Source organism: Leiobunum rupestre, chromosome 7 (assembly GCF_980474605.1).
Source record: "Leiobunum rupestre chromosome 7, qqLeiRupe1.1.hap1, whole genome shotgun sequence".
Taxonomy (NCBI): domain Eukaryota; kingdom Metazoa; phylum Arthropoda; class Arachnida; order Opiliones; family Sclerosomatidae; genus Leiobunum; species Leiobunum rupestre.
Window position 1 is genome coordinate 12,013,811 of NC_143390.1, and position 102,801 is coordinate 12,116,611.

The 102,801-nt window shown below is 36.7% G+C and overlaps 1 protein-coding gene across 1 annotated transcript; it reads left to right on the forward strand.

The window, feature by feature from the left end:
• The first annotated feature begins 1,813 nt into the window (after positions 1-1,813).
• On the forward strand, positions 1,814-102,027 carry LOC149934458 (uncharacterized). The gene is made up of 4 exons (XM_090181213.1): positions 1,814-2,213; positions 15,379-15,911; positions 98,963-99,705; positions 99,779-102,027. The coding sequence occupies exons 2-4, from the start codon at positions 15,801-15,803 to the stop codon at positions 101,190-101,192; spliced, it is 2,268 nt and encodes a 755-aa protein (XP_090037339.1). The 5' UTR covers positions 1,814-2,213; positions 15,379-15,800; the 3' UTR covers positions 101,193-102,027.
• The last annotated feature ends 774 nt before the right edge of the window (positions 102,028-102,801 follow it).

Genomic DNA, 102,801 nt, shown 5'->3' on the forward strand with positions numbered 1-102,801 from the left:
TCTATACTTACCCTGCTCCTGATTAGGGGGTTCAAGGGGTAACGCAGCACCCTGTGTATATCTTAATTGGGGAAGGGAAATCGCAGTCTCTGAAAGAGAGGTGAGGTGTACCTCCCAGTACTTCTAATGACTTTGAGATTCCTATTTTGAAAGAAATCTAGGAGACTGACGGCCTACTGTAGCTGCTTTGCCGGGGGTCTAAAATTACGTCTACGGCTAGGCTAGTCGGCGATTTATTAGGCGCCTCCATGTTCTGCTCGACTCGATCTCTAGCGTAGGCTTAATCTCTTGAACAATTTGAACATCGTGAAACAGGGCCCTCTTTTCATATGGCCCGGTCATTACAATTAAATTATAGAAAAAATATTAAGGACCAGTCGGTGCCCTACCGGAGCTCGACGCCCTAGGGCTTAGCCCTACCTAGCCCAATGGTAGAGATGGGCCTGTCTGGAAATAAATTAAAAAAAAACTTGAGATCTTGAAATGAGGTTGGAAATTTTAAAAATAACCTTGAGCTTGGAAAATACTTGAAATAAACTTGTAAACTTTAAAAATAACCTTGAGCTTGGAAAATACGTGAAATAAACTTGTAACTTTAAAAATAACCTTGAGCTTGGAAAATACTTGAAATGAACTTGTAAATCTTAAATAACTTGAATGTCTTGAAATAAACTTGAATGTCTTGAAAGGAACTTTTAAATCTTGAAATGAACTTGAATGTCTTGAAAGGAACTTTTAAATCTTGAAATGAACTTTTGAATCTTGAAATGAACTTTTAAATATTGAAATGACCTTTTAAATCTTGAAATGAACTTTTAAATCTTGAAATGAACTTTTGAATCTTGAAATGAGCTTTTGAATCTTGGATGGAACTTTTAAATCTTGAAATGAGCTTTTAAATCTTGAAATGAACTTTTAAATCTTGAAATGAACTTTTAAATCTTGAAATGAGCTTTTGAATCTTGAAATGAACTTTTAAAGCTTGAAATGAACTTTTAAATCTTGAAATGAGCTTTTGAATCTTGAATGGAACTTTTAAATCTTGAAATGAACTTTTAAATCTTGAAATGAGCTTTTGAAACTTGAAATGAACTTTTAAATCTTGAAATGAGCTTTTGAATCTTGAAATGAACTTTTAAATCTTGAAATGTTGAACTTTAAAATATTGAAATGAACTTTTAAATCTTGAAATGAACTTTTAAATCTTGAAATGAACTTTTAAATATTGAAATGTCGAACTTTAAAATATTGAAATGAACTTTTAAATCTTGAAATGAACTTTTAATTATTTAAATAAACTTAAAAACTTTGAAAAACAACACGAAAATCTTGAAATAAACTATCAGCCGCTGCTGAAAAAAACCGGTTAAAATTAAAAATTATCCTTTAAAATCTCAAATTCCACTCCAAGTTTTTGAAAATAGTCTCAAATGTATTTATAACTCTTTAGTCACTACACTAATAATTGAATTAGCATTATTTCGTTACCAAACTATTCATCAAGTTGAAATAAATGACTAACCTACAAAAATAAAACAGCTGGATGAACCGTCAAAATATTCGCGTTGATAAACGGGGATATTTTCTTCAACAACCCAGATTTGGAATTACATTATGTATAGGAGAGAGGAGAAGTGGGGGTAGTTAAGCAGTTTCTCCAGACTAAATATAGGTGGCGCTATCGATCGATCGGGATAACCGTCGCTACGAGAGAGAGAGAGAGAGAGACAGAGAGAGAGAGAGAGAGAAAGAGAGAGAGTTGAGGGGAATATATTTTCCAGCCAGAGAGAGAGAATTAGATGAAATAGAGAATTGGTCGGGCAATCTGTCGGTGGCGAGCGTCTTGGCAGGGACTGCTCCCACGTCAAAGCAACGGCGCTATTTTCCCATATGAGCTTAGAAAGAGATAATTGGGATCAACCAGAGAGGATAATATCAAAGGTCTCCGAATGTGTCGGCTCGAAAGATCACTAGTTCGAGCAGAAGGAATGTAGAGAGCGCGAATGCCAGCCAACGTCGTAGCGTGGCCGCGCTGGCCAGCGTCAGCGGCCGGGTCTCCTTCCGCGGCTCAGACAGCCCTTCGACGGAAAAGGCTCACCAGATCTCGACACGGAGATAGCCACCGACAACGACCGTGCGCCCAAACTACGTTACGTTACCTTCCCTTTTACGTATAAAGATTGGATAATTTATTGTTCCATCGTTTAAAAAAGGTACGTATTTATTTTTACATCGTTTGGTTTGTTGTTCCGAAATTAAGCCATTCTATTAAAACCTCATTTACGGATATTATTTGCTCCTGATGGGTTTTAATCAAATGAAAAGTTGGGAATTAATTTATTGGTTTTAGTAAAACGGTCGATTATTGTACAAGTAACGATTGATAAGTAAAATCTGAAGTTTTGAATATTTCTTAAGAGAAGTAAGCCTCTATGCCATAAAATTGTAACACGTATCTTCGTAAGCTCCGTTTAAAAAAGGTATTTTTGAAATGTTATTTGGATGATTGTAGCGAGATTACGTTTAGGGATAACTCATACACACGAACGAATTTTCAACTACTTTATTTTGAAAGTTAATAATATAATCCTTACGAGAGAAAAGCATCTACGCTATTATAATGTATTCCATGCATCTTCGTAGGCTCAAGGCGGTTTCCTATGGGTGCAAATTACACACCACATCATTGGTCAAATTGAATTACCGCGTTCACTGCAAAAAAAAAATTACCAAAGGGATATTAACTTTTTTATAAATCATACTTTCCCGATCCAATAATCAATTTTTCTTCTGAAACCTATTTCTATAAACGTCAGTGGGAGCCTTCAAAGGGTTATGTTTCATTAATAGTAAGTGGGTACTATCTTTGAGGTGCATTATATACTTTTCTTTAAAAATAAAAGTGACCTTTAAAACCAAGAAGCTCCGAAGAGTTAATCTTTGAAGTTCACGACGATTAAGAAATTTTATATTTATGATTATTATTCATATTGAATTTGAAACAATTATTAATCTACGTTTAATTTAATTTAATTTAATTTCGAAAATATTTCGCTTATCTCGTTGACCGATATATTTAATTTTATTCGCGTTTTAAAATAAAATGAACCTTTTGAATTTACAGCAAATATTACCGAATTAAGTCTATTTTTTACCTACTAGCGCCTGTAGAAGTATTCTAGTAGCAATACATCACTGTTCCGGGACAAGCCAACATTTAGCGGCAAGCTCAAACATTTAACGCGAAATTTGTATTTGGCGGAAATAGGATATTCCAAGACTTTCCGTACAGAGAGAAAGAGTAGCCACGGACGTTTTACTGAAAATTAAATTATATCAGAAGTATATAAAATTCGTTAAATTATAGTGATTCTCGAAAACTATGTAATCGTAAAAACTATTTTTAAATAATAAATATCTAAATGAAGTGCAACTTTTACACGGTCAGACGTTACATTTTGAATCAATTTGTGAGAAAATTCGATCCTCCGAAGGTACATGTTTCAATTTTAACTCGTAGACGGATACTTATTTCGTAAGAGTCATTCTATATACTTCTGACTATTGTATAAATAGTCTATACTTTTCGGTATGTCGAAGTACACGATTTCCAAAGGCGACTTTCGAAAATTCCAACTTCCCTTCTCTAGCACTTAATTCAATTACATTTACATTACGCGGCATGCTTTCCCGTTTACGCGGGGCAAAAAAAAGGGGGAAGGAAGGTCCGGAGCGCGTGACAACGGCTCGTATAATCGGACGACAATGTTATTGCTCGATTTTGATAACTTGTTGAGAGTCGCTTTTAGGAAAGGTTGCCATTAGTTCATTCTTCGGTTTCCAGCGCCACCCTTCCACCCGACAGCGCGCCACACACCCGAGAAAGGGGGTAAATTCGGCGTAATCTTAGACCTCCAACGAATGTCAGCTGAACGCGGGATCTAGCTGACAAATAATTAGTTTCGTGGACGCGGTGGATCTCGCGGATTCAAAATCGGTGGGGGTGATGGGATGTCGGGGGGTGGCAAAGATTGAAGGAGCGGAGGGACCCCCGGGGTCGGGCATTGTGTTCGTCAAGTGCGGGGGTTCGCGGAAACCCCCTCTCGGCCGCTCGCTTTGCTTATATAAGTCACAGACTGGAATGCTAAGAGCTCACCGTTACTCGAACGAAATTCCAATCGATTTCTTTCTATACGCGAGACGAGCGAACCTTCTCCGAGCGGGAATAATGAAGTTTCGGCCATTCTTTCGGACGTATCCGACGCTTCTTTTGTTTTCATTCGCTAGAATCGCGGAGCAGCCCTCCAGCTCCAAAGAGCTCCACCTTCCACGGATTCCATTCGCGATCGTATATATTTTATATCATATAGTGCTTAAAACCAATTCACTGGCTTTATCTGAATCTAGGAAATAATTACCATAACTCAGATATCAGATTATCCGCTTTTACGCTCAGATATTATCAGATCAATTGATACGGGTCGAAATGTAAAACGGAAACTGAATTCATTGAAATCCAACTGATATAAGGAGAGCACATTTCAAATGCCTAACATATCGATTTTATAAATTCCCCATTTAAATTCTTTTCGAAACTTTAGTTACTGTTTATTTTAATTGGCTTTCCTCGTGATTAGAGGTCGGCGGAACAAATAAATTAACCGCAAAAATTTCAATTAATCATTTAAATTAGTATTATTTGTTTTGTACGAATAAACAACGATTTAACATGCAAAATTAATCATTTTTTTGAATATTTCTGAATAATTCTAGGTTATGGATAAATATAAACAATCGTATAATTTCTTATTCAAACGCTGACCTCTACTCCTGATTATTTATTTAAATACTACACGTATAAGCTAGATAATTGTTCTTGCGGGGATAACTATACCAGATCACTTCAAATAGGTTACTTGGGATAACTAATCATAAACAATTTGAAGTCAGATTTCTGAGTGGGTATAGTCAGGAATCCATACCTCTACTTGGAATGCTTAACGTGGCGGATTTTCGTCTCAATGTGGCTGACGTGTTTTATGACGTGTTAAATTGTTCACGAGATATAACATAAATAACGTCACTTCCGTTGTTATCAACTGCATAGATGGGAAACGGAAGTGAAATGCATTTTGAAAACGTCCAGAATTTCTAGTGCGTTTCTGGTTTAGACACGTATAAAATCTTCTAGCAATTTTCTAGTAATATTTCAACCAAAAGACCTTAGTATTCATAAGGTAACCTAACCTTAACCTTAATTTGACCTAAACCCTACGTAATCTAACCTAAGCCATAATTTGACCTAATCCTTACGTAACCTAACCTAAACTCAATTTTTCCAATTTCCATATATCTCGTGTAATGAAATATTATACAAAGGCATACTTGAGATATTATGTTTTATATGAAGTAACAAATTCCACGTCGAATTTGGAATAAAGGAGCTCTACCACTACACGAAACGCTACTATAGATAACTAATATCAGAGTTGTATTATATTGAAAGCGTATTTAGGTTCCTGAGAACGTACGAGTCAACTTGCTTAGAGTAACGAAATGTACTACTTTGGCCAAACTGAAAATCGCTATTAATATAATAATTTTTGGCATGATAATTGAGTCTACCAACTATTTTGTAGTTTTTGATTAATTAAATTAATTAAATCTCCGAAAATAAGTTTCATTTAAAGTTGCACTAATTTAATAGTTAAATTAATCATGGTCATATTTTTTAAATATATTAGAAATCTTTCTTACAATCGATACTAGATGGCGCGGCACAATTGGGAAAATGGATGGTTTACGTTTTAAGGATAAATTTAGGTCGACTTCTAAGTTCTCAATAACCTAAATACATTCTCGATAAAGTACCCATAGGGTCTTCATGTTTAAATTTTTCATCAACAGTTAGGCCTACGTCGATAAAATATTATTTGTCAGCTATTGACTTTAAACTCGGAACAACTCCTACGTTGAGTTTGCAAGTTCTTTCCCCACTGGTTTAAGTGCTTTTCCCCGGAGCTCTTCGGTTTCCCTTTCCATAAAAACTTGTTGAGATTAACGGTAATAGTAAGTGTAGGGAGCTGTTGCCTCTCGTGGCATGAAGGGCTTGCCACCGCCATCCTACTCATTGTAACCCGGCCACCTGAATTAAAGGCATTAAAAGTCGCTCTCTGACTTAAGCCTTAGGTGGTTATTATTAACATAACTTGATAACTTAGGCCCAAGGTGATGTCTTGGGTATTAGCCTAGCTGATTATTATTAAAATAACTAATAAAACTATTAAAAAAATTATTGTATTTTAAAATGCCATTAATTCGGGTGGCCAGGTTACAATGCGTAGGAAGGTGGTAGCAACCCTACATGCCACGCGAGCCAACAACTCCCTACATTCACTATTACCGTTAGCCTCTACAAATTGTTTTGGGGGGGAAACCGAAGAATTCGGGGAAACTCGTTTATCCAATTGGCGAGATAATTTGTAAACTCAACACAGAAACAGTTGTTCCGAGTTTTCACCCAGTGCCACGAGCTGGGATCGAATCCGGCTCCTTTTGCTGCGAGGCGAAAGTGCTAACCACTCTGCCACCCCACCTTTTATAGAGGTTAATACGTTTATTTCGATTGTGACTATTTTCAAGGCATACACTACAGCAGTCAAGGCTTAAAATTTGTTGACTCTACGTTTAATACGTCTTTCGACAGTTTAATTTAGCTCGTTTTAAACATATTTTCACAGTTTTATTGTTCTATTGTTTCCCCCAATGCTTTAGTTTTCAAATTGGTGTTTATTTCGAGTAAATATTGAGCGAACCCCGTTTATATTTAAAATGCCCAATTTGTATCGAATAACGTAGGAGGATAACCTTTCGAATCCTTCCAATTTAAGGCCCAAACAAACCTTGTTGACACCTAAAAAAAAATATCGATCTGATTACGAGGTAGCGATGACTAGAAATCTCCTTCGCTGGATAGTTTTCGATTGAGACCAAGGCCTATTGCAGGGCCCCCACTGGTATCTTCAAATTTTTTATAGGAAAAATAGGATTATATTTCTAAAAATATAGGACTTTATAATACTATTTTTTCCAATTATAGGATTTTATAGGACTAAATATGCTATTTCATTTACTAACTTTATACATTTAAAAACAAAATCTATATTTAGTGAAATAAATCTTTGATTTTCACTTGAAAAATAGAAACTATTTAACCATTTTATCACAAAAATATACTAGTAGCTAACCGTGTTAACTATGACAAAAGTAGAGACTAGAGTGACTTTGTATAGGAATTTGTCCTATAGCAAAATCTAGCAATTTAACAGAGGCGGGATTTCAAATGGGCGAAATATCAAAATTATAGGATTTTATAGGACTTTTGGGGGATTTTGCTAAAAATATAAGATGTTATAGGACATTTTTGAAAATATAGGATTTTATAGGAATTATAGGACCTCTGGGGGCCCGGCTATTGAAAATTAACGCTTTTATCACGAAAACCGGGATTTATTTCGGCAAAATAATAACAAATTTTTCAATCGGAACATAAAGTTTACTATTATAAAGACCGAATTAAGGTAGTTAATTTGAAATTTTAGAAAAAAATACTTGTTTTGACGAATATTACTAAATTAAAAAAGCCAAGTTAAAAAATTCTCTAAGTTATATGAAATCCATGAGAAAAAAATCCAAAAAAACAATTTCGTTTATTTAGAAATAAATATCGTTTTATTTTACAAATTGCAGTTTGTCTATTTAAATGTAATCGTGTAGCTAATTGCTTTAAAAAAAATTCTATATCACGGGTACCATTATTATATTCTTCACATATTGATCAAAGTTTTGTTGTAGGTTTGCATAGATTTTCCTTTTAATTATCAGCTGCAACATCTAGGCACTGAACTGCTTTTATTTCGGCTAAATCGGCTGGGTAATTATGAGTTATTTCTAATATTGGCTCTGTTTTGGTTAAAGTTGCAATTTAACGAACTCGCTTTCGAACAACGCCATCGAATTTTAAGCTTACCGCGACTGTGTATTACATACAAGTGTCCTTGATAGCATAGCTTCTCGTTTCCATTATTCGACTTTCTAATGTCCATTTCTAAATATTGTAGGAAATTAGGGAACCTATTCATTTAATAAATTTTACGCTTTTTTAGACTAAATGTTTTTTCTCTTTTATTAATTTTACGCTTTTTTAGACTAAATGTTTTTTCTCTTTTATTAATTTTACGCTTTTTTAGACTAAATGTTTTTTCTCTTTTATTAATTTTACGCTTTTTTAGACTAAATGTTTTTTCTCTTTTATTAATTTTACGCTTTTTTAGACTAAATGTTTTTTCTCTTTTATTAATTTTACGCTTTTTTAGACTAAATGTTTTTTCTCTTTTATTAATTTAACGCTTTTTTAGACTAAATGTTTTTTCTCTTTTATTAATGTTACGCTTTTTTAGACTAAATGTGTTTTCTCTTTTATTAATGTTACGCTTTTTTAGACTAAATGTGTTTTCTCTTTTATTAATTTTACGCTTTTTTAGACTAAATGTGTTTTCTCTTTTATTAATTTTACGCTTTTTTAGACTAAATGTGTTTTCTCTTTTATTAATTTTACGCTTTTTTAGACTAAATGTGTTTTCTCTTTTATTAATGTTACGCTTTTTTAGACTAAATGTGTTTTCTCTTTTATTAATTTTACGCTTTTTTAGACTAAATGTTTTTTCTCTTTTATTAATTTTACGCTTTTTTAGACTAAATGTGTTTTCTCTTTTATTAATTTTACGCTTTTTTAGATTTTTACACTGGATTTGTTTTCTCTGCTTTTATTACAAAATGGATTTTTCTTTTTGTGTTTTTTTAATTTAATTTTTTTCTTTGAATTTTTAGTGCGTACTACCGTTTTGACTGGTATTTATCCGTCATCAATGTAACTTGTTAATCATTCCGCCAGACGTTTTCCTGATATATTTACTAATTCTTAAATTTCCCTGAATTTTACCTGTCATTTTCTAACTAGTTTTGAAAATTCCCTGACTTTTCCGTAAATTCTATACTCATTTTAAAATTCCCAGACTTTTCTAGGCCCTCCAGGCAACCCTGCGGGAATAAACCCCCTGCTCTCTCTTGTTTGACATTTGAGACCCAATTAAGTATTATAGGAAATATAAAACGCTTTGAAAATGAAGACGAACTTTGGCAAAATAATGACGAATTGTTGAATCGTAATATAAAATGGATTATTGGAAATACTAGCTATATTCGTAATATTTTGTCGAATTTGAGATCTAAACGTTTTTTAGATCTTTTCCGAGTATTATGGGATAGGAAGAATTTTAATATGTATAATAAAATAAAACCTTCAATAAGTATTATATATATACATTTGCAAAATTTTTCAACTAATTATTTATTGGCGAAGAAAGGTTGCAGGCGGGAAATGTATGAACAAGTATCTTTATTGCTAATTATTTTACTTATGGTTTTATTGAATATAAAGTATGTAATAATTCTGTTAGGTAAATCAATATTTTCTTTTATAAGCACTTAACTACATACTGTCATAAGTAAATAATATTTTTACATAAGTGTGACACTTCCTATTCTTCAGAGCTATTCACAAGACAGACGGCATTACGGGCTTCGTCGCCGTTTTGCATCCGCTCGCTAACGCGTCACACGTAGCCTTTGACAGCGCCTCGCTAGGGGGAGATTTTCTTCTCGTGATGACGTCACTCCGTTACTAGCTTTCAGAAAAATATTCCCCAAAGTGACTAACTTATGGAACAATATTATAGACTTATGATACTGTATATCTCTTACTCGCGGCGGTCATTCACAAACGTGGCGCCATCTCTATTTTAATTCATGAACTTTTAAAAAGCATAACTTTCGGGACTCTTAAGGCGGATGCACACATAGCCTTCGCGCGCGAAATTTCGCTGGCAAATCGCGTCGCGTGACTTAAATAGAATGGAAGTCATGGCGCATGGGCGCGTGTGCGAAAATTCGCAGGCAAAATCGCTTGCGAACCGTATGTGTGTTTGGGCCTTAAATCAATGCCGTCTGACTAATTTTGGCTTCGAAACGAATCTAGAAGGTGGATCCTTTTCATTGTTGTGGAACAAAAGGTTTACGCTAAACTAAACCATTCGCTTGCCCTGGTGGAGAGAATGACTCTACCCGTGAACCATCCGTCAAGATCAGAGTACTCTCCGTACTCCTTAAAATCGTCTGCTTATCCAGAATTTTGGAAAAAAGATTTTACCATGACTCAAACTTTTCGCCACCACTGACGGTTAGTCTTCTTACAGCGAATATGATTCACCTATTGCTGCCGTCAGAGTGATCTTACCATACCAAAAATAAATAGACATAAACAGAAAGTATCGCATTGGAGGCAAAGTTCGCGCCATGTAATCTGAGAAACTACTTTAACCCCTTTCGGCGATGCCGACCCCCTTCGCGGACCGTTACAAATTTAGGGCATTGCACGAGGTACATGCGAAAACTGGTTTTAAAAACGTCGCTCTCCGCGAAATAGCTAGCAGCTAAGTTCGTAGTCTCCGCGCGCACGTTTGTACCAAAATCAAAACTTAATGTTTTAGTTTTGTGTTATAATGATGGAAATTCTCGGAGAGTTATGGATGTTATTATTAAGAATTATGCTGAAGACGTAAACGTATTTATTTCATCCCATTTACTTAAAGGAATTATAAATCCGAATATTTCAGTGTTCGTTTCTTTCTCTTCCACAGATTTTGGATATTCAGTTACTAAGCCTAGGTCTACCTTATCTACGTCTTCTAACGCTTTGCTTTTTTTTTAAATATCTTCATTGTTTTCAATTTCAACGAGTTCAGTTTGAACTAAAGTCGTACGCAACTCTTTTATGTATAAATTACATTGACTTGCCTGGTTTTTAGAATTTTCTGGCATTAATGCTGGGGTTTTTTTCCGAGCCATTTAGAACTGAAAATTAAGCGGACGATCGAAAGAGCTTATAGGAAATCCCGCCAGGGTGTTTAGCATCGCGAAACACTACTTTTACAAATTTCCGACCAAAATTTTCCAATGCTTTACAGGCGATCTGATTGGGTGGCACTCAAAGGGTGGGAAGCATTGGGGGTTTGCCCTTTAGATTTCAAGGACACCAAAGGGAAAGGTACAGAATACCGCAAATGCGAGACTTTCTGTTTATGTCTATTTATTTTTGACCATACGCGATACGCCAGGATAAGCATTCCAAGTAGAGGTATGGATTCCTGGTACCATAGATATATGAAATAGCATAGACACATTACGCTGCACACGGGCCCGTGGGAAAAACACGGAAGAAACAGCTAGCAGAAGACCCATATTTTCAGGAAGCGCTACGTAATAGTGCCATCTATCGGTGACCAAAATTAGTATTTGGAAAATATTATGGGTATTTCAAAATTTTGGAGTGTTAAATAAAGAACTATAAATCTGCTTTAAGCAATATGTAGAAACATCTTTATTGAGCAATGCTAATTTAAAAAATCACTTCTATCGCTTCAATGAGGCCGATTTGGGCTGCCCTCCATGTTATCTTCGCTAATACAGTTCCCCTATAGACCCAAACCGAACAAGCCTACTGAGAGAGACTGTTCATATTTCTTTTTGCTAACTGCTAAATTCGCTTATTCTATACTGTGTGTAGACAGACTCACGACACCCAGTCACCCACCCATACACACGATAGACACAAGGCCAAGCACACAGCATAGAAGCAAAGACCAAACAATTTTAGTGATTAATATAGAATTTTTTAAGTGAACTAAAATCTTGAAGGGAAAAACTTTGAATTAATTAAGTGTTCATCAGGGCCAGTAACACCCCAAGCATTCAATTTTTAAACTGGCTCAGCTAATTTTTAAACTGGTGATTCGCCTGTGATAGTGCCTTATTTCTCGCACTGCAAGGGAACTAGTGAGAAGATATTACGTCATTTCCGGTGAGAAGGATCGTCAAAATTTTGAGAAGTGAGAATTCTGAATATCAAGGGAAGAATTCTTAAAAATTTGACGCAGTTCGGGCTGATTTGTTTGTTTAGGGGAAGGTGCAACGCTCAAAAATGGCCTCATCGAAGTCCTGCTCCCTAAATATAAATAAATACATTCTTTCGAAGGGTAAAAGCATCGAAAATATAAAATCTACTCTAGTTTTGGATAGGTTTTAAAGTGTATCTCGAGGCTTTAAAGCTAGAGATTTGCGCGGTACTTTATATTTCAATAGACGAGCCTTAAGTCATAGCTTTACCGGAAGTCAAAAGGCCTAAAGTACCTCGAGATGGTAAATCGACCAAGTTTCTATTCCTCTTCTATATTTTCTATGGTAAAAGGTTTCTAAAGTTATAAGGTTCTTGGAAAAGTAGGAGCCAACTTTTTTTCAAAACATGGTTGGCCAACACGAGCACGGCTAACTTTGATCACACGCTGTTCGCGCTACAGCGGCCAACCCAAGCACCTAATTTTCATTAACAAGGATTTTCCCGCTAGGGGAATTTTGGCGCTCCAACCTCACAGATTTCTTATACGGGTTTCAACGCAAAACGGGTGTTATTAACGCGTCTTATACGCTTAATTTAAAATATCACATTTATATCGGCAACTTTTGATACTTGTTACTTTATTAATATTTACAAGTTGTGTCCAAAGTAATTACGTAAAAATGACAATTTTAATATGAATAAGTTTGAATTCCCCGCCTTTGGTCTGTATAAAATAAACTATTCTAAACAAAATATTCCGCTAGGGGCGCTCAACTCATACTGATATCTCTGGCTCGTAGGTTAACATTGAAACTTCCACGAATGGGTTGGCCGCTATAGCGCGAACAGCACGTGATCAAAGTTGGCCGTGACAGGAGTCGCAAACCAAGCTGCTCTTTTCGTTGAAGTTTCTATGTTAACCTACGAAGCAAAATATCTCTCGGCTCTGAGCGCGCCTAGCGGAAAATTATTTTTAGAATAGTTTTTGCAGACAATAGCTGAAAACTATTCGTGAGTTCTAAACCGTTAAGAGAACGGCCTAGGACTGAGCTGTAACGTCACGCAAAAGTTCTGGATAGTTCAGAACTTTTGTACGAATAGTTGTGGTTCGTACGATTTGACGTACGCAGCCCGATGTGCAGACGAATTTTAGAGATTTCAACCTTGAGTTCCGACCAGTACTTGCTCTTGAGCAGGTACCATTTAGAACGGTTCCGAACGGTTCAACAAGAGGTTCTTGTCTGCGAATAGTTTGCATTTGGGTAGTTCTAGAATTTTTTTTTGCCGAATAGTGCGCATGGGGACTGGTTGAACGGTTCAGAACTCACGAATAGTTTTCAGCTATTATAAAAACGAGTGTGGCGCTGAACGCCGATAGTTTATGGCATGGTTTATAGTGGGGAAATCCTTGTTCATGGAATTTCGGCGAATGGGTTGGCCGCTATTGCGTTTGTGTCAAAGTTGGCCGTGCTCCGTGTGAATGAAGAAAACATTTCCACATGACCGAGGCTTAGCTTCAAATGATTAAATCAAATACTTTTCGCACACATCCTTTTTATTTAAAATAAATGATAATATTAAAATGAAATACGTTTATTATGATAAGTTGATATATTTTGTAGTAGAATAAGTATTTTTTTAAGAACTACGAGTAATTTTGCCGGTTATCGCGCACGAAATCTTGACAACGTTTGGTTGAGCCATAAGTCTATAATATTGTTCCAATAATTGTAACAATATTATATAGACTTGTTAATTTTCCGGAAAAATGAAATGCGGAAAATTTTCCGCAAATCGGAAAAATAAAAAAATGAAACAAAAATTACTTTTTAAGGGTTTTTAATGTTTTTAACTTTTTCGATATAAAATGTCTAATATCAGTAAACATACTATAGAACATTAATTAACATTGTCAATCAGTTTAAACTAGTCTAGAGGTTTAGTTTTACTTTTAGATTAAAAAATTAGGCGAAAGTGCCGCTTTATTTAAATTTGCAAACAATACTAGACTAATCATGGAATGAAAACTGTTTTTATTTTTTTCGGAAAGATACGGAAAATATTCCGGAAAAAAGGCCTCGGTCATTTTCCGGAAATTTTTCCGACTTACAACACTATAATATTATACACTTATAGTTGAGCGTATGAAGGAAAACTTCCGGGTTTTGCGGACAAAAGTCCAAAAATATGTTCACCCACTTCACCAACAAAGTTGGGCAAAATTGTTGTGGTGCAAGCACAGCTCGGGGTAGCACGTGCAATAAGCAGGCATTAGCTGTCTCGTGCTGCGTGCAAACTCCCCCTAGTATCACGTAGTGCCCCCTTTTAACTAAAAAAACAAACATTCCAAGAACCTCATTCAGTAGATTTTCTCGACACGTGTTAAGCACGATAATAAGGTTTGTTACTAAAATACAATTTTAGCTAATGGTTGAAACACACGCCATTGTTTTAGGACGAAAGTAGCACGTACTACGCGGAATTATTATGAAACAAGCGCAAACATTTTTTAGCAATCTCGAAAAATTTCAAAACTCTTGAATTCTACTATTTTTTCTTGAGGTTACGAATAAAAGTTAACCATTCAATTGATTGTTAATTTGGTTATGAAATTATTTGTGGTCGTACATTGAAAACCGCTCTTTCCAACGAACCCAAAACTTATATTGCTTTAAAATTTCTCGCAACCAACTTTTAAGTGTCTATAATATTGTTCCATAAGTTTGTCACTTTGAGGAATATTTGACTGAGAGCTAGAAACGGAGTGACGTCATCACAAGAAGAAAATCTCCCCCTAGCGAGGCGCTGTCAAAGGCTACGTGTGACGCGTTGACGAGCGGACGTGAAAAGGCGATGAAGCCCGTAATGCAGTCTGTCTTGTGAATAGTTCTCAGTGAGAATTCGAAGTGTCACACTTATGTAACAATATTATATACTTATGGTGTTGGAAAGAACGAAATATTTAGTCATCTTGAAAATATAAACAAACTCTTTTATTCCCGTCAAAATATAACAGCCAATGCATAGAGTGCCGTTCGTAAATGATGGTTTAGTAGTTAACCTTGTCTAAGAGAGAAATTCCCATAAAGGCTAACGTGATTAAGATAAATTTTAAATCGAGCGCGGCGACAAATTTAAATAGCAAATTTATTTAATTAGGAAAGAGAATCCTGCTTGAAGCGTCTATAAAACGCAAACGATGTGGGCGAAAAGGCAAACTTTACTAAATACACCTTTCCCGCTTAATCAAGGAACGCGCTGGCATGTCTTAATTAAAATAAGTGGGGGGGGGGGAGATAAACCTTAATTTCCTCCCCAAACCTTTTCTTTAATTCCTTCTTTTTATTTTCTATTTTTTCTTCAAGTCTCTTTGTTTCCGACGGAAAGAAAGGTTTCGAGAAAGAAAGTGCGATTTAGAATCGAAAAAGGAAGATTATTTTTTCCGAAATCGTCGCTGCGGAGACAACTGCGAAGACATTACACGCTTCTCGGAACCAGGCGGCCAACTCGAGGGTGACGGCGAAGCGAGTGTCTGAGGCGCCTCGTGTCGGTGCCGCGGTGGCGTCCAGTTGTCCGACAAAGTGGCCGCTCGGTCGGCGAAAGACGCGCCGATGGAACCTAGCTCGACTAGCGTAATTGGCGAGTTCCTCGTCAGGGTTCCGAGTTTGCATTTCCGGCAGCTGATTCGCGGCGGGCCGTTCGAGCCTCAACCGGGAGAGGACGACGACGACGAGGAGGACCATCGACGGACGCGGGCCGAGGTTCCGAGGGCCATCGGGCCCGATAAATGATCTTCATGAAGAACTGGAGAGGGAGAAGGCGCCGGGCCAGCAGGGACGAAGCCTCCGATGGCGGCCCCACCAACATGAGCCTGACCGTCGACGCTGACGTCGAAGAGGTACGTTCAACATCCATTCTCTTCATTTACACCGTTGTAGATGGATTAATAAAACTCTTTAAAGGCTGATTTTCACTAGGATAGTAATGCGGAAACGTTGACGACCAAACTTTTATTGTGGCTCGTTTTCACTAGGACCAAAAATGTCGCGAAGATGATCGAGCGTCGATATTAGGGAAAAAATGTTAGGACAGTTAGCATCGACCGAGGGACAGATCACTTGGTTACAGCTAGGAGCAACCAACACAGCACCCCACACAAAGAGAACGCAACCCGTCAAAAGTCGTGCATTTTCTTGCGTACAGTTTTCATTCGTTAGACCACAAGTGTATAATATTGTAACATAAGTGTGACACTTCCTATTCTTCACATGCAAAAGTTTTAATGAGAGCTATTCACAAGACAAACTGCATTACGGGCTTCGTCGCCGTTTTGCGTCTGCTTGCTCCAGCGTCACACGTAGCCTTTGACAGCACCTCGCTAGGGGGAGATTTTCTTCTCGTGATGACGTCACTCAGTAACTAGCTCTCAGTAAAATATTCCCTAAAGTGACAAACTTATAGAATGATATTATATACATATGGTTAGACGCATTATCACCTACTGCCGTCGGTAGGGGAAAATTCGGAAATTGTCTTCCCCCTTTCCGTAAAACGTTTAGCGTATAGGTTCGTCCAATGAAATTTGTACACAACACTGCGTTAGCGTGTTTAAAAGCTAGCTGCGTTCTCCTTGTGTTTGTTGCTCCTAGGTTACAGGGTGTCCTAATAATCATGATTAAAAATTTAATCATGATTTAATCTTTGTACAGCCAAAGCTACAGATTTAATTTTAATCTAATCTAATCATGATTTAATCATACGATGGTGTCCTAATAATCATTGGACTCCCTCGTATCTAATGCTTGGTTTCCACTAGCGCGTCATAATGCATTTTTCTTTACGCGCACTAACGGAAACCAAGCTTAATACAATTATTTTTTCGTCGACGCTCATTGTCGTAGTTTTTGCACTCGTAAAGAAAAATGCATTATGGCGAGTGCTAATGGAAACTAAGATTTTGGCCTTAAGCTTTGTTTCCACACATCATAATGCGCGCGTAAAAACTGTGAGTGTACAGCTGCTACGATCGCTAGTCGAAAACAAGCAATTAGGCAACGCGAAAAAATATAGGCCTAACGGGAATGTTTTACTTACTATTGAAAATAAGCCTTGAGTAAAAAGTTTCAAACTTTTGCGTCGACACCAAATCTCCGTTAGGCCTAAATCTTGATTTCCATGCACAAGCACGGGTAATAATGTATGTTTATTTACGGACGTAAAAACGTTCGAAGATGCCGAGGTTGAGTTATGCTTGAAGGATGATTTTCACTATGGCAAAAACCCTACTACGACTTGTCTAATCAAAACTATTTTACTAGGCCTAACGGGTGTTTTGTTTTTTGCGTCGACATAATGAAACAATGGCCCAAAGTTGTGCCGAAACTAGTCGGTCTAATAAACCGTTTACTTACGCAATATTATCGTGTTTTACTTATATTGTATTTTTAATTTAACAGTCAAACAAATAATTTAAATTGTTTTTGCCCGAGTGAAAACGAGCCTTTATGCAATATTTTTGCGTCAATGGTAAAAACCAGCCTTTAGGCCTAACCAAGATTTTTGACAACGACACTCATCGTCGCGGAGTTATCTTCCTTAAAAGTAATATAATATGCAAAGTGTTCCTTAACAATTTTAAGAATTACCTTTGCAACGAACCACCTAAAATGTGATCTAAGCATGTTTCTAATTTCATTTGATGGACGATACTCTTACATCGATTGTGAAACCAGTTTAAAGTTTGAGCAATTATAGCATGGAAAGCAATTTTCTTTTACGGTCGTGATTTCGTCATATTTTTATTCGGTTGTGAAACTAGCCTTGGGGCGAGCGCTAACTTTTTAAATCTCCGTTGACCAATACAATTTGTTTTGGCGTCGACGCAATTTTGGCCTGCCGAAAAACAACCTATTTGGAAAGTTGTAAGTTATCGTCGTGGAATTTTGCCCGGTTGAAACCCATACTTTAAGGAAAGTCAAAGTGCCTTGACTGCTAACGTTAACTCAAAAAAAGTTATGCCTTAAAAGGAGTACTAGGCTTCATATTTAATGAGAATAATTATAATAATAATCGGCTAGGCTAATACCTTAAACCATTTATTCAGGTGGCCGATTTATACTGCGCGCACTACGCGTAGGAGGGTAGTGGTAAGTCTTTCATGCCCTACATTCACAAGGAGACGACCCGAGGTGATAATCACCGATTTTGTTCAAAGTCGGGTATAAGGTACATCTCCATGTAACTTGAAAAACCTGCGAGGGAAAAGTTGCGACAGGCTTTCGTTTTGCCATGGCAACCGAAAACGTTTTTGACAACATGATTTGGATTTTTTTCCATTGAAAATAACATGGGAATCTGAAGGATTTTAAGGGTCCCAACTTCATCAACTTTTTATGGGGGAAAACACCTTTAACCAGTGGTAGATCACCTTTGTTAACCTTTCAACCACTAGGTTTATAAAACTTAATATCATAAGTGTATAATATTATTACATAAGTGTGACACTTCCTATTCTTCACATGGAAATGTTTTACTGAGAGCTATTCACGAGACAAACTGCATTACGGGCTTCGTCGCCGTTCTGCGCCTCGCTAGGGGGAGATGCTCTTCTTGTGATGACGTCACACCGTTAATAACTCTCAGTAAAATATTCCCCAAAGTGAAAAACTTATAGAATAATATTTTAGACTTATGGTAATACTTGGAGGAACTGCCGCTAGTGTGAAAATACATTGTTGCGAGTGGTAGTGGAAACCAAACTTAAGGACAGCTTTTCACTAGGGCAAAAAAGCCAAGACCCAATAAAATACCGTTAGAACTAATGATTGGTTTCCACAATGCGCGACATAATACATTTTACTTTACGCGCGTCAAAAGTTTGAACGCCCTAAAATTGGTCGATCTTAAAATTTATTTTGCGCGTGAAAATACACCGCCATCAAAAGCAGGTAAATATGCCTGCTATACCGCACAATGTAAAGGTACTGTCACGTGCAAAAAAATAATTTTGAAATCGATCAACTGACAAGCAGACGACCCGAGGTGTTACACACCGATTTTGTTAAAACTCGGGGGATTGGTAGACCTTCATGTAACTTGAAAAATCCTAAAGGGATTTTATTCAATGGGCAACGGTTGCCATGGCAACGAAAAATGTTTTTGACAACATAAAATGGAAATTTTGCCATTGAAAATAACATGGGATTTTGACCGATTCCGAGGGTACCTCCTGTGAAAAAATTTTAAAAATTGAAAAAAATTGAAAATACCAAAATTATAAAAAATTTATAAAAATTGACGAAAAAAATCAAAATTGATCACATTTTGATTAATTTGAACCAACTGGGTGAAAATGAACCGATATGGCTAAAATTTTAAAAATGTGAGAATAAAATAGAAAAAAATACAAACATTGACAAAAATATTTCAAAATTGTTTGAAATAATTTTTTTCAAAATTGAAAAAAAAAATATATATAAAATTAAAAAAATATTGATCAAAAACAGTAGTTTCGATCAGAAATCATGGGAATTGACGGAAATTTATAAGTTGTGTAAAATTTGATTAATGTATAGTTAAATAGCGATTTTTTGAAAAACAAAGTATTTATTTTGGTCAATTTGATCAAACTTGACCAAAATGGAAAAAAATAGATCTAAATTATCCCAATTTTAAAGTTTTGTAAAAATTATATAAAAATAAACTAAATTCTACTAACTATCTCAAAATTGTTTTAAATTTTTTTTTTCAAAATTTAAAAATGTTAATAACACTAAATTTTTTTATCAAAATCAATAGTTTCGATCCAAAGCGATCAAAATTGATAGGAATTGATGGAAATTTATTTATATAGATAAATTTCTTTTTTAAATTATTTTCCAAAACTATTAATATAATCTATAATTTAAATTATTTCCTATTCACTCTCCAAATCAGCCGTCATTGTCTTACAGACCCCTAAAACCGGTTTTAGGGGGAAACATTTTAACGGCGGAGCTCAAGTCCTGTACGAAAATGGCGGCGCCTAAATAATTTTAACTGTTTCCTTTTAATTAATTAAGGCCGAATACATAAATTTTCGGTTTACTCTGTCTTTCACTGGAAGTAGACTGACTGCATGGCACACGTGTATTGCAGTGAGCCTATTTCCAGTGAAAGACAGAGTAAACCGAAGATTTATGTAGTCGGCCTTTAATGAAAATATTTACTTTCGTTAAATTATTTATTAATTAAAATTAAATTAAATTTATTAATAATATAAATTAATTTTAATTTAATTTAATTTAATTAATAATTATATTTTATTATAAATTTTAATATTTTTTTACTAATAATTTTAATTTATTTAAAATAGATTACTATTTTAGTAATAATTTTAATTTATTTAAAATAGATGACTATTTTAGTAATAATTTTAATTTTAATTTATTTAAAATAGATTACTATTTTACTAATAATTTTAATTTATTTAAAATAGATTACTATTTTACTAATAATTTTAATTTTAATTTATTTAAAATAGATTACTATTTAACTAATAATTTTAATTTTAATTTATTTAAAATAGATTACTATTTTACTAATAATTTTAATTTTAATTTAATTTATATTATTTTCCATAATTTAAAATCAGTTTATCATAAATTTTAAAAATTAAGAATTGTTTTAAGTGAAATAAATTATTATACTATGTAATTATTACACTAAAATTATTATACTACCTAATTTATTTAATATTATAATAATAATAATAATTTACTAATTATTAGATTAAAAAGATGTAAATAGAAATTACAAAGAAATTTCTACCAAAAACAAAATTAAATATTTTTAGTATTATCTATAGTTTTATTTTATTTTACGTGTTTCTACTACTTCTGTTAAATATTAAATCATACCAACTAGTTCTTCCTCTAGAAATGTGTATTCCATTAAAATGTTACACAGGTTCTTGAATAACTCCTTCGCAAAAAGTTTTTCACAATCATTAAAAGTTGAACTTAACCGGAATAATGGAATTTCTAATTCCACAAATTGCTTTAAACATTGCACAACATTTAACAGATTAATATCCATCGTGGACTACTGGTAGCCAAGATTTTAGCATACGCGCCATTTTTCCTGCAGTTTTTTAGGTATTATCGTATACATGAAGAAACCAATATTAACGGTAAAATTTACTAACTGAACAAAATTAATTTCGCTATAGTTAACATTTATTTTAAAAACCAAACATTATTATATCTTATGTTTAAAAAAATACTGTTTCGTTAAATAAATAAATATAAATAATTTTTAATGAATTTCATTTATTTTTTTATTTATTATTTAAGTAAATAATAGTTTTGAACTTTTAGAACCAAGACAAATACGGATATAGATTGGAAATTAATGCGGTTTTTGATCGAAACTACTGATTTTTTTAAATTTGTAATACTTTTTTTTACAAAATTTGAATATTTTGCTAATTTTGATCTATTATTTTACAAATTTGGAAAATAATAAAAAAGGCAATTTATCAATATAAATAAATTTCCATCATTCCAACTATTGATTTTGATAATTTTTTTAGTATTATTAACAATTTTCAAATTAAAAAAAAATATTTCAAAGAGTTTTGAGATAGTTGGTCGAATTTAGTTTATTTTTATATAATTTTTACAAAACTTTAAAATTGGGCTAATTTAGATCTATTATTTTCCAATTTTGGTCAAGTTTGATCAATTTGACCAAAATAAATACTTTGTTTTTCAAAAAATCTCAATTTATCTATACATTAATCAAATTTTACACAACTTATAAATTTCCGTCAATTCCTATGATTTTTGATCAAAACTACTGGTTTTGATCAATATTTTTTTAATTTTATATATATTTTTTTTTTTCAATTTTGAAAAAAATTATTTCAAACAATTTTGAAATATTTTTGTCAATGTTTGTATTTTTTTCTATTTTATTCTCACATTTTTAAAATTTTAGCCATATCGGTTCATTTTCACCCAGTTGGTTCAAATTAATCAAAATGTGATCAATTTTGATTTTTTTCGTCAATTTTTATAAATTTTTTATAATTTTGGTATTTTCAATTTTTTTCAATTTTGAAATTTTTTTGTCAATGTTTGTATTTTTTTTTAATTTTTTTCTCACATTTTTAAAAATTGGCCATATCGGTTCATTTTCACCCATTTGGTTCAAATTGACAAAATGTGATCAATTTTGATTTTTTTCGTCAATTTTTTATAATTTTGGTATTTTAAATTTTTTTCAATTTTTAAATTTTTTTCACAGGAGGGACCCTTGGAATCGGTCAAAATCCCATGTTATTTCCAATGGCAAAATTTCCATTTTATGTTGTCAAAAACATTTTTCGTTACCATGGCAAAACTGTTGCCCATTGAATAAATTTCCTTTAGCATTTTTCAAGTTACATGAAGGTCTACCAATCCCCCGAGTTTTAACAAAATCGGTGTGTAACACCTCGGGTCGTCTCCTTGTGAATTACCCGCACTAGTGGAAACCAAGGCTTACCGTCGTGGCTTTTTCACCATGGTGAAAATGTGCCTTTACTCATTTCATACGTGCCTTTTAACGATATCTAAGCTTCTCCCTGGACATCGGTGTGTTACGGCTGGAACACTTCTACAGGGGTTGATAGTCCAAAAATAGACATTTTTTTGCTTCGGTTATTAGTATTTTGTTCAAATTCTAGTAAATAGGCCTAAAAACTGCTCTAAATTTTGCACCCTTAATTAACAGCATCATAAAATAACAAAACAATGTAAAATTACATAAAAAGGCAAACAAAAAGGACTTTTTATAACTTCAGATAATAATAATAAGCTTGGGCCTAAGTCATCATGCCACGCTGCGAGGCGAAAGTGCTAACCACTCCGCCACCCCACATTCATAATGTTGAGCCCAAAAATCTCTTCAATCTCAACCTTAAATTCCACTGATAAATAACGTCGGCTAATACGCTACCTCTCAATGTATCCTCCCACTGCTCAAAGAGGGCGCAGCGAGAATAAAGAAATGAAGAAAACGCCGGAAGTGAGGCAGCGGAGAGGGGGGGGGGGGGAAATGATGTTGTTAAATTTTCTTGTTCAGACGGTAGTGACGGGTGGAGCGAAATTTAAGCGCCACATAAAGCGATGACGGAGACAGGAAAGCGATTATGGCGCGCTCATAAATTATGGTCTGGGAGTAAATCGCCGTACGAACTTTTGCCGCATCGAACTGAGATTTTCGCGTCAAATTTAGGGTATAAGCTCCTTCATCGGTGTATTATACGTTTAGGATTTTCTACGATTGAACAATGTTTCAAGTACGTCGAAGAAAAATCGATTCGATGGGCATTAAAGTTTTGAGCTTTTTCGGAATGTAATCAACGGAGCTATAGTTGATTTATACTTTTCGATTGCTCAGGTAGGTAAAATCCAAAATGACCAAAAAAAGGATCCATCAAAAATCGAGCGAGATCAGTGGCGTAGCCAGAAATTCGAAGTATGTGAATGTTAAGAGGGGTCGAGAAGGGGTGGAAATTTAGTATACGCCACTGGGACAGATCACTTTTAGCGTTTTCCATTTGACTGCTCTCGAACACTCTAGATCGCTCTGATCAACATTTTATATTCCATTAGCGTGCTCGGATCTGCTCCGATCAAGTTTCGCGTGTTCCTTTTAGATTTTTTGGCAAAATGGCAGACCAAGACGCGAAAATTCAAATTACAAGCAGACGAAAAACAACAAAGCGTGGGAATATGTTCATGGAATGTTCCATTTGCGGTTTTACTCTAGTCGATTGCGGCGAGATCTATGACGTCAGAGACAGATTCAGAGCGAATATTGAGCAATCAAATGGAAAACGCTATTTGTTACATGATGTCCTAATAATCATGATCAAAAATTTCATCATGATTTAATCATTTTTAATCTTTGTACAGGCAAAGCTACAGATTTAATTTTAATCTAATCTAAATATATTATGATTTAATCATATGAGGGTGTATATAGTAATCATTGCAGTGAGCTGTCCCTCGTCAAAAATGTGCAGAAGAGGCTGCTAACGAAATCTCAAACTATCGATAGTATTGGTCGATTACAAAATCGTAGCGGTCTGTAATGGCGACGTAAGTGAGTTTAATGAAATGCTTCGACATACGGTCGATGGTGCCAAATTAAGTCTTGGGCCTCAAAAATTAACAGGTATATTACGACCGCTTAGGAATTTAGTTTATGATTTGACTCAAATACCGGATATAGCGTAACATACTGCCACTACTTAAAATTGAATTTATACAATCGATAGTTTGATATTTCGATAGAAGCCCCTTTTCCACACGCGCATTGCCATTTTTGACGGATCGATAATTTTTTGTCATTTTTTTATTTTTACGGAATAGCCTTCCTGGAACAAAGGCTGTACACCTTTTAAACTATATTAAAATATTCACTTGTTCCGTTGGAGGTTAAATATTAGTCAAGGTCAAAGTATTGGAGCTACACTTTTTACTCCTCTTCAACAGCGGAAGTAAAGATAACTAATAAAATCGTCCACTTATCCAGAATTTAAAAATGGCCACAGGCAGCCATTTTCCGAATTATTTTTACGCTGACTCGAACTATTCTCCACCACAGAATCGGAGTAAAATGACGTCATAAGGTTACTCTTCTTATCGTACTCCAAAATCGAAGAACAGGCGAAAAGTATCCCCTCAGACTGAGTGAGTTTGATGAGAGCCAATTAGGGACCCAATTTCACCGTTTTAACCCAAAATGAAGCGTCATTAGCACCATATGTGACCAAAAGTGGATCCACTTTTGATGTAACATAATAGCTGAAAACTATTCGTGAGTTCTGAACCGTTCAACCAGTCCGCATGCGCACTATTCGGCAAAAAAATTCTAGAACTACCCAAATGCAAACTATTCGCAGACAAGAACCTCTTGTTGAACCGTTCGGAACCGTTCTAAATGGTACCTGCTCAAGAGCAAGTACTGGCCGGAACTCACGGTTGAAATCTCTAAAATTCGTCTGCACATCGGGCAGCGTACGTCAAATCGTACGAATCACAACTATTCGTACAAAAGTTCTGAACTATCCAGAACTTTTGCGTGACGTTACAGCTCAGTCCTAGGCCGTTCTCTTAACGGTTCAGAACTCACGAATAGTTTTCAGCAAATGAGTTTCTTTAATGAAACCTTGTTCACCGGATATGACGTAAATTACGTCACCTCCAACTTCGAGTCGAAAAACGGGTCATCAATTTTATAGATGGGGAATTGAAGTTAGTGAAACGGATTTTAAAAACTCGCAGAATTCCTGGTGTGTTTCTCATATTACCAATCTATTGTGCCTCGATATCACGAGACTTTGTTTCCATGGTAACCCTTTCAATAGCGCCAAGAATATAAGAATATTTATTTTACAGTCCACTAATTATATGTTCCGTGTGAAACAAGGTATCATTGATTTGGTTTTATGAAAAAGTGATTGGATGCTACATTGAGTTGGGAATAAATAGAGGTACAAATAAATCTGGCTAGCGCGGGACCAATTTCGTTCAATATGGAGACTTTTTAAACTATAGCGTTCAACCGTGGCGGCATCTGTCTCTAGTGGTGGCAACTATATTGCAATTGAATTTTTGCGCGAATCATATAACTTTACAAAATATAGATGGCGCTACCGCCCAATTATAAAGATGAATATCGTACAGTCTTCTCAGAACAGGTCCCGCGTAACCATGGCAACCGAAATGGTAATTGTAATTCTAGCAGTATTATTCCCAATTCAATGGGATGTTATTATAGCAATGATAAAAAGCCCTTAGCATTGCAGTTCATGTACCCTGCTGTGTTCTGTAGTAAGAAATATTCTACAAAATTACATTTTAGTATTTTTTGGTACAGCAGGGTACGCGACTATGAAATAGTAAATATGGACTACAGAAATATTATAGTTGAGAATTAATAGGTCGAAAGTCAGTGGGTGGAAAACTCACATCCCCTACGACAGAACAGACGACAGAACAGACGACATTATGACGTAGGGGAAGTTAATTAATTTCCACCCACTGAATTTAGTTTAGTCTATCAGCATAAACTAAAACCGAAATAAATTTCAATAGACCATTTTTAACGCAGTTTTCGAATCGTTTCAGCCACTCGTGTAATCCCAGTTTGGGCCATTTGTTCAATATTTCACCGCCGCGTGTCTCCACTAGGGTGGTTCTTATTTTCTTAACGGTTGCAGTCTTACCCTCAAAATTTGTTCCAATGTAAGAAAAAATAATTCATAAGAAATTTGGGATAAATTGAGTAACATTTAGAGGTAGCTCAATAACATTGAAAATTCCCTATATATTTTATCCATATTTTTCGAGTTACGGATTATGGTTACTCTAGATCTAAAAATCAACCACTCTGTGTTGATTAATATGCCTACAGATAAATAATTTATCTGGTTTCCAACTGCCTAACTTTCTATTATCGAAAGTGGCAAGTGATTACCATACGTAAACAAAGCAGTTTGGAAATTCCCTTTATTTTAAAAATTTCTCGAGTTAGTTACGGGCTATGGCTACTTTATCTAAAACTGAAATATTTCAAGTAGTGTAATATATAACCAATTTATCTGGTTTCAAACTACTTTGTTTAGGCGTGGCTATGGATCCCATAGACTTGCCATTTTCAGTAATAGTACACGAAGTAGTTGGAATCCAGATAATCTAACGACATATTCAACAACAGAGTGGTTAATTTTGAGATAGAATAACCAACTCGTAAATATTTCCGGAAAATGACCGAGGCCTTTTTTCCGGAATATTTTCCGTAATTTTCCGAAAAAATAATTAAAAAAGTTTTAATTCCATGACTAGTCTAGTATATTGTTTGCAAATTGAAATAAAGCGCCATTTTCGCCTCATTTTTTCGAATCTAAAAGTAAAACTAAACCTCTAGACTAGTTTAAACTGATTAACAATGTAACATTATTATGTTTTGTAGTATATTTACTGATATTAGACATTTTATATCGATTAAAAGTTAAAAACATTAAAATCCCTTAAAAAGTAATTTATGTTTCAATTTTTTATTTTTCCGATTTGCGGAAAATTTTCCGCATTTTATTTTTCCGGAAATTTAACAACACTAGTTTCTAATGGTAAGATATAGAGGATTTTCAAGCTCATTGAGCTACCTCTAAAGTTTGTTCAATTTACCCCAAATTTCTTAAGAATGATCTTAAGAAATAAACGAAATAACTATCGGTTAGAAATCCAAACAACGCACGACGCATAGGAAAGATTACCGCTCGGGGACCAATATTTTGAACCATTTTGGAAACTATTTCCTGCAAATTGATAGTAAATCGTTAGGATATATTTCTTTAAATAATGTAATTTTAATTACGGCATCTGGATATTAACGGGTTTCCGAGTAATTACATCAAAGGTAGTAAAGAAACCGAATTGTTATAAGACACCGCTAATGGACAATTACCATTCCCGCATCTCAACGTTCTCTTCGGCGAGGCCAAGCGATATAGCATCGAGTAACGGCGAAAAAAATGTTACGAAATAAACGGAGCTCTTTAGCGTACAGCGTGAGTAAAAATATAATGCGAGGAAATTAGTGGCGACGTCTAACGGCAGAACCCGGAATTAGCGGAAGTGGCGGAGAGAAAGGCCCGTTAATATAATTACCGCGTATTCCGATAGAAGGATTCTTTACAGGCCCGAACAACTAGAGAAATGGAAGTCGGACGTGGTATGCGCAACAAGGCGCCACAGCCACAATATCGTCCGGCGCCATCTACATACCTTTAAACCGAACATACGGTCAGAAGAGCGCGGTAATAATAGTTTTTTAATTAACTTAATATTAATTAAATTAAATTATTTAATTAATAATTTCATTTAATCAATTTAATATAATTTCATTAATTTAATATTTATATAAATTTACATAATCAATGTAATATTAATTTATTAATTTTAATACTACTTTATTACTAAATTTTAATACTACTTTATTACTAAATTTTATTACTACTTTATTACTTAATTTTAATACTACTTTATTACTTAATTTTAATTCTACTTTATTACTTAATTTTAATACTACTTTATTACTTAATTTTAATACTACTTTATTACTTAATTTTAATACTACTTTATTACTTAATTTTAATACTACTTTATTACTTAATTTTAATACTACTTAATTACTAGTTTACTTATTAATCTTAATATTAATGAATTCCTTAATTTAAATACTACTTTATTACTTAATTTTAATACTACTTAATTACTAGTTTACTTATTAATCTTAATATTAATGAATTCCCTAATTTAAATACTTAAGTATTCCTTAATTTTAATATTAATGTATTCCTTAATTTTAATATTAATGCATTCCTTAAAATTAGTAATAAAAACGTGGCTAATGCTACAGGTTTAAACGTTTTTATTACTAATTTTATCAATTTAGCCATAGTTAATAATTTTAACGTTTTCGATAATATATTAGTTAATTTTTATATTAATTTCCTTTTTAAATTAGGCTTTTAAGTTTAACATCCAGCGCCACTAGATAGAGGGCTTCGTATTCCTAGAACAGTCATCGACGAAGCGAAAAGCCTTCTATATCTTGGGAGATATCCAAGTCGCCAAGAGCAATGGCATACGTCAAAACGAAATTTAAGAAATTCGTCTCTTTATCGAAGTATAAATTTGGCGCCATGAATAATGGCGCCGGACTGAAAAAAAAAAGGAACATAAGAATCGTTTGAGAGTCGAAACTTGTTAAGTTTCTTTTTTGTTGGTCGTGTAAGGCTCGCAACACGGCGGTTGTTACTCGCGTGTCAAGCCGTTCTTGGGCTATTCTTTATAGGGTCAATAACGGTATTTAACTGGTCGTTTCGGCCGACGTGATCCGCCTCACTGACCAGATTCCAGCGTTCATTCTCCCTACCAAACCCTTCTGCTACAAACAGATTGAAAATAAACGGGGGAAAAAGTGGCTGAAGCTTAAAATATACGCGACCAATCGAATTAACTCTTTATCGACAAATTAAAATTAAATGTACAGTCCTGATCAAAAGTTTCTGGCCGTTTTTGTTTGGCAGTCAATTTGTTTCTATTTTAGGTAGAGAGCCGAGTGAGGGCTTCACGGAAAGAATACCCTCACGAAAATATTATGCCGGTTACGATAATGCGCTACCACTAGTAGGGCACAAATAGTAAAACCCCTCCGAAATGGCGCGACGAAAAAATTAGTATAATTTGTCGTGTTTACGCTTGTTCGACGCGTTATCCTATTTAAAAACCAAATCTGGGTTCACTTTTCTAATCGGAATTGTGGTTGAAAAGTTATTGAAGAAATAGTGACGACGTAAAACACGAAAATTACCCCTAATTTGGTTTTCAAGTGAAACAAAAGCAAACGTGAAAGTAGTAATATTTGAAATAATATCGCGCGAGACCATTTATTTAATAAATTATAATTATAAATTTTAATAAATGGTCTCGCGCGATATTATTTCAAATATTACTACTTTCACGTTTGCTTTTGTTTCACTTGAAAATCAAATTAGGGTGAATTTTCGTGTTTTACGTCGTCACTATTTCTCCAATAACTTTTCAACCACAATTCCGATTAGAAAAGTGAACCCAGATTTGGTTTTTAAATAGGATAACGCGTCGAACGAGCGTCAACACGACAAATTATACTAATTTTTTCGTGACGCCATTTCGGAGGGGTTTTACTATTTGTGCCCTACTAGTGGTAGCGCATTATCGTAACCGGCATAATATTTTCGTGAGGGTATTCTTTCCGTGAAGCCCTCACTCGGCTCTCTACCTAAAATAGAAACAAATTGACTGCCAAACAAAAACGGCCAGAAACTTTTGATCAGGACTGTACCATAGTAGTTCTTTATATAAAGTAACGTGGCCTTCTTGTTTAAATGTTGCTCTTACGTCACAGTCTCTTACTTTTACAAGTCTACGAGCACGCGCTACAGTCGCGAGAAATATAGCTTTTTCTAGCGCGCGTGCAAATCGCTCGTGCGAAGAATATACTAATAAAGCCGGGTCTTGTGACGTAAGAGCAACATTTTAACAGGTTGGGCAAGACCACTTTTTATTTTATAAAATCAACTATTGCTATTATTAGACATGATAATAATAATCAGCTAGGCTAATACCCAAGGCACAACCCTAGGCCCAAGTTATCTAGCGACTTATAAAGCCTTTTAATAGGTGGCCGGGTTACAATGCGTAGGAGGGTGGGGGCAAGCCCTTCATGCCACACGAGTAAACAGCTTCCTACGCTAACTATTACCGTTAACCTCGAGGTATTTATCCCCGAATTTTTTCAAACTTGGGAGTTAAGTAGACCTTCATGTACCTTGAAAGCTCCTGGAGGGTAAAATTTAAATGGACATTCGTTTTGCCATGACAATCAAAAATATTTTTCACAACTCAAATTTAAACGCTACTCCCTAAAATGCATGCCATTTTCAAAAAAATTAAAATTAAAAATTTTGGCAAAACAAATGGGTAAAATCGATAAAATTGGGTAATTGATTTTACCCATTTTTATCGATTTTGGCAAAGGGGGGCCCCTTACCAATCCGTTCCTCCCACAAGCTGGGATCGAACTATCCTCCATAATTAGAAACAACTACATTCATGATTTATTTTAGTTCGATGCGATTGTTTTAAATTGTTGATTATTTAAAGAGCTTAAGGACCACGCGTTTGAACACGAACGCGTAAAAGATAAATATAACTTATTTATAAATATTTTCCCAATTTTTAATCGAATAAACTCTAATGTATCACTAGTATAAAACTAGTTTTAATTCGTTGAATTTTCAAATTAAGGATGTGGCACTGGGTCGAAACTCGTAACAACTTCTTCAGCTTTGAGTTTGTAAGTTATCCCCCAGCTGCATATGTTAGAGGAGTTTTCTCCCGAGCTCTTCGGTATGACCTTTCCTTATAACTTTGATGAGGTTAAGGGTAATTCATGACCGAAACGAGTATAGATGGCGTAACGGTGCTAGCTTCTACGAGGTTACGCCTAAGATCTAGCGTCTGCTACAGACAAATTAAAAAGTCATAAGAACGTTTTTTTCTTAAATAATAAAATATAAGCAAACGATGCAAAAATTATATTAAAATACAAGTATTATTATTTATAAAGTCAAATTTACGAATAACGATGAGGAAAAACTAATAGAATCTGCTTTAGCCACTACCTATCTAGGTTTGAACTTGGATTAAGAATTTGCTAATTGCTTCATAAATCACTGGTTGTGGTTCCTTGGGTATTAGCTTAGCTGATTATTATTAAGACTGTAATATAACATTGTGCTCGAATTTGTAACACGGCTCAAAATAACTGCGTTTATAAATTCGCCTAAAATTTAAAAAAAATAACTTTTTTATAAATAATATTTTATCAATATTACCAGGAAACGATATAGGTATACACTTGGAATGTCTAAGGAAGATTTTTAAGACCGTGATGAAGCTCGTAGAAACGGGCGTGTCTTAAAGCGGGAAAACTCACGGGAAAAACTCTCGCGCCTCGCTACCCTCATTCGACGAAAACTCGTCATTAAGCCTAGTCATGGTTATTATATTATTAGCTTACCTGATTTTCTCTTTTATAACCATACAAATACCTGAAATTAGGTATCACTACACTTCTTTCGCGAAGAACATTAAAATTACTTCAAAATATTAAGTACGATAACAAATTGAGGTTTTTAAATCCATTGTTTTATAAGCCTATTTTGCGCGGGAAGATCGCCTATTTGTTACCATGACGACGCGTTCTTTTCGCGTCAAACCTACAGCCAATGAATTAGAAATGTCGTGTTACGTCTTCCACTTGACGTATAGTTAAGCCCCGCCTTTTTCTCGACGAGCTTTCGTATCACCGTCCAAATGGAACCTTAGGCATTCCAAGTGTATACCTCTATAGTTTCCTGATATTACTGTTTTAGAAACTAGCTATATGGTGTATTTCCTCTCGCACTATTTATCTTCCCAAACTTCTTTTGAACAAACAATGCTTCATCTTTTGACGTAATTAGATGATCAAGTTAAATTGACCCAGTATTTTAAAAACACATTTTAATTAATTATTTTTAGTAAAACGTTTAAATTAAGTATTTCAGTACTATTTTATTAGTTAGTTCATTGTTAATTGAAGATAGACAGTGCGCGCTCGAGTCGATAAAGATTTTGAAATTTGAAGTCCGCGTGCGAAATGGACGTGACCTGCAATAAAGTACTAAAAAGCTTAAGTTCGTGACGCAGAGAAAAACATTTTATAATTTAAATTTTTTATTGTTTTACTTCATGGAAGGATTTAATATAAATAGACCACCATTAAAATTAAATTCGGCCAATTTATTAAATGAAAGTTGAACGACATGAATTCTGCCCATTTTTCGAGTTTTTGTGCGATGGCCACTATTTAAATATCGAAATATAACAGTAAGTGTATTTTTATTAATAAGAATTGTAATTGTACTAATTTGTATATCGCATCTGCATGAAGCAAAGAGTATAAAAACTACGTAACCTAGAGATATAATGACGGTCGAAAGCAGTAAAGGAAGTTGTAGCAACCGGGGGGGGGGGGGGGGGAGGCACTCAGTGAATTTGCACTTCAAATTTCGGTACCGCAGCGCCACTACGGCAGTTTTTAGTACAATAAATAATAAAACCGGAGAAAAATGGCAGTTACGGTGTTGCGGAGGTGCTAAATTTGGAATTTTGGATATTTAATAGTCTAATATCTGTCAATTCAAAAAAGTGACAGTAATTGGTTACTGTTTCGTGATTTTTTTAGTTAGAATTTGTATATTCGTTGTTTCGGTGTTTATTTTCAAAAAGTGAAGAATAAGGCGTTTGTTCTCTAACGTTGCCAAGTCCTAAAGGTAACCAATTCCTTAAGGAATTTTCAAGAATGTTGAACTAAATCAAAATGATTGCCACTTAAAACTGCCGTAGTGGCGCTGCGGTACCGAAATTTGAAGTGCAAATTCACTGAGTGACTTCCCCCCCGGTTGCTACAACTTCCTTTACTGCTTTCGACCGTCATTATATCTCTAGGTTACGTAGTTTTTATACTCTTTGCATGAAGAGCATTCGATTTCGAAGCCATAGACAACAATATTAAAATTCATCTTGTAACCAACGTAATAACCTTCGTCTTCGTTAGTTGGAATACTAATAATTTCCTTACAAATATGTACCAAATTTCCCAACGACAGACCTTTGAACGTTTGTATTGAAGGTAACTTTTAAGTGGACACAATTTTGGTTCAGACAGTCGGCGCTGTCGAAATACTTTAAGAATTGCTTTTGGGTCCAACACTGAATCGACGATTGCAAATATTCCGGTAATAATCTTTTAATAAAATATCTTAGTCTCGTTTTCTTGGTCCTTTTTTTTCCATTTCTTTTCGAATTGTATTTCGGCTTTCGCAGAATTTAAGTCTGGAAATAGACTTGCTCCACGAAATAATCGTCACTACTAGTTTCATTGTCCAAAGCAAAATTAAAATTCTGGGAAGAAACGTGAAGTACTTCCATATCAAATATGAACTAAAATATCAGAATTAAAAGTTCATCAAATTAGTCCTTTGCGGTGATTCCTTTTACAATCACCTTCGGTATCGAATGAAATTACAATTTTCACTCTCCCTTTCTAATTGAACTACTCGAACAATTTTTAACAAGGCCGTTAACCATTTTTAACGTGAAACTAAATTCTTAATCATTTGAAAATAATAAAAATCCGCAAACAGACGATTGAAACTGTTAACCCTCGCGTGTTACTAAGAAATCTACACCAGCAAAATGGCGACTTTGTACGGTTCATTCTTGCTCAAATTACATATTTATTCTTGGTGCATATAGCTATACTTGGAACTGCGTCATTGATAACGTAGGGATACAAACTATGTATCAAGAATACACTACTTTTAACTAGCTGCCTTGAGCATCGCGACGGATATAAACACTGTTTTGTCTATCCATTTACAGAAGATCAAATTGCTTTCCATCGTACATTACAATTTGCCATTTGGTGACAAAAAATCACCCAGTCAGTGATACTTTATCCCTAAATTGCTTTCCACCTTTTTAAGGGACTGTCTAAACCGTAATTTTTGACACCACTAGATGGCGCTTCAATTTTTCTAAATCAAAAATGTGAGCAAACGACGCGTGGAATATCTGTATTTCGCGTGAAAAGATATCATTTGTCGTCATAATAGTCAGTGTCGGTGGCCTAAGGGGGGGGGGAGAAGCTGCGGACCGTAATGCAAACCCCGTCGCAGGCAGGGTCATTAGTATTCCGTATGTGGCGACTCGTAGCGGCGAGGGTCGAAAATGCGGGACCTCGAGTTGGCGTTGATAGCAGCGTTCAGAAAGAGGTTAGGAACGAGAACGGCTAGCCGATGTGGCACTACTGGAGTTTTATTACCATAAGCAAAAGTAGCATAAGACCCAAAAGTGTGTCAGAACGGTATAGTAGTTAATGAGAGTTTGTTGCAAAGTAAAAAAGGGAAACGTCATCAAAATCGAGGTACTCCAGCGCCACCGAGTGAGGTGTTTTAGAACGTATGTCTACGGGCGAGTAAATCGAAGAGAGAAAATTGCGCCAGACTAAAAACTAAATATAACATTGCTAGTACTATTCCAACTAGTAGGTTATGTAGTCTATAGTGCGACTAGGTCTCACTAGAAATTTTAATAGGCGCGAAGGTACAGCTGACACATTTTTGGATCTTATGCTACTTTTGCCATAAGTGTATAATCCGAGCCAGGGTTGGACATAAGGCACCAATCACGGCGTTTAACTACTAAAATAAATGCTCTAACTACTAAAATTAATCGAAATCTGGGCCTCAATAGTCAATTTGACTAGTGAAAAATTTACCTAAATTTAGCTAAATATTCATAAATAATGTCGAATATGGCGTATCATAAATTCATCATTCATCAATCCCATTTTATTTAAAAAAATTGTGATCGGCCAAAGTCATGTAACTTGAGTGATAATAAAGTCATATTTTAATTCTGACTTGTAAAAGCAAAATGTTGGCTGTCTTTCTGGTTTTTATAGCCCCATTTTTACCCCCCTAGTCAGTGACTACTAAAATAAGTTTAGATAGGGCTAACTAGTCAGGCTGACTACTAAAAAAATATCCTTATGTCCAGCCCTGATCAGAGCCGTTTTATCCAATGGGCACAATGGGCATTGTGCCCATTGCTTACGGTGGTTTGAAGGGCCCTACCGAGGGGCTAACCACTCTCAGAAAGTCTGTACACTGGATTACCCTTAGATTAGCACTGCCAAAGGCAGAGACTTCAAAGATTACGTGTAGTCCCTTTTGTACCGATTACGCGGAGTGATCAGCCCCTCGGGCCCTACGAAAGTTTATGAGTATGAAAAAATTTAATCAAATAAATTTCTTCTTAAAAATAAGGCTTAGTGCCCCAATGCCGCATTTACCGAAAGTGGGGGCCCTAGGAACTAAGTTGGTGGGGGCCTATGTAAGGAAAACATAAAACCGCAAAGCTCGCGTGTCCCGAAGCTGAGCTGATGTCACGAGAATAAAGTTTTTGTTTTTCTCTTAAGCCGAATCAGCAAAAATCCATTGATTTCATCAGTGAATTACATTTTTACTGCAAACCCAGTTAAACAGTAAAGGTCCACTGATTTTTCAGTACACAATTTTTTTTGGTCGTTGGTGGGGCCCCATAGGCCTGTGCCTAGTAGGCCTAGTCCTTAATTCGGCACTGTCGTGCCCAGAGCTTACAAAGGTCTTAATTCGGCACTGTCGTGCCCAGAGCTTACAAAGGTCTTAATTCGGCACTGTCGTGCCCAGAGCTTACAAAGGTCTTAATTCGGCACTGTCGTGCCCAGAGCTTACAAAGGTCTTAATTCGGCACTGTCGTGCCCAGAGCTTACAAAGGTCTTAATTCGGCACTGTCGTGCCCAGAGCTTACAAAGGTCTTAATTCGGCACTGTCGTGCCCAGAGCTTACAAAGGTCTTAAAACGGCACTGTGTGTAATATATCTTGTAAACATGAGAAGTAACAAACTTTAACACGATACATTTTTCAATGACGCAGCGGAAGAATACAACGCTTCACGGCTCAAAATTTACCGTGCATTACTCCGCCTGACGATGTAAAATATCAAAATTAGTAGCGATATTTATTTATAATCCATATTGTTCGAATATGAAATAGTTTTCGAAAGCCAGAATATATGCAGGTGGGGTAAAACGTATCAACGCAGAGTGTAAAGGCTGCTTTTCTCTAAGGAAAAAACGACGCAAAAAAAAATTGTTAGGCCTAACGAAGCTTTTTTACGTCGAAGCTCGCTGTTGTGGCCAATGAGTCAATACAGGAATCCATACCTCTACTTGGAATGCAGATTTTCGTCTCGTTGTGGCTGACGTTTTTTTTGACGTCACTATGTTAACTTAACAAACAACTACGTGATAGGGGATTTTTTCTCTCGTAGGCGTGGCCAAAGCCGTCAGAGTGATCCTACCATACGCGATACGGCATGATAAGCATTCCAAGCAGATGCAATGGATTCCCGGTTGGGACTATAGTACTTTAAAATTGGTATTTGATGGTTGGGGGCCCTTTCTTGAATTAAAGATGATATATTTATATACTAAACGTATAACTTAATCTGGTCAGAAGAATTATAACAGATCAGTGCAAATCGGTTATTTAGATAATGAATCAGATACAATTTATGCTCAGATTGCTTTATGTGGGAATATTAATGATAAAGATGATCTGACTAGCTGACCTCAATAACCTGAACAGTCAGTGCCGTATTAACCAATGGCAGAGCCCCAGGCCCGATAAAAGAGGGGGGAAGCCGGTACAAATTACCGGGACCCGTGCAGCCTAGGGGCCCGGGTTTGAACAAACTAAGTATATTTATATTTGAAAACGTATAGCGGTCTCCAGTAGTCAATTCTCTCTTCGGGCCCGAAATTTATTTTTACCGGGCCCGGGCCCGCTCTTGTCACCCTGCAGGGCCCCTAGGCTTCGTGGTTTTTTCGGTACCTCAACCCCCTCCTTCTTGCGATGCATTCAGCCCAGTCAGCCTTATGGATAATGAGGCACTGTGGCCAGTTGACCGTCGAAATGGATACTTTTGCTAAGAGATATCGTGTACTTCTGTCATTACGAAGTTCCCGTTTAAAAGGCGTTACTTAACCTCCCTCGTGACAGCTAAAAGGAGAAAGCGACGGGGGGGGGGGGGGGGTTATAGGAGAGGAATAATAATTTAAAAATCGCGCTCGCTTTCAGCCCGGCAACGCGAGAAGCATAAATTAATGGTAAAAACGTCTCTCATCTGGCTCTCTAACAAGTTTTGTCGCGCTGCGAACGGCGTTCGTGTCAGGCGGAAAATGTCGTCCGAGTTAAAAAGGCATTAAGGCCCTTATTACCCTAAAACTGGCCTTTCGTAGAAACGGATTTCTGTTGGCGTCTTGAAATGAGTTTTAGCGCCTTATTACGAAGGGAAAAAATATTAGTGGGGAAATTTGGAAAAACTAAAATCAGATTTAAAAGGGGAAAATTTTGTAATACGCCCAGAATTTCTACTAAACATTTAAGCTCTTTTTTCAAATAAACAGTTTATTTTGAAGTTTCTGGTAATTTAAAAGAAAATTGGGCTGGTTTTTTCCTGGAAAAGGGATAATGGGAATTCGAGAATTTAACGAATAGCGTGTACATTTTTATATATATCATAAATTGAGGAGTAAAAATAACGGAACGTTTGCTCGTTAGAAATTTTGTTTGAAGCGTAAGATATCTTTCTCGTAATATCAAAATGTAAAGAAACATTTCTATAAACTTAATTAAAGCTCAATTTTCAACAGATGTCGCTAGCGTTGAAATCGCAACAAGATGCGTAAGCTACTCTCGCGTTGATTGGCTCGTTTTTAAATTTGACAATAACTTCAATTATAGTAATTTTTAAAAATATATTTTACTTGGGATATGTACTTACTAATAATTGTAAGTAGAGTATAAGTTGTCTAATTATAATAATTATTATTGGTTCTCTGACGACGTTATTGTTTCGCTAATTTAAGGTTCCTGTGCCATTAATAGATGGCCCCACGCCCTCCAGTAAAATCGTTTTTTCAAAGAATCGGAGAGATTCATGGCCATTTCTAATAACAATGGCCGATTTTTTCATAAGGTAACCAATGAGTTACCTCAAATTCTGGACACAGGTACCGGAAATTACTACAGTAGGCAAAGCGATTCTGAAAATTTTCGGCTGTTAACAATACAATTCTATCACTATTTCAAGATATATAAGGTTGTACCTTTTTAACCGCCAATCAAAAGCTTGACAAATGTGTACCTCACTAATAGGCTCCGCCTATCGCCGTGGGAGAGATAACCTAGAGTATTTCGGTTGAATATCCATTATTCTAGCAATAAAATAAATATATTTAACACCATTTTTTCTAGATTTTATAAATTCACAATGTTTTATCAATGAAGGTTAGTTTTCACATGGAGAGTTAGTGTTGCGCAAATTCGCACTGTCTATCGACGTGAAAAGTTGGGTTAGGCGTAACTACGATCTAACAAAGGAGTTCGAAGGTTGACACTAGTTATCGGGATGTTTTTTCCTAAAGAAAACCAACCCTGAATATAAACATTCATCTTTTAATTTTCGAAATAACTATAAAACGATCCAAAAATTGTTTGGTAAAAATATACTAGAGAATCAAGCTGCTATACATTTCTTATGGAGCTGACGAAATTTCGTAATGACGCTATCGCCATCTTGGCTGAACCATGGACCAAAACCATTTGGCCATTTCACGCTAGTCGTCGTGACAGAGTGGGACATGAGCGTAAATAACGGGCCCCCCAAAACAGTGGCGCCGATCCTATGGGGGCGGCGGGGCTGAAGCCCCCATTGGTAAAACCGCCGATGTTAAAGGTCATTTACTTTTAAGCATCCGTAGCAAGAAAGTGTTGCCAGCAGCCTCATTCCAAGTTTATTAGTGAGCTTCGGCCCCCATTGGGAAAAAAAGGGATCGGCGCCAATGCCCCAAAATATTCCTCTAAGAAATGGTCCTCATGGTAAAAGGGGCCCCCAAAACGAATTTCACGGGCGGGCCCAAGAGACCTTAGTTACGCCCGAGGGGCTAACCACTCTTAGAAAATCTGTACACCGGATTACGCTTAGATTAGCACTGCCAAAGGCAGGGACTTCAAAGATTACGCGTAGTCCCATTAGTACAGTCAAAGGTACGGCTCTGTACACCGATTACGCGGAGTGATCAGCCCCTCGGTTACGCCACTGGAGGGAGATCGGGTTATTGTTGGGTAACTGTAAAATATAGCTGATGAAACTCTACGAATAGCTTAGGGAAATGTTATTATTGTTAATTTGTTAACCACTAAAATCTCTTGCGAATGTGCGATACATATTTGGCAAAATAAGACTATAAAATGATGTAACGCGACACATCCCGGTTCAGTCTTGACAATGGCACTAACAATGCTGAAACTATTATATAAATACTTTAATTATGTAATAAAAAGTATTTTTAAACTTACGCAATAATTCGTGTTTTTATTTAGTAATTTTATAATCTGATAGCGGAATGATAGAACAATTTTAAACTGTTTTAAATATTATAAATATACTATTTTTATAAATATGATATGTTTTGTAATGTTAATTTACAGCATTACACTTTATTAATATTATTTTGTTTTGAATTTTATATATAATGTAATTTTAATCATAAATAATTAACAGTATTAAAAGTACTCATTTTAGATTAAATGTTACCGTATTTTTTAAATGTATATTTAGTAAAATTAGGGAAATTACCAAGCTAGAAAATTCGAACATCAAATCTGTTAAGTTAGTAAAATTAGCAAGCTCGGAAATTATTAATATAAAAACTATAAAATTAGTCAAATTAGCAAAATAAAAAACGGGGAAATTAGTAAAATTAAAAAATTAAAAATTTATAAAATTAGAGAACTGGAAAATTTGTAAAGTTATCGGAATCGAATAATTCTGAAATTACCAGACTCAAATCATTCTGAAATTAAAAGACGGTAAACTTTCAAAAATTAACTGACTCGAAATGTTAGTTAGAAATTGGAGAAATGTTGGTATTTGTGAAAGTTGGTCGGCATCTGAGAGTCTTGCCAAATTAATATAAAATTTGTAGAACTACATAAATATGTAAGTCGATTCCAAGTTCTTCCTTACGTAAATTGGTCCTTGGAAAAAAATACTCTACAAGACTTAAAAAAAGAAATAAAATTTCGTAATTAGAAGTCCTCGAGCCGTTGGCCAACCCAAAACAAAATAGCAATGAGAGCAATGGTTTGTACAAAATGGTGTCGCGAAAAGAAGTCTATACTTTTTCGTTTTTATGGATCGAAAGATCGATAATGTCTACCGAGAGATTTCTGAAAAATCTCGCGAAAGAGGTAAAATTAAAAAGTTGGCGACGAGTAGAGTTAACGACCAGACCTCGTTTCGCCGTCGCCCACAAATAAAATAGAGACATTAATTAAGATAGATTAAATCCGAGACGAAATACGAGATAACGCCTTTAAAAAAGGCTTCGCCGCTTAACTTGAAAAGAGAATCTTTTAATAAAGAGACCTCTCACCGAAATGATGACGAAATAAAGTTCATTATTTTGTAAAAGTATACCATTCCGCGAATTCAAAATAAAACGTTTAAAAGAATCTTACGTCTCCGGCACAGGTGGTTGCGTTGTAGTTGGATCAAGTCCGTAATTCACTGGAACGTTTCTTTGTATTGCAAATTATCAGACTAGAAAATTAGTAAAATTAATAAGCCCGGAAATTTGAAAAATTAGTAAGTAAGCCCGTAATATTAGCAAGCTCGGAAATTTGTAAATTTATCGAACTCGCAAATTTGTGAAGTTAGAAAGGTTGGAAATTAGTAAAATTAAAAAACTTGAGAATTTGTGAAATTAAAAGTCTCAAAGATTATGAAAATTAGTTAACTCGGAAATTTGTAAGGTTAGCAAGCTCAAAGATTAGTAAAATTAAAAAACTTGAGAATTTGTGAAATTAAAAGTCTCAAAGATTATGAAAATTAGTTAACTCGGAAATTTGTAAGGTTAGCAAGCTCAAAGATTAGTAAAATTTAAAAACTTGAGAATTTGTGAAATTAAAAGTCTCGAAGATTAGTAAAATTTAAAAACTTGAGAATTTGCTATAAGTCTCGATGATTAGGAAAATTAGTAAACTCGAGAATTTGTGAAACTAAAAATCTCGAAGATTACGTAAATTAGTAAACTCGGAAATTTGTGAAACTAAAAATCTCAAAGATTACTAAAATTAGTAAACTCGTAAATTTGTAAAACTACAAATCTCGAAGATTTGAGAAATTAAGTCTCAAAGATTACTAAAATTAGTAAGTTCGGAAATTTGTAAAATTAAAAGTCTCAAAAATTAGTAAAATTAATTAGCTCAAAAGTTCTCAGATAAAAAACTTTTGAATATTATCAGACTCGAAACATTCTCAAAAAAATTTAAAATGATAAACGACTAAACGTAACAACGTTTCTAATTTAATTGGTTACATATGATGTCATCGGGTTGCGATTGGTTGAAAAAATTGCATCGCGTCGTGAGAAATATTTTGGACCAATGGATTTTGAGAACCGTTGCTACGTTTAGTCACACGTTAAAATTTAAGAAACCGGAATTTTAAAAAATTATTAGACTCAAAACTTTCCAATATGAGCAGACTCGAAAATCTGATTAAAGCAAGTGCAGCTCTGGTGTATACCTTAATGCTCATTTTCAGCCGCTCCTCCAGCCTGCCTAGTGCATTAGTTCCGATTGCTTGACACTTTCAAAGCTTACGAACGGAGGCTCAATAACTGACGTTCATTCGCAACGGAGCTCGCTTTTGAAGTACTAGTCTCTAGAATTTAACACGTTCACGGTCTTATGACTGAGTTTTAGCGTCTAAGTTAAATCGTAAATTATAAGTAACATATTATTCTATTAAACCAAAATAGTTAAAATAGATTATGTTTATCAACAGAGATTGTAGTAGATCAAGTATTTTTTAAACTATTACGAGTACATTTCTTTGACGGTTAAACTGAGAAGTCGTAGGAACTTCTCAGTTTTGTGGTAAAATTAAAACATTTCGAGCTGCAGCTACGATAGGGGGCGATATTGTACGCGGTCTTTTTGGTGTAATTCTAAAAAGCATCCCAGGGATTCAAATCGCTTTTCTAATGATGGATGGTACCATAGACAAAACACCAGAGCGTTAGTGGAAATTATAATTGAAACTAAAGACAAATTTTGCGTACGAGATTTTGAATCTCAAAGTAATTTTAGAAATCAGAAACTGATTTTGAGATTTCAGAGTGTGATTTTCGCGTTGATTTCTGGTTTTATAGACTGGTTTCCAGATTTTCGAACTGATTTAAAGATGTCTAAAATCATTTTTTCTCTAGAGTGAACGGTATTTTTACGGTTGTTCAGCCCCTCGGCTAAGCAGCACCCTGTGTTTATCAGAAGCATTACAGCTTTTTATTAGTTTTATTTGGCTCGTTTTGAAAAGGGCCAGTGCGGAAAAATGTTTCGAAAGTTTCGCGGACGCAGAAAGAAGAATAATGAGTGGGAATTAAGAGTGTGGGGCACACGCGTTTCCTGTCCTTTAATTAGGCACGTCCTCCGCGTGGTCCCGGGCCATCGAAGCCCTCCTTTTTCTGTAATTGATAAACCCAGAGAAGCGGATCCCTGCCCTAATTAGGTGCTTTGGGCCCCTTCAAAGCCTTTCTCGCCTCCTCGAATTAATAGTGTTTTGGTTGAGGGATTGCTTCGAATGGCCTGCTTTTTTAAACAATCCTAGAAATTCACCTGGGTTCACCTTCAATAGTATCATAGCCTTATCAAGTACGAATTTAGGTTACTAAACTTCGGTACGTATTAACCAGTTTCCGAAAGAAAAATTAACTATCTAGGTCTGGATTCTCGGGGATTCATTTCAAATGATTTTACTAGACCTAATAATTGAAAGTCTACCAATTATTTTGTTATTTATAATTACTTAAATCATACGTAACATAATTATTCATAAAGTTTAAGCGAATAAGAACCAACTATGGACTGTAATGCAAAAACTGCTAAAACACGTGAAAAGGTAGATAAGTCGATAATTAAAATGGGCAAAAAAAAGCTAAGCCCAAAACTTTTAAGTAATTACAAAACTTAGGAATTACTCGTACCAATAGGTCTTCAAGAATAAAATAAAAGTCATAAGTATGATATTAAGGTATTTTCTTTAAGGAAATCTTGTACGTGGGATATGTCTTAAATTACGTCACTTCCAACTACCTGACGAAAAACGCGTCATCAACTTATATAGAAGGGAAACGGAAGTTAGTGAACACACGCGCCGAATTCCTCGAGCTTTTCTGGTAACCTTTTTTATAGAACAAATAATATAAAAATTTCCGTTTCATGGTATATTTTGTGTTAAACAAGGTCTGATTGAATTTTATCGAAATGTTATACATAGTTTACATCTCTACGTCATCAATGACGCAGTTTCAAGTATACACTCTTTGATATCCTTATTTGTGAGAGCCAGCGCTGTTAGACGTACCATAATTATGGTACAAATCAATAATTTTAGGTAGAAATTTGGGTTGTACCATAAATTTAGCTATGTACCATATCGTACGCTTATTTACAATAATTTTGATAGACTGTACTATAATTTCAATATTTTTTTTATATAGTATCATATTCTCAAAAAATTTCGATTTCAATAACAAAATCATTGCACGCTTTTACTTTCTGGTGTTCTGAACACCGTGTTCAGCCCCGCTTTCTCGTAACGGCTGCGGTAGCACTGCGCCAGGCAGGTTTGCAACTTAGTCCTCTCTTGAATCTCTCTTTCAACCTACGGCAGTCTCAGACTTGGTCGTAGAATAAAACATTGATCTGGCAGCCAGCACAGAGGAGCGCTAGTTCAAGCCAATTATATGAACCTTGTATTCAAGCTTCCGTAGTTTCGCGTGGTCTGTCACTGTTGCCGGCAGTTATTTATAAAAGTTATTTACTATGGTCGAATGACAGGTCAAGTATTTCAAGAACATGTAAATCTTTGAGGAAAATACTTAAAACGACTACAGCATTACTTTTAGATTTGAAATTCCCGCCAAACTAGCTAAAAACGTCATAAATAGGAGGTGCAATAATTTTGCGAAGAATTCAATAATTTTTTATAGTCGATACCATAATTTCCGTTTTAAAATCTGAGAGCGCTGGTCAGGGGCGTAGGAACCGGGAGGGGCAGGGGGGGCAATGCCCCTCCCTAGAATTTTGCTGGGAGGGGCAACTAATGTTATTGCCCCCTCCAACCTTTGGTCAGTTGAGATCTTCAAAAGACTCAAATTATCATTTTAAAAGCATATACAATTTATAGAACCTCAACTGTGTTTAAATTTCAGTCTTTTCCCGCCAATTTACATAGTAGTAACAAGTACACATGCATTCGGAGAAGCTACACTCCATTAAAAATTAAAAACCATTCTCCAGACCCCTTTTCGTTTATCTTTGCCCCCTCCAACTTCTAGAACGTTCCTACGCCCCTGGCGCTGGTGAGAGCAGCCATTTTATTACAGGTCTGATTTCAAATAGTGCATGCAAGGCGGTCAAGTGCACGCGACGTCTCGAGCTGATGAGCCCGTACTAATTTAAATTAGGCCCGTAATGAAATGGCCGACCATAGACATAATAAAGAAATAGACCCAAGATTCTACGGGGGTTAAATACGGGAGCGATAACGAGCAGACAACCGGTATTTGTTCCGTATTCCTGTGGTACCACGTTTAAGCGACGCCTGTCGATTAGGCGAGAAAATACAAAATCATCACGTGACACGTCACACATGTTCGTGTTTGTAATCTTTTAGGTACTCTGACGTGATTCGCGAATATTTTGGCTGTGAGAATTTAAAATAAGGTAAATTTTTATTATAATTTTTAAATAAGTCAATTAATTCTTTCAAAACCCAAATAAAAAGCAGCAGATGATCTTATAATTAAAAACAAAAAATTCTATTTGCGAAATGATATTTTGTCAAAGGCTTAAGTAACTATCCGGTTTGTTGTGGAACTTGTGGTTATGGCTTGTTATGGGAATATTCTGAGATTCTAAATTGTAAACAAAAGTAAATGGAATTTCGATGAAAAGGATGATTCTACTAAAGGTATGTAGCTATTGTCCTTGAAAAAAAATTAGCTTTGACAATTTAAGTCTGATGGCTTGACCCTTCATTTCTAGATTTTTGTCCTTCGCTAATTTGTGGAGTCTGAGCTTGCAATATAAATTAATAATTTTCTGAATGATGATGTTCGATTCCAACTTCAGGATCAAACATGTTCGTGGTGATCTGGTAAGATGTCCATGCCAACAATATTTTGTAATACAGCAAGTTCTAGTTCTTAGACTACATTTCTTTTATAGAGAGAGGAATATCTCTTCATAACAACTAAACAAAATTGGCTAAAAACCAAGGAGATCTTACTCAAATTATAATAACATAATTAAACATTGGTCAAAATTTAAAGGTGAGAAGTTAGCATCACCGGTTTTTTCTATTTCACTTTCAACTGGATGTAATTTCATTAAATTAAATAAAAAAATTATTTTGACTATTTTTACTTGTTTTAATTCTATGGAAACCAAACCAGAGTTGGAATGGATTTTGGTGTGACCCACCTTTTGCCATTTACAATTTGTATATCCTGTTCTAAAAAGTTATCATTACAAATTAAATCATGATTTGAATGTGTCGCGATTTACAGCAATTGTCCATTGAGAAAGTATTGTAGGTTTAGATAAGGGAAACCTTTAGTTCTAAAAAGATTTTTAAATAAGAATGAATATTCATTGAAATAATATGATAGTTTATTCCAACTTATAAAGCGCCACTAAACTTAAGTGGCGCTTTGGACTAGGCGCCCACTGGCTCTCTGTTTCGTATCCGTCGACTATCATCCGTCCTGCCTTCCACAAGGAATTGTCTCCGTTACGAAGCAAAGGCTTGTGGAAGCCATGACAGAGACGTTACGAGGAGTAGTGAAGCTTGACCTAGGCCATGTAGTACCTAACGCTTAGGAATATTTATCCGGTTTAAAATCAGACGCAAAAACTTTAGGGGTGAATTTGATAAACGGGTAGTACTTTTATGTTAGCTAACATGTTTCATAATTCGTTTTGATGATTTTTTTTATTAAAAAGTTATAGAAAAAGTGTTTTCTACTAAAAATCTTGTTTTTATTTGGTAAAAAAAGGTTAATTTTAGTGTTTTTACGCATTGCAATAACAAGTAAAACAATACCGGAAAAGGTTTCATTCCATAAATAGGATTAAATTATCATATTATTACGATGAATATTCATTCTTATTTAAAATCTTTTTATAACGAAACCTACAATACTTTCTCAATGGACAATTGCTGTAAATCGCGACACATTCAAATCATGATTTAATTTGTAATGATCACTTTTTAGAACGGGATATACAAATTGTAAATGGCAAAAGGTGGGTCACACCAAAAGCCATTCCAACTCTGGTTTGGTTTCCATAGAATTAAAACAAGTAACAAAAGTCAAAATAATTTTTTTATTTAATTTAATGAAATTACATCCAGTTGAAAGTGAAATAGAAAAAACCGGTGATGCTAACTTCTCACCTTTAAATTTTGACCAATGTTTAATTATGTTATTATAATTTGAGTAAGATCTCCTTGGTTTTTAGCCAATTTTGTTTAGTTGTTATGAAGAGATATTCCTCTCTCTATAAAAGAAATGTAGTCTAAGAACTAGAACTTGCTGTATTACGAAATATTGTTGGCATGGACATCTTACCAGATCACCATGAACATGTTTGATCCTGAAGTTGGAATCGAACATCATCATTAAGAAAGTTATTAATTTATATTGCAAGCTCAAGACTCCACAAATTAGAGAAGGACAAAAATCTAGAAATGAAGGGTCAAGCCATCAGACTTAAATTGTCAAAGCTAATTTTATTTCAAGGACAATAGCTATATACCTTTAGTAGAATCATTCTTAATCCAAGGTAGAATCATCCTTTTCATCAAAATTCCATTTACTTTTGTTTACAATTTAGAATCTCAGAATATTCCCATATAGTCAGGTAGCAGCTGTTAAGTACTTTGGAAATTTTGCCAAGTACGATTTTTCAAATGAAATAGTCTAAACACATGTTAAACTAAATATTTGGCCTTGTCTTAAAAAATTCTTTGGCCTCTTTCAATTAGTTTTAATCATTTAAAATATCGCAAATATTTCGAAATTTGTTGCCGAGTTTCGGTGTTACTTAGAGCCCGTAGCCTAATATTTAATAAGTTTTATCGAAATCGCTAAGACGCACTGTACGTCCGCAACATTGTTTTAGATTATTATAAAACTGATATGATTTAAATATTATTAATTATTAAAATATCAAACACAAATGTGAACATTGAAATAATTAAGATATTTATTTTTTACAATATTTCGCTTTTAATGTTTAACCGACTAAGTTTACATAGTATCATCTGTCGACATTTCAATGTCTCTTTTGTTTTGACAATTATCCCTACAACTACATAGGTCAGTGCATTCAAGATTGTTTTTGCAACACCCACACGATCGGTTTTTACATCCCTTTGTGCAATTACATTTTCGAAGCTCTAAAAGAGCTTCTGGTGCGGGAGGCAGGTTGCATTGTTTTGGCCTATACACATGTTCCAAATACTCCCATCCAAAGTCAGTTGCGAGTGGTAATCCCGGCAATGGTTCTTTGGATTTCTTTAAAACCAAAGTGTGAAAATGGGCGCGATTTGTGTGGGGAATTAATGTGGCTGTTGTCGGCGGAAGTTGCCTACCTTCCTTTCCTAACTTCGCAAACATTTCCCAACGAAGATGTCTCAACGACCCTGCACATTTTTCATCACGATTCTTATAAAGTAAACAAACGTATTTTTCCATTTTGCAATGAATGTCCTCTGGAACAGGCCCGGTATTATTTCCAAGGAGAGAAAAGGCATTCAAAATGTCTTGGTCACTGGCAAGAAAAGCTTGAAAGTTTGATTTTAGACCTTTAGTCACGAAACATCCAGTGCTGTCGCATCCTTTAAAGACGTACCAGCCAATTAACGCCTTCGATCGATTCGGACCTAGCCGAAAATAAATATCCTTTATATTTATTTTATCTTTATTTCTTATCATAGTTGTATTATAGGGTAATTGTTCATAAAAGCCCGTTAATAAGACGAGCACATCTGTGTCCAAAGAACATACGTCCAAATTAGTGTGCTTGTTTTTTTTTGCGACATCTAAAGCGTGTAGAATTATTTGTTGGTCCGCTTCTTCTAAAGAATGCCGACCTTGTTGCATTTCTTCGGTTCTTAAGGCTTCGTGCAATGGACGATTCGACGAGATAATGTTTTGAAAAGAAACTACGCATGTCTTGCTGCTTTCTTTATAATAAACCATTAGTTTTTGAGATAAATAAGTTGTTAGTTCCGATTTCGTTTTTGGGTGTTTTTCGTAATGATTAATGTTGCTCTTGTTGCAAAACGTTTTGTAGCACTTTCTGTGGTAGAAAATTAAATTTTCTTCCGTGATAGTAATCGCTTGTATTCGACTAAACGATTCCATATATTTGCCCACGGTATTCCAGCGTTTTGAGAGGTTTTTAATGGTTTCCATGGATACTAGCGTGGCTTTTGAAAAGTTATCGTCACGCTGTTCATAACAAATTACACACAATCTAACTTTTTCAAATTGGGCTTCCGCCATCGCGATTAATATTTAAGTTTCGATCAAAAATTAAGAAAAGTGTTATACTGATTAAAAACGCTTTAAAAATACGAATGACCGCTTTCTATACTTATATTTGTGTTTGATATTTAATTAATTAATATTTAAATCATAAGTTTTTTTAATAATCTAAAACAATGTTGTTGACATATGGGGCTTTCTTTGTGAATGATAAAACATATTAAATATTAGACTACTGGTGCTAAGTAACACCAAAACCCGGCAACATTTTTCGAAAGTTTTGCGATTTTTTAAATGATTAAAACTAATTGAAAGAAGTTAAAGATTTTTTTAAGACAAGGCCATATATTTAGTTTAACATGTGTTTGAACTATTTCAATTGAAAAATCGAACTTGGCAAATTTTCCAAAGTAGTTGAATTATTTTTACACACACAACCTGACTAATAACAAGCCATAACCACAAGTTCCACAACAAACCGGATAGTTACTTAAGCCTTTGACAAAATATCATTTCGCAAATAGAATTTTTTGTTTTTAATTATAAGATCATCTGCTGCTTTTTATTTGGGTTTTGAAAGAATTAACTGACTTATTTAAAAATTATAATAAAAATTTACCTTATTTTAAATTCTCACAGCCAAAATATTCGCGAATCACGTCAGAGTACCTAAAAGATTACAAACACGAACATGTGTGACATATCACGTGATGATTTTGTATTTTCTCGCCTAATCGACAGGCGTCGCTTAAACGTGGTACCACAGGAATACGGAACAAATACCGGTTGTCTGCTAGTTATCGCTCCCGTATATTTTTGGCAAATCAAACTCCGCGTAAGGTGTCTATTTCTTTATTATGTCTATGTGGCCGACTTTGTAAAAGAATGTATGCACCAAGAATAAAAATGTAATTTTAGCCAAAGTGAACCGTACAATGCCGCCATTTTGCTGGTGTAGATTTCTAAGTAACACGCGAGGGTTAACAGTTTCAATTGTCTGTTTGCGGATTTTAATTATTTCCAAATGATTAAGAATTTAGTTTCACGTTAAAAATGGTTAACGGCCTTTCTAAAAAATGTTTGAGTAGTTCAATAATAAAAGGAGAGCGAAAATCGTCATTTTATTCGATACCGAAGGTAATTGTAAAAGGGATCAACACAAAGGCTTCATTTTATAAACTTTGCCCTAGGAGCAACAAACACAAGGAGAACGCAGCTAGCCTTTAAACACGCTAACGAAGGGTTGTGTACGAATGTCATTGGACGAGCGTCACGCTGAAAGTTTTACGGGCGGGGGTAAGCAATTTCCGAATTTTCCCCTTCCGACGGCAGCAGGCGCTAAAGCGTCAAACCAAGAACTAATTTATGTATAAGAACGATCTAGGAGCCATATTTTCTAGGCGTCAAGTACTAGTTGTTTTTATTTTATGGGTGGAGTTGCGTATTTGGACTTTCGACATCGCCATCTACTGAGGAATTATGGCCGCCTTCCACACAGGCATTCTTTACTGAGCACGCGCTTCTGGCAATCAGAAGATCGTGAGTTCGCGCCCGGCTCCGGACGGAACGGATTTTACTATAGAGTTTTTAAAATTAAATTTTACAAAACTGAAATTTAACTCTTCTAAATAATTCATAATTATAATTCTCTAAAATATATAATGTTTAACAATGTTAAATTTGTTTTATAAAATATAAATTAATAAAACTCTATAGTAAAAACTGTTCGGTCGGGAGCCGGGCGCGAACTCACGATATTCTGATTCCATAGGGAAGTGAAAATGACACCGAGTTGTTATTATTATAGCGAAACTGTTTGGAATTGCACTATTAAGAATTAACTCAACATTACATATATATCACCTTTTATAAAAAGAAACGATAAAGCCGGAGTTTACGGAATAAAGGATCTACGGATCCCTCCATGTTAAATCTTGTTTAATAGTTTAACAGTGGCTCGGCAGATGGCGGTCTGTACTTAAAATTCAAAAAAAGGGGTGGAACTACAACGTACATGAGTGCTGCAGGCTTCAAAGCTACAGTAGATCGTTCTTATACATAAATTAGTTCTTGGTCAAACCAATAAAAAATGTACACAAGAAATTCCACGACTTTTGACGGGTTGCGTTCTCCTTGTGTGGGGCGCTGTATTTGTTGCTCCTAGCTTTGCCAAACTTCTTTACGTAGATATTCCTGTCGTCATTAGCCATTTTATTTAAATAACCCGGGTTTCAAATCTTATCTGGTTTTGTTTAGAGCCCATAACGATATTTGTTTGAAAATTTTAATGCATAAATCTAATTTTCGTTCGTTTTGTCGTTTCGATGAGATGACCAACAAAATGGCTACCTATTTACTTTAGTAGCTAGGCACGAAATGGTTTTAATTTTTCACCCACCATTTCGGTTAACATGGAATCAATAGACCCCTCCTTTAAGTGCAAACTATGCTTTTACCCGTATCATCTGATAAACCTGATTACGGAAATATAAGATTAGTTAATCCACCATAAATATGGAACTTTGTAAATCCTGATGATGCCTCCAGGGTGACCAGACTCTATATTTTCTATATTTTCCTATATTTTTAATGCCTTCCTATAAATTCCTTTATTTTCACCTATTTTCCCATAATTTCATGGTCTTTTATAAATGAAATAACTTTTTTGTACGTGCCATAGAACATCTTGAAATGTTTCGGCTTTGTAAATCCGCTAAGTGATCCAATAATGCAAGAAAGCAGTGTACCAAAAATTATCAATACTCTAGGTGATTCGAGTCAAAGTATACCGATATGCAATGATGACCTTATTATTTTTCCTATATTTTCCTATTTAGTGTCTTATATTTAGTGAAAATTATGTATACAGATGCAAATTTTTAAGTTATTATGTTACTTACGTTTAAATTAATTAAATCTATAAATTCGGATTAATTAAATTAGGAGTTAATTTGACTTAAAATGCAGGGGTTGAAACACTTAAGGGCCTTTTAAAATTTATGTACTACTTTTCATTGTTTTATTTTTCTGGGCGCTCCGGGAATGAATCAAAACTGTATGAAATCGCCCTTAGTCTGCACGGGCCCCTATAAGAGTCTACACGGGCCCCTAGTCTACACGGGCCCCTAGTCTACACGGGCCCCTAGTCTGCGCGCGCCCCTAGTTTGCACGGGCCCCCAATCTGTTCGGGCACCTATTCTGCACGGTCCCCTAGTCTACACGGGCCCCTAGTCTACACGGGCCCCTAGTCTACACGGGCCCCTAGTCTACACGGGCCCCTAGTCTGCACGGTCCCCTAGTCTGCACGGTCCCCTAGTCTGCACGGTCCCCTAGTCTACACGGTCCCCTAGTCTACACGGTCCCCTAGTCTACACGGTCCCCTAGTCTGCACGGGCCCCTAGTCTGCACGGGCCCCTAGTCTGCACGGGCCCCTAGTCTGCACAGGCCCCTAGTCTGCACGAGTCCCTAGGCTGCAATGGCCTCGGTAATTTGCACCGGTTTTCTCCTCTCTTGTCGCGCCTGGTTGAGACGATTTTTAGCGTTGCTCCAAGAGTAGGCTCGCGGGCCATGAAGGGCTTGCTACCAGCCTCCTACGCATTGTAACCCGGTTACCTGAATTAATGGTTTTAAAAGTCGCTTGATGACTTAGGCCTAAAGGTGGTGCCTTCGGTTATAACCCAACTGATAATTATTATTATTCTCCTTAAGTATAAATTAATTAATTCTTGATGTAAGTGACTATTATTAAAAAAAAATAATCATTGGTAGAAAATGACGTGTCATACTTATATCTATTATAACACTTATGGTAAAAACCTAAATAAAATATAAAGAATAAAATAAATTAATAAATATTTTCGCCGTTTGGTGTTTATTAGATAAAAGCAGCGTATTAATTATTTAAAAATACGGACTTAAAGTGAAAGTCGGTTTCGCCACCGCGGCGCTTGTAGGTAAAATCGCGGGTCATTACTAATTAGTTTTCTTTCGTATTTACTAATTCAAGCCGCTAGTTGGGCTTATAGTGCCGTATAGCGCTTGAATTTGATTCTTTAATGAGACCGCCTGTTTTCAATGCCGTTGTCGGATAGTTCGTTAAATATTAATTTTGGTCGTTGTGTTCGGTTGCTTGAAAGGGAATTTCAGAAATCGGCGACGATTGTATATGATTTATGTATGGTTTATTTATTTTATGTATCGGCTTAATTTTGGAACGGAGTTGGTTTGAGATTAATTTAACTTAGAGTTTAATTCTGTAACTACGCGTGCATTGGGGCTTTCAACCAATTCTCAGAAAAATAAAATATCAAATTATTATAATTTACATTCAGATATTATCAGCTAGAGCAAAAACACGAGAACCACCAATGGTCTAGAGAGTGAGGAGTAAAAACGCGAACTAGTAAAGAGACCAAGAAGTGGGGGAGAAAACTAAGCTTAGTTTTCTCCCCCACTTCTTGGTCTCTTCACTTGTTCGCGTTTTTACTCCTCAGATATTATCAGATCAATTGATATGGGTCAAAATGAAAATTAGATGCTTTAAACCCGAAATAGTTTGAATTAACATTTTGTTAATTTTGCAAATTTCCCGATGAATATTCTTTTGAAATTTTAATCACTGACTATTTTGATTTCCCTTCCACAATATCATACTGAAAAACAAAGAATGATAAATAACTAAATTTTTTTTAAACTTAAAGTTCTATGGAACATTCCTCGTGCAGGGGAACATTTACTAGGGTAAATGCATTTCAATAAGTACGTGGAAATGTGAACATTGAATTGATAAGTTTACTAGTTTAGCTATGGCCTCAACCTACTCATAATAAGATAATTAATCGCAGTTTCTTTAACAGTATTTCTATAGCGAAGTGTTATTTAAAGACGTATTTGACAAATAAATAAATTGAATAATCCCCCTTAGGCTCAAGTCAGCTAGTGACTTTTAATACATTTAAATCAAGTGGCCGGGTTACAATGCGTAGGATGGTGGTTGCATTGCAAGCCCTTAATTCCACGCGATCCAACAGCTCTCTGCACTCACTATTACCGTAAACTAGAAATGATAAAAAAATTATTGGCTATTTAACTTCTAAATAAAAATAACTTTGGTATTTATTATCTCGATAACTTATTAACTAATGTGTTTAATAATATTAATATAAAGAACATATTAAAGTTACTGAGAACGTATCGTGTTCCTTGGTAGCTCACTAGCGTGATCTACTACCTTAGAACCTGTCTCAAACGGAAATCTAGATTTTTTCCCAATTATATAGCGCTATCTAGTATCGGTGGTAAGAAGGTTTTTTATATTTCGATAAATATAACGGAATAGTTCGATTTCTCTTTTAATTAATAAAAACTTAGTTTAACGATATAAATAATCATAAATAGAAAACAAATCATCGGACCAAGGTAGTACTTCTTAGACCCCGACGCCGCCGACGCCTATCGTTTTTTGCGCCGCCGCCGCCGTCGAACGATTTTGAACGGCTTATAATATTTTTAAACAGAACTACCATATTTTCCTTTGCAGCTTTAACAAAAATGTAGTTCTTTCTTTATTTTCTACGAAATTTCATATAAACGCCGCGCCACGATGTTAAATTTGGGTTCTACGCCTCCGCGTCGGGGTCTAGAACTACTTCTCAGTTCTCGGTAACCCTAAATGAGTTCTCGTGAATATCTAAGTAGATCTGACAACGTATGTGACGAATCCATTTGGGATGGCCTTAAGTAACGTAGACGCGAGATTAGAGACAGGGAAAGAGATTGAAATGGAGGCCGCCGCCGCACGATGGCGCGCTAAGCAGGCTCGTTGAGTGCCGGAGTAAAAAGACCAAGGCGAATGGGGCGCCCTCCGTCGCTCTTATGTAAATGGCTGGCGCACCCGGAATTCAATTATTTTTCTCCCAAATAAACTTCGTTTACAGAACGCTGCGGCGGCTAACCGGCCAGGCCCCGTCAGCCATACAAGGCCCGTCAGCCTTAACTACAGTACTCGCCCCTGTAAGAATAACGCGAAAACTTTTAATGACGATTTTGGTCGTTGGGCTTAAGAGGGAATGCTAGGCCTAAATTTGAGGCGGTTGAGTTATGAAACTACGCGTATTAGGTGGAGCTAGCCAGCTAAATTAAATGAAATATTTACCGAATTCGGTACTACTTGGTTTCATAAAACACCATTTTTAATTTCTTTGATTTTATTTATTTTAAAAATTTTAATTACTTATCTGGCCTACTTTTTAAAAGGCCCTTTGATATTATTTGATTATTTGTAAATAAATAAACAAATAAATATATAGAACAATAGCCCGGTTGTCTCAAGGCAAAACCCAGAGAGAAGGTAATTTAAATAATTTCGAGTCAGTGGTAAGTTTTAAGTATATATGGGTGTTGTACACGTACTATAAAATTTCCAACTCGTCCAAAATATTCGAAAGTACCACTAAAATTACCATAAAAATAAATTTAAATAAATATTAAAAAGCTTAATTTTCTGGAATATAAAATAATGACGTTTTATAGATTTCGTTACTTCTGATTGTATTCGTCATCATGTTAATTTATATCAGGAATCCATACCTCTACTTGGAATTCTTATCCTGGCGTATCGCGTATGGTAAGATCACTCTGACGGCTTTGGCCCCGCCTACGACCGAAACAATCCCCTCTCCCGTTGTTGTTTGTTAAGTTAACATAGTGACGTCAACAAAACCGTCAGCCACATCGATACGAAAATCTGCCGCGATAAGCATTCCAAGTAGAGGTATAGATTCCTGTTTATATAGAATACAATATAAATTCTGCAAACTGCAAGAATGACTTTAAATTGTAAGTACAGCAAACGTTTGATTTTCCTACTTAAATTAAAGTGGATTTTTAACATTCCGTTAATTTTCGAGGTCGTACATAAATTTAAAACTTTTAGGCGTCTGTCTTATTATTTTATGCATACCCAAACCCTTTAAATTAAATTGTGACCGGCGGCGGCGGCGGCGTGATCGGCGTGCTCCGACGTTTCTGTCGGCCGAGGCGTGGAACCAAAATTTAACGGCGGCGTCAGCGTTTCTGTTCACACGACGGGATACAAACGTTGCGGGAGCACTCGCAACGTTGCAGAGGGTATGTGTGAACGCGGCTAAAGTATTATTTGAAATGTGATAAAGAAAGAACTACATTTTGTTAAAGCTGCAAAGAGACCGATGTCAACGGAAAATCTGGTAGCCCTGTTAAAAAATATTATAAACCGTCGGCGGCAGCGGCGTCTGCGTCTAACTTCACCCTGAACACCGCTTTTGGAACACTTATTACATACATGGTTTCGTTATAAAAATGCTTAGAGAACTAGATGGTTGGCTTATCTTCGATTTTGGGGGGGGGGGGGAATTGGGGGCCGGATGAAAGCGCTCTTGACGTCATAAGCTGCCGATTGAGAGAAGAGGGGAGAAAAGGACGCCCGTGTCGATCCGTAAATCACTACGACCACATCTTGTGACGTAGACCGCGTCACTGTGAATGTGTCCACCCCCTTGGCATTTGATAACTATTACGTTAACAACAGAAATTAATGAACCGAAGTGAGGCGAAATATTGAAACTTTTAAAAAGGCCATTGTCATCCCACTTCTTCTATCGCGTATGGAAGACGCCACTTAAATTTTAGATATTTCTCTCCGACAAGTTCGGTTCATTACTTTCCATTAACGACCTCACCGTGAGAAACAACTTGGCAACGCTCCTGATGTTTGACGTTTGGAATACAATAGGCGAAATCACGGATAAAAAAAAACATATTTGAAATTTATGGGAGCGAAAAAGATTATTTTTAAAATGTGAATAAAACCGGAGGAAAGAAACCAAAAAAAAAAGAAAAACTTTTACCCCCCTCTGCTTCATCTCCTCCCCCCCTTCGTCGTCCGCCCCTTAATGGAACCGAAAAGAAGCCTTGATAGTTTTTCTTTGACATCGAAGACTTTTTACCCAAGATTTCTTCGGAGTGATTTTTTTCCGCCTTCAAGGCAGATAAATTTTGTCGCGTATCGAGGGGTGGGGGGGGGGGGGGGGTGTCACAATCGACCCATCTCGTCCGTGCCCCCATTGTGGGGACGGGGACAGGCATGGGGGGGGGGGGCTAACGTGAATAGAACGATACCTACTCCAAGAGGATTTCTGCAGATACTATTCCAAAGAAACAAGATACTCACGACAACGTCATTTCGAGTTTCACAATTACCGTGGCACCAAATGGCATTCTTAATTACTTTTTAAGTACAGTAAACAGGGTTACCACGGTACCTGGAAAAGTCAGGGCATTTGAATATGAGTATAATAAATCAGGGAAAGTCAGGGAATTTTAAAAATTAGTCTACAAATCAGGGAAATGTCAGGGAATTTAATTTCGGTTGCCAATAGGAAACTTTTACTAAAATATAGGTTAAAAATAAAAAATCTTGGCACAAAATAAGTCAGGGAAAATCTCCTTAGGTGGTCAGGGAAAACCTGGAAAAGTCACGGAATTTGATAGTGAAAAAAAATGTGGCAACCCTGGTAAAATTACATAAAGAGTTACTCAAGTACAAACGTTGGAATAATTCGAAAATGTGAATTCAAGAAAGCACTTGTAATTAGGCACATAAAAGGTGGATTAATTTGAAAATGTGAATTCAAGAAATCACTTGTAATCAGGCACATAAAAGGTGGATTAATTTGAAAATGTGAATTCAGGAACTCACTTGTAATAAGGCACATAAAAGGTAGATTAATTTGAAAATGTGAATTCAAGAAATCACTTGTAATCAGGCACATAAAAGGTGGATTAATTTGAAAATGTGAATTCAAGAAATCACTTGTAATCAGGCACATAAAAGGTGGATTAATTTGAAAATGTAAAATCAAGAAATCACTTGTAATCAGGCACATAAAAGGTGGATTAATTTGAAAATGCGAATTCAGGAACTCACTTGTAATAAGGCACATAAAAGGTGTATTTATTTGAAAATGTGAATTCAAGAACTCCCTTATAATAAGGCACATAAAAGGTGGATTAATTTGAAAATGTGAATTCAAGAAAGCACTTGTAATTAGGCACATAAAAGGTGGATTAATTTGAAAATGTGAATTCAAGAAATCACTTGTAATCAGGCACATAAAAGGTGGATTAATTTGAAAATGCGAATTCAAGAAATCACTTGTAATCAGGTACATAAAAGGTGGATTAATTTGAAAATGTGAATTCAAGAAATCACTTGTAATCAGGCACATAAAAGGTGGATTAATTTGAAAATGCGAATTCAGGAACTCACTTGTATTCAGGCACATAAAAGGTGAGTTAATTTGAAAATGCGAATTCAGGAACTCACTTGTAATAAGGCACATAAAAGGTGGATTAAATTGAAAATGTGAATTCAAGAACTCCCTTGTAATAAGGCACTTAAAAGGTAGATTAATTTGAAAATGCGAATTCAGGAACTCACTTGTAATAAGGCACATAAAAGGTGGCTTAATTTGAAAATGTGAATTCAAGAAATCACTTGTAATCAGGCACATAAAAGGTGGATTAATTTGAAAATGTGAAATCAAGAAATCACTTGTAACTAGGCACATAAAAGGTGGATTAATTTGAAAATGCGAATTCCGGAACTCACTTGTAATAAGGCACATAAAAGGTGGATTAATTTGAAAATGCAAATTCAGGAACTCACTTGTATTCAGGCACATAAAAGGTGGATTAATTTGAAAATGCGAATTCAAGAAATAACTTGTAATAAGGCACATAAAAGGTGGATTAATTTGAAAATGTGAATTCAAGAACTCCCTTGTAATAAGGCACATAAAAGGTGGATTAATTTGAAAATGTGAATTCAAGAAAGCACTTGTAATTAGGCACATAAAAGGTGGAATAATTCGAAAATGTGAATTCAAGAAATCACTTGTAATCAGGCACATAAAAGGTGGATTAATTTGAAAATGTGAAATCAAGAAATCACTTGTAACTAGGCACATAAAAGGTGGATTAATTTGAAAATGCGAATTCAGGAACTCCCTTGTAATCAGGCACGTAAAAGGTGGATTAATTTGAAAATGCGAATTCAAGAAATAACTTGTAATCAGGCACATAAAATGATAAAAGGTGGATTAATTTGATGTTTCTCTAGATTGAGGAATAATATTATTAAATGTGGAATAATATTATTAAATTAGCCAATCAAATTGCAGGAGAAACAATTGCGTCCTAAGATTAAAATCATTTGAGTTAAAACCAATTTGATAATCCGACTTTCTTACGTACACTATGCGATAAATTGCAAGATAATATTTGTACGACAAAAAAAAAGGCAAAATAACACAATGTTGTTCTACTATAAAACTCAGTTGCAGGTTAAGAAAGGCAAAATATCTAGTACATTTGGCGGAAAGATATGCTAGCATGAATTTTTAGTAATAGGAAGTGGAAATTTCGAATTTCATCGATTTTCGATTGAATTCCCAAAGGTTCCTTTGCGTGTTAAATTAATCCATTTTAGTGATCAATAAATATTTAATGTAGATGATTATTTCTAAGCTTCATTATAGCTTCATTTTAGTATTATGCTCTTAAACAATCATCAAATCGCGCGTTTATGTCCGTCAACGTGGTAATCTCGGCATTACCCGTTTTATAGCAGCCTTGGAAATAAGGTTTTTTTTAAAAACTGGTCCTTATGACCAGTGACCCCTTAGATTATTAATTATTAAACTGTCCATGACCAGAGACCCTCTAGCATATGAATTATTAAACTGGTCCCTTTGACCAGTGACCCCTAGCCTATGAATTATTAATCTGGTCCTTATGACCTGTGACCCCCTAGCTTATGCATTATTAAACTGGTCTTATATAAAATGTTTTAATGTCATTTTATAAGCCTAAAAAAACCTATACTATATGTTTAGAAGTTAGATTATGCTGGTAACATTAATTTCACACGTATTCAAAATAGTTAACTTTATTTTATGAGTATCACCAAGAATGTATTTATTTATACTCAGGGAGAATGAATTTGTCGAGACTATCGACGGACACGTTGAGCCCCTAACCCCGTCGCGCTAAGGGGGGGGGGGAGGGGAAAAGGAGGCCGTCTTATTTTCTGCGTCCTCGCTGCAGCGTTAATCGCGTCGAAAAACGTAATTTTTAAGAACCAATGAGATTGCAGTATTATTTGATTTAATTAAAGCGGAGGAGCATACCGGGGGCCCCAACGGGTGGGATTGGAGAAACGCTCAAAATAATCTCAACATATTCATTCTCCCTGAGTATAAATAAATACATTCTTGGTATCACAATAATAGTACAATATAGTAGTATCTCACCTAAGACTACTGCCATAGCCTAGAAGACCCTCGTAATTTACCGTATTCTCTCTGTCTACTCTAGGCCCCGTAGCTATCGAGTCCCCGGTCCGTTACCGCGTAGCCTCCCGTACTCGGGGGAAAGGGGGACTAAAAGATTGAGGGTTTGAGGCTTTGAGGCCAAAGGGGGGTTAGACCTTTCGACTCGTTCAGGGATGCGAGCGAGGAACTCTGCATAAAGCCCCGACGTGTACATAGAAATCCGGTGAATAGGGAAATTAAAATTGATAGAAACTTTGAATTAATAAACTGGTTTTCTCCTATTTTTTTGTTATTATTTCGAATTAATAGTGACCCCGCAAATTTTGAATAAATGAACTGATCTGAGCAATTATATAACTGGTCTTTGACCATCTGACCACCGTTATTTCCCAGGCTGTTCTACACTTAAGTGGGGTGGCGGGGTGGTTAGCACTTTCGCCTCGCAGCAAGAGGAGCCGGGTTCGATCCCAGCTTGTGGCACTGGGTGAAAACTCGGAACAACTCCTTCCACATTGAGTTTGCAAGTTCTTTCCCCACTGGTTTAAGGGGTTTTCCCCCGAGCTCTTCGGTTTCCCCTTCCCTAAAAACTTGTCGAGGTTAACGGTAATAGTTAGTGTAGGGAGTTGTTGGCTCGGTCGCGTGGCATGAAGGGCTTGCCAACACCCTCCTACGCATTGTAACCCGGCCACCTAAATTAATGGCTTCAAAAGTCGCTTGATGGCTTAAGCCTAAGGTGGTGCCTTGGGTATTAGCCTCTCTGATTATTATTATTATTATTATTACTTACCCTGGACTCGCCAAACGGTGTTTTTTTTTTTGGTATGCCTCACTTATAGCACTAAAAATAAATTATAACTGTTTTTAAATTTTATCTATGTAAATTAATTAATGATCATGTTGAAATATAACGCAATAGACGGTATTTTCCAAAATTATATAAAGCGCGCGCGGGTATACTTAGAAATTCAACCGTAAACAGGCCAAATTCTAATTTCCGGCCGTCGATTTACCAGAAATTCTTGCTAGTATCTTTCCGCCAAATGTACTAGATATTTTGACTTCCTAAACCCGCAATTGAGTATACCACCAGCAGTGTAGACAGAAAATTGGCTAGGAGCTGGTTCAGACTTTGAACTAAATAATAATCTAATTAATTAATTTATATTCGAACGTTGGGTAAATATTTAGTACCGTCCAAGCCACAAGAGTTGGAGACATGTCTTCACCACTGACCATCACCAAATATAGGTGATTTGATATTGGGTAGTGGGTTGTTAAAGAAACTGAATGTTACTAAAATGTTCCGTTTTAGTTGAGGGAAAAATATATTTTATCTTTTTATATTTATAGTCAAAAACACGATGCCAAGATCTTCTTGAAAATAAAAGGTTTCAAATTTTCCGACCACGTTTTTAGCGAAAATTAATTTGTTAAAAGTTCAGAAACGTGAACGTTTCACGAAAATATTAACTATTGCTTTGGTATAATTTTGAAAAGGCAGGATACCCGACGACTAAAACTCCATTTCTTACGTAGTACTGCCCAAACACGTATTTTTTCGTCGTGTGTCTTACTTTACCGAATCAAATATTTAATTGTCTAACAGGTGCTTAAATAAAACATCTTCAAGGAAATCGCCAACAATGAGGTAGAATAAATAGAGATCCAAATCCGCCTTCCAGGACCTACCGTTTCGCGGGACAGTATTCGTTGAGTTGGAGAGTTAGGCCTAGTAAATGAACTCAATCAAATCGTGTAGGCGCCATCTATCGTGTTATTGGAAAACTAAACCATAATACATTTTGCAAAAGTGTCTGCTTATAGAAACAGATGGCGCCAACATGATTGGATAAAGTTGAAACTTAAGCCTAATTCTGCTACTCAAATGAAAGGTGTCCCACGAATCCTAGATTTGTTTGGATCTCTAGTTCATATTCTACCTCATTGATCGCCTATAAGTAATATTTCCGAGGGCCAGATCCCGCAAGTTACTGTTTTTTTGTTTTTTTTTTATCAGCTAGGCTAATACCCAAGGTTTATATAGTGCTTGTGGAAATAATGGAAATTTTCCACCTGTAAACAGAACGTCGTGTTTTTGCTAAGCCTTAATATGTAAAAAAAAAGCTACCTGGTTAAAATTAAACGCTTGTTGCTGCAGTAAAGGTGAAAAATTTCCATTATTTCAACAAGCATTATAAACACAGTAACTTGCAGGTTCAAGCTCTTGAAAATATTACTTCTTGGCGATTTCCTAGATGATGATTTATTGAAGCGTCTATTGAATAATGAATGGATCGTCTGCTATTTAAATTTTTAATGACTAGAATACTAGATAGACGTTCGCGTTGATGCCCTTTCAAAGGTTGCCAAAATTGTCTATAATGTTGAACAGATTGATGAATGAATATTTATTAGCTCAATCAATGTACAAACCCCTTCAGGGCCGGATTAACCAATAGGCCGAATAGGCCTGGGCCTAGGGCCCCAAGCCTACAAGGGGCACCAAGAGTGTTCGACAAAAAATAAAAGTACAAACTTTAATCATTTGCTGTTTACAAAATATTTTCGGGAGTAATTTTAGTAAATGCGTCCACCCCTATGAACCAAAAACGTTTGATTGTCACATTCTCGGACGGACTTCCGTCTAGCCCCTGACGACATACTAAATCTGGCAGCAAAATGAATTTTCCTTCCATTTCTCAATTATAAATTGAGGAAGCGCCTAGCTCGCTTCGCTCGCTATTGAAAGGGGGCACCAAAATTAACTTGGGCCTAGGGCACCATAAAGTCTTAATCCGGCCCTGAATCCCTTTTAAAACAAGGAGGAATCCAATTCTGGATCCGCGAGCAGTTTAAAGCGTAAAACGATATAAATTTTTAAATCCGAAATAAAGTTGCACTCACAATATTTAAAAAAAATTCCCCTATTTACAAAACATTTTATAATAACAATAAAAATAAAAAGAAAAGGTTAAAGAAGACTTTTCCGACCCAGAGTGGGCACGCAAAGTCTACCTCAACGATTTCATTCTTAGGCCACCCAAACGACCGAGGATCCTTTTAGCATAGACTAAGGAAGGTTTCACCTTCCTTAGTCTATGCTTTTAGTGACCAACAAGACTTTCCACTCCGCACATATACATTTGACAAAGGAGAAGCTCCTTTCAAAGGGGAAACACGATGAGAGAGCAATTTGTAAAAATCCGAGGTCTTACCAGATGGCGCCATCCGTAGATTTTTTAAATTACCTAAAAACCGCGAAGTTTATTAATTTTTTCGCGTTTCAATTTTATACTGAATTTTTCAGAGTTGAGCTTTTATTTATAATTTTGACATAAAATCTTTGAATTAGTTTTTTTTTAAATTGGTATTTATTCCCTTCCCGGCAAAAAGGTTTAAATACGCGCCATCTAGTATAAATATAAGCATTAAAATTGAACCTTTAATGGCCTCGCTCTAAAGGTTGGTGAATCGACCTATTGCGGCGATGAAAGACGTGAAAAATTAATTTTTCAAGATATTTTGAAGCGCTAATTTTCGTTTATTATAGTGGCGTTAATGAAGGTCCTTTTGATCGACGAGTATTTGATCGAAAAGGAAGTTCATTTGATCGAAACGTTTTTTAAGCGTGATCATTTGATTGACCAAAGCGACAGCATCCGTAGTTGACCTTTTTTATCCATATTTTTTTTTGAGAAAAGTTCAAAGGTTTAATTTTTTGTTGAGTAAAAAAAATATTTAAAATTATTATTTTTAGTGTTTAAGTTTAGGATGTTAGTAGGTACGATTTAACTAGTTACGATGTCAGAAGGTGGAATTTTTATCTACTTTGAACTTGGATATTTTTCGATCATATAGGAACCGATATTTTAAATTTCGATCGTATAGGAACCTATATTTTAAATTTCGATCGTATAGGAACCGATATTTTAAATTTTGATCATATAGGAACTGATATTTTAAATTTTGATCATATAGGAACCGATATTTTACATTTCAATCATATAGGAACCGATATTTTACATTTAGAACATATAGGAACCGATTTTTGAATGTCGATCAAATGTACTTCGTTCAAAAGGACCTTCTGTCGATCGCTAGGCTAGCTAGGCTAATACCCAAGTTACCACCTTAGGCCTAAGTCATAATGTGACTTTTAAAGCCATTAATCGTTTGGAATTCGATCAAAAGGACCCAAATATTCTTGACAGATGTCAACTATATAATTTTAAATTAGTTGCTTATCAACAATAATTATTTTACGTAACCAAGGAAATATAAAATTTGCTTCCATTTTTAAAAATGTATGAAACAAACATTTTCCTAAATTACTTTCATTCCTTGCCGCTAGAGCCGCTGAAGTAGTATTCCAAAATACGACTGTTTAGCATTGATTAAATTACAGTTTTCGTATACCATTTCATTCCGAGGATCTTTTGGCTTGTAGCGTCAGGGGGTGTCCAATATTCGAAAGATTTCCACCCAAATAATGCAAATTTTACGCACGTGCTTTGTATTTGCGTAGAAAAGTTCCGCAATTTTCTTGGTAGAAGCTGGTGCATATATTTCTCTTGGTTATTAGGACACCCTCGTATGATTAAATCATGAATAAATTTAATTACAATCAAATCTGTAGCTTTGACTGTATAAAAATTAAAAATGATTAAATCGTGATTAAACTTTTCATCTTCATTATTAGAATACCCTGATTTTTGCTTATAGTTTTGGTCCGACATTTCTTTAAATCGTTACGGTTTCAATATTAACTTTGGCTTATTACGTAAGTTATTTTATTGCATTTGGTACCATTCTCAGGGTCCATTAAGTTGACCCGCGACTTCATCGAATCTAGTAGTTAAACACCCTATCATGTTGCACCCATATTGCACCATTTTGCACCGTTAATGCCGAATTTTGCACCGCAACAGTTTAGTAGCAATTAAAATAATTAAGTTTCGCGGGCCAAGTTAATGCAACCCGCGAGTTTTTGGTTATTACACATTAAACGAGCCTATCTTATTGCACCCAAAATGCACTAAAATGCACCACCAACGTTTTAATTTTGCACCATGTGGTTCTCGGGATATTTAAATTTCAATTATCGCGGGCCAAGTTAATGCAGCCCGCGAGTTTTTGGTTATTACACATTAAACGAGCCTATCTTATTGCACCCAAAATGCACTAAAATGCACCACCAACGTTTTAATTTTGCACCATGTGGTTCTCGGGATATTTAAATTTCAATTATCGCGGGCCAAGTTAATGCAGCCCGCGACTTCTGGTTTTTTTAATGTTTCACTAACCTATCATGTTGCACCCATAATGCACCATAAGGCACCACAAAAAGTTTAATTTTGCACCATACGGTTCTCGAGATATTAAAATTTTAAACTTTTGGGAAATTTGAAATTTAATAGCTCGCGGGCCAAGTTAATGCAGCCCGCGACTTCTGCATTTTTAATGTTTCACTAACCTATCATGTTGCACCCATAATGCACCATAAGGCACCACAAAAATTTTAATTTTGCACCATACGGTTCTCGAGTTATTCAAATTTTATTAAATAAAATTTTTATAACATTAAGGACTTAATTTAGTATAAAATAAATTTTATAATCTTAAAAAAACTCGACGTTTTAATTATCTAAATTCTAAAACCATGGATTGTAGGTTTCATCATCAATATGAAATAAGATGCAGTTTAACTATGAATAAAAAAGCATTTACTCTATAACTGAAAATTATACATCATTATATGCTAACAAACCTCCAATTGTAAGTTATGTTGTTTAATGTGTACGTTATCCTAGGAATGGATAATATATTTGATTAAAAATTGGTTACAACGAAAAATTACACAAGAAAAATATTTATTTTTTAAAACTTATCAAGGTATATAAGTTTTTTTTTATAAATATATAGTATCTTCAATATGGATTATATATAGATAAAATATATCCTGTAATATTTAATATTTAAAAATATATATTATAAGTAAACAAAAAATAAAAATTAAACTTTCAGAATGAACGCTATAGTTATAATATCAATATTATATACACCTAATTGTTTGTGAATGTACGAATGACGTTTATGCAGATATTTTATTGGTCGCTGAGTATAGCTAGGTCGCGGATTATATTAAAAATTATATGGAATAGTAGAAGAGTTGGGCAGTAATGTTTTCTCGACCACTGTAATTTTCTCTTTTATTTTTAAGTCATCGTGTAGCTCCCACTTATCATTTATCGTATCAAATTATTATTATATGCCAATAACACTTGCAATTGTAACTTATAATGATAAATGTGTACGTTCGCTTAAGCTAATATATTTGATTAAAAATTGGGGAAAACGAAGTATAAAAGTAGAGAAGAAAAATATTTATTTTTATATGAACTACTAAATTCCGCTAAATATGTGGTTTTTTGAAAATACATATTATTTTTTTAATTTTTTAGCGAAATATAAAACATTTCTTAAAATTAGTTTTTCAACAATTTAATTCGACCAATATTACAGTAGAATGCGTTATTTAATTGTTAAACAAGGAAGGTTTAATTTTATTGTACAGCTGATCTTCGAACCCGGCCACCTGAATTAAAAGGCTTCAAAAGTCGCTTGATGACTTAGGCCTAAGGTGGTGCCTTGGGTATTAGCCTAGCTGATTTAAGTGAAGTCCGTTCTATGTTATTGCAGCTTTAAGCACAAAACCAATTAACCAATTTAGGAATATATGTGCTGAAATTCCTTAGCCCAGATAAAGTAACGTTTTGAAAATAGAGGAGCGCATCGAAGCCTTTTAGCGCCCCGGTGATAATTACCAGCTATCCATTCCCGCCTAGTGAGTAGTGCCATTTGCGACTGTAGGGGGATTTCATTTTTCCGTGGATGTTGCCTTTGCCCTATACTAAAAGATTTTGGCGTAGAGAACCAAAGATATGTTTATAGATAATCGATAAATTCAATGTAATTAAATAAAAAAGAAGCCGAGCAGAACTTATAGGTATCTATATAAGTTCGAACTGTCTCTAACACTCTATAGCTAAATGATACGGAGGGCAACCTATAGAGGGCAAAGCCGATGCAGATGTTGAGAAACGTAGAAATAGTAAACCCAAATTAATATTTATGTCGGGAAATAACTTCGATTTAAAATTGGATAAAATACAAAACGTTTAATGACCAAATGGAGCATACATCTGTCTGTCTCGACAGTCAAACCACTACTAACAAAAAATACAGAATATTATTGAGTCTTCTGCGCGACTCTAAAAACAAAAAAGTTCTCACGCCTAGAGTCGGGGGGGGGGGGATTAAAGTTCAAATTTCCAAAACAGGGGATAGCTCTAAAAAATCAAAGGTCCGAAGTCGGTGAAGCGATTCCGTTTGGAGGTCCGCAAAACAAAATACGAGTTTAAAAGAAAAATATAACATAACTAGCCAAGAAGCCCGCCCTATGGGCAGGCCTTCAGCTAGTTGTTTGTTTCTATGTGCATTAATTAATCATATAAAGTTATTTGTTGTATTGGTCAAGAACTCGTATCTTCCTCGTCCCAAAATCTATAGTAGAACCACCCCAACAAGTCTCTCCCCCCCTTTTCCCACGCGATAATTTCCGTGGTGCCCTTTTTCACCCCCGCAAGACCCCCTACCCCTTTAAGCCCCTGTATCCAATGGCTGATTTGTCCCTCTCCCCAAACGCCAGAATAAGAGGGGAAAATAAAGTAACCTATCGAGAGAAAGGATATACCCTAAAAAAATAAACGTGTACCAATTAAAAAATAAGTACCTTCATATAAGAAGCGCCATGAACCTTGATGAACCCCTTTAAACCACATTTAAAAATGTTTAGTTGCGGATCCTTACAGCTTGCCCGTACACCCACGTAAATCCATTTCATCGTTTTATTAAAAAAAATAATAATTAATGTAACCGAGAAACCACCTTGAACTTTATACCGTGCGGTCTTCGTTTGCCCAATGATTCTTTATTTTTAAAAGGATGGGAAGTGATGGCGCTTTCGCGCCGGGAAGAAAAGCTCCACGCTCTTCCAGCCAGGCCGTTTATACAGGGTAAGGTTAGCTACTTTTTCTCGTTAGCACGGAGTCGGTTAGCGCCGTTTTCGGGTGACTTTGCGACCTCCCTGGAGACCTCCCTGGTGAAACTGGGTGGCTGGTGTCCCTAGATGTTGAGTAAAGGCTCGGCAAATAAATGTCTGCCGACGCACTGAATGTTGGTAAAACTGGGTTGCTGGTGTTTTAGCCGCTTTTGCTCGTTAGCAAGGAGACGATTTGCGTCGTTTTCGGGTGACTTTGCGTCCTCCCCACTTCTTTTCTTTTCTGCATATCCAAGCCACTTTCGCTCGTTGTATCGGAAACGTTTTGCATCATGTGCGCGAACCTTTTCGTTCGCCTCTCTCTGAGCGTTAGCAGGGAGCCCCTGAAAGTGGGCCGACTTAACCAGGCTAACGAATACGTTTCGTTTCTTCGTTGATAGTACCCAAACTATGTTGCATGGCTGTACCGTGCGCGTTGCAAATTGTTTTCCGATGTTTTAACGGAAATTTCCCGCTTCTCGCTTCTTCGTCGATAGCACCCGGATGTTGTGGCACGTGGTCGCCACCCCCCTTCTTTAACACATATTTGTGGTGTCCCTCCGTTCTTTAAGCGGTATGGACTTTGTGCCGGTTGGGGTAGAAAAATCAGAGACAGAAAGAGAACGGGATATGGTTGTCCTCAAATCCCCAGTCCGATCCGCAGACCGCACCGTCAGCGGCGCCTTGCGATTCAGGGGCGAGGGAGAAAATTGAAGGGCGAAAAGGCCTATGTGATACGAAAAGAGAACGGAATATGGTTGTCCGCAAATCCCCAGTCCGATCCGCAGACCGCACCGTCAGCGGGGCCTCGCTTTTCAGGGGCGAGGGAGAAAACCACCGGGCGAAACGAAAAGGCCTTAGAGTTTTATTATATAGATATTTATTTTTGGTTTTTTAATTTCCAACAGCAGATGCTCCATACAATAACAAAAACAAAATAAAAATAGATTTTAGCGGGTTGGTGTCAACAAAGGGACGAAAGGTCGTCGGATTACAAGACTACGATCTTAAACGAGGGGGAAACACGAAGGGTAAATTTTCAAAGCAAACTGCTACAGTTTTCCTACCTACAGAGCAATTATAGACTTAAATTTTGAGGAACGACTATGGCGTTCTTTTACACGAAGGGGGTGTGGAATATTTCGAACCTTATTGAGTTTCAAAGGTCGTCACGAGGCTCGTAATGCTGTGGTCACTTTTTAGCCATTCGGAACTGTGTATTTGTTGAAATCACTCGCTTCTCTATATGGGTAGTCGCGAATGTTGGAATTAGGATAACCATAAGGTTAGCAAATATGGCGGGTAGGAGACAAAAAAATATTGAGCTTATTGAACGGCTAAAGATATCCTTAAAAGAGCATAAAAATGAATTTGTTATCGTAACTTTGTAACCGGTAAATCTTTCAAAATTTGGAAAGAAATAAGCGGAGAGTTGGAAGGTGCGTTTTCATCAGGTGCGCTTTATACAATTGTAAAAAAAAACCGGTACAATGTGTGGGATGTGCTTGATATTTCGAATTCTAGAGGTGGTTCGGATCCTGAAATTGATTCGGATAAAAGTGATGAAGATAAAGGTGGTGATGAAACTGAAGACTCATCCAAAATGTCAACTGGTGGCTCCACGGGAAATGAGGTAAATGATGATACCCGTTTTAGTCAATCCAAGATAACTTTATCTCCGGAGGAGTACGCGAAAATGACCCCCGAAATTGTTACTTACGGCAAAACACAAAAAAACCAAAGACACATTTTCAAGCCAGGTTCTTGGTCAAATATAATATATGGACGTTTTTACGAACATACTCGCCTAGGTTGCACTTTAGTTTTTAAACGCGCAACTATTGCCAAAAGGGCGAATTATTATTCAAAAATTAGAGGTACCTGCAAAGAATGTGCCTCAGTTTTTACCGGAGTCATTGAAACCGAACCGTGCGCTAACGCGGAAGTTGAAATAATTTGCGAATATAAAGTACCTTATACTGAACCCCATACGCGTGGCTTAAAAAGAAATCTTTCCGGCGAAGCCAGGTCGGATTTAGTAAAACGTATGGTGGACACTGGTATGGCGCCGAGCATGGTGCGAAAACTTCAGGCGCAAAAACAAATGGAATTCGGAGATCCAGAGCCCAGCAACTTGTTTTCACCTAATGTTTTAAGAGTCGCGAAACATCAAGAATTAAGAGGAAAACAATTGCATTCTAATCCCGTGGAGGCCATTTTGAAAATGATGGTCAAACACCCATTCCGCGACGTGATAAGACATATTGCTCATTTTAAATTCCGGGTCTTTTATTGGTCGTCATCCCAAATCCATTTATGCCGAGCGTATTTAAAAAACAACTCGGGCAATGCCAAAGTATCCATCGACGCAACAGGAGGATTGGTGAAGAGATTAATAAGACCGTGGGGAGAAAAAAGCGGTCATATTTTTCTCTACGAAATTACCGTCTTAGAGTCATCTTCCAGTTCACAGTACCCTGTGTGCCACATGCTTTCCGAGAGCCACGATTCAGAATCCATTTACTGTTGGCTTTCTGCTTGGCTGAGAACAGGTGCAGTCGCTCCCAATGAAGTAGTCACCAACATGTCTTTGGCCTTACTTTACGCTGTGACGAAAGCCTTCGCGAAGGAGTTTTCATTAAACGAGTACCTCGTTAAATGTTGGAAGATTCTGTTCCCCGTTGCGTCGTCGGATGTTCCAGAAAAGCCGCCGTGTTACATTAGATGTGACGTGGCTCATGTAATAAAAGAAATGACTCAATTTCCAAGTCTTAAAAACGTCATCCGAAGAACAAGGCAATTTTACTTGCGAGCGCTGGGACAGGCCTTGCAATGTGAAAGCGTGCGAGACTTGGAACATATATTAAAGGCTATAATCACCGTTTGTCTTAGTGAAACAGAGGGAAATAACGCGGCTTCCACTAGGCCAACTATATGTGAAATTCGTAAACATTGGTTAATTCTCCGTATAGCCACTGGCTTAAATGAGAAGTCTTGGGAGGACATGTTGGAAAATGAAGAACCATTGGAATCGGAGTATTACTCAAGAGCTATAGATGAGCCCGACTTACTGTCGCCATTTCAAGGATGGATAAGAAGGATAGTAAGCGATTGTGTAGCCGAACTGGAGCGTTCAGATCAAGTTGGTGATCGAGGAAACCAACAAGTTCTGCCAAATCTAGTCAAAGATATAAAAAAATTATCTCGCCTAATTCCTTTGTGGACGGCAATTATGAAACCACATTTCCCATCAGCCTCTAATATAGGGAGTAGCGCGGCCGTTGAAAGCAGTTTCAATGATGTAAAAAATAGGGTGTTTGCCCATCGCAAATTACCATTAAGAATAGACGATTTCATAGAAACACACATTTTGGCAAACGAGGGGCAATCCAAATTAATTGCAGCCAAAACAAATCTTACAGGTAAATATTTTAAATTTTTATTTTGATACTATAGTTACTTTATTCTGAGGCATTTTAATCTGTCGTTACAGCCACACCAAGTACTGAGAATACAACGTTAACACCTAAAAAAAATATCAAATCAAATCTTAGTGGTAAATATTATTGTTTCCGGTTATGATACTATAGTTAATTTATTATGGGGCATTGTATTTGTCGTTATAGCCAAACTTAGTACAGATAATACAACGTTAACCCCTAGCTCAACTGCTATTTGTTTCTATTGTGAGGTAAAAAAAAATTAAAACTTATTTTCTCTTCTTTGCGATTTTAGTGATTATTAATTATTTCAATAATTAAAACGTTTAGGCACCTCTCTCTCTAATAAGGGACTCGAATCCCGAGAAAAATGTTTGCGAAAACTGTTTGGCAACCGTAGAAAGAATAGCAGCCCTCGAAAAGAACTCAGGTTATTACATAACCACTTAAATATTTAACCTCAAAATTAGTAAACTATTTTAATATTAAGTATTAACTATTTATATGAAGTAGCAAATCGAAATACCGATAAAAGCAATATATCGTAATCGTAGTTTTATGAAACTTAACAGCAAATGAAAATACAATTAACAACGAAGAAGCTGAGAAAAAAGTGGACGAAAACTGCTTAGTTTGCGCGATGGGGAATTACCCTACAGGAGCACACACATGTATTTATTGCAAGGTAAATGCAAACATATTAAAACACTTTTAAGTTGGTCGCATTGGGGGGGGGGGGGACTTTTCAAATTTAACCGCCACGTAGTAAACAAGATGCCGCGACATTTTGTTGCGCACAGTGGCCCCTTAAAGGCCTAGGTTTTATTCTGCCTGTCCCCCTTTAAAATAACTTGCCTGAAAAGCAAATACCCTGATGGTGGGCCAACATGTTCAGCGGTTGGCCTACCACCAGGGTATTTGCTTTTCAGGCAAGTTAATTTAAGGGGAACAGGCAGAAGCAAACCTAGGCCTTTAAGCAACATTTTATTAATTTTATCGATTCTGTGTGTCGTATAGGTAGCTGTACATATAATTGAAGGCTGCAGTTACCCCTTGGAGGGCGAAGAAGAGGGTTTTGGAGAAAAGAGAATTTGCAAACTATGCGCAAAAAAGTCCAAATGGGATCAAAATAATTTGTCAGAACAATCAGAAAAAGAAAACTGGAGGAAACAGGGAATCTCGCCACCTAATAAACGTCCCAGGTCTTCATACTTAGAACCTCACAGTGAACTGAGTAGAACGGATTGGAGCAAATCTACGGGAGCCCTAATTCCGATAGGACTTCTGAAGAACAGCAGTAGGCACGACTTGCAATCAGTTAAAATAAAAAAAGAAATCATTTCTATCAGCAACACTTGCGCTTACGATAGTTTGGCCCAATTGATTTGCGTAGCCTTTTGCGATAGCGATGTCATTAAACAATGTATAGAGAATTCCGATATTCCATTTTTAAAGTTTGCAAAAACAATGGTACAAAAAGGAATATCTTCACATGTGTACAAACAAAGAGCCTCCATCCTACGAGACGTGTATGAGGTGAATGTAGTCAAGCCCTACGATAGGTTTACAATGGTTAAATTATCTTGCGAAATATCCGCGTCCGAGTTAACAAAAATACTTCTACGAAACGAAAGTTGTTTTTCAGATGAAAATATTTGTACGAATGCGGATTGTTCAACAAAGGAACTGTACAAAAATAGACAAGTTTTAACTGTAGAGTGTTCTACTTCAAACATATCTAAAATATCTACGATTATAGAGGAAACATTTAATGACAGTTCTTTAGTCGAATGTCTTCATTGCAAAACGGTTCGAAAGATTAATTTAAGTAGACCAAGTAACCATTTCTTCGTAGAGCCGACCAATTTTTCTGCACGATTAAATTGCGAAACGGATATGCAAATAAATTTAAAGGACATACCTACAAACCTAAGAATTTTTGAGAAACAATTTAACCTTCGCGGAGTAATTGGTTTTGTAGGCCCTAATGAAAACAAGATAGTAGGGCATTATATGTGCTACGCATTCAGAATGAACGATAAATGGGAGCTATACGATGACTTAAAAAAGAAAAAAGAAAATTGCAGTGGTCGAGAAAACATTACGGCCCAACTCTTCTACTATTCCATATAATTTTTAATATAATCCGCGACCTAGCTATACTCAGCGACCAATAAAATATCTGCATAAACGTCATTCGTACATTCACAAACAATTAGGTATATATAATGTTGAGATTACAACTATAGCGTTCATTCAGAAAGTTTTATTTTTATTTTTTGTTTACTTATAATATATATTTTTAAATATTAAATATTACAGGATATATTTTATCTATATATAATCCATATTGAAGAAACTATATACTTATAAAAAAAACTTATATACCTTGATAAGTTTTAAAAAATAAATATTTTTCTTGTGTAATTTTTCGTTGTCCCCAATTTTTAATCAAATATATTATCCATTCCTAGGATAACGTACACATTAAACCACATAACTTACAATTGGAGGTTTGTTAGCATATAATGATGTATAATTTTCAGTTATAGAGTAAATGCTTTTTTATTCATAGTTAAACTGCATCTTATTTCATATTGATGATGAAACCTACAATCCATGGTTTTAGAATTTAGATAATTAAAACGTCGAGTTTTTTTAAGATTATAAAATTTATTTCATACTAAATTAAGTCCTTAATGTTATAAAAATTTTATTTAATAAAATTTGAATAACTCGAGAACCGTATGGTGCAAAATTAAAATTTTAAAATTTGAATAACTCGAGAACCGTATGGTGCAAAATTAAAATTTTAAAATTTGAATATCTCGAGAACCGTATGGTGCAAAATTAAAATTTTTGTGGTGCCTTATGGTGCATTATGGGTGCAACATGATAGGTTTGTGAAACATTAAAAATGCAGAAGTCGCGGGCTGCATTAACTTGGCCCGCGAGCTATTAAATTTCAAATTTCCCAAAATTTTAAAATTTTAATATCTCGAGAACCGTATGGTGCAAAATTAAACTTTTTGTGGTGCCTTATGGTGCATTATGGGTGCAACATGATAGGTTAGTGAAACATTAAAAATGCAGAAGTCGCGGGCTGCATTAACTTGGCCCGCGAGCTATTAAATTTCAAATTTCCCAAAATTTTAAAATTTTAATATCTCGAGAACCGTATGGTGCAAAATTAAACTTTTTGTGGTGCCTTATGGTGCATTATGGGTGCAACATGATAGGTTAGTGAAACATTAAAAATGCAGAAGTCGCGGGCTGCATTAACTTGGCCCGCGAGCTATTAAATTTCAAATTTCCCAAAATTTTAAAATTTTAATATCTCGAGAACCGTATGGTGCAAAATTAAACTTTTTGTGGTGCCTTATGGTGCATTATGGGTGCAACATGATAGGTTAGTGAAACATTAAAAAAACCAGAAGTCGCGGGCTGCATTAACTTGGCCCGCGATAATTGAAATTTAAATATCCCGAGAACCACATGGTGCAAAATTAAAACGTTGGTGGTGCATTTTAGTGCATTTTGGGTGCAATAAGATAGGCTCGTTTAATGTGTAATAACCAAAAACTCGCGGGCTGCATTAACTTGGCCCGCGATAATTGAAATTTAAATATCCCGAGAACCACATGGTGCAAAATTAAAACGTTGGTGGTGCATTTTAGTGCATTTTGGGTGCAATAAGATAGGCTCGTTTAATGTGTAATAACCAAAAACTCGCGGGTTGCATTAACTTGGCCCGCGAAACTTAATTATTTTAATTGCTACTAAACTGTTGCGGTGCAAAATTCGGCATTAACGGTGCAAAATGGTGTAATATGGGTGCAACATGATAGGGTATTTAACTACTAGATTCGATGAAGTCGCGGGCCAACTTAATGGACCCCCATTCTCAACTGATCTCACAGTTTGTTCAATGACTTCAATTCTCTAGATGGTAAATGACATAATTACCATAAGTACTACAAATGGATACATATTTTACTATATCCTTTCTCCATAGTAACGTCAAATAGTACTATCGTTAGACTTCCAGAAATGTAATTCGTTAATTAATGAATTATTAATAAATAAATGGCGAAATTTAAAACTCTTTGAAAATTAAATTAGAAATAAAGTAATTAAAAAAATTGAAAACTTGTAACGTCACAGCTGTAGTTTTAATAGTGGCCGCCATGACAGTTACCATTTTTTATCAATAGGCAAATTACAATGGTGACGTCGCAGGGTTTCAGACGACAACACTCTATAATTAATATATACGCTTACATGTATAAAAAGTGTTATTTTTTGGAGCGCGCGCTTCCTAATATTTCCGTGTAGAGGGTCTCGTGCGTTTTCGCGCGAGCTCAACAAAAACAAAAATATGCGCGCGCTCTCTAACTTTAACTGCACGATGAATCTAACATAATCACGTGACCTCTCGTATTTTATATAAAGAGCTATTATAATAAAGACACAATAGGTGAAAACTATTCGTAAGTCTGGAATCGTTCAAAGTACAGATTCGGACTGTTATTTCAAAAGTCTGAAATTCCATCTAAAAGAGTAAGTTGCAAATTGATTTTCGGAATAGAAACTGAACTACTTTATATTTTTCCCGTTCATTTGATGATGGGTTTTCCGAAAATGTAACTCACTTGATGAAATTCCGTCGTTAAGTTTATTTAATATTAAAATTAAATTTACGCGCAGCGCCCCACTGCGGCTTTTATTCCAGACGATAATTTTATCGCGCCTAGTTTGTGACGTCATGGACTATGATTATGTCCTGAATTTTTCCCACTGCATCTGGTAGGTTATATAGTCCCCACTATCCTACTAAGATGGTTCTTGTAATATCCTCGCTAGATAATATGGCGATGCCAATTTAGCGCGCGCACTAAAGGATAAGCGTGAACGCCTGTTTTTAAAACCACGTAAGCACCCAAGTACAAAATTCAGTAGTAGAATCCCATAATTCTATTGGAGTTTTTCGGATTTGACCACGGAATCTGGGGGCCTATTCTGTAAATATTCGAAATCCAATTTTTGATCGAAAACTAGATTTCGAAGTTCGAGATCTCGACGAATGGTATTCGGTAATGATTTCGAATAAGCATAAATCAATGCAAATTGTCGAAGTCGATCTCGACATGGTATAGGGTATCGAAATTGAATTCCCGTTCGAATGTTTACAGAATTATCCCCCCAGTAGCATCTATATTTTGTATACAAACCTAAACTCTATGTTTGGCGTTCTACTAACTATTTCTAACTAACTACGAAACGGAAAGCGCAAAACTTTATATTCGGGTACTTCAAACGTAAGCGCTTCGTTTAATTACAAAATTAAGGCGGTAAAGAATTATTACACAATTTAATTAAAGCTGAATACACCGATTTAATTATAAATAGCAAATAATAGGCTGGATACTAAATTAATTATTTAATTAATTATTTATAATCAGCTATGCTAATACCCAAGGCACCACCTTAGGCCTAAGTCATCAAGCGACTTTTAAAGCCATTAATTCAGGTGGCCGGGTTACAATGCGTTCAGCGTAGTTTAATTAACGATAGGCTGTTTCCCCTAAGAGTAACAAACACAAGGAGAACGCAGCTAGCCTTTAAACACGCAAACGCAGTGTCGTGTACAAATTTCATTGGACGAGACTTTACGCTGAACGTTTTACGGGTGGGGGAAGACAATTTCCGAATTTTCCCCTTCCGAGGGCAGCAGGCGATACTGCATCTAACCAATGAAAAATGTACGCAAGAAAATGCTCGACTTTTGACGGGCTGCGTTCTCAGGGTTGCCAAATTCCAAGCGCTGGATTATCGTACCGAGTTTCGATTTGGATCGTACTACAAGTCACTTAAGCCCAAAATATATTTAAAGTTAAAAAAAAATAGTTTGTTAAACCTATGAATACGTATAATTTCGCTCACTTTTATGTACGAAATAAAAACGTGAGAAAATATTTTTCAATTTTCACGCTCCTAGCAAACCGCAAGAGCGTGTTTGGAAGTGGGAGTCCGCAATCTGGGAGATAACCTTTGCTAAAGATGCAATACTTACAAGGAGAGTACCCGAGGTGTTTATTGCCGATTTTGTTCAAAGTCGGGCGTGATGTAGACCTATATGAGATATGAAATTTCCCAAAAGGAGACGTTGAACTAGTCATTTTATTTGTCATGGCAACCGAAAATGTTTTTGACCGCTTAAAACAAATAAATCTCCATTTAAAAAAGCATGGGATTTTCTCGGTTTCACAGCAACGAAATTTTTTTTAAAAATTTGAAAATCACGAAATGGGTAATTTAGACCACATTTAAGTAAATTTCATCCAGTTTGGGTTAATTGGAACATTTTTGGGATAAAATTGTAACAATTTTTGGGGTAAAATAAGGAAAAAATCTTGTATTTGTTTTAGGTGGTCAAATACATTTTCGGTTGCCATGGCAAATCGAATGGGTAGTGCAACGTCTCCTTTTGGAAAATTTCATATCTCATATAGGTCTACATTACGCCCGACTTTGAACAAAATCGGCGATAAACACCTCGGGTACTCTCCTTTGTTAGAAGTACATAAAAGTTTACGCTCTAAAGAAAACAGTTTTTACATAGATCGTATTTTTGCCGTACGATCCAGCCCACGGATTGTATAATCGGTGTTGGTCCATTTGATCGAAAAATATGTGATCGACAGTCGATCATTATACGTTGCAATTGATCGAAATTCCATTTGATCGAATCCCATTTGTCATTTGTTTCATAAGATCGAACCTTCAAATGATCGAATACTATTTGATCGAATTCAAAAGTATTTATAGTACCAGTTGGTATGTTTTTATTTTACCGAATGTCAATATGAAGTGCAGAAGGAATAATGATGGAATAATTAATTGCTTAAGTGCAGAAGGAATAATGATGGAATAATTCATTGCTTTAACTGTATTAAGCCACAAAGATGAAGAGATTTTTACTTTATACACTATATGATGGAATTTTTTACGACATCGACGATAACGGCCCGTTGTTTTTGATATATATAAATAGGGTCAGGTTAGGTTAGGTTAGGTTAGGTTAGGTTACGTTGATGTACGCGCGCCGTAGGCGCGTATGCACCGTTGCCTTTTCGATTTACTCCCAAAACTAGTAGTTTTACCCTACAGTAGCTTTCGATCAAATTTCATTCGATCAAATGCCATTCGATCAAATGCAATTCGATCAAATGGAAATTCGATCAAATGGGACCCTTTCGATCATTTGGGAATTTATCAAATAGACTCAAACCGTATAATCGTACCGCGGGCTCAATTATCGAGCTAAAACTTGTTGGCGTAAATTGTACATAACAAAACCACACGTTATCGCTAGCCGCTTTAGCGCACGAGATTAATCTATCTACTAAAACATTTACATACTTGTACTAGTAGCAGGGCAGAGGAACTGGAACGAGCAACGCAATGGGAGCTTGGTTCCCAAAACTCCCAATGGCCCCTCGATGACGTCACCCACGCTAAATGTAACCGGGGGGGCATTGATTTTTTGGAGAGCATTGCTCCGGTCTCCCTTCTAACCGCTCATTTGTTCAAAGCGAGATCTGAACCCGAGAATTAGAATAATACAGACTTTAAAAGGTCGGTCTCAGTTGACAGTGAACTCTAAAGCGGGAAGACACCTAACTTGGTTAAGGAAAAAATCGTAAACTTTGTTTAAGGGATATAACCTCAGGTATTTGGTTCGCAGCTCTGGCCGCTCTTGCCTTTGGCTTTAAAAATGTTTGGCGCCACTGTACGGGACAATTTGAAAAATTGAAGGGGTCTTCCATAAGGATTGCTTTGCGGGTTATATTCCCTTTAAGAAAAAAAAAATGGGCACGGAAGCATTGCGCGGAAAAGTAGTTTTTTTTTCCTGGCGACAATTCAAGTCGACAGAGGATCGAGGCTATTGATAGGTGTAATCTCTTAAGCCTCCTTTCGCTATCGCGTTAGGATGTCGTCGCCTCCGATATCTATCAATGGAAGAAGCGCAGATTTTATTGAATAGAAATGTTTCCGCTTTGGATTTTTTTTGGCGGGGATGAAATTCTAAAAATAGCCCAGAAGTTGAATGGATTCCAAATTGGATCGAAAATCTTGCTCATCAGTTCCGAAATAAAGCTCTTCTCACAATCCCTTTCGTACCAATAATACTCTTTTCAAACTTAATTCGCTGTTTAAATCTAAAGATATTTTTCATTTTAAAGTAACCCTTTAGAAATATATTATTTCTTTTTTTTTAACTTAAGTCGTATCGATAAAGGATTTTTATTTCATTATTTAATTTATACAAAGAGTTGTGGCTTTGATCCAAATAGTTTGAAATTCTCATTTAAAATAATACCATGCTTTTTTTCAAAATGCAAAATACAAAATTCATTTTGAAAAATGGTTTTTCAAAATGCAAAATATTTTTACACAAATGTAATTATTATTTATTAATTAGTAATTAATTAGTAATTAATTATTAATTAAGGAAAGTTCGCCCACTAAATGTCTAAATTTGTCTCGTAAACCTCAATTTTCGCTTTAGCTTGAAAATATTTCCTCTATAAATATACTCTTTCGCGTAAAATGCTTGTCGTTTATATTTTGTAGTTTTAAAGTTTCCATTTTCATTTACAGGCGAGTAGTTTTCAATTAACTGAAAATTTTGATTTACGCGTGTTTCGGCAAACAATTTAGAAATTGATAAACACTTGGTGTTAAAGTTTGTCAGGCCCGGACTGGCCCGGGTGGCTAACCGGCGATCGCCGGTCAGATCGGGGCCAACTCAAATTGGGGGCCAAAGTGGAAAAATTTGGCATTAATGGGAAATGAGGCCAACACAATTGCATAGTCGGTGGGGCCAACTACTAGCCAGTCCGGCCCTGAAGTTTGTAAACGGAATACTAAAATTTAATTTATTTATTTTTGTCATAGGCTTAATTGGAACTGGAACAAATTTATTTACTTGTTCATTTAACGTTGTATGATTTCATTAGTCTATAAGTTTGTTCCAGCGGTATTTAAGTATGACACTTTAATCTAGAAAATGCACTGGGTGTTTCAAACTTTAGGTTATGCAAAAATTTGAAGGAGTTGTAACTTCTTGTAAGGGGTGAGTTGAGAAGTATGCCTGTTTTTTTCCATTTTCCTACGATGAGTTAAAGTGTGTGCTTCAAAGTGTGGCCTACTAGCCGCTGGAAGTAGGCTGTAACAAGTGCCAAACCAAGCAGCAGGGAAATGCGAACATTCAGGTTTGGGTTCGTGTGATAGGTAAAAAAGGACTTTGTAAAAAAATCGAGGTAACCAGCGTAAAAAAGTAAACTTAAACAGTATTTAAAGTCCCTGCTGCTTGGTTTTGCGCTTGTTGCAGCCTACTTCCAGGGGCTAGTAGGCCACACTTTGAAGCTTTCTGGCGCTCTTTTAACTCATCGTAGGAAAATTGGGGAAAAACCGTCATACTTCTCAACTCACCCCTTACAAGAAGTTACAAATCCTTCAAATTTTTGCATAACCTAAAGTTTGAAACACCCAGTGCTTTTTCCAGATTAAAGTGTCATACTTATTACCGCTGGAACAAACTTATAGACTAATGCTAGCATACAACGTTAAATGACCAAGTAAATAAATTTGTTCCAGTTCCAATTAAGCCTATGACAAAAATAAGAAATATTAAATTAAATTTTAGTATTCCGTTTCCAAACTTTAACACCAAGTGTTTATCAATTTCTAAATTGTTTGCCGAAACACGCGTAAGTCAAAATTTTCAGTTAATTGAAAACTACTCGCCTGTAAATGAAAATGGAAACTTTAAAACTACAAAATATAAACGACAAGCATTTTACGCGAAAGAGTATATTTATAGAGGAAATATTTTCAAGCTAAAGCGAAAATTGAGGTTTACGAGACAAATTTCGACATTTAGTAGGCGAACTTTCCGTTACGGTAAAAGTCCCCTAGATGGCGCTAGATTGAGACGAGGACAGGCCGGTCCTTTAAAGACCAACTAAGTGTCCGTAATAAAAGATAGCTTTAAAAATTTGTCCTTTGGAGGATGGCAGGAATGGTAAAGGCAGAGTCAATTTTCAAAAGCGGTCGTGGAAAAGTTTTGAATAAAAATTGTCCAACTTCGTGACGTCACCAAACGCCTTTACAGAAGTTGCACGAGCGCGTGGTCGAAACTTTTAAACAGTTTTGGCTTTCCAATTTCCTCTCTCTCAACCTCCAACTCGCTTTTCATTAAGTTAGTAAATCCCTCGTTGGTGGCGCTTCTGGCCGAAGTCAAAAGAAGTTTTCATTCATTTTCCTTTGAAACTTGATCCTATTTAGTCTATTCAGCTTGGAAACCTTCTCGCCGTCTCGAATAAATGGGAAACCATTTTCTCAAAAGCCACTCTGGGGTTTTGGCCTGGTCAACTATAGTTCAACTAAACACTTTGATTGGTGTCACGAGCGATTTTCAATAGGGGGATTCCGGGTAGAAAACGCGCCTTGTATACCCTAAATTAACGTCCTTCATTCTAATGAAAGGCTACAAATTGTAAGGATTAGCGGGGTTTCCCAGTGGCACATATTTTAGCGCCATCTGTCTTTATAGAACGACAAAACTTCGCAGAGGGTCGCGGAAAAAATATAAATGTACCGAGTGGGGGGGGGGGGGGACGCAAATATTTCGTAACTTTTTACGCAGCCAGAACTCTTTTTCGTATAATTCTGGCAGAATTAAATAATCAGAAGGTATTTTCTTAATATTTAAGAAGATTTAAAGGAACTGAACTTTATTTCCTATTATTTTAGCAAAATTAAATACACAGAAGTTATTTTCGTATTATTTTAGCAGAAGTAAACAATCAGAAGTTTATCTCGTATTATTTTAGCAGAATTAAATACACAGAAGTTATTTTCGCATTATTTTAGCAGAATTAAACAATCAGAAGTTTCTTTCGCATTATTTTAGCAGAAATAAATTATCAATTTTACTTTTAGTTACTGTTTCGGTAAGACTGGTAGAATGTCGCATAGGCTGTGGTTGCATCTGATATTATCAAAGGTTTATAAATATTTTTATGTTAAGTATGCCAGTTCTTAAATATGCCGGTATATATGTGAAATTTTACTGAGCAATTTCTTCTAAGTACAAATTTTTGTGGACTTCGAACTTCGAGCTAAGTCGTTAGGTCCTAGTGAGCACGTGCATGATGATAATATGTTTTTAAGGGTCGTACTTAACTCACTAGAGGCGCTGATCGTTTTAAATAGGGCGTCAATTCAACCTCACTCTTTAAATATAGTATTTATTTCGACTTACTGACACCTAGGAGCAACAAACACCGCGTAAGCGTGTTTAAGGCTAGCTGCGTTCTCCTCGCGTGAGGTGCTGCTGCGTTTATTGCTCCTAGCTGAAACCCTATGACTTTTAATTATAGACTTATGATACAACCTTTAGGGCTTAACTAATACAACCTTTATACCGTTAAAGCTATAAATCTTACCCGGATATAGTTAAGATAGATTATTTAAGCTCTTTAATCACGAAGATTATACGTTTGCAAACGGTTAAAAAATGATCATTATTTGTCCATTAATTATCGAAGGGGCGTTGAACTATTATTCCTAATTAGTGCTAAATTCCACACGACGACGGAATGTGCCAGGGCCAATGTTTAATTTAAGCCTGTTTGATTAATAAGGATAAAAGACCGGGTCATTCTCGATAATGGACGGCCTCGAGACTGCGTCGACCGTTTCCATACAGAGCTTTCCAAATTTGGGAGCGTTAACACCGTCAGTAATCTTTCAGCCCGATATAATATGCTCCTTTCCTTCTGTCTGTCTGTAGGTCACATCCTGCGCATTATAGGAAACTTCCTGGAAACGGTTTTACCATTTACCACGGTAACCGTTGAAATATCATCGCGGGAATGAACGAGAATCAGATTTACATTTTTTTGTTCGGTTAGGGAATGAGTGGAAAAGGTAATTTTTAGTTCGATAAAGTAATTTCAATCTGGTTGTAATATTTTGAATCGGGAATGGGAATTCCGGGATTATAAGTTTCGGGAATGGTTGGAAATTTAGATTGATATCTGATTTTCGGTTAGGGAATGAGTGGAAAAGGTAATTTTGAGTTCGGGAATGGAATTTCAATCTGGTTTTAATACTTTGAATCGGGAATGGGAATTTCGCGAATGAACGGGAATCAGATCGATTTCTTTAGTGCTCGGCATTCGATTAATTTTTATCCCTGAATAAAATAAGCTCGGCGATATTTAAATAATATTTATTTAAATAACCAATAGTTGAATAAAAATTGTAAAATGTTTAAATAATCGAAAGTGAATAAGCCTATTATTTAAATAAAACAAACAATTATTTAAATAAATACCACTTTTATTCAAATAAATGCTTGGTTGCGTAAAAAATATAATTAAATAAGTTAAAATGATATTCTTTTTACCAATGTTTTTTAAATAAATCGGAAAATTTGTGGAAAATGAATAAACAATTCCGAGCACTAGATTTCTTATTTTTGTTTAAGCAATCGATGTAAAAGATAATTTTGAGTTCAGGAAAGGGATTTTAATCTGGTTGCAATACTTTAAATAGGAAATTGGCGGTAATCCGATTAATATGTTATTTTCTTTTAGGGAAAAGGTGGAAAGGGTAATTTTTAGTTCGGGATTAGAATTTAGAAGAGCTCGGCGTTTGAATGAGAAATTTCCCTTTCGTGTTTTATATCTATAATCGAAAATTATCCGATTAAAATCTTATTCTTTGCATATAAATCGTTTTATAGACGCGAATAATATCCATAAATTAACAGTTAAACGAAATTTTTATGAATAATCGAAATTTTGGGGGTTAATTTATCCGTTCCTCCGAGCTCTAGAATTTAAATCATATCATTTGTAAATGTGTAATTGACATGTCAAGAAAACGGCTTTTACCACTTACCACAGTAACTGTGGGAAAACCATAGGAAAGAGACTGATATCTGATTTTCGGTAACTAGGGAATGAATCGCAAAGGTATTTTTGAGTTCGGGAATGGGCGGAACCATATTTTCTACCTAGATACAAAATTTTGAATCGAGAATTACTAATTTTGGGAATTTATGTAAAATGGAATGGGAATGGATGGAAGACAAATATTTCAACGAGAATGGGCGAAAATGGTAACAGTGCAGCTCTCTAAGTCTGCGCACAATAAAGTCTTCACTCCTACACCGTTACCTGCGCGTGTTTTCTATAGCCTGCTTACCTGTCTGCTAATTTTTTCGTTCGGAGTGTTTAGAACTTATGTCCCTAAATCGTTCCTGGCATACGGCGAACTACATTTTGACCATTTTTCGACCTTTTCAAATGTGTCCGTCCGCGATTCACAGTCCGTTAAAAGAATGTTAGATATTTCCCTACATGAAAGTCCGTTAGTTTTGAAATCCCATCAAATAGCAGGTCCGTTAGTTTCGAGGGCTAGTATTGGACTGCAGATTCAGTCTATGTTAAAAACGTGAATATCCGGTTTACGGCAATGACTAAAGAAACAACTTTACTAGAACAGACTGACCAATAGGGGCCTAATATATAATAATCTTCTGCAATATTTTAAAAATACCTTAAATGAAGTTTAGCTTTCAACCGGTAACTGAGCAGGCTATCTGAGTTAGTCCTAGAGCTTAGCGCCGCCGGTCCAACGCCGCCGTCGGTGATATTTTCTCGGGCGCCGAACCGCCGCCACCGAGTCATTTACTTTTCAGAGCGCCGCTTACGCCGCCGCCGATAAATTTTGATCCCGCCACCTAATTTTTTTTTAGATTTTCTAAGTAACGTCAAAAACATTTTGGAATTTTTTTTCAAGATTTTAAAAATGGGGGAGAATCCTATGCAATCTGATTTCAAATTGTATCTGGTTCGTTATCCCAAGTAACCGATCTGAGCTGATCCTCTATAGTTCATTTCATCAGATTCAGTTAGCTGAACAGTTATTTGACTTTAGTTTAGTTTATACATAATCTTGTAGAAAGCAAATTAAAATATACAGTAATTTAAATTTCGAAATAATTTAATCTGGTGATATGTAAAATCGATAAAATAATAAATCAGCTAGGCTAATACCCGAGGCACCACCTTAGGCCTAAGTCATCAAGTGACTTTTAAAGCCATTAATACAGGTGGTTGGGTTACAATGCGTAGGAAGGTGGTGGAAAGCCCTGCAAGCCACGCGAGCCAACAGCTCCCTACACTCACTATTACTGTTAACCTCGACAAGTTTTTATGGGAGGGGAAACCGAAGAACTCGTGGGAAAACCCCTTAAACCAATGGGGAGAGAACTTGCAAACTCAACGCGGAAGGAGTTGTTCCGAGTTTTCACCCAGTGAAACCTCTAAAATCTGCTCACCTTCTGTGAGTGAATTTAGATTAGTTTCGGATTTAAAGTATCTACTTTGCATTTTGATCCAACTCAACTGATTTGATAATATCTAAGCGTAAATTCGGATAATCTGATATCTTATTTATTGTAATTATTACTTCGGTTCAGATAACGCCGAGGTAACCCAGTGGCGTAGCCAGGATTTTGTTCGGGGGGAGGGACACAATTAAAAACAAATTATACATACAACCATACATTTTACACCGCAACATATCAGGTCTGACAATTGTGCCAGTTGAAAAATGTACATTCATCAGAAACCTGAAGCCGATCCCACTGCCTGTCATGGCGACATGCGCGTGGTAGCCGCACATGTGGCGCCATCTCTAAATTCATTGCTGCACTATTATTTAGAAAAACCAGCGGGGTTCTAGAAACTGTCGTCTGCTAGATGATGGTAAATTAGAAGCATAAGTAACATAATATGAATTAGTATGACACTTTTTACTGTTTTAATGCTAATTTTCTTACCGAACCTTTTTTTAACACAAGACTTGCAACAGAACTAAGTGGTATTATCGTCCTTGGTAGCACTTTCGCATCGCCGCAGCTTGTAGAACTGTGTGAAAACTGGGAACTACTTCTTCCATGAAGGGCTTGCCACCATCCTCCTACGGATTGTAACCCGGCCACCTGTTTAAAAGCATTAAAAGTCGCTTGATGACTTGGGCCGAAGGTTGTGCCTTGGGTATTCGCCTAGCTGATTATTATTAATATTATTAGAATGACTAGCATGGAGACATCCCTAGGTGTTTCTCCCCGATTTTGTTCAAACTCGGGGGCTTAAGTAGACCTTCATGTACCTTGAAAGCTCCTAAAGGGAAAACTTTCAATGGCCATTCGTTTTGCCATGCCAACCAAAATTGTTTTCACCCCTCAAGTTTAAACTTTCTCTGCGTAAAATAGCATGGGATAATCACGGATTGGTAAGGGTCCCCCCTTTGCCAAAATTTATAAAAAGAGGTAAAATCAATTAACCAATTTTATCGATTTAACCCAATTGTTTTGCCAAAATTTTAATTTCTTAATTTTTTTGAAGATGGCATGCCATTTTACGTAAAGAAAGTTTAAATTTGAGTTGTGAAAAACATTGGCAAAACTAATTGTAAGGGTTAACGGTAATAGTGAGTGTAGGGAGCTGTTGGCTCGCGTGGCATAATAAAGAAAGCTGAATTGGTCAAAAACTCTTATTTTTTGCTAATTGTCATATATTTATAGTTATTACGTTATTTTATACTACACGTATATTAATTACGCAAAATCTTCAAAAGAGTTCTGAAGTAAGTTCGGTAAGCTACGAAAACGTTGAGAGGGAAAATTGAGAAAAAGGGTCTTTTGACATTTGGAAATTGCGAGGCGCGGCTGAGCAACGTCAGGATGGCGCATTAATTAAAGGCATCCCCGCCGCTAGATTACCTTTTGAATTAATTAAGATAACGGATCAAACAAGAAGAAACTTCCTTACATTTCTCCCAGATCGTCGAATAATAATAAGAATGCGGCTTTCGGCGCGCCTAATGTTTTAAACATATTATCTTCTCTAATTCCATCTTCTTCCTTTCATCTTGGCCGCGTTGAAGTTTTTTCCAGGTCAGGCTGAATTTCGGCACATTTTTCGGTTAGTGCCTCATTTTGTTGAAGAAAAAACACGGCTTTTTCACATATTGTAAACTTTCATCAAGTCCCAAAATGTAAAAGAATTTAAAGAAATTCGGAGGATTTTTGCAACATTTTTAGGATTTCGTGGGAGTAATTTTGTTGGTGGTTTTTCGCGGGTTTTTTTGGGATTTTAACCTTATTATATGTTTGCCAAATTTTCTTTAATTTCAAAATGCAACGAAAATTTCCAATCTCAAGCCTAAAGAAATTTCGTAGCTTTTTTTTCTGTGTAGGATTTTGTAGGTTGTACTAAATTTTAGGCTTTTAAGATATTCATAATTTTTATATTATATTTAGAGTGCATTTTTAGTGGATTTTGGTGAATATTGGACTTGAAGTGATGGACCGATTCGTTGTGTAGAAATCTCTACGTTAAACGAAGAACTTACATAGGGTACCGAGAACGTATGAGCCCACCAAAACCTATTTAGCTTACTTATAATTTATGAGTCTACCAAAACCTATTAAGCTTCAGAGAACGTATAAGCCTACCAAAACCTATTTAGCTTACTTATAATTTATGAGTCTACCAGAACCTATTTAGCTTACTTATAATTTATGAGTCTACCAGAACCTATTTAGCTTACTTATATTTTATGAGTCAACCAGAACCTATTTGGCTTACAGAGAACGTATAAGCCTACCAAAACCTATTTAGCTTACCGACAATTTATGATTCTACCAGAACCTATTTATCTTACAGAGAACTTATAAACCTAACAAAACCTATTTAGCTTACCGAGAATTTATGATTCTACCAGAACCTATTTAGCTTACAGAGAACTTATGATCCTACCAAAACCTATTTAGCTTACTTATAATTTATGAGTCTACCAGAACCTATTTAGCTTACAGAGAACGTATAAGCCTACCAAAACCTATTTAGCTTACCGATAATTTATGATTCTACCAGAACCTATTTAGCTTACAGAGAACTTATGATCCTACCAAAACCTATTTAGCTTACTTATAATTTATGAGTCTACCAGAACCTATTTAGCTTACAGAGAACGTATAAGCCTACCAAAACCTATTTAGCTTACCGAGAATTTATGAGTCTACCAGAACCTATTTAGCTTACAGAGAACTTATGATCCTACCAAAACCTATTTATCTTACCGATAATTTATGATTCTACCTGAACCTATTTAGCTTACAGAGAACTTATGATCCTACCAAAACCTATTTAGCTTACTTATAATTTATGAGTCTACCAGAACCTATTTAGCTTACAGAGAACGTATAAGCCTACCAAAACCTATTTAGCTTACCGAGAATTTATGAGTCTACCAGAACCTATTTAGCTTACAGAGAACTTATGATCCTACCAAAACCTATTTAGCTTACTTATAATTTATGAGTCTACCAGAACCTATTTAGCTTACAGAGAACTTATGATCCTACCAAAACCTATTTAGCTTACTTTAAATTTATGATTCTACCAGAACCTATTTAGCTTACAGAGAACTTATGATCCTACCAAAACCTATTTAGCTTACTTATAATTTATGAGTCTACCAGAACCTATTTAGCTTACAGAGAACTTATGATCCTACCAAAACCTATTTAGCTTACTTATAATTTATGAGTCTACCAGAACCTATTTAGCTTACAGAGAACGTATAAGCCTACCAAAACCTATTTAGCTTACCGAGAATTTATGAGTCTACCAGAACCTATTTAGCTTACAGAGAACTTATGATCCTACCAAAACCTATTTAGCTTACTTATAATTTATGAGTCTACCAGAACCTATTTAGCTTACAGAGAACTTATGATCCTACCAAAACCTATTTAGCTTACCGATAATTTATGATTCTACCTGAACCTATTTAGCTTACAGAGAACTTATGATCCTACCAAAACCTATTTAGCTTACTTATAATTTATGAGTCTACCAGAACCTATTTAGCTTACAGAGAACGTATAAGCCTACCAAAACCTATTTAGCTTACCGAGAATTTATGAGTCTACCAGAACCTATTTAGCTTACAGAGAACTTATGATCCTACCAAAACCTATTTAGCTTACTTATAATTTATGAGTCTACCAGAACCTATTTAGCTTACAGAGAACTTATGATCCTACCAAAACCTATTTAGCTTACTTATAATTTATGAGTCTACCAGAACCTATTTAGCTTACAGAGAACGTATAAGCCTACCAAAACCTATTTAGCTTACCGAGAATTTATGAGTCTACCAGAACCTATTTAGCTTACAGAGAACTTATGATCCTACCAAAACCTATTTAGCTTACTTATAATTTATGAGTCTACCAGAACCTATTTAGCTTACAGAGAACTTATGATCCTACCAAAACCTATTTAGCTTACTTTAAATTTATGATTCTACCAGAACCTATTTAGCTTACAGAGAACTTATGATCCTACCAAAACCTATTTAGCTTACTTATAATTTATGAGTCTACCAGAACCTATTTAGCTTACAGAGAACTTATGATCCTACCAAAACCTATTTAGCTTACTTATAATTTATGAGTCTACCAGAACCTATTTAGCTTACAGAGAACGTATAAGCCTACCAAAACCTATTTAGCTTACCAATAATTTATGATTCTACCAGAACCTATTTAGCTTACAGAGAACGTATGAGCCTACCAAAAACTATTTCGCTTACCGAAAATTTATGAGTCTACCAGATCCTATTTAGCTTAGTAGGATTTACTAACAAGGGTCAATAAGGGTTCTCCTCTCCATTTTCGAAATTATATAGCACCATCTGAAATCAGTTTTAGGAACTTTTTTCTTTCTCTAAACGGGTATTATTAGTTTCGGAAACGTTCGATTTAATTCTTTATTTAGTTTCTGCAAATTTCAATAAAAGCTGAATATAACGATTTCATTAAATTAAGTAATCATAAAGAGTAAAAGAGTTTCGTAGATTCTCAATCATTGTCAATAAAAACATTTTAGACAGATGACGCTATATTTTTTCAATGTGTAGAGATATTAATAGTTTAGTCTAGATAGTACCAAGTATTTATTTAAGCGAACAGAGAATATACACCCTTTTCACCTCGTGATTCCCTGACTAAAAACTCACGCCCTCTTTCGTGTTTTTCTATAGTTAGGCTTAGTAAGTTTAATTGGAACGAAATAAAACCACCGTATTTTCGCGGATATAACACAAGTTTTTTTTACAAATCGGAGGGGGGGGGGGGGGTTGCGTGTTATAATCGCGTGTGTGTTATTTAAAGTGTTTTTTACAGATAATGGAAAATCTTCATTTTATTTACACCTATTACAAAAAGAAAACTAAATCATTTAATAAGGTCAGCTTTTTTGGAACCATTTCTAATTGTTTCTGTGGTGACATTCTGCCAAGCCGTTATGAACCACTTGCATACCTCTAAGTACGTTGCTCCGTGTTGCTTGCCTGATGGGGTAAAAGTGTGTTCACCTTCTGACATCCGATCGGTTCTATATTTTAATAATCGTTTTCTTTTTACAATTTCAAAACGCGTGTTTTTTAAGTTATCGCGTCTGGTTCCCGCGCGTGTCAATTCTCCAGCCTATAATTTTTAGAACACACCAATTACAAGGAATATATATACATATATATATATATATATATATATATATATATACATATGAGGATGTTACATCCTCCGTCTTTCCTCTTGGGAAGACGATCTCAGGTGGCTCATTATCTGTTAACGTCAGAACATAATAATAATCAGCTAGTCTAATACCCAATAGCCCAATACCTTAGGCCCAATTCATTTAGAGACTTTTAATGCTATTAATTCAGGTGGCCGGGTTAAATTGCGTAAGAGGGTGGTGGAAAGCCTTTCATGCCAACAGCTCTCTACACTAACTATTACCCTTAAAGGGGAACGGTCAAGCTTTAACCAGTTAGATAGCCCTATAGCCCATTAAAAACTCAAATTTATTGCGAAAACCGCATACAAATATATTGAGTGGTTAATTTTTAATAAAATAAAGAAATTTCGGGAAATCGAAAAGCGCGCGTCCTCCGCGACACCTGGTGAGAAGTCGGTGAGACATAAAACAACGTAAAAGCGCGCTGCTGAAGACGCAAAAAATATGTTTTGCACGCGCGGCGCGTTCTAATCATAGATATAAGAAATGTATATAAAGGTCTAGATAAATTTCGGGGCGTCTAAGCCTAACATAAAATACGGAATTGACACCTAGCAGACACCGAGGAAGGCACGTGACCAAGAGCGCGAGCTCTCTTAGCATTTTAGTACTAAGTGCTTGACCTTTCCGCAGGCCGCAGTCTTTAGACACCATCTGTTGGTGACTTTTAGTATCATTTTTAAGCAGGAGACAATGGCTCTCGCGACGATAGCACGAGCTTTCTTACCGATAGATAGCGCCTTTTAGGGATAGCCTGCAGAAATTACGCGTTTCTGCTAGCTGTCACCTCCGTATTCACTCCCTTTGAAATATTTTATCTAGACCTTTATATACGTTTCCTATATCTATGGTTCTAATTATAAGAGACTTAAGCCTAAATTGCGCGATTTTAAAAGTTAGGATAGTTCGCAAATCGCTCATACGGGGTTAGGGGCGCTGGCGGCAGCCCCTAAGATGGCGGCGAAAATTCAAACCCAAACACCTGGCGTTATTTTTCGTTTCAACTTTTTGGGCCAAAAGCTATTTTTTCAAGACAGAAAAAGGTACGTGTTAGTATATTGAACGTCTTGTTAATTTTTTGATACGGAAATAAGGCCATATTTGGAAAAGCTTGGCCGTTCCCCTTTAACACCGACAAGTGTTTATGGGAAGGGGAAACCGAAGAACTGTGCTGAAAAACCCCTTAAGTCAGTTATGATGGAACTTGCAAACTCAACGTGGAAGGAGTAGTAATAATAATAATAATAATAATCAGCTAGGCTAATACCCAAGGCGTGTTGAGTACGCGTAATAGGTGTACAGGCCATCTGACCGTGGTTAGCCCCCAGTTCACGGTAATAGTTAGGGTAAGGCATGAAGAGCTTGCCACCACCCTCGTACGAATTGTAACCATGGATTAACAATAACTCACAGGGATAGTTCTCTTCGAAAATAAGTTTGATTCAAACGCCATCGGTCCTAGCGGGTGAAATCAGAACTAGGCCTAAGCGGAAACGATTCAATTCGGCGAGCAGACGGGCAGTTTATTTGGCGCTACGAAATCTAATGAATTTTTTGCATCGCGTTTCTGTTTTAGTACTTAAAATGTTTTCATCGGGTAAATTTTTTTTTATAATAAGAATAATAGAATCCAATAACTGTTGAATTTTTATTAATGTAAAGCTAATTACTATTTACCTTTGCGATATAAAACAAAATTACTGCCTAAACAATGACAAATCTTATTAAATACTGAATATAATAATCTGTGGACCAATTTTAGTTATTTACTGACAATCGCCATTTTTAAAAACCATATTAAAAACCATAGTGTCGATTTCAGACACGAGATGGCGTTACTATTTCTGGATTTGAATCGTTTTTGGGGCGGAAAGTGGGGAGTTTAGGACTGTAAGGGGGAAGAGTTTGTAGCAAACGTATTTTTGGCTGGCAATGATATTTCTATGTAAGAGAACTATCCCGGTGAGTTATTGTTAATCCATGTTGTAACCCGGCCACCTGAATTAAAGGCAATAAAAGTCGCTCGCTGACTTGGATGGTTCCTGGGGTATTAGCCTAGTGGAAAACTTGGAACAATTCCTTCCGCGTTGAGTTTGCAAGTTCTCTCCCCACTGGTTTAAGGGGTTTTCTCCCGAGCTCTTCGGTTTCCCCTTCCATAAAAACTTATTGAGGTTAACGGTAATAGTTAGTGTAGGGAGCTGTTGGCTCGAGTGGCGTGAAGGGCTTGCCACCACCCTCCTAGGCATTGTAACCCGGCCACCTGTTTAAAGGTAATAAAAGTCGCTCAATGACTTGAGCCTAAGGTGGTGCCTTTGGTATTAGCCTAGCTGATTATTATTATATTGCATTCTGGCTTCAGAAAATGGGTCTGACTCGAACGTTCTTAGTAACCTTAAATAAGTTCTTACAATATCCACTGGCGCTTCCCTAAAAAGCAAATACGGGATGCGAAAGGGTGGCGCGCAGGCGGGCGAGGGGTACGAGCTGCGATAGCCAATCGTTCATCCGAGCGAAGCCCATTGTTTTCGTCGGAACGCGATGTAGATATTCCGATGGCCTGACCTGGTTTTGCCTCCCCCGCCCCCCCCCCAACCCGAACAAGGTCGTCCCAACCCCACCTCGGTTGCCACGGAAACCGGCGTTTTCCGCCTTTTACCTATATAGAGGCCGGTTAAACCTTAAATTGATATATTCTCGCGGAGAGGCGAGCGCGGGCCTCGGTCGCGGTTTCCTTAATGGTAATAAACGCCAAATGGCCCTCTCTCACGGAACGCGCGCGGGCCCGGGCCCGATATGTTTACGTTACGTTATCAAACTTCCAATTACTTCGCGATTGTTGGTTTGGAGTTGAGAATTAAAAACGAAACTTCGTCGTTTAAAGTTTAAACGACTTATCAATTTATTACGAACTTTCGGTGAAAATGTTGGCTTTGCTTTAGTGTCGTTTTTTGACTTAACGATTTTACCTTGGTAATTCAGTTTATCTGATGTACCTGAAATTCAACAGGTTTATTAAATTTTAGGAGGTTTGAGTACGGAGGCTATAGGATGGCGGGCATAAGTCAGACTTGTTTCCCCCACATTCTCCCTCTTATTGCGTGGAAGCGCCATCTAGGTAACTTTGTTAATTACCTTGAGTAAAGATAGACGTAATTTTAAATAAATATTAGTAAAATTTAAAAGTCTATAATAAAATAATACTTGTTAGACTTTAGTGCCAGCGTAAGTTAAATTTGCTTAAAATTTAAATAACTGAGTGCTATACTTCGTGACTAAAACCCTTTCAACATAAGTAACCCAATAAAATAAGTATGACAATTCATCGAACTGATTTTCAGAGTTATCGCCAATTCAAGTTTAAGGACAGAGCCCTCTAGTGTATAAAAATATCACTGAGGCGAAATGTATGATTACCACGTCAAATTTAGCAAAAAGGTTTCTGATGTTAAGATCTTACGTTATACCACAGAGTGACCTCGGTGACCTATGACGTCAATCTCTTTGTTGTCCAAAGTAACATCCTAATAGTTATTTTTAAAGCCGATAGATGACGATACGGTTATTGAAACTCGCTTATTAAATTTTAGCTTTCCAATAATTTCAACAGACTTCCCTTTGAACGCTTAGTCTTAGTCGTAGTGACCGTTGAATCTTTGGAAGCCCGGGATGTTCAAACGAGGATTTCACCTAGGAGCAACAAACACAACACCCCACACAAGGAGAACGCAACCCGTCAAAAGTCGTGGATTTTCTTGTGTACGTTTTTCATTGGCTAGACGCTTTAGCGCCTGCTGTCGTCGGAAGGGGAAAATTCGGAAATTGTCTTCCCCCCGCCCGTAAAACGTTCAGCGTAAAGGCTCGTGACGCTCGTCCAATGAAATTCGTACACAACCCTTCGTTAGCGTGTTTAAAGGCTAGCTGCGTTCTCCTTGTGTTTGTTGCTCCTAGATTTCATCAACTGGTCCTTCTTTACGCAAATTAAAATTAATCTTAACTTAATTTTAACGAGGGTCATTTGCTGTTTCATTTTTACACGACACTAACAAAGGAGACTACCCGAGGTGGTTATCACCGATTTTATTGAAACTCGGGGGTCAGGTAGACCTAATGGTAGTATGAAAATTGCCAAAGGGAACAGTTGCAATGGGCTTTAGTTTATTTTTGACCTCTCAGTTTAAAAAAGCATGGGATTTTCTCAGTTACCCAAAATTTGTTAAAATTGAACCAAAATTGATCAATTTTACAAAAATATTTGATCAATTTAACCCAAAATAGTCAAATTTATCTTTATGTGTATGTTTTGAAAATTATTTTTTTTTAATTTTTTAAGTAAGTAAGTACCCTGTGAAACCGAGAAAATCCCATGCTTTTTTAAATGGAGATTTTTTTGTTTTGAGAGGTCAAAAACATTTTCGAGTGCCATGGGAAAACTAAAGCCCATCGCAACTTTTCCCTTTGGCAATTTTCATACTACCATAAGTTTCAACAAAATCGGTGATAACCTCCTCGGGTAGACTCCTTGTAAGACTCTAGGAAAATATGTTCACGTGGATACCTTTAATCAGTTGCTGAAACCTTGTTAGCTTCTAATATTAATCCAAGCTGAAACATTCCACGGTAACTAGAATTTTCGGGAGAAAAACTAAACACGTATTCGAGAAATTTCGGTTCATTTTCAGTGAACTTGGTTTCGCTGTTTAAGCACCTCGAAACGGAAACGAATAACGTACTTGAACAAGGTCAAGAATGCAATTATTTGCATTTAGGGAGAATGACATTCCCGGGGCATTAGGGTCGAATTTTACCCGGCAAAGGGGGAAGTAAATGCATCACCGGCCTGTCCTTCAATCAAGTCGAAAGACGTCAGTTTTGGGAACCAATGAGACACTTCCTTGATTTGATTATTGTTATGGAGATTGCGAATTATCTCCTCACAGGTTAAAGAGGTTTCCCCATAAAAACTTGCTGAGATTAACGGTAATAGCATCAATCTATTTAACCCATGAATATTCAACTGGAATACTAATTTGGGGATAAGTTACTATACAGGGGTTTTCCTCCTACTAATTTGGGGATAAGTTACTATACGGGGTTTTCCTCAAACTAATTTGGGGAGAAGTTACTATACGGGGGTTTTCCTCAAACTAATTTAGGGAGAAGTAACACTATACAGGGGTTTTCCTCAAACTAATTTAGGGACAAGTTACTATACAGGGGTTTTCCTCCTACTAATTTGGGGACAAGTTACTATACAGGGGTTTTCCTCCTACTAATTTGGGGACAAGTTACTATACAGGGGTTTTCCTCCTACTAATTTGGGGACAAGTTACTATACAGGGGTTTTCTCCTACTAATTTGGGGATAAGTTACTATACGGGGGTTTTCCTCAAACTAATTTGGGGAGAAGTTACTATACGGGGGTTTTCCTCAAACTAATTTAGGGAGAAGTTACTATACGGGGGTTTTCCTCAAACTAATTTAGGGAGAAGTTACTATACGGGGGTTTTCCTCAAACTAATTTAGGGAGAAGTTACTATACAGGGGTTTTCCTCAAACTAATTTAGGGACAAGTTACTATACAGGGGTTTTCCTCCTACTAATTTGGGGACAAGTTACTATACAGGGGTTTTCCTCCTACTAATTTGGGGACAAGTTACTATACAGGGGTTTCTCTCCTACTAATTTGGGGATAAGTTATTATACAGGGGTTTTTCTACTGCTGAAACATTTATTAAAGAAACCAGTTTTTTCTAAACCATAAACTCTATTTTAACGTTAACGAATTACGTTTCAAAAAATCTTATTGCAATTTGCTACAAACAGAAAATCCAAATTACACTAAAATAAATAATTTAATATTTTAAACAGTCCTAAGGTTACTAAATTTCTAGAATGACCACAATAATATAGATATTTCACGCGTGATATTTGGTTTTTAAATTCGTATTTATCTCGTTAGAGGCGCTCGTGGTTTCAGCTATGGAATCGATTCTACGGCACTATCAGTAATTTATTCGATTTAGCCTGATACGCGTATGGAACTGAATCGAGCTAACTGCAGTTTCAAATACCACATTCGTCCTTGTACCTTCAAGTATTTCCATGGTATTTCTATCGATTCCTAGTCGCAATGGAGATTTTACATGCCGAAGTCTTAGTAGAAATTTCGCAATGTTAATCCAACGGTGTCTAGAATGCCAGCCAAGAATTGTCCGAGGACATTCCGTCATTGACTAACGTTGGGTGTTTAACCTCTGTTCTAATATACTGAACGCGTTAATAGAGGTACAATATAACAAAGAAGATCAAAAACAACGTCTAGTAACAAAGTAGATAGCCCCCTCTGGCGATGTTTTCCGCGGTAACGGCTCGTTCTATTTCTAAGGAGCACTGCACGCAATTTTTGTTTATATAGAAACCTAATAGAAAGATTTGGGCCCTCTCGAAAGGGACGGCCAACCTCACCAATTGAAGCGAAGATACGCGCTATCGAGGGGAAGAGGAAGAAAGTTGACCTTAATCTGTCGCGAGGTCAATTTGGAAAGGCCGAGAAATGGCTCTCAAAGACGCAAACGAGCCAGCCAGCGAAGCGCCACTACGGAGCCGTGACCTCGATAACCTCGCAGCCCCGATCGTACCCAAGCACGCCGACTTTACCCTTCGTTCTCGCCGTCTTCGAGGCTTCGAGGTGAGCCCCTCTAGCGTACGGGGCAACGTTTTCTCAATCAATTCGCTTCTCCGTCGGCGTAAGATAGTAAATTGGGCAGAGTGTTCTATTTCCTACACTTTGAATGGAGATAAAACGCCCTTTACTACGGAAGGCGCTACTTAGAGAGGTGACTAAAGGCGCTTTATAGTAATGGTTCAGCCGCTCACCGGCCTTCGAGGAAGAATGGTGTTGTACGCGCTTCCAAAGAAATCATGATTAGCTCGGATTGAAAAAGGAGTCGAGAGAGCCGAAAGTGCTTTTTTTCGATCCACGTTTTTATCTTGATTAAGAAAAACCCTCATTCAAAAGGTATTAGTTGATCAAAAGGTAACGCGTCATTCTATTCGCTCGCTGGTATTTCTTCTCCCCGTTGGCTCTCCGTTGATATTTTCGTTTCGCTGGTAACGCGGAATGACGCTTTCGGAGACGAGGCGTCAATGAATTTCACGGAAAACGATGACAGTTCCGTATCTAATTAGTAAATTTCCCGGGCGGCGTGGTTGAGAGGGTTCCTAGAAGGGCGTCAACCGGGTTTTTTTCCCCTCGGAAATGGATGATGATTATTCGGTCTCTAATTGGAACGAAAGTGTTAATGAATAGACTCGGTGGCAAATATGGGGAATGCTTATTAAAGAAGGTAATTTGTTTTTCTCGTCCTCGCAGCAGTGGCCTCGGAAACGCAGCATCTGTCAAACGCTGAGACGCGACGCCCACGCAAAGTGCCTGGTCCTGACCTTGCTCCTCTTCGCCTGCCTGGTGGCGGTGGCCTGGTGCCGGCTGGCGCAAGTGTCCCGCCTGGTGGTCAACTTCCAATCTTTCCCGATCGCCACCCGCCGGCGAGTCAGCCCCTGCGACGAGGGCTACGTGTACATCCCGGTGGCCTTCCTGGCCATGCTGTACGTCGTCTACCTGGTCGAGTGTTGGCACTGCAGCACCAGACTCTCTCTGGCCTATCGCGTCGAGGCCTCGGCCGTCTACGACCACGTCCGTCGTCTGCGGGAAGCCCAGCCGGTTATCTGGTGGAAGGCCGTCTGCTACCACTACGTCCGGCGTTCGCGACAAGTCACGCGCTACCGTAACGGCGACGCCTACACGACCACCCAAACCTACTACGAGCGCGTTAACTCTCACGCCACGGGGTCTTGCTTCGTCTACTCATCGTGCGGCGTGAGGGACATCTCGCGCAATCTCGTGGGACTCGAGAGGTTCGCGGCCGTCAAGTTGCGCTTCAGTAAAGGATTCGCTTTCGCCGACCCCAGAGCCGCCGACGAGTTCGAAGGGCAACGAGCGCGTTTCTTCACCAGTCACGAACGCCTCGACGACTATCTGGAAATGAGGGAAGGCCTGGAACTAGTGGGCGCCGATTTCCAAGAGTACATGGTCGCCTTCGCCGATCGCCCACCTTGGTAAGTACGCCATTACGCTGGAAACGCCGCCGTTGAGAGATTCAAAAATATTTTCCATTCTCTTTCGAAACAGGTACGTCTCGCAAAAGGCTTTCTGGATTTTATCTCTTACGTTGCTTTCGTGGCCTTTGAGGTTCGTTATCGAGTGCCAAACCGCTTACGTTCACTACCAAGTGACGAAACTCTTCGGCGGCGGAGGGAGCAACGCCGAAGAAGCGCACGCGCCCTTGATTCGCAACGCGACGCGCCGCCATTCGGGTGGACGCTCGTCTCGCGGCAGCACGGCCGATAGCGTCGAACTAGAAAGACACATTTCGGACAATTTCACCCTGGCCCCATCCTACTCGGAGGCCCTCTTGCTGCTGCCCCCCAGCAGCGGGCAGAGCAGCGGCCCTTGTTGGCGCGCCGGCACCGGGGCTCCCTTGCCCGACCCCAACGGGAACATCCCCGACTTCAGCTTCGACGCCAGCCCCGCCCCCCTGTCCATCCCGCTCAACGGCGACGACCTCGAGACCGAGGAAGATGAGCCGGCATTCGCCAGAGTCAGTCGCGACAGACGTTCCTCCCTGTGGCGTTGGGCCACTTCCAGATTCTCCTGGGGAAGATCGTCGACGGGCACCTCTTGGCCGAGTGCCTCGTACTGGTCTTCTTCGAGAAACAACCTGGGTCACCGATCGCACCACCACCACAGCCACCATCTTCGAACCAGGAGGCCCTCATCGCCGTTCCCCGGTTCGGGATCACGTTCGGGCGCGGGAGGGGGGCTGCCGGTGTCCCTGAGCCGGGTCTCTCTGGCCAACGGACACGTCGTCTATCTGGTCTCGCCGCTCAGATCGAACCGGGACTCGTACCACCCCGGGCGGGGGATGCGCCGGACGTTCACTTGTCCCCAGAATGCGGGCGCCCCGGAAGAGTTGTCACCCTGCCGCTCGTCTTCGCCTCCTTCGTCTCGCGGCCGATACCCCTTCGGCCGCGCTAGTGACGTTCCGAATCTCGACTCTTTCCATCCCGTCGGCAGCGACCTCGCCTTTTTCCACGACCCGGCGACCGCGACTCGGGTGCCGACTCCGTCCCGTTGTTGCCGTTCTCGGAGCCAAGACTTGGCGCTGCGGGACGAAGCTCCGCTCCCGACCTACGAAGAGGCCCTGAGACTGACGACGCCTCTGCTCCTCCGCGAATCGACCGGCTCCCTTTTCCCCTTCGCCCGCCCGCCGTCTTCCAGCAGTCTCTTCGTCCGCGACGCCGCGACCCGCCAACACCAACAGCCACTAGTCGCGAACAATCATTCTTCTTCGAGGTGGTCGGTGAACGCGGCCAGACGCGTCACTCGCTCGCGCACCGAAAGGGACTTCCAGTCGAGCCTTAACGTGGCGTCGCGGCCGCGCCCCGTCAGTGTCCAAACGTCGTCCTCTTGCCTGGAGTTCCGAGAAGTCGTGGACCAATCCAATTCTACTTCTTCATCCTCGAACCGGGTCCTGGCCAGATGATAAAACCCTCCTCGATTCATCCTACTTTTCGAAACGTTTTTAGAACCGATAATTTTCGAGACGAACAACAAACGCTTCGAGTCCTTTGTCCGAAATCGACGCGATCGCGATACGACTTGTCGGTGCTAACCGGAGTCCAAATTCCTCGCTGATCGTTAGTGGGACATCGGCCTAAAACAATGGCGAACAAAAACATTTGGACTAGCAACGCTCATCCGACGAAATGAGGCGGTCAATGGCTGTATCCGAATTCAGAACGTAATCTTTCTAGCTATTAAGACAAAAATGATATCCTGGCCCACCAAAGAAATTTTATCTACTTTCAGACCGGCACCTTTGAGTTAACATTGACACGCAACAACTATTACAGATCCAACTTTCCTCTAGCGCTTAAAGGGAATATAACTTCTATTATATCTGTCACCCATTTGCCAAAGGTTTCTAATATTGGCCACTCTATCGTATGGCGTTTGACATTTTGGGCGCTGCTTAGTGGTTTGTTAATCACCCCTAAGAATTATTTGGGTCTTAGGCTTAATTCCCTTTAAGATCGTTTTGGAAATTTTTCTTATAAAAGAGATAACTATTAAATAACCGAAACTGTTTAAAGCGCTGGAGGAGGGTTCAATCTATGAGCAAATAAAAAGAGTTTTCTCATGTATATAAATGCAAAAATAGAAGCGAAGAACATGGTAGCCTTCCTTATGAAATATATGAAGCCCAACTTAGAAAATTTGAAAATAGCTGGCCATCAGTAACGTGGCCATTTAAATAGAAACAAATATAAACTACAAACCTCAATGAGCATAGAGTCAAGAACGCATTTAGGTTTACTGAGAACATACGATAACATACTGGATCTCTATTTTACAAATTGTAGAACGCCATCTTGTTACGAGAAAACGTGTATTATTAGTTATCAAAAACCTAAATTTAACTTCTTATTCATTGGTACAGATTTAATTAAATTGAATTATAATACTTGTTGATTCTCAGCTACTGTGTCAAGACAAAAACTCTTGAAAGTGAATCTTCGACAGATGGCGTTACTGTTTCAATTTAAATCACGATATCACTCTAGCTTAGGCAATACATTTTGCTTCTGCAATTTCTCAGTATTTAAATACGTTCTGTAAGACTTAGTTTATGCAATATAATCAGGAATTTATAAATGTATACACTAGGAATGTCAAAAAATGACTGGTGATTCCCATAGAAATGGGCGTGGCTTACAGCCGAGATTTTCGCTAACGCCGATTCGTCATTAAGCTTACCTCATTTCCTTTCATTAACTATCCAAATAAATTAATGTAACCATTAAGCCCCACAAGGTGGTAATGAAGCCTTATACATACCACGGCTTATTTACACAGGTTAGAACTCGGTGTAGTTTCGTACGTACTAAAAAAGGGGGACCGTTACGTACTGCTGGCCTTTATCTCCATAGGAATTATAGCTTCCCAAGCGCCACCTTCATTGTAAAAAAGTGCTAATTATTATTATTATTATTTTAAATTTAAGTAAAGCAAAAATACTATTTTCGTACTTTAAAAATTATATTTTAGCTATCAATAATTAAAATTAGAGTGCAGGTGGCGCTGCTAACGGG

Coding starts and splice junctions, on each gene's coding strand:
- LOC149934458 (XM_090181213.1), top strand. CDS start 15,801: ATGATCTTCATGAAGAACTGGAGAGGGAGAAGGCGCCGGGCCAGCAGG. Junction 15,912..98,962: donor TCGACGCTGACGTCGAAGAG/GTACGTTCAACA, acceptor TCGTCCTCGCAG/CAGTGGCCTCGGAAACGCAG. Junction 99,706..99,778: donor TTCGCCGATCGCCCACCTTG/GTAAGTACGCCA, acceptor CTTTCGAAACAG/GTACGTCTCGCAAAAGGCTT.